Source organism: Prorops nasuta, unplaced genomic scaffold (genome assembly GCF_024137725.1).
Source record: "Prorops nasuta isolate Cenicafe-Biocafe unplaced genomic scaffold, Cenicafe_Pnas_1.2 PNAS00005, whole genome shotgun sequence".
Classification (NCBI taxonomy): domain Eukaryota; kingdom Metazoa; phylum Arthropoda; class Insecta; order Hymenoptera; family Bethylidae; genus Prorops; species Prorops nasuta.
The window spans coordinates 10534116-10642380 of record NW_027116802.1 but is presented as its reverse complement, the minus strand read 5'-3'; the positions used below and the strand labels follow the sequence as shown (position 1 = coordinate 10642380).

Sequence of the window (108265 nt, the reverse complement as noted above, 5' to 3'; positions counted from 1 at the left end):
TATTACGTGAAATTTACTTTGCGAGAGATTTCCTCTTTGTTTTCTTAAAATCTCTATTTTTTAGTAGTTGCTACCTTCCAACGCTGTACCTTTACCAAACTCATCCAAAAACATACAGTCAGTTACCAGATCTATTAACATATATGCGGACTAGGCATTTAAAAAAAAACACATATAAATCTAAATAATATATTATTCTTATTATTGTTAATTATTTTTTGAAAAATGTTAGATTACAGTAATTTTATATTAGTATACCTATAACAATAATACAAAAATTTCTATTATCGTGCGCCTCATTAATAATATAACCTTTTGTAAGTATTATTATTCAGCAAACGAGATGAAACAAAAATTTGTATTGATAAACATTTAATAGTCACAGAAAATAAAGAAAACAAGTATTATTTATAAATTTATCGATCAGCTATTTTCACAGTTACATTTGCATAAGGTACCAATTAAATAATTTACAACAAAATGTTAGATATTTCTTGAGAAAAGGTTATATTTAATTTAATATAATGAAAAAATTAAGTGAGAAGCGAGAAAAAGAGGCGAGAAAAGTGTATAGTGTAGAATTCTCTCTCCGAGCCGAAGTCCACCAAGGCCTAACGAACGAACAAGGCCGAGCCCCAACCGAAGTTCCCGAACAGTGCAGTGAGCCAGTGAGCAGTATCTGGCAGAGTAACGTACAGTGAGCAGTGAGCGTATAGTAGTAGCATGAGTGGGGATAAGAGACAACTCTGTGTGTGTGTATTAGTAAGAAGCACAGGGAGTGATAGTCGAGGTTGGTGGGGAGACCGTTGTCCCCGTAACTGGCGGCTCTGGTAAGAGGCAATGTCGTGTGGTGTGCTGAATGGTGGGGGATTCCGCGTCCCATGATCTGGTTGCAGGGCTCTCAGGCAGCTTCGGCTTCGGCTTAACTCGGTCAGCTCCGATAGCCGACCAGAAGAATTCGTCAGTATGTGCCGCGCTGCCTCGCCGGCAAGTTGTATAAAGTTAAGGATATTTTAATCCTTAAGTGCGATTTTTTACGAATGCAGATATTAAGGTGCATTATTATTCGTTATAATTATCAACGTTTAACTTGGTACGTTTTAACATTAAAACACAAAAGTTCAATTTTTAAATATTAACTAATCATCTGTTTGTGATTAAATAAAAACTATAATTCGGGTGAATATAAAACTGAATATAATAGAAGAACCAATGGTAGTACACGGCACGGAATAATCGTTATAGATTAATGAACGCTGTTAATAGAAAAGGTGACGAAACGAAGCTAGAAAGTTTTCTAAAAAAAGAAATATTAGGATTTGGAGCTAATTTACATCAGTGGGCGTGCGTGCGAGGTAAAGAGAGAGAGAGAGAGAGAGAGAAAAGGAGGGAGAGTCAGTGAAAAGAGGGGAAAAGGAGAAGCGTGCAATAATAGTTCAGTTTTTCTGTTGAATAAAAAAAGGCGCCAAATAATTCCACATGGGAGCAAGTCCTCTATCAAAACATGGCCACGTGATCGTCTCGGAGGAACTTGTAAACATAGAGGTTGACCACGTGGTGTTCCCCCTCCTTTTCTGTTTCTCTATCCCTTTCGCTGCTGCGCTTCATCGCTAACTCGCCATCATCTCGCGGTCTTCGTCTTCCTCTCGCTATTCGTCTTTCTCTGTTTTTGCCTGTCCCTCTCCTTTTCTATCATTTTCTGCAATTCTCATTGTGTCGCTTAAATATGTTAAGCGCAAAGATCATTGTACTACGACAGAGTATCGCTGGACGTTCTGCTCGACACTCTGCAATTGCAACAAAGTTTTAATTGTGTTGGTTCATCAGAGAGTGATCTATCGCTCCGTATCTTCTTCGTCTGGTGATTATCGTGTGGTAGAGTGAAAGAGAGGGAGTGAGGGGGCAGGAGGCAGGCAGGCAGGCAGAAAGAGAGAGTATAAAGCGGAGAGAGGGAGATAGAGAGAGAGAGAGAGAGAGAGAGAGAAAGGTAAATCTGCTCTCTCTTGGCTCAAGATCTCGATCTCCCTCGAGAGGAATGCGTTGGAAGGAGCGAACGGGCGATCCTAAAGCGGTTCTCTTTTCTGTTGGTGCGCGCAGGAAGCCAGTGTATCGAGGCGTATAGCAGGTGACTCCGGGATTCGTGGCAGCGACCTTCGCATCTCGATTCGTCAGTGCCGTGGCAGGCTTGCCAACAGTTTCCTGTGACAGTGCCGACAATCGTTTAAAACGCTACCAATAGCACGATAATCATCGGAAGACTGCACGCGTGCGCGCCTTGGCCTTTTTTCAATTATTCTTCTTTTTCCCGCCGTGCGCCGGCTTCTCTTTCTTGGAATTACTGGAGGAAAGGTGGTACCACCGTCTCTCACCCGTTGACGGAACGGAAGTATTTCTGGCGTAAGAGGCTGGAATTCATGGAGGAAGCTAGTATGATGGACTCCGTGGCCATATCGGCAACGGGATCAACGACCGCGGTGCAACAGCAGCAACAACAACAACAGCAACAGGGTGTACCATTTGACCTTGTCGAGAGTGGATACGACATGGAACCGCAACAGAGAGCTCGCTCGAACACGTGGCCATTACCGAGACCGGAAGGGTATATAGAGGGCAATGTGGTCGGCGGCGTAACCGCCGGCAAGGAAGGTGTCGAGCCCGGTACACCCTCCCAGCAAGCCTCCTCCTTAGCTCAAGGTGCTACGGTACTACCAGTCAAAAAAAATACCTCCAGAAGAAACGCTTGGGGCAATCTCAGTTACGCCGATCTCATTACTCAAGCTATTACCAGCTCCTCCGAGCAGCGTCTCACCTTGTCTCAAATATACGAATGGATGGTGCAAAATGTCCCATACTTCAAAGACAAGGGTGATAGTAACAGCAGCGCCGGATGGAAGGTCAGTCTCACCATTTATAACTTCATTATTTTTTCTCTTTCACTTAACACACGTACTCTTTCCCTCGCTCCTTCTCTTTCTTTTTATCTGATAAGATTCGCGTCACTCGCAATTAAACTTTCATAATAAGCAACTTTAAATGGCAAGCAACCTTTGGAATTATCGACAATTCAATAAAATATATATAAATATACATATATTTATGTATATATACCTATTCAAGCTTTTTCCGGTCCTACGCCAAACACCCCCCGCGATATATTCAAACTGCCCAATTTTCTTTTTAACCATATATACAATGCCTTCGAGAACTCCTTTGCGACACCAAATTCTTTGCCGGGATAAATTAAGCTCTTTTCAAATGTTAATTAAAACGAGAATCTTAATGCTGCATTAAACTAGTTACAAATTATTCCTATTAAAAAAATCTGCAAATGCAGCTGTGAACTTCAGATGTAAAGCGCAAAACGGTATGCAGTCACGTGGTCTCGGAACAGAGAGAGATATCTGTATCTCTGGCGCGTGTTTTCTACTCGCTTGTATGTGTATGACTCTCGTTACTCAATATAACGTTTGCTCTATGTTTGTGTGTGGAAATCTGCATTGTTTCTTATAGAATTATAAATGCATATAAACTTCACTCGTTAAATTTAGTGCAGCTCATGGCTAATATTTGTTCGTGAACTATCAGTTGCTATATATATATATCTCTCTAATAATGTTTTAGAAAAAATAGAAAATAGCCTATATAGCTAGTTTCAACGATTGGTTATATAAGATTGCAGAAAGTTCTGGAAAAAAACTTGCTGAAAAAGTCGAGTGGTATGTAACATATAATGTCATTGAACACTGATTAATTAAAGATATACGTATGTATATACTCTATCGGTGAAGTGAGGAAAGGTCGTAAGAAAAAGTGATGGGAAATAGCATAATTCGGCGATGAGGAGGTCTATAATACTCGGCGAGTAAAGATAAGCGCTGGAGAAGTGATAAAGGCCACTCATCCATCTGGTTTTAAGTCAAGCGCTAGTGTGTTGCCGACGTTATTATTAAGCTTGTGAGTTGAGTACTCTTCCATGACGATTGGGCGGGCCAGCGTTAATGAGGCAAAATCGTGTGTCTATCGAGAATTATTATCGGTGCATATGTTTGTACTCAACGTTGTCGAGTATTGAAAAATAATTGCCTTTTTCCAGCAATTATTAGGCGAAAAATAATAATCAAAGGGACAAGAGGAATTAGCGAGGGAAGGGAGTGTCAACGATTAGATTTCAAACTAAACGCACCGAAGGAAATTATAGTTGCAATGGGATTTGTAGTTGTAAGTGAAAAAATAAAACGATACGTAGTAGATATATTTCGAGTAGGTGCGGTCGAATGAGTTTAAAGTGGGCTTTCCACGTTATTTTTGCGCGAGGCAACAGTGGCGTCGTTGCCACTTCTCTGCCTACTCAGAGTTTGCCTTCTCACTGTCCTATCTCTCTTTTCCGTTTTCATTCTTACACTGTCTTACCTACTCGATCTTTCCCTCTCCCTCTCTCTCTCGCTCACCTTCCCCCCCTACCGATTACATCTCGCTTCTGCTTTCGCAATCCTCTTCTCCTCCTTCTCCAAGCTCGCCCCTTGCCCCCCCCCCCCCTCTCTCTCTCTCTCTCCACCTCTCTTCCTTCTCTCACAATCCATCTCCCTCGCTTCTTCTTACTTTTCTGTGTCTGTATACGAGTCTGTGACTACTACGTTGCCAATATCATCATCTTGAGGTCATCTCTCCGCCTACTTTGGGTCCGGTGCGCTCAGGACCGGTAAAAGCTTTTTTCAACATTCCTTCGTTCGTCAAGTCCTTTTTTGAAATAGCAGCGAAACAAGTCCGAAGGAATCAGTATCGCGCAACCAGGAATTACTCGTCCGGGCTTCACCACTTTTTCTATACTCACTTACCTTCTTTCTGAAATTCTCACCAGCGCGCACCCTGTTTCTTGCCCAGTTTTCGTATAATTTTACCAACACCCAATATGGACTATGATTTTCTCGCTTCTTCTTCGCTTTTCTCGAACCAAAAATAGAATTTTCTCGCGTCCGAAAAACTCTCTACTAACTTTTGCCATTTTTTTCCAATCGCGTTTGCTTTGATTTTTGATTTGCTTAATAACAGTTTGATTCGGCGTCGCGTCAATGGAAGAGCCGCGGAGTAGAATCCACCTTTCTCTCTTAGAATTTCTCGCCCCGAGCGATTTTCTTTGGAGACTCTCGAAACATTTCGTATGACGAGTTTTCTTGCAAAGCGCATTCCTCTCATACTCGCCTCTTCCACTAATCGAACAACAATAAATATATTTCGCGTTTGTCACGTTCCAGCAGTGCTCGATTCTTAAAGAATAACACAGAAAGCAACGTTTATCACATATTTAATTGTAAGTCAATCGAGCAAAAGATTGCAAAATACCAAATACACCCAAGCTAAAGTTTGTTAACCTTCCGCGCTTGAAAATTAATCGTGACTGTTTCGGAAAATTGCTGCTACCACACACACACACACACACACACACACATATATATTTATATATATACGCGAACGATACTTTTCTAATAAGGATGCATTACTTTATATATTAAAGGGATGTTTAGATAGTAAAAGGGTGATTACAATTGTTTGCAATAGGTTACATAGCTATTACAGTAACGTACAATAGGTATTGTACGCTGCACTGATAAGTGAACGTTTAGTGACGTAATGGCAGACACAGAGTGTAACTACGTACTCTTCACGTAATATACCCTTGACTCTTCTTATAAGTATCGCGCACTACGTTACGTTGCTTGCGCTTCGTCCAACGCGTATACTTAGATCAAAGATATGTATAGGTTTGCTGGTGTAGTGCGGCGTGCACGGTGCTCGCCCCATGCTAACACTTCTCCTGTCATTATCTCGACGCTATGAAAAAGAGAATGTCATGCATGCGCGGCTGCTGTTTCGAGTCTCGTTCGCGCGTCGACTTGCTGCGCGATCGCTGCTCCAATTTCCTTCAGCAATATCACGAAATCAGCCTGCGAGAGATGCGAACGGCGTACCAGTGAATTCCGCAAAAAGCATCCTGCGATTGCGAGAGCACGGAAGAGCCTTAAAAATACTGCCGAGGAGCAGCTCTCGACTCGAACAAGAGCCACGCCGATCGAGCAACTCAATTTTAACAGTCCCAACGCGTGAGACGCGTGTGCCACCAATTTTATATTAGTATATGCAAGACTGTCATCGGCTCTCCATCCTTTAGAAAACCTTTGAAGGAAATATAATATCATAATGCGATTTTAGCCTCTGTTACTAGTTTCTTTCAATGTTCGAGTTGAAGGAACATTAATTAGCAAAACTGAAGAAGTTTTCGATAAATTTCTAATATCTTTGAATCGATGCAATCTTACTTGCATGGGTTTCGATGAATACTTTATAATTTCTTTGAAAAGAAAATTTGTAACAAGAAGAAGAGTCGAGCGGGGGGTGGGAGGAGGAGGATGTGGAAGTTAATTTAGAAAGTAGATGAAGAAATTTCCATGGAAAATATGTGTATTTTGAATGGCGATTTTGTAAGAGTTTTATTTCCCCGTTGCGTTAACACCGATTGAATCCGATCTCCGATTCGAGGCACTGACCTCGTGTGCTATTTAAACGCCCTTCTCTTCCAAACCGAGCTTCCTCCTCTCTTTCCCTTCTCATCTTTAACGCAGCTTCTGCCCTGCTTGCGTCAAACTCTCGTGTCCCTAACTTTTTAGGCCGCAGCTCTTCGTCCCTCGATCCTTAATTCATTGGCTCTTTGATCGATTCTGCATTTTATTTTTTTCTCCTTCCTCCTGCTTTCTCTTCTCTCCTCGTCAAAAATACTCTACATATTTTACTTTTGTCTAACGTTTATTTTCATCTGGACGATACCATGGTCGAATGGTGATACGAAGCACGCAGCATGTATGTATATGAAGCAAAGCTTGTTTTGCTTGTCTGTATCATTGGCTGCCCGCATACCAGTCTACCGCTGCTTGCTTGCTGCTACTCGCTTTTCTGACTGCCCTGTCTCCCCCTCTGCTTGTTGCCTGTGTTTACCTATATCTATCTATCTCTACCTATCTTTATATACCTATATATACCTTCCTATTCCTACTTTGTATATACTCACCTATATCTATCCCATGTGCACGCTAAACGCACACTTGATCAACGAAAAATTACGCAATTTTACCACTCGAGACAATATCATTTAAAGCTTGTCTCTCGCGTTACGTATACGTGTACTTATTTTACCTGGATATAATCACACGCAAGTCGTAGATTATTTTCTACTTGTTACTCGGGCTCAAGTGTGAAAGCGTAGACACAGGTTGAATCGAGATGATTGATCTTCATAATTAACTTATACGCTAAACTAGTTTTAAATCTGGTAGTCCTCGATTAAAATTTTAATAGGAAAGTTTTCATTTAAGAATTCTGTTATCCACTCAAGAAACTGTATGATAATTTAACGTGCGCTACACTGGTTAAGATTAGAGTTGATAAATTTATGGGAATTAGAGAGACCTGTCGTGCTTCAGTCTTCAAATCGAATTTTTATTACAGGAAAAAGTAATAAATATTGCGTAGAGTTGGAATAAAATTGTACCTCCATGTAGTTTCCATCCCGTAGTGGTAATTTTTGTGAAATATGAATATGTCAGGTAGTAGCTTACGAATATAAGGATACACGGAACAAACTGAATAAAGAATAAGGAGCTTTATTGTCAATAAAGTGAGAATGGCAGGAAGAGGAAACTGTACTAATCGAAAGGTATTCAGAGCTTTCGATTGGTAAATATAAGTTAAAAAAGATATTGTACATCAGTAGAGTGATAGCATGTAAACGTGATGAAATAACTTGTATTCTATCAGCTTTTTATTCTCTATCAGCTATTAAATGAGCAAATATTAGTTCAAGTGTCGATTTACTTGCATAATATTAAATTTATGCGTACTTATCCGTACATTTCTGTATACGCATGTAGTAAAAATGCTTCGATATTACAGTAACACGGTTTACCTTAAACAAACAGTTACACTGTACCATCAGACGTAACTGAGCATATTGTAGTTTTATTAAATTTTAATTAAATACTGGACAATTTGTTTCAAAGTTTATTTTTCCTTCTAAAATAATTTGTTAAAGCTACTCAATCATAATCTCTCATATTAATAATTATATAACGGAAGATTATTACTGTTACGCGCTCATTTTTGGCATAAAATAATGAAGAAGGGAGTTTCTGTTCTATAAGAAAATAGCTGTTTTCTTTCAATAATGATCGAAATAATTCGTGAGGGAAGAATAAATTACGATATTTAAAAGTTGAAGTTTTTGGCCCAATTAATGCACATGTTCTCAGCTCATCGCGTGTCAATGTTTATAGCTGTGTGTTTGCCAAGGCTGTAACGTGTGTCTGTTCTGGCGCGTAGTTGAATGTTACCAGTAGATACGGAGTGGACCAATCGTCGCGCGCGACGAAAGGGGCACGACCGGGTCTACTCACATCACGGTACTCGCAGTTCTATCGCCACACTAGCTCACTTGCTGCTTGCTCGCTTTGCTCGCTTGCCTTGCCTCCGGTAAACTTGTTTACAATACAATTTACACTTTTATAACTTGGATCATCCTAGAATCTTCCACCACACAATTTGCAATTCTGCTCCATTTCTCACGCGTATTTAAAAAAATAATTTCGAAGCACCGGTAGTGAATTCTTGCAATAGACATTATTGAACTATCCACACACTTTTTCGTATAGCTATTCCTCTCCCTCTCCCTCTCTCTCTCTCTCTCTCTCTCTCTTACATAATATTTAATCGAATTTTCACCGTTAATATAAAGATTACCACGTACATGGATATTACGCCTGCATTCATTATTATTACGTTTAATATGACAGAAGATTTGGATATTCGGAGCTATGTAGAAATGGAATAAAAAAAAAGCGGAATATTAATATGAAAAGTTGAATTTTTCATTGGGAACTCTGGTACATCCGGTGCTAACGACGAAGCGAGTGCGCTGCGAGCGTCCATTCATTTGCGTCGCACTACGTTCACCAAGTTCGTAAGCTTCAGCCTATAGTGACGTCAGCAAATTCCAGACATTTTTTGCTCACTTAGTCCCGCTCTCTCAGTTGGATCGCGTGTTTTGTCGTGGGCCCTATATGAATTATTCTCCAATGCGGCCTGGTCTCTTGTATCGCATTCGCATGAGTCTCCTGATTATATAATCTCAATGAGTTGCGACGATTTCTACGAGATGTCATATTGCTATTTCTTTCTACGGAGAATCAATTTTTGTTCTTTCGTTTTATTTCTCCGTTGGTACGAGTACGATGCAGATACGTTATTTTAATCGCCTTTGTGATACGATATTTAAGACGCGCTGATAAAAAAATGTGTTTGATCATAACTGCCTCGGACACACACACATGTATATAGAGCGCTCTTACGAGTAAGGCCTTATCAGTTTAATCGTATTATGGATAGAAGTTGTAGCGTCTGGGGACTTTCCACGTTCGGGGCTTTTATCCTAATTAGGGATTGTGGCCTAAGGAGAGGAACGCAGGGAGGGAGAGAGATAGAAGGTGGTGGGGAAGGCCAATGAGGAGGGGGAGGTGCTGGCGGCAGCGAGGCTTGTCTCGCTCGCTTGTCTGCTTTCTACGTCGATGAAAAAGAAATGGAGACTCCTCGCCACCGCCAAACGCATATGTATGTGCATCGATAAAAATCCTCGTAGGAGCCGATGAGGCTATCACCAAAAATTTCAGTACGCGGCGCCGTGCACACACAGCAGCGTGGTTTTATGCAAAACTTCCTAGATACAGTTGCTCGTCCTTGAGGCATACATTCGAGGCACGTGTCTCTCTTTCGAGCGCTCGACAGCAATGCGTGCGAGTGCTTATGACCAGCGCGGATACCCGCAGTACACGAGTCCTTGTACTCAAACGCGCCTATTCATTTACTCGCTCGTTATAATGCCTCTTCCTAATTCCTATTTCAAACCAAATTACCCCCCCCCCCCCCCTCTATCTCTCTCTCTCTCTCTCTTTCGTTCCCTATTATCACTCTGTCCAAACGAAAGGAATGCTCGATCAGCGATTAATAAAGTTTTTCCACGATCGACGCTTCTCGACGAGCAAACTCTCCTCGAGAGGATCGTTCCTCCTTCTCATCAGCGTTTCGCTCTCCCATATGCAATATTTATTGTTTTGCCCAGAACGCGCGAGCCCTGACCTTACGTTCCTCTTGGCAAGGTTTATACGTCATAAAACAACAACGATGCTCCAGTGATAGTTTCGACGCTCTTTTTTGCACACGCTGTATTGGTATACAACGTGTTATACTTGGTAGTTGCGTATGTATATACAGGGAATCGGGTTGGTTCGATCGTCCTCGGCTCTTCCCGGTCGCCATCGACTTTGCTCGACTCGCCTTCGGAACGGGTCTTTCTACGTCGCTTTTCATGACGCACGTGAATATACGCATATACGCACACGAGCACGTGTGAATAAAGGTGCACGGGGCCACGCACGCACACGCGCAAGCGCACGCGCCACCGACAGGTACACGCACTATATAAACGTGGTGGTTTCGCGCGCGTTATCTAACCGAGCCAACGTGTGCCGGGAACAAGCCAAGAAGATGGAAGGGAGATGCTAGATGGCTTATAGATGATAGGAGCGTAGATCGTAGTTCATGAATCGTGACAAGCGAGTCTTAAGGCTCCTTCACACCACGCGCCAACGTCGTCGCTTCGATAACGAGTTTGTCACTCTCCTGTATACGTGTCACTCCGCGGCTCGATTCAGGAACGTCAACTTTATCGCGACAAGCTTTACACACTTCTCTTTTTCTCGCACCTATATTCATACGCTTGCACTATTTTGCATTTTTTGGTGGAATTAAGAGTAAAGCCGACGCGGAGGTGTTGTGGAAGGCATCGCTACGTGGCGCTGACATTCCACGCAGTGTGAACCGACCTTTACGCGGCAACCGTATCTCGCCTCACTCTAAACTTAGTCCCACTTATGAGAACGCGCGCCTTCAGGTTTGTACGAAGCTGACTTGCGTAATCTCTGCGTACTTTTTAACATTGCTCGATGCAGACACACGTACAGATGCAGATGTATGTATAGAGGCCGAGACCTAACTAAGCAAAATCTTTTGCCAGTGTTATATAAATTACAAACGCAACGAGAGAGGACTGTGCGCTGAATAGTCTTATAGTCTCGATTATTTCATCATTTTTTAGCTTTTCCTTCGGATTTTTTTTGTATTATTCACTCTGGTTATTATTGACTTTCGTCGATATGTCGCCATAATCGCGACCTCTCACTGCCTCCCGCTCGATACCAAGTGTTTTCTGCTCTTTTACCGAATGATCAATTCTACGCTGGATATGGAAAATTCACTAGAACTAGATCGATAATCGGAGAGACCAATCTATTGCGCTTCAAGTCGAGGCTATAAGGATAACCTATGATCCGCGTAAGCATTCTCTCCTCTCTCCTTCTTTGCCAACTCTTAATCTTGTATGCGTAATTGCAAATTATCGCCTCATCGATTTGCGCATTCAGCTGCCTCTCTCCATCCATATCCCTTGAATTATTACTGCGACTTGCCAAAAATATTTTCTCATTAACGTTTATACGTGCAGTCATTGCGATCCAAACCTGCAAAAAGCTAGGAGGAAGTTATTAGAGCACACGCAGTTTTTTCCTCTTTTTTTTTTGCAAAATAAAATCTATAAGAGGCAGTGTTAATAGTTCGTTATCGCTCTGTTAAATCGAGTCGATTGTCGTGTACATTTTGTCAAGGCACTAATGCGTTTCTTGATACGACAACTATTGCTTGAATTATTACACAAATGCTTCCAAGATCAACTCCGAGCTAAACGCGTTTCAATTCTAGCGATGATGTCCATGACGAGGTAGTTTATCGTAAAACAATTTATGCATGCGTGGACTTTCATAGAGGCTGAGGACGTAAACAAACGAGCCACTTACCAGCGTGTATAGTAGTAGTTGCACAGGTTTCGCTCGTGTGGCACAAAGATTTTACGAGGGATGTACGCGCGAAGGAAGGAAAAAATTAATCGAGTCTCGCATACGCGCTTTATTCGGTTTCTTGATTGAAGAAATTTGCCAATGTGTATATATGTATATAATGTAATAGATGTGTGTGTGTGGAGGTGGCTTAAGGTATCATCGCGTTGTGCCTCGACGGCGCCAATTGCGTAATCATAACGCGATGATACAAGTCCTTGTTTCCTTCTCATTAAAGTCCACTGTATACTTGATATAAATCTCTGTTCTGATTCGATCATTGCTAGTTAATCCATTGTTCGCTCGAAAACGTGCTGGACGGATCTGTGTTGAAACGCTTTTTGTAAAAGAGGAACATGTTTCAATCGTATCGCAGCACATTTTATTGAAGTTTAAAAATTGCAATATGTTGTATCGTATGGAGAAAGACGAGAGAGAATAGGCGAGGAAAAATATGGATTAGCGGGACAAAAAATGATAGCGATTTTCATAGAGCCATACTTGATGAAGTGCTCCGGCTTTAGTTTTTTTTTTTTTTTTTTTTTTCGTTGCTCCAAACCTTACGCATTATGCTATTTCGGACGGTGTGGATACACTGCACAAAAGTAAGGGGACTAATACGAGTTGAAGCAAGAGAGAGAGAGAGAGAGGTCGAACGCACTCTAAAAATAAATGACGAGCCCATCGAGCGCTATTTTATTCGATAGTAGAGGATAAGGTCAGGCCGATTGTGCCGAGGAATCTCATGTCACGCATCCCATTTTTTAATGTTACCACTTTAAAGAAGATCTTACTGATTGATCGATAATTGGGACAAGTGACTTTTCAAACAAACTTATTTCGCGTTTTGTAAAAGATATACTTGTTTAATGACAAACGATTCCATCTTCATTGAGAAAGAGATGGAACAGATTTTTGGTTAAATTTCCAAAATTTGCTTAATATTAAGTCGAGTTTGACGCGGTTAACAGATGTCAATGAATTAATCCGTGGCTTTGACCTTCCGACTATGTAAATGATGGAAAGTTATAAGAACATTAGTGGTGTGCATGCCACTGATGCGCTTATCGTTAAATAAGCGAATCTCGTCGATTCTTTTCCGCTATGACACTCGATTGTTTGAAATTTTCGATGGGTTTAATTGTAAACACTAGCTGCTCCAAATTCATATTTTCATAATACGATATCGAAGGTATACCATGTATGCGCGTACATTTTTTCTATTGCTTGGTCTAAAAACAACACGAAATCGATAGTTTGACCGAACAATGTTGGCAGCTCGATAGCTTTGAGTTCGTTATATTGAGTCAGCTGCAATTTTTGAAGGAAAGCACAGTAGAAAAAGTTTGAGATATTTCTATTAGATATTCCTCTCTGTCTCAATATCATCTCATATGTCACCGCGATGACTCTGTTTTCTCGCGACACGTGTAATATACTACACATGTATATATCTTGTATAAGACTGGAGTCTCTAGTTTTATGCAATTTAAAGTTTCTTATTAAAATTTTATACAATTGATTTTTCAGTAGAAACTAATGCTAGAAAAAATGTAATGCATATAAACTATTTATGTGTTCTTTTATTCCTGCATTTATTAAGTTTTTTCCTTTCAGCTTATACTTCTTGTATTTTCCCCGTATTTATCATCGTTTTTCGTATAAATTAAAGCATTCAAAAATATAGATGTAAAATATACAGCAAAAACAAGAAAATCTGTGATGCGAACTGGAGTATTTCAGGCTTTGTCAACATTTATTTTTTCTCGGTTTTAGTAAATCACATCACGTTTAATATCCGGTTTTCATTGTTTGATTTGTAAAAAATAATCGGACCTCGTACCACATATTTTTTTCGAAAAACCGTTTTAATAAATAGTATTTTATTTGATCGATCAAAAATTTGCTTTTTCAATGCTGTGTCGTATTAGTAAAAGTATAAGCTTTCTCAGAGATTCTCCAAGCAATTAAGTGACTTCTCCGATAATTTCCCAACAGCATAATACGATAATGAAAGGACAGCTACTGTGTTCCATTTTAATTAATAATTTTATGTTATTTTTATCTAGAATTGTTTTCAGACCACATAGAAATATAAAAATGTATAAATGCACTCTGCTGTAATAGATAATCCGATTTTTTCATTTAACTTGTGTATTATAAGAGAAGATGATTTCGTTATCTCTCTTATCCAGAGAACGCCAGTCTTTTGGACTAATGCTTAATCATTCTTGTTGTAAAACTTGGAATTATTTTAGTACAGGAGCTCGAGCCTCCAATATATAAGCCATCCCTTATCTTGGATCAAATTTCGAAATTTTCGAAGCGTTTTGTGTGACGAGATGCGAGCTATCTCTAAATGTTATCGATATTTTATCGTCATGCTTTGTTTAACGTGGTTTGTTACCGACAAACGAAGATATAATGAAAGTAGTAAGTAGATTGTAATGGTTATTAAAGCGAGAGAGAGAGAGAGAGAGAGAGAGAGAGATAATTATATTTATTTATACCTTACCTACAATAAACTAAATCACTAAGCTTGCAGCTTGCAATTTTCCAATATAATTGGTCAATTAAATAACAGTCTTTTAAAAGAAATTATGCCCACACATTATGATTTCAAAAATGTGAGATCAATAAGATTTTATACGAGTTTCTAAAACGATAAGATTATATTGTTTTAGGAATTGCGTAAGAAGCTTTTATCTTACGTTGGTTCAATTTATTCTACAGATAGTAGGAGTTTCAAGCTGCGTTGTGCTCATATTGGAATTCTTATTCGTCAAGAAGGAAAGCACGAGTCAGATTGCTCTATTCTTCCTTGCGCTGTTATCACTGAAAGAATAAAGTATTAGATGCTCTATACCGTTAGATATTCATACAACCTTCGATGCTCGCGCACGGCTTGAATGTTAATTGCACGAAGGGCTGGGATTTCAAGGATACAATGCTTACGCCTAGTTCCACATTTGAATAGTTAATAGTTCTCACGACCTCGTGTCTTTCACCAGAGGTCGTCTTAGCCCTCTAAAACCTTAACTCATCTTTTTCCTCATCTTCAACGACAAATCTTTCTTGCTCAAGGTTTCTTTCAAATATCATCTCCTTTTCTTCGTGCTTATTATTATTTAGCTCATACTGTATTAAAAATATATACCTATACCTGACTGATGATTAAATAGTTTTGATAAAAATTAAAAATACTATTAATTTTATACTTATAATAATATATTTAAGCTTCGCGACTAAACGTGAAACACAGTATCTTCTATAAAAATTCACTATACATTTCCACCACGTATTTTGCTTCAGCTCTTCAAACATGGTCAGACGAATCGCATATAAATGTAGTCCTTTAAATATTTTGCCCTACAGAAAGCAGTCGGAGACTATCGACTCCAAACTGCATCACCAAATCGTCAGATTAAACTCAAAGAGTGGTTACCATTGTTAAGTTATTTTTCTAAATATAGCTGTGACCCACGAGCGCTATATAAATTTGTTAAATTTATAATGAAACAAGGTAAACGTACTTTAGTAGGATTTTGTTATAGAATCATTTAATAATATAAACGCAATTTTTCCGCTTATACTATTATCGATTGAAATATGGAAATAAGTTCAGTTTTTTTTTTTTTTAATTAGTTGCACTCACTTATGATAAATTACATGTATACATACAACTTTAATGTGACGGCTTATTATACTGCAGTAATACAGTATACACTATTGTATCTCTCTTTAAAGCTTCGAAGCTATACATTAATCATAGATTAGAAGAATACGTTCTTGCATAGATTTAATAGTTAATTGCTAGACAATAAATCGAATATCTCTTCTTTATTCTCTCTGTGAGAATAGAAGTATGGTTTGTTCGTCTCTTTTATATTTTCTATTAAAACGTATAAATGTATAGAGTATCATGCAATAAGTAGTTATGCCAAGTTTCATTAAAATATAACGTATTTAATTCTCTAAAAGCATCAGAAACCAGTTATGTTTATCTTAGATTGGAATAACCAAATTAAAGTCAATCTTTGGTTAAATTCGATTCTTAATAATTTATTATTCAATTCATATTTTACAACCTTGTCTTAGCTTTATATTTACGAGTCGTTGTACAAACACGTGTATCAAAATATTTTCATTAATTATCCAAGTTAGAGCATTAGTTTTTCATAAAAAAATATAATAGAATAATGAGAGGAGGTAAGAAGTGGATGGATGAGTATTAGCAAATGCTGCATATCGAAGAATGGAGTAAGAAAAGGATAGAGCCTGCTCGCAGATAATCAGCTTTTTATCGCTAGAGGCTTCGTAGGGGTTATCATACTCACCGCGGTTGCCACGTCCCGTTCTAGAAGCAAGTCGTATTCTCGACACAAGCGCGTTTTATTTTCTTTAACAGTTGTTTAATGTCGTAATGATTAGTAGAATCGTATCACGCCCACATCCCCTTTCGTTTCGTCCAAAATAGACAGACCCTAATATCTATTTACATTGTTCATTATATTCCAAGTTTTTACCGTATTTATTTGACAAGGAAAATTAACTAGCTACGTATTTAGAAATGCAAAAGCTTATATTTTTATAAAATTAAAATTAATTTTTTTAACTAATTAAAAATTGCTGATACTATATAGTTATACTCGTAGCTAATCCTCTCTTTTATCTCGAAAATATTTTATATCTGTTCTACCCTATATAGGATAGATTCATTTGCATTTTAAATTGACAGTAATTAAATTAGAATATCTGTGTCTAGCTATATTTATAAATAATAAATACCTTGAATATAAGCAGTAACGCTTAATATGTGTAAAGTTGGATTCGCCTGATCACCTCTATGTAGCAATTAGCTTTAATATATCAATATTATTTATAATGATAGACAACTAGCAATAATTGAAATACTCCTCACAATTTCTTATTTAGGATTTTTCTATATATACTCAATAATTCATAATTTTAGAAAAGCGTAGTTTTTATAGAATCATTAATAAAATACTTTAAATTGTACAATTGATACACACACAGTGTGTAAAGTTATCGTAGGTCATATGTTATGACAAACGCAAACATGGTAAGATAGATTATACGGGTTCAAATGAAATCTGTAAAGTCAACGAAAATTAAAAAATGGTTTCAGAAAACGAGGTTATAATCTTAATTAGGGTCTAACACAATTTGTTAATAGGGAGTCGTTGAAAATGAGAAAAAGAGGATGAAAGAGTAATTTGTTCTTATGAAAGAATTTATTAAACATCAGTATTGAAGGTAACACGAGTAGCACAGGTTGTCTTTGGAGTAGAGGATAATGGCACGCTGCAATGTGTAAACGGTACAGTGAGACTGTAATAATCATGACGGCTTAGCCATTGAGATAATGCGATCGCGCCACTATATTCTCACGTAACATAACAATACGTTTCGCTCTCAGAGAATTCCTAGAAGTTCACAGTATATTGGTCAGGCCCATATTTCGATTACAATTATTAAAAGCAAAATTAATTACTTCACTTACACTTTATTTCTTCTTTTTAATAAGCAAAAAGATTAAATTTCACTACTTTTATTTGCGTCCAAAATAGTGTTCAAACTATTTGTTAAAAAATTAATGTATTCCTCGATTGTTGATGAAATTTTGCTATACTAAAAAATCTATCTATTGGTGCTACATAAAAACTATAATGAGACCACAAATAAATCCTTTTTACAACTTGATTCATGTAAACGTACAGTCTACAATTGGTTTCTTCACGATGAACTGTGGTCAAGGATCGACCGGTTCTAACTTTTTATCGTCATTTAAATCCAGGTAAAAGATGTGTATCCTTACCTCTTGATAATGTTTGTGTACACATATACGTATAAGCATAGCAGCTAGTCGTGATAGCTGAAGAAAGGGAATTGAGCACGATTCGAGGTGCTCGGCCTGAATGGGCAACTTGTTGCATTTCAGCTGAAAACAGCTTCGCAAAATACTGCGCGAGAATTCTGTACAACTACTCTCTGTGAGCATATTGCGTGCGCATATTCATAATTTGCGTGTGAACTCAACCCCCCCCCCCCCCTCCTTCTTCACCACCCCTTCTACTCTCTCATTATTATACTCATTCCTTCTGCTACGCACTTATAAATACATTTAATATTTTTCCTTTTTTAAATATGGGGATTTCCTCGTTTCATTAACTCACGAGTATTGATATGAGTATGAGAAGAAAATAAATGTTAAGAGAAGTAGAGGAGCAGACAAGCATACTAATTAAAAAATTAATACAGGAATCTGGAAAACTAATAAGACTAAACGAAAAGCTATTCATACTCGTGGCTCAAAAATGACAACAATTTTAGAAAAATAGATTTAGAATTTAGGCAATTTAATAAGAGTGTTGTTTCAGGTGATTCATTTTCACAAGTAAAGTATTCAACCTGCTCTTTTTAAAATAATTGTTATTTCATTTGAACGAATTGTATTGAAACAATTGAGTAACATGTTTATGATTTATGTAAGGTCGGATATATAAATTTTGAAGGAAAGTGTCAATATTCAGTTTGTGTGGCCATTTTCCAGTGCCTACTTGGCACAGCTCAGGAATGGAGCATTATACGGCCAAGTCTGCCTGATTCAAGAATCTTGGCTACTTCTCCAAATCATCATTTTTTTCACTTTCTCTAGCAAATCAAATGCTCGCTCGTGTCATTTATAATAAATAAATAAGTACAACATTCTAAATACTTTAATTAAATAATATAGTGAATCGATCTAACTTTCCTTATTATAACTTATTTAATAGGGACTCGAAAAGCTGATTGGTTTTATTCATTGCAATTTTTAATGGAAATATGAATACGATTGATTAAGAAAGATTTCTTTTTTATAATTTATTTTATACTCTCCATCATTTTTAATGTTCTTTGATGGTCTTATGAAATGATTAAATTCACTGAAAGCCCTTTATCTAATAAAATATATATTTATAGCAATTGAAGCTCCATAAATTGATTGGACTCGGTAGTTCTACAAAAAATCATCTCATTTAATAAAATAAAAGTACACCAAAATTTTTATTTTTTTGTTACAGGTGAGTTTAGACCATTGTCAATGATATATTATTCGAGATGAATTCGGAGAAGTGTAAGTAAAACAATTAATATAATAAAGAAGCATTCTGTCTGTTTGAAATTCGCTATTTGTTTAATCGGATCGGTACAGCACTAGGGCTCGTTAGATATGGTAAATGAAACAAGATCACAATTGTGGTTTGAGTAACGAAAGAAGAAAAAACCCGTAAGCGCTATTTCAACTTGTCTAAGTAAGATGAAAACATATAAATTGACGTTTATATACCTAATTAGTTTCGATGACAACTAAGTAGTATAAGTTTAGTTCACGCATGAAAAGGCACGTCCATATATTTACAAAAATATATAATTTATCAAACAAATAACGATATTCAATAAATTCCTTTGCAATATTTGAAATTTCGAAATATTTTCGCGATAGTAGTAAATGACTTTTAATGTGTGTTAGAAAGGAATGTAAAACGTATACTTATTTCCGCACTCTTGAGCTATGTACTTTTCCGGGTATTGGAGAAATTGGTAAAATTATTGGTTTCTTTCACTTTCATTTGGTTGCTCCCTTTCTTCGTTTCACTCAGATCCACTTTGAGTAAAATATTCGTTAATCAACCCCTAGTACGCCACTAGCATAATGAACAACCAAAATAGCTTCAAAGTCATTAATCTCGATTGAATCATACACAGCAAATGCCTCAACATAATACACGTACATAAAAGTATAAAAATTGCGAAGGAAAAATGACAAATTTTTCGTAATATGAATTATACCTTTATTATCAACGTTTTAACATTTGCGCTGTTTCATAACTAAGCAAGCGGTGACTTGCAGCAAATGCGTTTTGCATTTAATGAAGAACTCTACGTTGGCTCATTATGTACCTGTTAAGCCGTATATCGACTCGCGAGCGAGCACGCACATCGGACTCCGTGCTTCGTTTATATCGAAAATTGTCGTTCGGTATTTTAGCTGGGCTCAAGGGATGCTGCGGAATAGTCACGCTTGGATGAAAACCACCATGTAACCAATTCAGCTCGAATCGTTCAAATCGATACGAAGACTTTTGAGTTGATAATGAGTCTAATGTGAGCGATCGAACTCTCGAAATAAATAATAAATTAATAACGTACATATATCTTGATGTAAAAGCAAATATAGTTATACATTTGACAAGTTTGTTTTCATCACTTATAATTGTACCGTGTGTTACTCGCGTAAAAAGATAACGCGAGTACCGAGACACCTTTGAGAAATTTAGGTTAGATTCTATAAAAAAAAAAATATATAGAAAATATTCAGAATTGGCAAAATGATTTTTGTATACTTGAAATATATTTATCCTCCCTCCCCCATATATTTAACTTATCATAAATAAACAATAGGAGGATTTTGAACGGTAAAGATTCTATACTCCAACGACTTTTAAATCTTATTCCGGGATATGTATAATAGTGGTAGGCACCGCGCGTTATAGATAGATTACCCACTGTCGGCTGCGATCGTGTATTTTTGGATAGTCGAGCTAAATTCCACCGTCGCAAGCGCTTACATCTTCAGCCGCAAAATGTTGAAACCATTAAGTTTTTATAAGATTTTGTGTGTCGAAGATCGAGTCAGTTTGGATATTGCGAGGATCAGAATTTTATCGACTGTGTGGAAAGTTGTCAAGTTCCAAATGGTAGGAAAGCAGCTGCTCTGACTGGTCTTATTATGCATACTCCACATATTGTACATGTTCATTGTCCATGCACATATACATTGGAAGGAAGAATAAACGTGAAACGTGAATGATATACATTGACGAATGAGGATGCTGATGCGCAACAGACTGTATTAACGTGTGTGGTGGGTCTCTCGTTTTGTCTGATCTAATATCTAATAGCCCAGCCGAGGGCCAGGAAATGCCGTTGTGTGCGCAGTTAATACGAGTGCCACAAAATATATACAGCTACTATTTAAATGCTGTCGTCATCAGTGACTTACGTACAGCTAGCGAGCCAAGTCAGTTCAGTGGTTCGCTATACCTCACTCTCGAGTCTCGACGAGAGCGAGAGTGCTCGCCTGATTCTTCCGATGCGACGCGCGAGACGCCAGCATTCATACACAATACGCACACACACACACACACACACATACAGCTCTGAGCATTATAAGTTCAACAGTGGTTCTTCGTTCTGTTTATGCTACTTGGCGCTTCAGAGTGCTTGCGCTACCGTGATCACTGCACTACACGAGTCAATCCATCGTGATCCTATCAACATGCTCAGCTACGCGTTTTTCAATTGAACGCGATATTCCTTTTGATTACGTAATTTTTTCGAGAGTCTTGTGAATTAATAACTTTTTATCTTTTGGCAAACTTATTATTCGTTTCAGTAGCGGTAACAGTATGGTCGTGTAAAGCTACTAATAGAGGCTTTGTAAAAGTTACAAGTTTTAGTAAATTTTATTCATTTTCAAGATGTACAAATTTTTGAAGAGGTGTATCAATAGGTGGAGAGGAGAATAACCGGGCTTATATATACTATATAAGTATATAGGAGTACTCTCTACCGTTTGTAATCTGAACCAGTTTAAACCTGACTATCTTTACGGGCCTAATTTATGTCCGGTCTCTATATTGGCTCATCGTTCGTGATAGGGAAAACAAATATTGCCCTTCGACCATCGAGGAATATTATTAGTTAACGTATTAGCTTAGCAAATTGTACAGAACAGAATATCTTCAACTAAAGAATTATTTACAATTCATTCCATCCCTATTCCCCAATCTACAATTTCCGGGCTAACAAGAATCAAACAAACATCCCTTGTGTGCTAATAATTTACCTCGATTAAAAACTCAGATATTTTTATCGATATCCAATTGATCAACTTTTTTCTGGCGATTGCTGTTAGATACTTTCTATATAGAAGCGATATTTCTCAACTTTGTACGTTTTAATGTTTATTTGAACTTCTTATGCGTATGTGTATTAAAGTTTCTAGGTTACAGCAAGATAATAAATTAGTTATACCGAAACTATAATAAAACTATAATTCCTATCTGTTTAACAATAAAAGTTAAAATTGATGCTGATGTCAGAAGTAAATCATATATGTATATCTAATATTTTATCCTGATATGGCTTTGAGCAATACGAAGTCCCTTAGAATTTTGTATCTTGCTAAATCACGCTTATAAACATCTTCGTAAGTTCTCTTTCGTGAAATTCCCGATATCTGGTTGCGTATTATGCCGAATTGCTAAAAATAGCTTCAGTGTTTTTTGTTTTGCTTAAAAGCAACTTATGGCAACATTTAACATTTAAATTTAATTGAACTATGATAATATTAATAAGTAACCGATAATGTATAAAAACATGTAATACGACTTAAAACTGGTGATCTTATTCTTTTTAGAATAAATATTAAATCATGTATTACACTTTATTTATGTTGATTTTTCAATTATTGACTGTTTAAGTTCTTAAAAACAGTGTCAGATTAAACCGAACACTGGTAAATGATACGTAATATTATCGTAAATTTTGAATTACCAGACAAAACCAAATGAATGGAACAAATGTAAATACCTTTACTAATATTTTTGTACAAAAGTTCGTCAAATGGTTGTCGTAAAAAAATTGTTCGTACAAGTACACTTTGCACTTTTTTTTTTTTTTTTTTTTTTTTTATAAAACATTCGGCAGATGGTTTAAGGTGACGTATACGAGCAAACTCGAATGTATACTAATGATACGATAACAAGTGATTTGGTCGAAAACGCAAAAGGTGCTACGACGTTAGCATAAAAAAAGATGATATTGTAGGTAAAAATGTAATGTGAAACGATGTAACTATTGCTTGCTTCATCGATGACTATAGACGTTTAAAAGCAAGTTTATGACGTGTGTATATGTTTAGCGGTGATAGAAAGGACGGGGAATGATAATATGGAGTAAATTGTAGAAGTAAAATATAAGAGAGGGAGAGGGGGGGGGGGAGTAAATGAAAGAAAATGGGTTAAAGAAAAATACATATACAGGAAGGAAGAAAAAAATTAATAGAATAGAGGGAAGGAGGACGATTATGGAAAGGGGGGATAGCAAGAGTCGGCGCGTGTGTATGCAGATAAAAATGTGGCGACTCGTTGTCCGAGGTCGGTGCTCAAGGTTACGCGTGACGTCACTGGACCTCTTCTTTCTTAGCCCCGCCTCATCCTACACCTCGAGCCGCTTTACCTTCTAATTTGAAGACTTCGCGATTTAGTCGGTTTTTCTCGATCCACGCTGCGTTCACACTTCCACCATGCCTTCTCTTCGACACTCCCTCCATTTTTCCCCACAAATTTCCTCCTCTACTCCTTTTTTCCCTCTAGCAATCCTAACCTCTCACGTATCATTTACATCTCCTTACTTCACCTTCAGCATCCGCCTTATCCGTTTCAAATTTCACTTACCGGTTTTTAAATTTCCTAAAGGTATATCTATTTTAATCGCTGCCCCTTACATTTATAATAATAATTCAATTATTGAAATACTCGATTTGGTAAATCGATCGGGCTTTTAGATTCATGGTGATTTTAGTTATACAAAAAAGAATTATCAAACATATATGGTGCGTATAATAAATTTTGTTTTGCACAATACTCTTCCCTTATTTAAAGTTTTTTTTCAATTAAGAAATTATAAGTAATAGGCTCTGTCAATCATTTAAAATGAATGTGAGTACGAATAAGATTGATTCCTGATTGACGTCCAGCATATACAGCGTTTAGTCGGCGATTTGATATTTAGATATAAGCTAAATAGTATGGATTTAAAGACAAAATTATTATAATAGACTCCTTAATTTAAAGTTCGCGATTAGATTGTCCTAAGCTAATAGAAGAAATTCGATGTATTGTTCAATCATTTAAATTGTCTTTAATCAAAGAATGTTTAATCTATAAAAAATTTTTATAAAGGCTATAAACCGGAAAATTCCCAATAAAAGTTTTTTTCTAGAAAAATATCCTTTTTTATTCTAAATTTTTCGGTTGGCACCTTTCATTCGAATTTTAGGGGAATTGCGCGTCATTGAAAGACAATCATAAATATATTATACGGTTGGCGAAAACTGTGTCGATTTCGAAGTTTTTAGCACTGTCAATTAATAATTTACTTAAAGAATACTATAATAGTATGACTGTTCCAATGTTACCAAAGTCAATGCTTCATTTAAAAACAAACTAATTTAAACTTATGAAATTAATTATATATTATTAGAGACAGCTATAAATGATCATTTTTCTTATTATATTGTTGTAGGGAAAAATAAAAACATATAAGACCCTGATAGAGTGCTTGCTATAAGTTCAGTCCATAAACGTGCACAAGATATGCACATGCAGCGAAAGACACAATTCCTGTATGGCAAATCCGTTGATTTTGCGTTCTCTTGATATCATTCAAGGTCTCGGTATGCTTACGACGTAGATCAGCTACTTACAAATCTTACTTTTTAATTCGACGTGCGCTATCTTCATTTTTATCCTAAATCTATATTTTAAGTTTCGTACTAGTAATTGTGTATCTTGATTGTACATTTATTTCTCCGTCAGAAGAGAAACACTGCTGCTTCTATAACCATATAGAAACTGTTGTTTAAATAATTGATTATAATTGGTCAGCAAAATGTTTGACAATTATATAACTTTTATAAAAAATGACCGTTTTTCTAAATAATATTTACTTTCTCTGATAGAATGTTCTTAAAATTTAAATAGTAGAACCTGTCGCCATGACGCCATTGATCGTTATAGATTTTTTTATAGAGCCGCCCTTATGCGTAGTCACACGTTACTCATGTGCGTTCACGTAATGCGTGCATACGCATATAAATGATCTCAAACGCGTACTACGTTTACGTATGCGCTTGCGTATAAGTGTGTGTACATAGAAACTAACGTACTGTACAGTATGTAGTATTCTTATTGTACATGATATCTGCTGTATATAAAGAAGCTGTATACATTATGGTGCGTATAAATATTGCGTTTACGCATTAATATGGAGCTCAGAGCGCCTAACCATATCTGCGTACCTACTACGTATAATAAAATTACGTAAAAACTTGTTATTTTAATCGATAGAAAACTGTCCTTTTTTAACTTTTGCAAATATATCAACAATTTGGAATGGACTAATAATCAGAAGAACATAAAAGATTTAACAATGACATAATGAAAACAAGAATATCTGTATATATTTGAAAAGTTACAAATAAATTGGTAAAATCTTAAAACACTTTCTTTTTTTGATATAAAATTGTATATTTTAGGAACCAGTAGTATTACAATCATTGTAGATACTGGTTGTAAATTTTTGTCAAACTTTTTAATACTTTATATTAACTATTACTATTTTTACAGAAGCATTGAGCTTCCATAAGAGCAGTAAACTGTCTCTTAATTAAGTTTTCATTAGTAAAAATTATGTTGTGTATTTATTATTTTTAGTTGGTCATTTATCTAAGTTTTCAATCTGCTTGTCATCAAAAAATTATATTATAATATTGTTTTGTTTACCTTTCTTGTAAGGTGTGACTTACTGAAAAAAAACTAGTTTCTGTAAAAATAATAATAAAAGCGACAAGAGTACTTGCAATTTATCATTTTAAAGTTTTATTCTTCTCTTTGACGATAAAATAAGCAATTAATATGAGAGCTAAGTATAATTCTATAACTTTTATGCAACATGAATATCCTTGCTTAGAGACAACGCTGTACATATATATATATATATGTGAAACACATGCATCGACTATCAGTTTTACGAATGTCTGAATCATTTTACCGATAATCCGCCAATAGCAAATGATATCGAGGAAAATGCGATGTATTTAATTCCATTATATTATCGGTAGCTTCTGATGGACATACGTGCGATTACGTCTCGTCAAAGACATTGATGTACGATTCCGCCAGTGGTCACGTGCAAGAGGGCCAAGTAAGCATAATAAATGCTCCTCGACATTCCTATCTTTGTCGCGCATTTCTTTTGTAAAGCTTTACGACTGAAAAGAAAAACTATCACTCTTACATGCTCAATTTGTCATACTAAAGTCATTTGAAAATGTATTCATTTTATTAATGACCTTTCGTTTTAATGCCATGTGCAATCTTTTCCTCATCTTGTTTATTGCTGTTGCCTATATTATCTCTATGCCAAATACATTTATATTTATTAGTTATTTACGATATACTAAAGCAAGAATATCAGTATTTTTACACCCGAATGCTAAATGCAAAAAATACGTACCTTCAATATTTTAAATTATAAAAATTTCTGAGAATTATTCCAACTTAAATACGTTCTCATTAAAGTATACAGCTACAATATAAATAAATAACGTTTAAATGCTGCGAGAGGCTAAATTGAGCATTCTGACACATTAATTGCGGTGCCACTACGTCGCGTCGTCGCACGTCAGAAAAACGCACACGGGGTTCACTAGACCCTAACTTAATTAGGAAAGATCCGGACTGTTAAACGCGTATTTGGTTAGAATGAAAATAATTTACTGCTCTGAATATACTAAAGGCAACAAAGAATTATTTCTCTAACATGCTACAGTAATGTGATGTAGTACAAGTATGACAAGTTCGCGCCAAAGTAATCACGAGTTGCATTATATATATATATATATATATGTATGTGTGTGCCACGAAACAAATGGTCATTGAAAAAAATCTGTATGCGAATGGTAGTAGCGCGTATTTACATATATATCAATATATAACATATATAGTTGTAAGGCCATGGCAAAGAATGATGAGATAGAGAGGGGGGGGGGGGGTATAGGTGGGAGAGATGGGTAGAGCACGCCGCGCGTTATTATTATGTACTCATTGGCAGTTGCGTTCCAATCGAATTTTCACAGTAGTATATCCATATGTACATGCATGAGGGAGGTCTTATTGGAGCGTCGGCGTCGGAATAGACGTTGGCAGCTTCGCTTCATTGTTACGTAATCCTCGGTTACGATATTGTTAATAGTCATCTGGCAGCATCTGGCATTACTATTTCGCAAAATGGGAAAAATCTAATGGGACAAGGTTCACCCTCAACCCTATCTCCTCTCTCGCTCTCTCTCTCGCACTACCACCGAATTCATCATTGGTTTTCCAGCTATTCGTATCTCCGGCACACGAAGCTGTTGACAATGGCCTGTATGACAGCTGCATGGAAAATCAACCACGGTCACTCTGTGCGGAAAGCATGGGACGCGAGAAAGGGTTAAAAACTAATTGAAAAAGTTTGAGCAGATGCATCTCGATCGATCGATCGGCTGGCATCGATTAGAAACGTGCACCTCTCGATCCTGGCATATAACACCTTATAGCCGCTCCCACGCCGTATACCAAACTCTCTGCCCTTTCCCTTCCCTTTCCCCTTTCCCTTTTCACTACGATCCGAGAAAAGCGAATTGTAGTCCATCGCTTATCCCTCGCCATTCGTTTCCAAAGAGATCCCGGTGAATAGGCCGGGTTCTCTTGCATAAAGCCCTCCTGGCGCGTTCATGGAGAATCCTGGGCCAGTTTTCAGAGTAATCCGACCGACCGAACACTCGCTCTCACGATATTATCCGCATCTTATTCGCAACAGCGCCGCCAATCCGAATCGAAAAATGTCTTCAATCTTATCATTATGAGAATATTCCATTTTACATCGTTAATAGAAAATCCACAAGTATTATTATTGTAATTGCGATAAGAATTTTTTATCAATAATAATAGGACGAATTGAGAGGTTTATTTATTTATTCATTTTTTCAGACATATGTATATATATATATATATCGGAAAATACTATCGTAGAGAATACGTATGTAAATAAATTTTTCATTGCATGAAACAATGGTTAAACGGTAAATACATCGCTTGGTCGCATTATTTTTCCAAGAAGTCATGGCACCAATGGAGAATTTCAAGGTTCTTTAGTATATCATTTAGAAGCTGTCCGAGCGGTGCTTAATACCTTTGATCTACCGATCTCTTGATCGGTAAACCCGATTTCGCTATTTGACGCTGTTTCAACGCTCGCCGCCCAATAATTTTTGCGCTACAAGGAAAATAGGAACGCTGAATTTTTAATAAGGCAATTAGTCGTTCAGGTTTTTCCATATGTGTTTCTTTATCTGACTGTCCATGCGACTGATGTGCACGAATCAAAAAATGTAACGATGGCTGCAAAACCGATTCGCGCAGTTCATTTTTTACACTCAGGCTACATATGTGCTGTTTAATTTCCTACAACTCGAAAGAACTAGAAACTAAGATTAAGAGATAGAAATAAGTTTAGCTCAATTATTTCGTAATAAATTATTTTTCCGTCCACGAAAACTCATAATTCAGTTGTTAGGTCGGCTACAAGAAGGATCGTATACACATGCATATATATATATATATATATATATACACACCCCTGGCCTTTCATCGATAAAAGTCATTCAGGATTTTCCGTCTAGTCTCAATGTGCAATATCTATGCATATCGCGCGTAAAGCGTGCGAAACGGAACATCGGTCTGGACACTCGCGCGAGTACAACTAAATAATAATAACTATACATATACGTTGGGGAAACATAACTACTGCTGATAACGATCGCGTAGCTTCTCTTTTCAATTCTCAACGATGCAATCAAGCATTATTTGCTTGATAAATCATTGCTTTCGATCGACCATCGATTATTAATATCATTATTGTTATTATTATTATTATTGTTTATCAATAAGTGAAAATTCGGTTATTTTCATCTTTTGCACAATAGAGCAATCAGATGGCGAATTAATAAGGTTTTTACCCATACTTTGACGAGTGATATCAGTGATAAAAGATAAAATTGCTGTATACTTACTCTTTTATTGAGCGATATCAACAATACGTTCATTGGGAAAATAGCAAATATTTGTATCGCTGTTTGACTTGTTGTTTATTCACTATGAATATACTTGTCTCAAAGTCAAATCTATCAGAAAGGACCTGTAACGCACAAAAATGTCGACAGTTATCCAATAATCTCAAAGAGTTGAGCAGCAAAATACTTTTTTCCACGCTTCAATTTTCTCCCACGAAATTGAAAGGACTGCACCGTTCCTACTCCAATAGCGCTCTCTTTTCTTCTTTCTCCTATCTTCATTGTGCATTTACATAGCAGCTTTGTTGCACGGAGCAAGTACAAGCGTCTTTATTTAACCGCTTTACTAATTTCAGCATATCCATCCTCTTTGTTTGTCTTATTCAATAGTTGAATAGGCTGCGCTTTTGTACGAAGGTTCAATGCTCGGTATTTCCCTTTTTTTCTCTCATCAACATTTTACATTTTCTCAAATTTTATTCAGTCTTCGTCCGCCAGCTCGTCCTTGTTATTGGGCTGGAGTTTAATTTTGCGGAAATAAATTTCGTCCAGTAGAATGGATCGTTAAATGCATTAAGTCGTGGTCGAACCCTGTAGGATAAATTTGATTAGTATTAAGAATGCTTCGTTATCCTCTCGATTACTGACCAAGCCTATCCATTCAATTTCCAAGAGATTAATAAAATATCCAGAGAGATTTAGTTAATTTACAAATTTCTCCCTTGTTTCTGAAATTTCTGTGTATAGGAGGAACATGCGTTGAGCTAGAGCTGTAGCAGAAACAGCTAGGGTAATGACGTATCTGAGCGGGTTGATAAAGAGCGCTGCATTATGCATTATCCCCAGATATACAGAGCTCGAACGTGAGGTGAAACGCTGATTGAGAGGCGCTGCCTAGCAACTGGTGTCCTCGCAACCTTTTTTATCCTGCAAGATCCCCCCTAATCTCATCCCTCACTCTACCATGCTACCTCTCCTTACCTTGCGACATCCTCTATTCCTCCCTACCCAACTTTTACCACCGGCCTATCTACGCCCAACTTCCATCCCTTATGTGACAACACGATTCTCTGTCTTATTTCATTTTATTAGTATACAGTCATGGCAGTGTTTTCCTACCAATAATAATCTACTGACTGCGAAAAATAAAAAATTCTATCAACGGTCAATTAAGCATCAATTAAGTACTGATTTAGTGCTTTTTTATTATCCTGAATTATATGCCAAACCTTTTCTATCATAGAAAAAGCTCCCCTGGTCTCCCCCTTTTCACTTTAATAGATTGTCCCTCGTGCTAGTTTAATACACCAGCCGTTGTCACTATTGTCGACTAACTAATTTTATTTGATTCATCTAGAGCACAGGGTGAAACGATTAGGACGAAGTGCAGTAAATTCAGAGGAGCAATTAACTGACGAGAAATATAGTGAGAGAGATATTTGAAAGCGTCTTAGATAATCGAGTAAAATTGGTATCGAATTGGTTAACTTATTATTGAGCTTACACTTAGAAAAATATCGTTCGTAATATTGATCAGCGGTGGTTATTAATAACATTTTATTATAACCGCACACATTGCTATAAATATTATGAAAGGATAATCGTTATCTAATGTGATTTGTTTTATCAATACAATAAAGTAACTTTTATTGTGTAAGTGAAAGAGATGCATTAAATTATATTGGAGAATTTACAAAGACGAATAATCATTTTATGTGTTTCATTGAAATATATATTTATACTTTCACTGAAAAGAGCTTTATCAAAAACAAAAATTGTTATGACTGTAATTCTCTGAATGTTATTATTAACACACTCATCCATACTATATGAAACATTTATAATATCTTTATGAATATCTTAAATACACTAATAGAATAACAAAATTCATTAAAAATATAAACGTGTTTATCCTCTAGGATCTGTGCTTCGAGTTTTCTGCAAGTATCAATAAAAGAATGAATCTGTAAGCGAATACCGAATTCGAGAAAAAAGAATAAAAGTATCGTTCGAATCGGTTTATTTTATATATAACTCGGTACTAACTGTAGTAATATATTGATAGACGTATGTTTCTTGACTATATATGATACATGTTGCTGGTTGGATTTTAATGATCAAGTTTATTATATGAATGAACTTTTTTCGTTGAGTTTAATGGCTTAGAGAAGGGAGAGTAGGTGTTCAACGATGATTCACTTATTTGTTCCAATGAAGCTTCTAGCGAACTGGCAAAATATTAAATTAATTGTAAGCAGTCGATGGAAATGCCCAATATACAATCCTACAGGTGTCTCGACATTTATCTGAATCTAGTATTATGTATTGCAGTCTGTAGTCTGCTTAAATGTACGTAATCACTGTAACAGGGAGACCCGTTTACACCCTGTAATTTAACGCGATCTGCAGATGTGATTTGCGCGATCGATCAGTCTCCTGTTCTACTTATTTATTCCATTTTTTGTAATATCAACTTTTGCACGTGGAAAAAAGAGAAAATGCCTGTACATGGCCAGCCTTAATTTTGGAATTTTCTCAACTATATCGTTAATTACTTTTTACCTTCGTGGTATGCCGATACCTCGAACATCGATGTCCACGACTAATGGTTGCAAGATTTGAATAATGACGGTGTTATGAACACTTTACCCACTTGAGAAAGCATTCTTCTTTCCCTTTAAACCAGCAGCCTTCATAATTTTCTTAAAAACTGGTGCAGCCAGCCTGATGGGATTTTAAGCAAGAAGTCTATTGTGCACGTTAATTTCACGCCGGTCGAAAACTAATTAATCAGAGCCTGCTTCATTGAATTATTTCTCACTGACTTGTTCACCTTTCTTACACAGGGAATTTCTTAAATATCGTCGAGATAATTTTTCAGAAATTCAATTTTTGCCTATCTCAATCCTTCAAAGATTTTTATGCAAAATGGTGTAAATTAATTATCGTAAGTATCGCGAACAAGTTTTTTCTATGTAAAACTGCTGCGCTAGAATTATTGTTCCTTGACGCGAGAGTTTACGTTTTTCTCGGGTCTCCCCCTCATTTGAAATTCACTAGTTCTTTAATTTCGAAGAACAATCCTTTCAGCATGTTTCTTCATCTACACTTGCTTTTAAGTGAGATATTACGCTTACGAAATTTTACTATGAAATATTTGAGAGCCGGTGGTATCCAGCATTGTAACACGTGGTAAGTTGATCAATCATTCTTAGCAGTTTGGCTAATGCAAGCCTTTACGCGACGTTCCTGTTAAGTGTAACCGTGCGTACGTGAGCTAGTGCATATGTATAGGTAGACATATTCGTATTTGTCCTCGCAGTAGTAGGATGCTTTGCGAAGGTAATAAAGGTTTATCGTTTGCTCGGCTATCTTTCGTTGGTTCGCGATTGGCTAGTCGACGTTATAGAACCGAAAGTTTGTCGATTTAATTTTTATAGTTGTCAGTGTAATATCCGTTATATTCGCAATAGCACTGACTCGCCAACGAGTTCCGCTCAGTTCTCAGTAGTCGTTTGAAAAGCGTTATCTGGACGTCTCTTTACCAATCTCCCTACGTACCCTCCACTCTCTCTTCCATTCTTTTTCTTTCTTCCTTCAAACTTCCTTCTTTAAACTTTATGTCGCAGCTCTTTGTTGCTTTTATTAATTTGTCAAATCATACTTAATAATCTTCCTTTAGCTACTAGTGCTATTTTATTTTATAGCTCGTTTCTCTCTTTATAAAAATTGTTGGTCTTAAATCAGTTGTGTGTATAAATGAATGAAGAAGGCAGTGAGGGTGGAGGATACCATACAGTGTAGCAATATGCATGAGAGTAATGATCTTGGTCTTAAAAAATTGCATTTATAAACTAATAATATCTATATAACATATATTGTACATCTAAATTATTATATATATACGAAATATATTTTAACACGGGGATATATAGACGAGATAAATATATAAATGAATAAAGAAAGAATGAGAGTTTGGAAGCTGACGGGAGGAACAATAAACTGGAGACAAAATGAGAGAGAGGGAAATCTAATTGAGATCAATTGCGACTCAGCCAGGGTCAACTTACTTCGGTCGATCCATACTGCATACATACTACGCCAAAGAGAAACTTTCTGTTTGTATTACACATGTATTCAATTAATATTACAACTAATGTCTTACGGTGGAGTCTCTCTTTTGAAATATATAGTAATAAATATTATACATATGTATAAATGATATTTAAATTATCTTTAAGAGTAAAGAGTCAGCAAGGTCCTACCAAGTATAACAACTACTTTTCTCATACCCATTAGAGTACGAGTTAATAATTGACCTAAATCTCTTTGTCCCAACCTTTTAACATTATCACTTTTTGCTACTTATGATCCATAAAGGAATAAATTATTACTTCTTGTAAAATCTACTCCAAATTGCAGCATTTTATCAGAAAATGATTTAATTATTTTACTATAGACATTTCTTCGGATTGATTTGGTTTTTCATTTATATATGTGAATCAATAATCTTGAGTTTACACTGTTGTTACGATTTGTCATGTAATTAATTATAGCTGCATTAGAGTAAAAGCTTAAGAATATAGGTGAACTCTATACGAGTAAAACCGTATATATACAATGTAGAAAAGTCGTATGAACCCTCTAACAGTCTTGTCAACAGATTTTGCTAAAGTTTCCACTTTTTTTCTACTTGATTATCTCTTGTACGTACTACTGGCAAAAACTGCACCTCAGCATCTAATCCTGGCACAGGCAATTAAAATATCCTTGCATGATTTTTTGCAAATTATCGTATATACGACAGAAGCACAGAAAAATGAGGGATAGAATTGAATAGAAACTATATAGGAATAAGAGACACCGTTTGTACATTCTACGGAAGCAGGTTTGCTCCAAGTGAGATTTGAGCTGAAAACCTTTGAAATTCTACCTGAACCGTGTACTTACTCACTTTGCTCTTTTGGAATCTTTATTACAGAGCTGCACGCGGAAACTTTTAACTGTCATCTTCTTTCTTGACAAAATTTCTTCGACTGCCCATCGTTTATAATGAAAAATTACCTCATGCTTCAACTTTTGCTTTTTATTATTGAATTCAAGCTCATTACGTTTTATATTAATTCTGTGATATTTTCAATATTGAGAAGAGAGAAACGACGAAAGAAGTGTAAATTGATAGTCTGATTTTTGCTCGTGTGAGTCATGACCCGACTGCTCCCAAGGAATAAGAAGAGAGAAAGAATTGTTCGATAGTTGAGCATTAGACAGCATTTTTCTTAATCATGGTAATGCGGATGTCGACAGGATTTGTAATTCAGATGGCCTTGGTATGTATAGCAAATGGATATAACGCATTGTGGCTGACACACCTCAGCCTGATGATGTTCGATCTTCGTGTAGGAATCGTCTTTTTCCGGCTTTTCCCCCTTTTCCAAGCGAAGCTCTCTTTCTTGATTTTCTGTTTTCTCGTGGCGCACGGTACGAAAATATTACATTTTCTCGTATCTCCCATATCCTATCCCGTATCTTCTGCGTGCCTAGCTACGGCTTAAATGTACGCGTAGATGATCACACGGCTTTCCACGCGTAGGTGCTTCAACGTGTGCTCGTACATGCATGAATTTCACGATGAGCGTTCCTGGAAGGAACGCACCCTACTAGATCACCGTATATACTTATAACGCACATACAAAACGCCACTTATATCTATACTCCGGCCTGTTTAAATAAAGCTCAAGAATAAAGGAAACTGAAGGCTGCTTGTTATTAAAATTTCTCTAGTGAGTAATTTCATCGACGCTTCGCAAGCTTCAAAGTAAACGGTATTTCTTTATAATGGTATATACCTATTAATTGTCCTGCTATTTTCCTTTAAAGCTGCTTTTCTTAAGAAACAATTTCCATACTATTTATTCAATCCTTTATATGTATATATTACATCTTCAGAAGTTTGTACGATACAAAATTCAGCTAAAGTGCTGAAACGCTTGAATTCAGCAATGTTCCTCGTATGTAGGATCTTCCAGGACAGATTCTTGATTTTTGTAACACTCTGTAGGATAAGGAATTTATTGGTAGTTGTGTAAAACTTTTTTACTATACATATGTATACGCGCGTGGAGAAAATGTAGCTTGATCTCTTTACTCGAAGAGTTGCAAAGACTGCGCGGCGAAAGGGTGAATCGGTGTTTGAGCGTGTGCATGCACCTATACTAAATCGGGGAGGAGAGAGAAAAGTAGGAGAAGAGAGAAGCTACGACTGCAAGCGGCCGTCGCCGCCGCCGCCACCACCACCACCACCACTGCCACCGCCACCGCCACCACCACTGCCGCCGCCACTACTGCTTCTGCCGCCGTCGCCGCCGCCGCGACGCCCGGCGCCGCCAGACTTTGGGTTTCAGATTAATGGATCATTTTTCTTCCCTCGACTCGACTCTGCTTGCCTCTCTTCGCCTCGCCTTGCCTCGTCTCGCCCCTTCCCTCCTCCAGTCAACCCCTCCTCCTCCTCATCCTCCTGCCAACCTTACCATACCGCGAACAACGTTCACCTCCCCATACAACTATTCGACCTACGACCACCTTCCTGCACCTTCCAAACTTCCATCTCTTCCGCTTATGAACTCGTGAAGACTTCGCGCACATCAAATGCATCCCAAACTCCGATTTCCAATGCGCATATATATATATATATATATATATATAGTCGCGCAAAACAGATTCGCGTTTGAGATTACCCAACAGGCCGCGAAGTCATGGGGACACCATCAATTCCATTTCAAAATCCGAACACACCGCGCCTCGCAATCGTCGCGATCTTAATGACGACGGTTTCAATAAAAATTCCTAAGGTTTAATATATTAGAATATAGAGCAATGCGAGATTATTTTTTGCTTTAAATTACTTGAAAGGGTTTTTAACATTTTTGTTTATTGACAGACTCAGTTTTTAGTGCATGTGTATATTGGATTATTTACATTTATTTATAGTATAATTTTCAATTTTCTTCAATTATCAGGATTTCTTGGTACGGCCTTGCGTATATACATTATTGCAAGTGCACGATACTCCCCTCTAGTTTTTCTTATTCAACCCTACTCTCGTTTTCGTCTTTCTGTATATCCCAATCCATCACTGTTTGCAACACTAACCGGGGGAAAAGTAACCCAGAAAGTCTAGTTAATTTAAAAAAAATTAATATGCAAATGCCAGGCGCATCGATAATCTTTCATTCTCAATATATAACAATAATTATTCTGATAAAACCGTTTGGCTCTTGTCTTTTCTTTAGTCATTCGAACATGGATTATAAGACACCCTTCGATATAAAGATTAACTTACGTGTTTATCTGTATCCAGGCATCGAAATGAGACTCGACTAGACGCAGATTTTCTTGAATACATAGATAAGTGTATCTTTAATGGTACCTAACAAGATCATTATCATCGTATTGATTCCCATGTATCAGTACAATATGTATTTTTATCGTGCCAACTTTTTTTTAGAATATTTTTTTAGATTAGATGAATCGGAATAATAAACTTGAAACTCTATTGGAAAAGTTTTTCTTTAAAGATATACAAACAAGTACCCGATTATCACCGTATTTTAATATTTCTCCTAATTTGTCCGTAAACGAGTTGACTTTGATATTTTGTACAAGTATCCCGGTAACATGGAATAGAACAGAGTATATCCATCTTTGAGGCAGCAATCGTTTCATACATAACCCTACAATATCTATCTCCCTTTTCAACCCCCTCTAGGCCATCTCTTACACAGGCTCTCTTTCCGAACCTACCAGCAGAGCCATGCAATTATTATGCAAATACACGGGAGTAAAACTTCGAAGCTTTACCCTCCACTATCGTACTCATCATCTCCCTCTCTCTCTCTCCCTTTATCATTTTCTCTTTTTTTCATTTCCTTCCTCTTTTTCTCTATCTCCCTAACTCCTTCTTATGCTTTCGGATTCTTTAAAACTTTCTCTCTCTCTCTCTCTCTCTCTCTCTCTCGCTCTTATGACAGAACTTTGTTATATTAAACGGAACCTCAAGGCTGGAAAAAGCGATCGAACTCTACGTGTATCTATATAAAATTGGATAAAACGGTAGTACTTAAAAATTTCACTAGAAAGCTCGTATCTGAATGGAGTTGACCGGCTAATGCGTGCCAACTTTTCGTTTATCCATTCTTTGCCACTTTATCCGGCTGATCCGTGACAAAATTGATTCTTAATCTTATCTAAATATTTGTGCTTCTTTTCTCGTTGTTAAAAATCTAAGTCGTACCATTCGTACTAGGCGATTTAGAATCTTGTTTGTCTCTTATTTATCTAATATTACTATTTCGTTAATCACGAAAATTCACAGCTTTTTAACATCATAATCTTCTTATCTAAAATAATCTAAATGAAAAACTTTTTACCTTGCATATCTTTATACCAACTCTGTGTAAGTACGATAAATATCTTGATAAGCTCGATAAATACTTCATAATAGCTATATACATGTGTATACGGGTAATTTCGTATTTAAGCTTCCTAAGTCATTCCATTTCACTGATAGAGTGAGATCAATCCAGGAATAACAACAAGACCTAACAAATAAATGTAATAATTTTATCCTTCGCATTTTAAATGATGCACTTTCTTATGAATAATCCTCTTCCTCCCTTACATCACAACTTTAGTTATTTATTTTAGTTCCTTAATTCCTTTCATTATTAACACAACTTATATGTAATCGTCGACAGCAAATTTAATTACATTAAAATTATCCCGTGCTTTTTAACAATTAATTTATGCAGATTTGATCCGATCTTTTTCAAAATTGATAGGAAGGTATTCGAGGGAGAAACGAAAATCCTTAGCTTCTTTTATCACTCACAATAAATTTTTAAGTGTCAGGGATGATATACAGTTGTTTGATTTCTTCGTATTTCTGATTTCTTTATCTTTGTTCATATCGCATTTTTAACAATCAACGGATAATACAAATGGAATCCTTCGAAATATATTTCATTGCTCTATCAATTACTAGAGTATCGGTGGTAATAAAATATTGGTCTTTCTATACGTTTCCTTGTACAATAACAAATGAAATTAAAACGTCTATTACACATTTGCGATATAACTTTCAACAATTTAGTCTACTTTAATCAATAGCTATGTCGATTTTATATACAGATTCTAATAAATACATAATATAAGAATTATCAAGAGATACCAAGTCTTAGAGGTAAGAAAAGAAAGACATTGCCATAAGTTTCTTTTAATTCAATTGAAAACGAATTATTCGTCAGTAAGTTAGAGCTATATAAAGCAGTAGCGTAAAATTATTGCTGTAGATAAGAATTATCCACCAGTTAGATCCGAGTTACACTTAATACAGTTTCCTTTCATCATCATGAAAGGCATGCCATTCTGCAGTTAGCTTACGCCACTGAATGATATCTGAGAGCTGCTTTACCGTGTATATCTACCTTGGCTTTTCATGCGAATCGTAATGAGTGCATTTGTTAAATCCTATTCAGACTGATAATACTTAAGCGTTAAATACCCAACGTGTAAAGTCTACTTTTAGATTTTTCTACGGTTATAAACTAATAATCAGAACTCATATTTGTAAGATTGCAGTGTATGGTAAAGCTAGGCTCTGATTTCATGAGAAATTTCATTAAAATTCACACATTATAAATATGTATTTCTAAACTTGCAAAAATTTCAAAATTTGTCCTATTTCTTCATTAGATTACTACAAGGTATTGTGCATTAAACTGTAACTCTAATAAGATGGGGTTATAAAGGGGAATTTTTGCGCTTGTGTGTGGTGTATATATGAGTTTTATGATAAGGCCCGCAATTGTGAATGAAGGATAAAGTGCGATGCTGCGCGTGGCTAGATTAAGATGAGAGAAGAAATCCTTATCAATGGTGTCAGGGTCTTGTGATTCGTCTTACCGCTGACAATAAGTGAGCTATCCATGTATCGGATCGAGCTACTCGATCGTTGTGCTTACTTGAGTTAAACTTGGCGCTTGCCAACTCTTCTGCGCTCGTATTACTGCTAAAGTCACTATTCCATTGCCCGTCAATTGTTATCAGTGTTGCTTGACACGGTAATAGGAATCCATTTGATAAGCTCATTGATAAGAAAAGCGCCTTCTTCATCATTACCAAAATACGTAGTGACATAATCGTGCATACAGTATATATGCATACCCTCTTCATCCGTATATCTCCAGAAACTTCTACATATTTATATAGAGATATTATTAAAATCTTCAAGATAAAAGATATAACCTTATTATTATATTATTAACTATAAAACACAACAAGTTTAATTTTATTGAAGATTGCCAGGTTCTTTTAAAGTTGATGCAAAAAGATAAAATCCTAAGATCAATATCTGGTTGAACGATGCATTTATGTGAAGAGCAGTAAATCTATTTGTTCTCTTTCGAATTACAGCTGCTGAGGCTAGCAGAGCGATTTACATCTTTAGGAAAATGTTGGTCCTACGAATTGACAGTTAAGTACGGTCGCTCGTGAGGGAAATTCGATTTTTGTCCAGTCGTCGCGACGCCGTGTGGGCGTCGAGAGCATCCATCATGCCTCCGTCGGAATTACCAATGCTTCTAACTTAAGAGATTTCCGAGCTAGGTATAGTAAGAGCGAGCATGAGAGGGAGAGAGACAGACAGAAAGAGTATAAGAGGGAAAGAGAGAGAGAGAGAGAGAGAGAGCCTAAATTTGCCCCTTACAGTGTCCTTGCAAACGAGAAGTTTTAACTTCCTGCAATGCTTCTTCTTCCTCTTAGTAAACGTTTTGGCGTTCAACGTTTTCTTCCCCCCCCCCCCCCTCTCTCTCTCTCCAATCTTAATTACAGCTCGATCACCTTACTTCTGCAATTTTATAATTAATCTTCCATTCCGATTTAGACTCTGCTAACGTTCCTAAATTCTTTTTTATCTCGATGCCTTTTATCACTCGAGCAAAGCTTCAACGACAGATGGAAATATTAAAAAGGATATGTGAGTGGATAGGGATAAGAGAAAAAACTGGTAACTTGATCCGAAACTAGTTTCGTCGAGGTTAGAGACAGTGACGAATAATGGACACTCGATTGGCGATGGAAAGGTGGTGTGAGGGTGAAGTGGAGGGGGTGGGGGTGGGAGGGTTGGTCAAACAGCCAAAATCGGGAAGGTTTACGCGATAAATTCAAGCGATATTTTTCACGGTGTAACCATCGTGTTTCCATGTCCTCATAACCGGCGCAAATTGCACAAAAATACTGCTACGTATAAATTGTGGGAAAATCGGCGTGCGTCGACAGCCCGAGACTCCCAGATCTAATTTGAGCGAAAGCCTTTCCCACTTCTGCTCGTATCCTCTTCCGTATACCGTATACTCCCAACCCTCATGTACATATACATATAACTCTCTCTCTCTCTCTCTCTCTCTCTCTCGCTCGCCACACATTTCAAAGATATCGATTCATACATTTTTTCTCGATTTTTATTTTAACTGAGTTATTCCAGGATAACGATAGCAGTTGCGATACCAGTTTCACCGAATTTTTCAAAATCTCTGACCTATCTCGTGCATCATTTCAAGTAAAGCATAGTTTGGAAACAGTAGAAGGGATAGCAGTGGAAGCATGATCAATTGTCTCCACCAATGCCATGCGAAACTCCCAAACTTTCCTTAAGATATCAGCCACTCTTTTCTATTCGCTGATTTTTCAAGCACGATAAAGAGACCGCCGCGAGGTCTCGACTGGTCACGTCGATAAAGAAATCTATTACCTCATGGAAAACTAGCAAACGGAACTGTGCTCTTCAAATTTTTATACCTGATTCAAGATTACCATACATACATTATTATTGTGTATCATCGCGAGCACCATTCTAATATCACCTTATTTTCACTTTTAAGCAATTGTTCAATCACTCGATCCCTCCTGTACCTCGTTCTGATTAAATTCTCCAGCACATATATATGTATACTTATAAAATGAAAAAACTTTTCAATTTGATATATGCCATAGAAATTTGTAGACTAGGCTAGAGAGGTCGGACTCGCGAGTGTCGGCATGTAAGAGGGTGGTTCTACAGGGTGGTTGAATCGAAGATCGCTGGTAAAACGCTGTCTTCTTCGATATCCTGGGACCAAGGAAATTGAGAGAAAACTGATTGGTGCTGTTAACGCAAATACGCGAATAAACGTACGGGATCGGAAATCAGGGCTGGTGAATTGGCTCTGTAGTATTTCCTATATATATATATATACGTAATGTCTATTTCTCCTTCGAGAAATTCCTCTTACCTCCTCGTAGCCTTGGATAGACCTTCTCTTGTTTCCTTCTCGCTTCTTACAGTATATGCAAGTCGAGATCCTCTCATGGATTTTTCTACCACATTCCCTCCCTCTACCCCCGTCTTCTCTACACCACCACATCAACACTCCCTCCATATCGCGATCTCCCAATTCGCTCGCCCGACAATTTTCCCTTCTGTCCTTCCTTCTAGCCTCCGTACACACACGTGTCCCTTGTTCCTACATTCGTGCATCTCTCATTTCTAAGGACGTTCGATCTTACATTTGGCCGTCGCGCCAGTCCGGATTTCTGATTTGAGTACTGCCAATCGACTGGAATTCGCTTTATGTACCTCTTGCGAGCTTCCGCTCGAATTAATAGAACAAAAATCTGCTAGTCAGTCTCTGACTCTTCCTGTCCTTCTACTCCTTGCGTCCGATGTCTTCATGCCTATGTGCTTCTCTCTTCCTACACCTTCGTGATTACGTTTTTCATACCTCGCGATTAATATACGGGAATACCACGAAATATATATGGATACACATTTGTTTTCTTTCTATTCCTCAATAATAGTTCTACTCCCCCCCCCCCCCCCCGGACTACCTTCGTCCACCCCCATCTCCCTCTCATCTTCTTTACAAAGACGAAAGAACGTCCACTCTTTGTTCAGTATAGACTCTTCTTTGTCATTCTACGTAAATATATGCTCTTTCTCGAATTGATCGTCAATGAAATTCAATTACTATGTAGGTACAGAGATCTTTATAGAAATTGAAGGGTTGGTCGCGTTAGCGATGCATGCTTCCCTGCTTTTCCTCTGTCTGAAACATTCAACGTTTTACGATTAAATTGCGAATACAATCTCTTTGAGTTTATTTTCAGTTTCCACTATACCTATTAGTTTTGATCCAATATAGGTATACGATAGTTAGAAAGCTTTTATTACTGGATCGGAAAAAAGAGAATAAATTTGACATTTTTATAACCGAGGAATATTTCTTTATTTATGCAACAAAGTCTACGCTAAAAGTTAATAATAGTCTCTGCTATACCACTGAGATATTTAAATGAGCACGCGCTATTGAAACTAGCTCACCGCAAGTTTTACGTCCACATCCTTTTTACTAAGGAGACTAGCAGGATGAGGTTTATCGAGACAAGACAAATGCCATGTCCGCTCTTATAAAAATAGACCTTCGTTTCCCTATTCCATACTAATTTTATTATTATATTAGCGTACAGCGCTCGTTTCTTCAAGATAACATTTTCTTTTAAATCTCTAAAAAAGTCATATGCCTGTGCATTATTTATTCTATTGTTTGAATAATGTATCGCATATAAGCTACATTATTGAAATTAATTAATCCGTCACGTTGAATCGATCGAAAACTGAAGTTCGTTGGATCGCTCATCTTTCGAACACGAGAAGCATCAAAAATTTAAGCATTCGTGCTTAAACCAAGTAACGATCGTCATTCAATATTCAAACCGCGACTTTCTTCTCGGTCGCATTTTTTTCAATCTTATATAGGGTGTAGCAGTATATACGCACTTTATCCGCAAAATTTTGCTAAGTTTATTTCGTTGAGAAATGAAAAATATCGATGTTTATCATGCAGTGATAAAAAAAAATTACGAAAGGGCCAATGCTAGTTTCTATTTATAGGTAATGAAAACGCGAGTTATGAGATTAAGAAAAGGGATGAAAAGGGAGGAAGAGAAAAAGAGGCTTGCTCAATAAATCGCGCGTTATATAGTCCATTTGAAAGGAGATAAGCAGTGGCAGCGTTCTCATTGCTCGCTGGCCATCTTTACTTTTCTAGGAGGGTTATTGCCGCGATTTTTATTGAGAATTTGACGAAGATACCGGTATCTTTATCGACGCGAGTCTTCTTGCACCGTCATTGTCCAAGAAAACTCACGCCTCCATTCCACATCTGATTCCGAATCTTCCATCATATAAACTCGATTCGTTTGCATGGAAACTTGTAGGATTGAATGAGCTAGAATTTCAAAAATTAATTCTCATTTTTTTCATGGCCTCCTAGAAAAAAATTGCAAAGATAGAAGGTACCTTGGCTGTGCTACATACATATATGTTTATAAAAGACAAGACAAATCTTATATAACTTCTCCTCAAACAGTTGACATTAATTTGGTCGATAAGACTCCTGTCTAGATAATTTCTATCTAAAAATTACGAACGATTGAGCCTAAAATCATGTGTAGCAAAGACAATCGGAACGATCTTTTAAAGGCAGAAATAGAAGCAAGGAGAAAGAATGATAATTACTATCAGATTAGATTAGATTGATTATATTAATTTGATAAACTGGTTAATATCTTATCATTTGTCATTGCAGAATAACCTGGCTGAAAGATATATACAGTTAAACATGTGAAATAATGTTGAAATGGTGATTAAAAAATGTAAATGCGGTTGTGGATTGGGATATGGTGCGCGCTCAGGGTTGATTTCTTTGATCGAGTCTGCCTGGCGTTCGGTCGGTCGGTGTGTGTCGCTCGGTCCGCGTCTATATCTCTGTGTGAATATCTAGCCTGTCGCAAAGTGCAAAGTGTCCACGGCCTTGACTACTCTAAAACTCAGACTGGTGGCGCCAAAAATGTCTTCACCGATAAAAGCAAAGGAGTTGATAGGGCTGTAAAGTTCTGACATATAGTATGCGACTATGGACGACTAGAATGGCTCGATCGCCATCAAGGAGAGGGTCCTGCGTCCTTAGTCAGTCCGTTTTCTCTATCACGTCGCGTCGTATCTTAATCGCGAAATGCGAAAGGAGCAGCGCAATGCCGGCCCATCGTAAAGCATCGTATCGCTGCTTGCGAGATTTCGATAAAAAATTCCTACTTCGCACTCTCAATATTTTAAGGAAAATCTAATAATTTTTCAATCTCCCTCATATTTGGATTTAAATCTCTTTATTGTAATTGCTCGTACCCGACTAATGGGTCTCTTGCAACGCGGAGATAAAAAATCATGTATTAACCTATTTTCATTCTATTTGTTTCAGAACTCAATCCGGCACAATTTGTCGTTGCACAGTAGATTTATGCGCGTTCAGAACGAGGGGACGGGAAAGAGTTCGTGGTGGATGATAAACCGTGACGCAAAACCTGGGAAGTCTGCTCGGAGAAGGCAAGCTATTAAGAAATTTCTTGATAAGAATGGTAAGTTTGAGATATGGATTTTTATGTGACGAATTTTTTTGATTCTCTTTCAGAGCTACGTCTATGGAAACGAGTAAGTTTGAAAAGCGCCGGGGTCGGGTAAAGAAAAACGTTGAAGCATTGAGAAACGGAGGATTACAAGCTGACGCAACACCTAGTCCTAGTAGTAGCGTAAGCGAGGGACTTGATCTTTTCCCCGACAGTCCCCTTCACCCTGCAAGTGGATTTCAGCTTTCTCCAGATTTCCGGTAAATTCTTCTTCAGCTTACACACCTATCACCAGCGTTTTCCTATTATACTAACAAAAATTTGCATTAATTGCACCTGTCTTGTTCAAATTGTTTTCCTAATTTAAAGTGACGTTTATCCTTAAACATGCAACAGATCAATTAGTGTACTAATAATATAGAGAATCGTAATAGTAAAGTATGGCGTAGAATCAATAGGTTGCTTTAATTATCCTCATATTAAATTTCCATGTTATTACAGTAGTAAAATTTGATTAGAAGCTAATTTCAAAGAAAACATCAATTCTGCAAATTTTAACTTTTCATCCACGTTAAAGATTAACGTTGCAGATATTGTCGTCGATTCAGTGCCTCGTGTTACGTTAAATAGTGTCGCAAGTTGTCCGATACGATGCTTAGTTTACGAGATATTCAATAAATAATGATTCCATCGTTGGTTAAACAGAGATAAACAGTTGGAGCATGCGATACCACTTTTGCTTGCATCACAATTCTCTCTCTTCCACTTACTGCTGAAAGAGCATTTTTTATTAAATAGCTTGAAAACACAGTTCAAAATAAAAAAAATGCTACATAGGCAATGGCGTAAATTGGGTCAATTTTTTTATAACCCTTAGTGCGTAAATATTTTTTTCACATAGTTCTTTTTAAACAAATGAAGTATTTCAATAGGAAAATAATAATTTAAAAATTTGGTCCCGCAAACGCGAAAAAAAATCCCGATTTACAAACGACGAGGTAATTCAGTCTATTAAAAAAAGTTTACAATTCTAGAGGCAATATCAAATCAAATAATAATGTTAATAAAGCTTTCAATAACCTGCAAGCTCTACATTTATGACTTTTCACTATAGTTTTTTCTCTCCCCAGTCCTCGAGCCTCGAGCAATGCTTCGTCGTGCGGTCGATTGAGTCCTATACCTGCTGTGCTGGGAGAGCCTGACTGGACGCCTACCTATACGCCTACTTATAGCCCCGAACAATTAGGTATGCCTTTTTAATATACTTCAATAATTGAGCTAACTGAATATATCAATAATTAACATATTCCTATAATATCAACAGATTCCATTTTAGCTGGAAATCTCGCGGAGACCATGAAATTGGAATCGTATCAAATATACCAGACATCTCCGCCGAATCAGCAGCAGCAAACAGTACCACCACCGTCTTATTTCGAATCACAGTATCAAAGAAGCAACAGTCTTCGCACAGGATCAACGTCTTATGGTTTACCACCTACTCCTCAAACGGCTAATCAGCAAAGATGTGCTCTCCACCGTTTACAACCTTGTGCCTGTCAAATGGTGAATAATATTTGATTTTAAAAAATCTCCAAGATATTTGTCGTTTTGATTACAAATGTTAAATTACGAAAAAAATTGAAAATAGCACAAAATATGGTACATTCGATCATTTGCTCATTGCTAATTTTTGTTTGAAAAAAAAATGTAGAATTTAAGTCCAGTATCCGGTATGTCACCATCGTACCAGCAGAGCGAACCGAGTCCTACGACGCTGAGTAGCAGTCAACAGCAAACATTGCAATATATGCTTCAAACGCAGCATCGGCAACAGCAACAACAGCAGCAGCAGCAACAGCAAACACAGCAACAACAACCATCGCAACGGATAACGCAACCAACCAATGACGCTCAAAGTCCGCCTAATACTCCAACGAATTGCGGTGCCACTCCTAGTACAATGATGGGTCAGCTTATGGGAGCACTGAACAACAGTGCACTCCTTGATGATCTTAACATTAACATTGAAACACTACATGGTTTCGATTGCAATGTTGAAGAGGTACTTATTTCTCAAGTAGCACAAATTATCTTATTATTATAATGGTGCTTTGTAACGAAGGACCACTAATTGTTAATATAAATATTACTATTTTAGGTAATCAAGCACGAGCTTTCCATGGATGGCACGCTAGATTTTAATTTTCAACAAGGAGTGATGGGTACTGCAGCGATTCAGGTTAGCGATGCTAGCATTAGCCAAAGTGGGGTTGTTGCTCAAAACAATGGTGTTGGGACAACGGCGAATAACCCGTCTGCAGGCGTTTATGTCAGTACCAACGCTGCGACTCCTGCGGCGCCACCCTCTTGGGTTCACTAGCAGTGGGCCTTATTACCCTCGGCATCCCCGGCTATCTTGTCAAGCGTTGTGCAATTCTCCAATGGCGATGACAGTTTTTACTACTCGTCACACGCCCAGCACAATGGTAAGCATTTTTATTAAATGTTTAAAAGAATAAAATCATACTTACCTTATTATGTACATACATCTTTTTTTATCGACAATTCCTCTATTGTAAAGTAATTTTAGACTGAAAGTAGTTTCAGCTTGTCGATTTTATAATTTAGAAAATTATACTGGTAAAATATATTATTTTTCTAAGCGAATTATACTTGTCACATTTATATTTTAAGTCTTGATATGTTCAATAAAAATGGCATCGCGCATCATTGCCCTTATGATACTGTACGAAATTGTAAAGTAATTGGTAGTGCAATCAGGAAGAGAGTATTACTTGCTTGAAATTACATAAAAGAAGCATGACAAGTATGTAACGCCCTATAAGTATTCTCTCGTTATAACGAAAACTTAAGAAATGAAAGAAACAATTCATTAAACAAAAATTATGCTTGATAAAGTTTTATTGAAATCAACCGAAACTATTATCGTCTATGTTCAATCGAATTACATTATCGACTCCTTGCCATACGCTTTAATTTTTGTTGAAGCATTCTAAAATCGATAAGATATCGATATCAATGGATACATAGTATAATCACATACTCGTTAATACATGTGTAAGGTAAAATAATTCAATAAGCATATACTGGAAAAAATGGTTTAATATAAACGTGTTCAATTGCTAGAATTAAAGTTTACTCGAATTTAACGAATGCAACCAATTTAGGGCGAGTAAATATTTACCTGTTTTAAGCTATATTCATTAAACTCGAGTAAACTTTAATATAAGCAAATGGATTGGTTTCTGTGAAACAAATTTTTATCAGTGCATTATACATATACGCTTAATTATTCACGTTTGAATGGATTATCCACGGTGCGTCTCTTATGATATAGCGCATAAAAAAATTTAGTATTTGTAATGTTGATCTGTTGTTTAAACTACAAAGCCGAAATTAATTTTTTGCTAACTCATTAGCTTATAACGTATGTATGTCTCTTCTTTCAACTACAAAAATGATATTTTTACATGTTATGTTTTTAGTTAAACAGTCAATTATATACTGCAAGATCTTGTCCCTTATTGTACCTCTCAGAAAATTACGTAATATTTAAAGGATTTTAATTCAATCCATACTTGTCATGGTTTCTTACCCTGATCAAAAGTTTCTTGGGTAAGGAGGGAGGGGTCCAGACAGATCAAAATTAAATTTGTATAATTTTGGATTCATATATGTTATCATATAGTAAGGCGGTATGGACTCTCAAAAGGTATTATGGGTGAAATATCATCCCATGCAAAATTGTTATTCTAGTATAATACTAATAATTATATAACATTGTAATTTAATAAATCGAATTACTAGTAATACTGAGATTTTTTTTTATTTATCAGTTATGACGTCTAAGGGATACCACCCTATCAAAAATGAATTCTTTTTACCGTGCGGTACGTTAGCTACTCAGCATTGAAAATTGGTGATATTAACCCATGGTTCCTTTTAAGAGTTAAACCAATCTTTTCTTCTACTCCTAGTCAAGATGACCTTAAATAGTGACATTTAGAAGTATACCTAACCTATGTTCATAACGTTAATTTCCCCTGACTCACAGTTCTTATCTAAATATACGTTCGGCTTTTATAATATAATTGAAAAAATAGTAACTATAAAACTTCCCCGCGCAAGAAACATCAAAACATTTCTCGACGGCCAATGTGCAAATTTTATTTCTTTTCAGTTTGTACCGTGTATTCTGCATTGCTTCGAAAAAAATACATACTTCGATTTCAATCACGCTCTTATTTAATATATTTCATACAGAAATACTAAACTACTAAAGTTCTACAAAAGTTTTTAATTAATAGAGAAAAATAATAAATGTAAAGTAAAAAAATCGCTAAATTTCTTTCATCGATTCAATTATACATTCATTTACTCGAAAAATTTTCTCAATTAAAATACGAAACATTCTTTCTTGAAATTTAACTGTCTTACTGTTCGTTTTACTTGAAATGTTAAGAGTGATAAGCAAAATAAGAGTCATCACACTACGTCGTGTAGAAAATATCTATTAAACATACGTTGATATAAATCGTTGTAACTGCATATTACATTTGTTTAGATTGTAACAAGATAGATTATGTCAATTATAATACTCTGTCACAATATTTCTCTCCTCTAAATTCAGAATTTCCCCTCCTTAGTACCACATGCATTAGTGTAGCATACGCTACGTGTGACCGTTGAGTAGTTTCTCCGAAAGTCTCCTAATTCCTCTGCCACTATAATACTGGACGCGGTGTATAGGTTTGCAGTGTCATTAGCAGCTATTCCGTGAGTATACCGTTCTACTGGATTTTCGCCGACTATAATTCGTCTTTACATGCACGTATGGAGAGGTCATGAAAGCTCGAAAAATGCTTATATCGATTATCAGCGACCATTCTCACCAACCTCAGTAACAAGAATTTAGAAACATCTTAGAACTAACGCAGGTAACCTTCAATAATTCGTCCATAAATAAATGGAGAATAAGACTGCTTGTGTTGGAATCCAAGGTTTTCAAATATCGTGCTCGGGACGATTAAAAATTTTTCGAATCGGTAAAAATGTCTGCAATGATAATCTTTCTCTATTGATCATACGATAAATATGACGAGAGCATCCTACATTTTTATCGATATTTCACTGAAGGGTTGGAATAAAAACTAGAGGAGGTGTTTTTTGACTGAAAATTTTTGTGAATCAAAAATTGAAGGTCCACTCTCTACATAAAGACAGTATAATATTTGACTATGAACAAAGATCTTGTTACACACGTTTAATCGCTTTTCATTACGGATCTGGTTTTTGGAAGAGGGAAGCGAAGCACGCGTCGATTTGCAATGTGTAGGTTCTAGTTGCATCGACTTTATTTACTCGAGAAAATATCGATTCGAAAAGATATTAGCTTTTAACAAAAATGTTTTTCAACGACAAACGCGGCAAAAACATCAGACTCTCGGTTACGTTCCAATATATTAATGCCTCCGGCATTTCGGCAATTTATTACACGTATGAAACACTCTAGCCACCTCTCAAGTTTCAACGTCTGTCATTTTGTTTTACGAACCTCGTGGCCCCGCGCAAAGTTTCAGTTGCGGCTTGCATCGCAACATTATAATTTAAATATATATAAAACACATTAATATAGTGTATTTATCAGCTTATAAATATAATGTTTCTTCAATATTAAATCTGACTTATCTTTAATAGTAAAACAAATTTACTAGATTTTTCTCTTCACTCAGCTATACTTACACGTTTTCCTAATGTCTTGTTAAATTTATTTAAACCCATTGCTTCAGATTGCTTTGTAATACCTTACAGAGAAAATTCTTTTAAAAGTTTAAGAGGCAATTCAAGTAAAAGATGACAAGGAGCCTCCTAATGAAAATGAGGACGCTATTAAACATTACGTCAGAAAGATACAAGCACGAAAGGTGTAAGTCGGTTCTCAAACGACGCAAAAGAGAGCCACTTAGGCGAAACTGCAAAAGTCTGAAATTCGGGAGACGTCACTGGCGCCAGCCAACTACCTTAACCCCAAAAGCGTCGCAAGAATTATAAACTTACTGGAAAAGAGTTTCGAGGACATCTCCCCCCTCCGCTTCCGATTTTCTCGCTGAGCTTACTCTTTTCCAAAAGTACAACGTTTTTTGACCGACGTGTTACGCAAATGGAAATTTAGGAAACTATTTTCAATAAATCTAAAGTGGTAACCTTGAACCATTACGCAATGTCATATAATAAATTAAATTAATATTGTTAACACACAAGAAACTCGCTTTTCCCATGATACGACGATGTCGTCGGTCACGGATAGTTAACTCTCCACGATCTAGAAATGAAATGTATGTAAAATACGTTATATCCAAGGCTCGTTAACGTTTACCACTCCTCTTTTTCAGCTTCAACCTAAAGAGGTGTTTTTATATACATAGTTGATTGAAAAAGAGAATAAGGTATTTGCATGAATATGGTATAACTATGGCAGACTACCGATTCGTAAAATTGCAACGTCAGAAATATAATTTTCACTTATAGTTACTAATTTAATTACTAATATAATGTCAATCCCTATACCTTAATAGCAATGATTCCTCGCTTTTTCATACTGCATATTTCATTTTAAGAAAAGAATCATTTTTTTTTTTTAGAATTTGATACATACTGATACTGTTGTATTATTTTCAAATAGCTAGAATAGGACGAGGGATTTTTAAGGGTAATAATGATTCTATCTGGAGGTTAATAGGACCTGTGGGCTTGTCTGATGAAGCGTGTCTTCTATGAATAATTCAAGATTATTCAAAAGTCTTCCAGCTGTTAGCTTTAAGCGTTAATACGCATTATTGAACTTACCTAAGACCACGTTTTGTATTTCAGATTATCGACCTTTCTCGGCTCATTAACTATACATCACTTCATTTACGATCAGTTAGCTCAAACTAATATACATATAATAGACTTGTTGAAATTTGCAATATTTTGATAAAATATCAATTTTGTCACTCTTGGCATTGATTTGTTCCATTAAATTTAAACTCTGATATTGTACTTTTTACACAATTTCTATTTAGATATTTTATTTGTTTCTTATGAATTAAGAAAGCAAATCCTTATTCGTGTAAATTCTTTGTTTACCAATATTTTTAATTTCTTGTGCTTATATATATCATTGAAAACTTGATTTCCAATTACACGCGTTTTCTCCTGAAAGAACTTGACGTTTTATATGGCAACTGTAACGGAACGAGAGAAGGTGATACAGCGACATATATATATATAGTTAGAATTATATTAAGAGAACCTAATCAGAAATTCAAATCAGTCAGCAGTGATCTGTTAGCCTGTTTCAAAAATATGCAATGGTCAGTTCATTTGCAATATGATACTAAGCAAGTTTCCGGAGTAGTTATAGCACGCAGTCACACTTAACATGCACTATCAAACGTAACATGAATTTATAACTATCCTCTACTTTAACCACAAATTGAAAAAAATCTTAAGAAGCGAACTGTGTTTTATTAGGATATAGTGTACAAGTTCATTTTCACCAATTTTATTACCAGTAGTTTCTGCAAGGATAATCTACGTTTTCATTAAATCTATCACTGACTAATCTATTTAAAAACTGGATTTATCCCACTTTCAAATTAAACGTCAATAATTTAGGTTTATTGCTGCATATCAAAATCACTCGATCTAGTAATCAGAATCAAATTATTAGGTCTCGTAACGCTAGATGCAATTACTAAAGTATGCAACGAGAGTGGATATTCTAAAAGCCAATACATATTCATACGTTTTTTACTTTTCTCACAGCTGATAATATTTCAGTTTAAATCATTTTACACAATTATATAACGCCTGGTATCCACTAATTATTAATTGATCGTGGTCCATTAGTTCATTCCCAACTACATTGGAGACGATATTTCACAACACAGATTTACTTTATTATAGAATTAAATTAAAAACATTTAGTTCCCACTATTTATCTTTTCATTTTTTTCTCATTTCATAATAAGCGATATTATGTGTATCGTGACTAGCAAACATGGTATCGAAATTCTTCGTATATTTGAAGATTAGCCCACTTGGCGAGGTTTACCCTAAGAGTACCACCATATGTTTTTGCACACTATAGGAGCACTGCTTCACTCTCATCCCTTATTATCATACTCTCCCTTAGACGAGCTCAAAGTTAAACTGGTGATACCACAAAAAACTCATAGAAAAGTTGAAAGTTTATTTTTCTATCCAGTGTCTGAAATTGAACTGCATGATTACGGCCAACTCAAAAGTAAATGCGATTCCTACATAGCGAGATATAAATGCCAATCGAAGCTTCGCGTTGAACTTAATCCTCTTGTACGGCTTATACAGTTTACATAAAAGAAAACTGATTTGTCAATTAAAACGTTTAATTGATATACCATAAAATTAGATTGATAATTATTTTCAATAAACAGTGATACTCGACAGTTACATGAAAAATTAAACAAGAAATGATTCAACTTTAAATTATTCCTTTGCAATGGCTGACAAGTAAGGGCTGATTAGGCTCCCGAGGTGGTAAATAAGGGGAGAAAGTGGATAGGAGGCTACTTAATAAAGAAGAGCTGCTGACAGGGTGACAGTAAAGTAACTTCGTTGGTCGGAATTTAAAATTAGATTCATAAAAATTATTCTAATAGATTCTATGGCTGACAAAGTCGCCGCTCAGGGCAAATTCGATTTAATACAAGGCCCGTTCACCATTCCTGCACTCCTCTCTTGTTCTTGTTCGCTCTCTACCTTCTCACCCTTCTGTGAGCGTTTTAAGAGCGCCAGTACGAAAAAGTCAAAGTCGAGAAAAGGTGGTGAAAGGAGACGTTGGTTGGCGGGAAAGAGCGAGACTGAGTTATGCAAATACGACAATAACCGAACGTCAATCAAAAGGAAAGTTAACTTTAAAGTGGCAAAGATGGAAAAAGAAGGAGGAAGAAGAGCAAGGGCTTGCTTGATTGGCAGGGCGAAAAAGGAATAAGATTTATTCTCCAGGAAATTAAGCCTGCCGAATTCTTAACGTATCGCATCGTATCACGTCACGTCATACCACGACACGTCGTTATCACCAGCTAATAATTACTCTTAAAATTCTCTTACGCGAGCCTTCCAACTTTTTCTACTTACATCACAGCCTTTCGTTGATCCTCACAATTATTCGTGTACATGCTAGAGTAAGTATAAACTTCATGTAAACTAATAAAAATAATTCTCGTTAGAAACTTTATCTTGAAAGTTAAATGAAGCGTTACATTATCCTCCCCATGTAACATTTCGTATTCTTTTAAGACACTATTTCTTTTCACCGTGAAAAAAAAAAAGAAAGTGAAAAAATTAGGAGGGAGAGACCATAGTGTTGAGAGTCAGAAAGAAGGTAAAGGTTGGTTGATATGCATAGTACTATACAAAATTTAAGTATAACTTAATAACCTTATAAAAATAATTTCGATCAGAAATTTTATCTTCAACGTCAAATTAAGCGTTATAATAGTCTCCGTGAAACATTTTACGTTGTGTCAAGACACCATTTCTTTTTATCGTGGAAAAAAAGAAAGTAAAAAAAATGCGAGGGAGAGACCGCATCGCGTTGAGAGAGGGAGGGGGGGGGGGGGGAGAGGGTAAAGGTTGGTTGGTGTGCGTGGTACTGTACAAAGCTTGCTCGGCTACAGTAATAGGCACTTGTTGCTCCTCCAGCAAACCCCGTCAGTGTTTACACGCTAAATACTCTTTCACGTACATACCACTGACAAGACCATCATGCTCTATACTAGGCTTATGCTAACACGAGCAGCGACCCAATAATAATACATACGAATCGTAAACTATATACGCGCGATGCTATTTCCTGCGTATCGCTACTTTAATAAATCGTTTGCTCTCTTAAAACTAAATTTATCTCGTCACAATTATCGAATTTTCAATCAGTCCAATCATTCGTATTCTCGTGAAATGTAATCATTTAGCTTCTTCCGCAGTTTTTTCACTTTGATAATGCATCGATCTGTATACTTGACCATTTAAGAGTACTTAACATGTTTAAGCGATTATACTCTTCATACCCGAAATTTACATCCGCTGTATATCGAGTTGTTTACTTCTGTAACTCCCAGAGCTGAAGGATAATTTCGTAGTGGCGTAGATGTGAATCGAGGAAAGCAAAAGTTAACATATGCTTGTCGGTTGGTACTAGGTCACCACAATAATGTAGTCCGTGGATGAATGGGAAAGCAATAAGCTACGCGTTGAATGTGCCCAATTGAACGAGGTCATTTGTGTGTTTGATGCCCTGCCGCGATAAGGTCTCTTCTCTTGCTCCATCCCTTTATGTAGCTATCCCTCGTAATTGTACCGAGGAAAATTTCTATATACGCGGACTCCTCGTATGTACACGCATGCAACCCTGATACTCGAAATTATAATCATAAAAAATCACAGTTCTTCCATCTCTTTCCATAACCCAACCTACGTTTCCCGTTAAAATTGTAATAACACCTTAGTTAGATTATTCAGAACGAAGCAGAGTATCCATTGAAATTTCTGCAAATATCGTAGGACGATAAGATAGTGTAATGGTGATAGTTAAAAGAAAAAATGGTAAATTTTATCGGTGATTAGTCTTAGAGGTTTAGCAGTTTCTTAATGGAAACGGTCGATAAAAGGGGCAGTCGAGTAATGAGGGAATGGTTCGATCGTCATTAGTCGATGGATCATAACAGGAGAGAGTATTGAAAGGGAAGAAGGAGGGTATTTTATGCCTGCCAATATCCAGTTGGAATATTGGAGCTCCCATGGGAGCATAATTCTCCAGAGTGATAAGAGTAAGACGTATAGAGTGTACTTCCTAAGACCTTCATAAGGAGAATCAGTATAATGCTCTGCCAGTATAGATACACGTACATACCCTCCAACGTTGCGCGAGCGAACGATTATCGAAGGTAGCAGCAGCAGCATGTAGGTACGTCGCGAAAGGATCGGAGATTAGCGACGCCTCAGGATCACTGGAGCAGGATGATCCGATGCGAGGCAGCGAGGCTTTGCTCGATCGCACGTTCACTGGCTTTGAAATAATTAATGATTCCAGTCTTCCCCCCCCCCCCAGCCTAGCCTCTTCTCATCATCGACGTCGTCTTCCTAGCCCGTTCTTGTCAATTTTCTATAGTATATTATACGTTTAAAGAACTGTACAATCTTATGTAATCTATTTTTTTTTATGACTTTGGTAAAATTAATCCAAATTGACCCGATGGATTGTATAGATGACTTATATCTTTATCCACATTCCCAGGCTATTTTCCCAATTCATTTAATTAGTATTACTTTTTTGAACGAGAATCGATATATCGTCCTCATTTTTATATTTTACTTTATCGGTACTAATATCTGCTAACTTCGATATAGATTTTTTCACTAACAAAGCTGCGAAAATTGATTAAATGTTTTGAATAATTAAAACTATGTTTAAAGCGTTTGATAAATAGCTGCTACTGAATTATTGTTATTAACATAGTATAATTTACGTGACGCTATAGGTAAATAGGACGTTAGTTGTAACATGTTGATTATAGTCTGTTCCTGTAAATTAGACTGACCTCAAAATCGAGCTAATTATGAGATAGCTCTTAAATTATATCGCTTTTAATTAGGAATCTCAGAGACATGGCAATCTTTTAAAAAGTAGGAAAGCGAAAGGAGAGAAGAAAAATGAAAAAGTATGGACTGGTCAAGAGACTCGGTAGAGAGTTTCCTCTTTCTTGGACAAGGGCTAAGAGCACGCGAGACAGAGGAACAAGGTAATTGGCGCCGATTAAACAAATTGCATTATAAGTTAGCCTCTGCTGACTGCACTAAACTTACCAACTCGTTTTATATAAAGACGAACCGACTTTCGCTTCTTGCCCCTCTTAATCTGAAACCGGCTATAAACCTTAGAAATGTCCCCCTCCTCCGCACGAGCATCTTGCTCAAGCGAAAAGCTCGGCTGATTAACTAGTTGGTGTGCTGAGCCTCCGTCTAATGGGAAAGGGTGATAATTATTTAATTGGATTTATTAGAACGACTCTCGTAGATTTGCCAAGAGTAACAAATGTAGTTTCTCTCGACGAAAACGGCAGCATTCTTTCAAATCTCTTATCCCATTTCTTACATTGCCAGCATATATCATTATACTTTCTTTTTATAATATTCTTTTTATCCCTATTATGTAAGCCAACAAATTCAATCACTTTTTTACATTATTTGTTATCTTCGTCATTTCCATCTACTAAAATATTTTTATTCATAAAAAAAAAGGATCAGTGCTATATGTGTAAGCACTTCGCATAACGACAAAAAATATTGTGTCAATTTAAGCGATGACTGGTTAAATTACACGGTAGTATTTAAAAGAAGTCATGAAAAGTGGAAAAGACAGTAAAGAGACGAATCTGGAAAAACCGTTCAATATTTTAACGCAAGACGATCGTAGCCGAGCTTACGTGCGACCACTTGAAATATCTTGTCGCCGAGCGAAAACTTTCAGACTCGACATCTGAAACATGCTGACGTAACCATAAAGATGGCGGACGGTTAGAGGCAAGCGGGCAAACTGGTGGCAAACGAAAACTCATGGCTTCTTTTCGAAGATAGCTATACTTGCTCGCTCGTTTTTCCCCTTTACAGCATACATATAGCTCTGATGCTTTGTCGTTTTGCCCTTATTCCACACCCTGCCCTCGCCCTGCATCACACCCTATACTGCATCTCGCCTCCGATCACTCCATGGCTTATACCTTCGCCTCCTGCATTTCCAAAAGCAATTTCAAACAAATTGTGCTCGATGTATGATATAGATGCTCCGTTTCATACAGAAAAGCGAAAATTAACTAGATTTTTGAACGGGCAATTTTTTAATCATAAAATTCACCGATTTATCAACTTGGATGCTCGAACCGTTCCACCCAACACTGCTTGATTACAGCAGCATAAAATCGATAGACGATTCGATACGAAATGAGATGGTGGTACACGCGAAGCCTGGAATTTCTTCTAAAGAATTTCCACAAGTGCGTAGAAAAATTTCTATTATTTATATATTTCTTTGTATATCTATCTGCTCCAGTTTGACGACTTGGCTAAGTTTGGTTTAGTCTGATCTGATCTGGTTTGGCTGGACTGTGTGCTATAGGGGCTCAAATAGGGCTGTATTCTCTCCCGGTGTGCGGCACTTTGGCGCCAGAATGGCGCGCCACGGCGCCACGTGGCCAATCTTTCCCCACTTCCTACCTCGCACTCCTATAGTATCCTCGAGCCATCCTTATACTACTCACCCGCGACTCCAGCAGTTCGACTACTACATTTACTTAGCTACACTACATACGATTGCACCGAGCTGCTGCTTCATCGTCCATGTGCAAACCACCACTTAATTCTTTTCCAGCCTTTTCACTTCGATCGTACGCTGCAATGTGCACTTCTTTCTTTTCTGCCACTTCACTCCTATGCTCTCACGATTTTTTCATTCCCCGCCCTTCTTCCTCCTCCCTATTTGCTTACCCCTATTCACACTTATTCCCTTCAATTTTCAGCTCTGTCTCCAACTTGCGCACATCCAGCAGAAGAGATAAAATCCTCGTAAAGCATGCTGCATAATACGCGTCGAAAGAAAATTGACTGAGACGACTGCGAGAAAAAATTGCATTTAATCAGAGAATTATTAATTATATCGGGGAGAGGGGGGGGGGATGAGGTAAATAATTCGAACAAATATGATGCTAAAAAATTCGAATTTTAACTCCCAACAGTGAGTATTTTTTTGTCCTTTTTACCGAAATGTAATTAAATGCTTTTCGTTTGGTGCGTATATAGCGTATATATAGCGATACATAACTCGACGTGACTCAATTATTCTCGAATTTTTGCCCACTTTGGTAAAATGCATCAGTAAGATATCGTGCATGAACATTTTTATCCTGCCATTTTTCCCCTGTTGGCGACAGTTAGGAAGCGACCATTTTCCAGTGAAAATTAGAAATAGAAAAAATCACTTTCCACTCAGAGTAAATAAATGCCGCTTTCTACTGAAAGGCATTTGCACGATAGCTCTTGCCACGTATATTTTAAAAGCTTGTCCCCAATTTGTATATTCGTGCAAAAACTTTTACGAGTATTTTTCTTTCACTAACCTCGTATTACCCGAGTCGAAAAACAATTTTTTTTGAAGGCTCGTATTCAAAAATTGTTTACAACCAGAATTGCAACAAAATTTATTTGCTGAGCACCTGTGGTGAACGAGGGAGAGAGACATATTAGGGACAAACAGATGTGGATTGCAATTAAACCAATACAGACTTTGACTATTAATTGGCAAATTAGAAGATAAACTTTGAAGAAAGAGTCGTATCGACGGTAAAGAGTAAAGGGGATAGAAAGAAAGGAATAAAAAAATATGAAAAGAGATCAGAGATCTGCAAAATGAGTGAAATGGTTGATGTTGGTGCGGAGCCAAGTGAAGTGGCAATTGGTCGTCGTTGGACAAAGTGGATCGGCTGATTCATAAAGCTAGAGAAGTTAGCAGTATGCCGACAAATTCTGTTACGGCAGTACGCGATTGGTAAAAGCCGGTAAATATTGCCGGTTGAGTGTGTATGCGACTACATTCTTTTTTCGTTCCTGTCTCCTCCTGTTCTCATTCTCACAAATAAAGTAACGACGTGCAAACACACACAGATCCAATTCTCAAAATTTTCTACCAATACACCAACGGCTATGCGGTTCCCAGTCACATTTCTATGTTTCTCTCCTATTCCATGATGAAAGCTTTATTGCAATAACAGCATCCGTCACGCTTGTAAATCATAGCAACCAAGTTGAGAAAATGATTATGATAACAACGACGACGATGCTACAGCCAAACTCTCCGTGTCAAAAAGACTGAATGTACCTACATATCACCTCTCTCTCTCTCTCTTTTTCTCTATCAGCGATCGCAACTCTATTGATGATTTAAAAATCATTCTATATACTATTTTTAATTTTCAGAGCTTATAATTAAAATTATTATAAGAATTAGTATACGTATTTAGTTTTAGAGGCTGCCCCTATCAGTCAGCCTTCAGCACTGCTCTCCAGTGACTCTTTCCTATTGATCAGAAATCGCTAGGAAACTCTTAGAATTTGTCATAAAGAACCACGATTAAAAATAATAAAAAAGTATTTTCCTTGAAATCAATTCTAAAAAAATTTTAAATAATATTACTTTTTTTGCGTATCATTATGGCTTGCTGCAGAAACATGATTGGTTTTTCCAAAAGAATTAGGTACTTCATAGTTTTTAGTAATAAAATTAAGTTAATTAGAGCATCGAAAGCAATTTTGAAGTGAGTAAAATTAAAGTAGTTCTTATTTATATTTGTTTCAGATGTTTGGGGTGCCGAGGATGAAAGGTCACGGCGATTTGTGATAAGATTTAGGCATAGTGATATGAGACAAGAACGCTTTATATATTTGAAGGATGCCACCAGTCTGCGCTAGTGCAATCGCGTGTAATCAAAGTGTAACGTAAGATGCTGAAAAATTGATTGACTGCACTGTCATTTGTTAGAATTCTACAAGTGATGACTATCCATCGCTAAAATCAGCAGCTTTATTGGACAATACCACATTTTTCTTCTTCTTTTATAAAGCATTTTCCCCTCCCCCCTCTCTTTCTATCTATCTCCTCTCTCTCTCTCACTCTCTTTTCCTCACTAATTGGCACACTTTACAAAATTTGACCAAAGCCTTGTGCCCTCGTTTATTATAATTTTGATTGTATTTCATTCCTGTTCGTAATTATGCCTTTACCAAACTCTTGATGCATAAGCTCGAATCTACGTAAAGCAAGAGAAATTGTTTATGCAGGTACACTTCTTATCTGTCAATTAAACGATTGTATTTGTTATAGAATTTTGAGTATTGAATTAAAGTGTTAGCTATATAGATTGCAAATAATTCTTAATTTTACCAACAGCATCTCAAAGATTAATTCGTTATAAATGGTAGCAAATTAAAATATTTTACAAAAGCTTGTTCTTATTTCAAACCGCATAAATTATAGACATAAGCTGCAGCGATAGAACGATGCCATTAAATTAAGATCATATCATTTAAGAGTCTATATATTATATAAATATTTCCTTTATTTTCTACCTCATAACGATCACTAAGATTGAACTGCTACTTTATGAAATAACGTTTCATGTGCACGTATCTTCTATTCTCTATTATTCGTTAGATTCATACCGATGTGATTGAAGTAACTTTATAACTAAGCTTAATGTAACATCTGATAATAGACAGCGTTCCTTAAATGTACCTGTATCCCTTAACTGGGTGCTACCGATCTATAAAAAATGAATGCAAATTAATTTCTAAGAAGTCGGAAACAGAATTTACGAAAAAATAAGAAAGAGAGCGAGGAATGCGATGACGAAGATTGGGGTTTGTCAATTTTTCAGCACAGGTTCAACGATCTCTGTCATCTGTAAATGTAACCTCCTCACAGTGCAAGTTATAAATAATCGAATAATTGAGATATATATATATATAGTAAATATATATACACGTGATGCACGTTATCTTTATGTAAAATAAATTACATATAAATATATATATACGTACGTAAATGTTAAATAAAAAGTAAATATAATGGAAAATATTATGAGCGTTATAAATAAAAATATATAATATTCAAAAGAACAGTCCCAAATAGCATAAATCTTCTCCGTAGATACTAAGAATCTAGTAGATATTAAATATACCCAGATATTCTCCGTATATTACTAGTATCTACTGAAGATTTTTTGTGCAATTATGGGTAAGTTTGATAGTGTAATACAAAAAGTGCGGGTATGTGCTTGCATTTGAGAGTGTCTGCGAGTACATAAATGTATGTACTCCAATAAATGAACCGTTTTTTTTTTAAGCGGTATAAGTCATTTGCTGTAGTTGAAAATTGTGAATTTTTAATGACTATACGAAATTATTTCAACGGAAAAATGTTGGTATCCTAAGTAGTAAACACTGGCATTAATATGTTTGAATAATAAAACCCGAAACCTTAAAAATGTCGATCAAAGCAGAAAGTGACTTATTCTACTTTCAAAATAAATGGCTCAAATAAACATTTGGTCCCCTGGAAAGTTTGTGCCGATTTTAATTTAATGTTATCCTCCTTTTTACCAGGGACAAAGTACTAACACAGTCAATTTTTTTATAAATATTTTTCTTTTAATACGTTGAAATATATCACCTGTAAGAATATGTTCGAAACATATTGTTTCATAAAGAGCTTATTAAAAAAAAAATTTGATTTAACCAGGCTCTTCTACTGTCCATTAATATTGGCATGAACTTTTTGGATGACCTAGTACATTATAAAGAATGTTTCAGAAAAAATAAAAAATTTATTTCACTCACTGTAAAAATAAAGAAGTTACAAATGTAAGTCTTAAAATAAGCTGTTTTCTTACTCTATATTTAAAAAATCCTTATTTATTACAGATAATTCTTTTGACATTGTAATAAAGGCTGATATTAGAAACTGGTACTCTATAGGTGCTTTATTAGATTGCTATCATATGATCGTTTTCGCTAGCAAAAGCGACTCAATTTTCTGTGTTAATTATCCAGATTTAAAAACTTTCTCCACTTTATTACTTTAAGTTACATTATATTCACATAACTGAAATATCTTAAAAATGCTCGATAATAAAAAATGGTAGATAGATAAAATCAAGAGATTTCGGAATATTGCAATACATAGTTGTAAGACTACGGAAAAGCGCGTCGGAATTTAAAAGTTTACATTTAAAACTTATTGTATAATTGAAGATAAAACACAGAAGTGTGATTATATAATGAATTTGGAAGAATAATATTTTACATTAAATTTATGGACCTCAACAGTTTGATGCATTTGAAATTTTAAAATAAATTTAGAAATCATTTTTTTTCAAAGATAAAAATCGAATCTAAGAAATGATTCCTAAGCTGAATCACATAAGCGATAAAAAAAAGACAAACGGCAACAGAGTGTAGAGTTCATGTTTTCCAAAGTTATCTGATAACCGTTAGTATCTGTTCACGACCCTAAAAGTGGTACGTTCGATCCACTGTCAGTAATCTATCTCTTCATTTTTGGTAGTGTAATCGTTGAAATTTCTATATTTTATATAATATATCTTACAGGAATTACAGTACTTGCAGTAGGTATACTTAATTCTGCAACACCGCCTGTATCTGTTTATATTTTATTTAGTAGGTGTATTCAGTCGATGGTGATATTAGTCGCCAAGCAAAATACATTTATAATTTGTCAATATAAATTGATCAACTAGTCTTACATACATATATATTTAACTTATCGGGGCTGAGACCGTAGAGTATCAGCTAAACGCGCTCAATTTCAAATTTTACCGGGCTTTTATTAATAGGTGAAAAAACCAATTATACATGAATTAATTTAAAAGAAAATCTACCTATAACTTTTGCAAATATGATTTTAATTTGTTCATCCATAACAATTACTAATTAGAATTTAAATAGTAAGTACGGGGGAGGAGGAGATAGATCAATAATGTTTCTATTACTATACAAGAGGTAAATCTGAAAAAATTGCTGAGTGGTTCCATGTTTCAAAAAAGATGGTGATTGGGATGATGTGCACGCGTATATAAATAGAAACATATCAAGAAGCCCCTTTATCATGTAAATCATTAAAGTGAAGCAAAGTTACATACTACGATCAATCTAAAGGAATCAAAATGAAAGCTCTCGTGTCATTGCAAATAGAGCATAAAATGGAGCAGAGTTAAAAATTCGGGGATAATTTAAGTCATGAAAGTAAAAAGAAGTCTGCTAGCATCACATTTTAAAAATAAAAGGAGTTTTGCAAAATGATTACCTTCGTGTTAACGCTTGACTTTATTTTGCGATAACATGAGTTCTAACATTGACTTCGTTAGATTGATCGCCCCTTGCAACTGCTTTACTTTGATGATTTGGACAAGAGACGCTTACTAACACGTTTCTCAATTTGTACACGCGAACGCATTATCCTATATACCATAGTTTTTAAAATATGGAACCGTTTAATGGACTTTTCGGATGCTTCTTATATATTAAAATCACAAAATACTTTACTTTCTCCAGTCCCTTCAAAAATATCCAACTTAAATATCATTTATAGAAACCGAAAAAGAACAGTCAATCCACATAGTTTAAAATTTTAAACCATCACAGTTTTGGGTTTACACACTGTTATATGTATAGTCATGAGAACTAATTAGTTAAACATACTCTATGGAAAAAGACTATAGCAATTTGCCAATGAATGATCCAAATACTATTAGTTAAATTATTAAACTATATTCATTATATACTATTTAATACAAAAGGTAATACCATAAAATTTGTATAATTAGGTTATTATTCATGAAATATTTTTATACAAAACTTTTTAACTTTTCTTTATTTCAATACTTTATTTTAAATAAGATCGTAAAGCCTAATATACAATAAAATTAATTTATCTTTATAATCGTAAAAAAAGTTATTATCAGATATTTAAAATACATTAAGAATGTTGATATAAGTCCATGTTAGATGTGCAGTAATTTATTTTTAACGCATAAACAAACCTTACACAACTTTTTACTAGTCATCAATATTTTCTAGTAATGTTTGAATGATTACTCTTCTTTTAGGTTCGTATACAAAACTATTTTTCTTAAATATGTCACTCTCATAAAATGGATGCAGATTATGTATATCAATTCTTTTGGCCTAAAAACAAAAAAAAATATATTATACTTTTAATAATTAAAGACAACAGTAAAAGAAAGTATTAATTCACATTTTTGAAAAAATTATGTAATAAATGATTTTAGAACTGCATATAATACAGATCTAATCTTTACTTTAAAGAAATCCTTTATATTCACTATGTCCCACAAATTTTTGTATGCTAAACATATTATACCGTATATGTGCTGCACATGTTTCGCGAAACTATTGATATCAATTTACTCAAAATATTAAAAATGTAAGTTGACACCCTCTCTTTCACTGAAGTTTTCAATTGACATTGAAGCAAATTTATATAATTACGAATTAAAATAATTTTAAATCCCATTTTAAAATTATTTATATATATTATAAATTATCTTAAATTCACAATAACATTAATTTATTTTTATCTAAAACTAGAATTTTACAAATCAGATCTTGCTATTTAAAACTGAAACGAAATTTTTAATTTTTTAAAAAATTTGCATCTTTTGAATAAGATTTAAAAAATTTTATTATAAATAAATGCTTCTTTTGCTGCCAATAAAAAGGTTAATTTTCAATCAAATATATTTACCCGATCTAAAAGATCCTTTTCAGATATCTCGATTGTTGCAATATTATTACCATGTAAAGCTTTTTGAAATGCTAAAGTATCTAAAGTTAATTGACGAAGAATATAATACAACAATTCACTGTGATCCTTTTTATATGCTAGGTATTTTTGGAATGTCTGCAACATTTAAAATAGATACAATTAAATGATAAACATGTGTATTTTTTTGCTCTTATTAATCCCTCTAAAAAACGACACTCCAAATAAATAAAAATATATAGATCGTGGTAAGCTTAAAAGCTTTGTATTTGAATTGTACTATTTTTTTTAAATTTTATACGAAAAATGAAAATTTGTGTTGATTTTAAAAACATAAGCTTTTACTTTACTTAGATTCGACAAAAAACATAAAAACAACAAATTAACTTTTGTTCCATTTTTTTTTTTTTTTTTTTATAAGAAACTTCATTTTAAAACGAAAGGAAAAACGTTACAATAGTTGAAATACTTTTAAAAAATTATAAGCATTTGAAAACTCGGAAACGTTAAAAATTCTGATTTTCTTCAAGGAATTAATAAAAAGCTCTAAAAATTTACATAATAGGCTCTTTCAATAAGTTCTAAAAAGTAAAATAATGTCAAGAAACTTAAAAATAGTCGAGTCCGGGGACTCGGTAAGTTAACGTGGAAAGTCTGTATATAAAATTGTCGTTGTTGAGTTTACATTAAAATGTAGCACCTGTATAGAATTAAAGAACATACCTGTCTCATACTTTTCATTACTGAATATTTTTGAGTATCAACAAAGCTATCAAGAGTCATTTGAATAGCAAAATTTATGTCATCTTCCTGAACATGATCACGTAAATGCATTTTTGCACTAGCTTCTGACATACGAATCATACTCTCAATATGACGCACAGTTATCGGCAGACTGCCAGTTGCCTGTACAGAATTATTTAAACGTATTAATATAATTAAATTTAGATTATAGTGAAATACTTTTGCACATTTCAACTTACTAAACTTTCTTGCCTCAATTGACTATACAATTTAGCAACTTTGTCTTGGTCGATATTATTTATGGTGGGATGAACATTCTGTTTAGCATAAACTATATACTTCTTTAGAAGCTCCTGTGGAATAGCTAATTTGTCTGTAGAAAGATTTGCTTCGGAAGACATTAAATTTTCAGAATTAAGAGGATGGTGCTTAATATGAGAATTTACAACAAACTTAGCTAAATGACGATCTTGCATAGGATCGATTTCATCTTTAACAATGCACAAAATATCAAAGCGTGATAGAATTGGCTCAGATAAATCCACCTGAATGTATATGTAAATAGACATTAATTTATGATACTTTCAATTTTCATAATGCAAACAATTCTTTTATACGGTGAATAATCTACGGCTTACGTTTTCGGAGAAAGTCATACTAGCGTCGTATCTACCTCCAATAGGATTTGATGCTGCTATGACGGAGCATCGTGCATGAAGAGACGTTACAATGCCAGCCTTTGAAATGGAAATGCTTTGTTGTTCCATGGCTTCGTGTATAGATGTTCTATCTTGATCATTCATCTATAAAATAATCAAATATTATTAAGATTTGAAAATGATGTGAGAAATATTTAGAATGATGCAAAACTACAAATATAATACATTCCTTATCAAATTCGTCAATAAGGCATACACCTTGATCCGCTAATACTAAAGCGCCCGCTTCTAATGTCCATTCACGCGTGGTTGGTGATCTTCGAACATATGCAGTTAAGCCAACAGCAGATGCACCTTGTCCTGTAGTAAATACAGCTCTTGGGGCTATTTTTTCAATATATTTTAAAAATTGTGATTTAGCAGTTCCTGGATCTCCGCATATTAAAACATTAATGTCTCCACGTACTTTATGTTTGTTGCCTAAATTCAGATATTAGATTTTATAGAAATATTTAAAATAAAAAAAACGAATGATTTAAAATTATACTGAATAAAGTACCTGGATTTTTTGCTTCACCGCCAAATATGGCTAATGCTAAAGCCCTTTTAATATATTCATGTCCATATATTGAGGGTGCTATACTAGCAACAATACGATCAACAATACGATGATCTTTGCTTAAAGCTATAATACTTGATACATCTTCTTCTGTTAATGAATCAACTATTTCTTTAGAGTCCTTCACATACAAGTAATTTGCTAAAAGGACTGTTGAAAATACTGGAAATCCCTAATATAAAATATGTTGTAATATAAATGTTTCATAGTTTAGCAAAGAAAAATTTATATCCATCACAAAAATTTTGGTATTTATGAAAGTAATAAAATAAATTCCATCTTACTAGTTAACTGCTGATATGTTTAATTAGCTAATTATTTTTTCTAGTCTTCTTAAATACATCTATCTTATCACTTTCACTTAATTGCAAATTACTAAGGTTGTATGTAAATATTTCTATGCAAAGTGTACATATATCAATTCCAACAATAAAAAGAAGCAAGTTTAATTTAATTGATTAGTTTTGAATCTATATTTTATTAGTGATAAAAATACTCACTTGTTCTGTATTTAAAGAACCATCATAATTATTTGTATAAATGGCAGTGACATCTATTTCGTCCCCAGGTTTACATCGATCGCAGAGATCCGATAGTAAAATGCAATCTTTACTACGAGGGACTCTACCTGCTGGAATTCTACCTGGAGATTCTTGTATTGTTATTTTTTGATAATTCCTGTATATAGTTTGTTCCATGTTGATCTAAAAAATTTAAGATTTGCACCAGCATTATTAAAAAGAATATCACAAGGACTTTCTTAAAAAAGTTACTATACCACAAATGGCCCTGTACTCTGACATTCAGGACAAGAACCTGGTGTAACTTCTGTATTTTGAGATTGAACAAAAGGACCAAGGACATATCCACATTTTGTACAATCATACTTTACAACAGATAACTGAGGTAATACACCAGTGGTGGCAGTAACTACTCCAAGTGTGCGTACCAATTGATTTAAATGTAGTTTCCTATAATTTAATGAAAACATTTAATCTTAAAGTAAAATTGAAAAACAAACAATATTACCTAAAAACTCGCAGCTCTTCTATTAAGGGCAATTCAGATATCCTTACATGAATTTCTGTTGTAACTCGCTCATAACTAGGAAAAATAGTTAAAACTAACTCTTTAGCAACCTCATCAAATATTTCTAATATTTGAAATGGTGCCTCTGGTAAAAAATAAGCCAAAACATGTTCTTTACTTGCAAGAATAGGAAATTCTACAACAAAACTTGCCTGCAAGATATTTAAATTTAATTAAATCTTTTAAATATAAAGTGTAATATTCTCTTATTCAAAGAAATAAATTGATCTGGTACAAATTTACCTGATTACTTTCACACATATGTCGAATACGCTCCTTGTACATATATTGTCCTTTCAAATTAGTATGAGTACGTAAAAAACTTTTAAAACGATTAGAAATTTCAGTTTTTGGGCCTAACATTTGTACCCATTCTTTAATTGAATAACCTTTGGTATCTTCCAAGTTTTCAATAGATTCTATCATCTAAAAATATTACCATCTGTCTAATTAAAATCTATTGTCTAGTTTATTGTAACAAAATCATTTGAATAGTATAGTTTTTGAAAATACCTCTATTTCGTCAATGTCACCAGTTGCTGATTTTTCTGCCATACGCCGTTTTCGCCTGTGAGTTTCTTCTTCATCACTTTCATCTAGAATTTTAAATGGAAATATTAAATACCTGTACTTAATAAATATTTGAGTTTACCAATTAACATCTAATATTTTTATTGACCATTTAATCATAATAGATATTTTACCATAAAAAAGTTTTGCATCATCTCGAATTAATCCTGAAGCCCTATCTCTCCTATGCATTTCTGCTTCAGCAGCAATACGTTCTCCTTGAGACATCTCTGAATACTCATCATCGTCCAATAAATTGGGATCATATCTATCCAAGGCTGACATTGGTCGATAATCTCTAATTGTTAAAAATATATAATCTGTTAATATTTATGATAAAAAGTAATGATTAAAATTAGATTTATTTAAAAGTAAAAAGAAGAAACAAATGTAAATGCAAGATTTTGCATACTGAAAACAGGAACTACTGCAGGTATATTTTTAATAAATGCAACCATGATTCATACGCTTCCATATTTTCACCAAATAATTCTTCTCCATCCTCCTCTTCAACATTATTTTCTGAGGCTGCATTGAGTATGTCATTTTCATCTTCAAAAGGATCATCAATATCAGGAGCAGGGGATGTCATTGCATCAGCTCTCCTATCATAATTCTCAGGAGAACTATTAGCACTCTAAAAATATTCAGATCATAAACAAGAAAATATTATTATGTTACAAGCAGCAATAATTTAATATTAAGCTTTAAATAAATATATTCTTAGAGTTTATACTAAAATACAAGATGAATATAAATTAATAAATATACCATTCTGTAACTTAAATAATGCCAACCAAATTGAAAGCAAATTACGATTTATAAACAAGAAATTGGCGGGAATAAAGGCCGACAGTGCGTACTGCGTAGTCCAGCCAGGCGCCGAGCAGTGTGAAGCCAAGTGCCGAGTCTGCGTTCAGACTTCAGGCTTCAGGCGCTTCAGCTGGCTTCTGCAGCGTAACTTTAATAATTTTACAAATACATTAAGCTCGTTCATATGTATGTATAATCCGTATTGTGTCCAGTTGTGTCAGACGTGTCACTGACTGTCACCACACCCACCACACGGTACACAATTACCAAATTGTCCATGGGGAACACACAATTAAGAACCAATCAAATTCTAGACAGACCAGACAGTTCATTTATTTTTGTAATTTGTCGTAGTTATTCAATTTAGAATAAAATAATTAGTAGAAATATTTCATGCTTTTCAGAATTATTCAATAATAATCGTTTTATATAATAGCAAAGAAAGAAACAATATTAACATTAAAGTAATACTTTTTTGTTCAACTTTAAATCAAATTTGTAGGTATATGTATATGTATGTAACATACATACTATCCATTACTTATTCCTTTTAAATATTTTAATTTTAACTAATGGTAATAATGAGATTTATCATAAAATTCGCTCGACATAGTTGTCATATTTTATTGGATAATATTGGATTGTTGTATGTATGTATGTATACACTTGCTTAATGCCTGCATCGATTTTACTCCCGAAAGATTGACGTTCAAGGTGTTTTAACCATGCAATGGTTGCAAATATTGCAATTTGCATTCAATAAAAAAGCAGCTATGGAGCTGATACTTCTACCAAATGCAAGTAATGCAACTAATAGCGTATCTCCATCTCTAATTTCAGAAACGAAATTGTGAAATCGGTGCAACTCAGTTTTTAGGGCCTGTTTAGACGATAACAGAAATGGGTAAATCTTTTTAAAAATTTTAAATTATTAGACTCAGGTTGTGTAAATGTTGAGCATAAATACACAGAGTTTGTACCCATACATATACATTACAAAATATTATAACTGTGTACGAAAACTTTTATACATTTCTGTGATTGTCTAAATAGGCCTTAACTACCTTGGACGCATTTTGAGTAAGAAAGCATATATGTATATACTTTACGTCACGTTTCTTATAGAATTAAAAATTTTGATTGATGACACAGAAATGGCATATTTCTGGTCACACATAAAAATGATGTCTGATCTTGAGAATTTTAGGCTAATTGCAATTGATGGAAAGCTCATCTTTAGCAGAGATAAAGAATTGAGGGAATTCGAGACCCCCACTTTCATTCCTTTGTGCTTACCAACAAAGGGAAGGAGTGTCACGGTGGGGGTCCCGAATTCCCACAATCTTTCTTTCTAACGCCGACGTCGCCGTCCGCCGTACAGCCGTAGGTAGTTATGCCATATGTGCCAACTGTTAAGACTGCCAAGTGAAAAATTTTACTCTGAATACAGGGCTGTATGTTAAGCCTACGGCACACTCTATGCTGGATTTCGTGCTAGAATGCTTGCTAGATTTGTGAGGACCAATGAGATTATTATATTTAATTCACAACTGAATCTTCATTGGTCTTTACAATTCTAGCAAGCATTCTAGCACAAAATCCAGCATAGTGTGCCGTAGGCTTTATGTATGTATCGCCTGTCACTCTCTGCGGCTGCTTCACCGCGCAGACCTTGCAGTTAATAAACGAACGTGGCCTAGAACTCCGACCGATTTCTCAGATCGTGTAAGTGTATTTTCTTTAAGATGTTTTAATAACAAACTAAAATATAAGCAAGCAAATTACATCTTTAACAATTTTATATAATAATGATAAGACTAAAAGTTAATATTACAAATTAACATTAATGAATTATCAAGTGTATTAAATGATTTGATTTTAACTGTGGCATAAGTAAGGTTGGAAGTATGTAAACTATTTTTTGAAACATCAATATAGTTTTTTTATATACATTTTATTACTGATAGAAGTGTTTAATATACAAGTTTAAAAAAATTATGCAAAGTATTCATTTTAACTTGCACAGGTTTAGAGCATTACCATTGACTGCGATTTGAATGTTTAGAAGAGCAGCTCACACGAATGGATAATGCTTGGAAGCAATGAACGGCATGGAGAGACATGGACATGGACATGGGCATTCATATACTCACTCTCATCGGCATCGCCATTCCCATGGCAACCAACAAAGCACATCTCAAAATTCTGAACCTCATAAAATTCCGCCACCAAAACACAGTCATGGTCATGTAGCTCATCCACAGAAAGAATCATCTTCCACATCAGCACCTCAAAAACTGAGAAATTATAAGCTATTGGTAGATCCATTTTTAGTAAAGGGAGCTCAAAAATTATATAGATATGATGGTGCTGTACCTGGAGATCCAACATATCCTCAGGTTCAACCACGTGATCCTAGATCACAGTTGACAAGAATTTGGACAAGATTGGAGCAGCTAGATTTACCTGTACCTAGATTTAAAATTGATTCCAATTATTGTGGAGAGCCTCCTCCATTAGAAGTAACATTTTGCCATTTAAATGACAATATTGATAAAACCTTTTTAACAGATATGGTTCAGAAATTTGGTACTATAGAAGAACTTACTATTTATTATCATCCTATCACTAATAAACATTTAGGCATTGCCCGAGTAGTATTTGAATCAACAAAAGCATCTAAAGCTTGTGTAGAAAAGTTAAATAATACGTCAGTAATGGGTAAAGTGCTAAGAGTATTTCTAGATGCATTTGGTGAAGAGTGTAAAAAAATTTATGAAGATTTAACTACTGAAAAAAGAATTGAAAAGAAGATTGAAAAGGAAAAATTACCAGAGCCTGAACCAGAAAAGATAACTCCAGTTGAAACAAAAATTCCTGAGGAAAGAGAAGACTACAGAGGAAACAAAAAAAACGTACCTAGCATAGATAAATCAAGAGATCTATATGTAGAAAATTCAAGATACAATAAATATGGAGATTATCGAACGCCAAGTGGTAGTACAACAAGTGACTTAGGCTATGGTACAACACCAAGTGATTTAAATTATTCTAGTACTTACTCTCAAAATTCTACTCCAGCAACCAATTATGATTATTATTACAGTAGCTATCATCATCAACCACCAAACAGTTATTTACCTAATATACCACAGAATGTACCCCAAAATATTTCGATTCAACAGAGCTCGAGTGCTTGGTGGGGTAGTAATTCTGCAAGTGCAGGATATACTCCAGCTACAATATGGCCAACACCACACAGCACGAATGTTGACACTTCAAATTCTACTATTGTACCAGTAACTAAAGCATCTAATGCTAAAATTCATAATACAGCTATAAAAGAGAAAGAAGAAGAAAATCAAGTTTTACCTAAAAACTCGAGAGACTCACCAGTGGAAACTCGTAAAATGTTAGATTTAGACACTAGGATAGCTATGCTATTAAAAGATAAAGCAGGTGGAATGGCACCTCCATTTCTACAATTTGGCAGTGATTCAGAAGATGAGAAAAAGTCGCATATGACAGAAAATGAAATTCTTTCAGATCCACCTAGTCCTTTTCTTTCTGAAGAAATATATAAATCATGTTTTGAAAGAATGGTACTACGAAATAAGGAACGTTGGAAAGTTCGTGAAAACAGTATCAACCAGTTTTCTGTGGATGAAGACTTAGGAAGTGTTATTAGTTCAAGTGAGGATGAGGCTTTGCTAGGAAGTTATAGCCCTGCGCCTGATGACCATGAACCACAACCTCCAAAAGAATCCCCACCTCCACCACCACCAGATGATGATAGAATGTCTTTGAGCCCTTTGAGTTCAGGAGATGAAAAAATTGAAGAGGTTAATCTTGATGTCAAATTTATAATGATAATTGTAATATCCTGTTTTATTTAAAAAATGTTTCATCAGGTTATAGCTCAAACTGAACCACCAGGACAATTGTATCCAGGGTCGGGCTATTCAGGGCATATAACGCATTATCCACCAAATGAGGTTTATAGTTGGCCACGGCCCTCACATTATCCTTATCCATATGGAGCAACTTACTTACAAAGTCATTATCAACCCACAACTGCACCACTTTCTGGAGCTGTTGTTAATCATCAAGCTACTAATTACTATCCATCTTTTCAATCTCGTCTAGCAATGGCAAATAATACTATTGCAAAAGACAATCCTCAGGTGGGAAACAATTCTTTTACTGTGCTTTATAAAGATTTTATTTAATTAAAAGAATACTTTGCTTATTATGTTTAGGGCCCTACCATTAATGGAGTTATAAACAGAGTAGTGAATGAGTTAAAACAAATTCTTAAAAAAGATTTTAATAAAAAAATGATAGAGAATACGGCATTTAAATTGTTTGAAGTGTGGTGGGATGAAAAGAAGTCTGAAAAAAATCAAAATCAAGGTGGTGATGTGCCAGCAAATAATACTAATAATGTTGTAAAAGAAGAAAATACCACCAAATCTCAAGGGTTATCACTCTTATTAGAACAAGCTACTCCATTGGGCTTCAACTACGATGGATTTGGCTTAGGCATAAGGGCAAGCATGCCAAAGATGCCTTCTTTTAGGGTAATTAAAAAAGTCACTAAAATTTATATTATTTAAACATGAAGGTAGAGCGATTGCATTCTTATTCCTTTTCAGCGTAAAATTAAAGCTCCAAGTCCCATGCCACAAGATGAGGATAGTCGTCAATCTGATCACATAGATACTGAAATAATAGATAGTGGCAGTGATTTGGATGTAACAACAGCTCCAAAGATAAAACGACAAACTACTCTTCCAAGTGTTTCTTCCTCATCTTCATCAACAGAAAGCACCAGTGAAGAAATTAGTGAATCCTCTGGAAGTTCAAGCGAAAGCTCTGATGAAGAAGGTTCTCGTAACTTCGAGGATGAGGTAACAGATACGTTTTATGATAAAAATATATTTAACCCTCTTAATTACTGTGACTAATAACAAGACAAAATATTTCAACTTACACAGCTCCAAATATTCAACTCTGCTTTCTGAATTAAAGTAGTTTGTGTAATACACTACCAGTCAAAATTTTTTTGTGTACTTAATAGTAGAAAATCTGTTGGTTATATTCTCTAGTGGAATCTTTTAGTTATGTCTGCACACTTTATACTTTATACCAATATCCTTCATACTACTTTACATAGAAGGATATAATGCATGGATGAAAGTTTATTTTCTGAAATACTATAATTTCTAAATCAAAAGATCAATCATTTTCTTGTTTCTTTTAAAAATTCATTTTATTTTGGTATAATTTTATAGTTTTTATTTAAATGATATAATCCATTCTCTTATTCAAATGATCAAACCTGTCTTTTAATTTCCTAATTATAAGTAATGCAAATTAACTCTATAATTTTCAATATTCATTTTCTACGAAATTGAATGGTGAAACAATTTAAAATTTAGAGGTGGTGGATAATACCACTGTTTAAAGATTCTTAAAAATTTAAGTCAGTTGTTAAAAATAATTCATTCGCGCGGGAACTGTATTTCTAACTATTTAGACAGTTCGTCGTATTTAATAATAATGATTCATCGTTATGTTTTTAATTGCTAACATAAAATTTAAAATAATGGATTTCAAAAACTTCACAAATTTTGGTGGCAGTATTAATTATTTATAAGTAATGCTTAAAAAAATTTCTTAGAATATATTTGCTGTTCTGTAGGCTGTTGCATATAAAACGATAGCTTGAAAGGCAAGGATAACAAAAGAAACTGAGCTCTCCTGAAACTTCGAATTATAATATTGAATATTGACAATTTCTTCTAAGAATTGAAGATTAGATTAAAAAAGTCACGTCATATAAAAGAGGTTACTTTGGAACTATTCTTTATAATGAAAATAAGTCAGTAAGATTTACTGTGTATTTATAATTCTCTGACATTCATATGTTTACATTTTTAATTCAAAATTTACGCTCGTTACATATACAACATTAGAATTGTTATTACCAAATAAATTTTACATTAGTACTTTCTCTGTTTACGAATCATTAAAAATAGTTCGTATATTTCGCTTACACTCTGTTTAAAAATAGGTTTATATGATTTAAGAGTATTTACGTTATTTAATATTTTTATAGCATGATACTGATAGCCGGATGTCCGATCATCATCCATTGGCTTGCAATAGCGAAAATCCTGACATATTAATGGAACTTGCAATACAGAGATCATTAGACTGTCCAACTCCAAATGGTAGAGAAACGCCGATATTAGATATTAAGATACACGAAAGTTCTACAGAATTTCCACAACCAGAAAACGATATCGACCAACTATTGCTTCCAATAAAGTCTGAACTTGAGGAATCCGTGGTGTTTGCTAATGAAACAGAACCCGCAGAAAACGATAAGGAGAACGACACGAAACAAATTTCAGTGAAAGAAGAATTGCAACATGACATCTTGAAGATGGAGAGTTCAGCTGCAGAGGCGTTAATAACGTTGGCTGGCCAAGATAATATTATCAGACACAAGAGTCCTGGGCCTATGCAGCCTAACATTATTAGGTCTTTGCAGACAATGTCAGCTAAATATATAAATGACGAGCCAATACTCAAAGAATCAGAAAAAATCGAAATGTTTAGCGAAATACCTACTACTGATTCGGAGGAGGAAAGTTTGGAAATTAGAAGATTAAGGTGGGTAAACATATTCAGAGTTCTTATTATTTGATTAATTCAATTCTATTGCTTATTAACTAATAAATTGTATAGGTGTCAAGCAGAAGCGGATCTTCGTTTGAATGGACAGCAAAGTCCACGTGTATCCAGTTCCCAAGTATCCCAAGTTTTTATGGAACATTCATACTCATTGCCGCCAACTCAGCCTGAACCAGAACCAATCCGGCCTCCAGGTCCGGTAAAAACTAAGCCACCGAAAGTCATTCAAAAGGTCGATAAATCTAAAGATAAGGCTGAAAGAGTAGAAAAGAAAAAATCTACAAAATATGCTAAATTGCATTCTCTTCAAAATTACGAGATAGAAAAAGAAAACATAAGAAATGATATTAGAAAGGATATCAATTACAGTACGACGACGAAAAATATTCAGGAACCACCGGTGTTAACTTATAAGGAAAGGGATATGATGTCAGAGATGGGAGTTTTATACGAATTCTTAACACGAGGAATAGATGCCGAGGACGTGGAGTATCTAAGGCGAAGTTACGAGGCATTGTTGGCGGATGATAGCCAGGGCTACTGGCTTAATGACACTCACTGGGTTGATCACCCAGCTACTGATATCCCTAGCCCAGCAAAAAGAAGAAAAAGAGACGAGTTACGCTTGCACGCGACGGGCAGTGCCAGAACTGAAGGATATTATAAAGTTGATATCCGTGAAAAGGCAAAACATAAAGTAAAATTTTTTATTGTTTCAACTATATTTCTTTATACGTAAATTTTTTTAATATATAAATATAACAACTTTCTCGTAATTGTTTAAATTAGCACCATTACGCCCAGAGCATACAACGTAGCAATGATATTGAAGAAAGCGGCGGTCCTTATGCTGGAGGCGACAGTATGACCAACGGTCCAAAGAAAGCTCTAACAGGCAAGATGCAAGCTCTATCGAGGGAAGCTCGTAGCAATCAAAGACGTTTGCTGACTGCTTTTGGAATAGACACTGATAGTGATCTTCTGAAGTTTAATCAGTTGAAGGTTAACATTTATTGTTTATTTCAATATGAAATAATTTTTATAAATGCATTTTACTTATGATGTTTAAATATTGTTATTATATTTCTTCTTTCAGTTCAGGAAAAAGCAGCTAAAATTTGCCAAATCTGGTATTCACGATTGGGGATTGTTTGCTATGGAACCAATCGCTGCCGACGAAATGGTCATTGAGTATGTCGGTCAAATGATAAGACCCGTCGTTGCTGACCTGAGAGAATCTCAATACGAAGCTACTGGAATTGGAAGCTCTTATCTCTTTCGTATTGACTTGGATACAATTATTGATGCCACGAAATGCGGAAATTTGGCTCGGTTCATTAATCACAGTTGTAACGTAAGTTTGTTTTTAGTAACTGAAGTTTCTTTAACTTTTTTCATTTTCAGCTTATAGAATCTTGTAAAAATGATCAAATAAATCATTCTTTTAGCCAAATTGCTACGCAAAGGTAATAACTATCGAGAGTCAAAAGAAAATCGTCATCTACAGCAAACAACCAATAGGAGTAAATGAGGAAATAACATACGATTATAAATTCCCCTTAGAGGATGATAAAATTCCTTGCCTCTGCGGAGCGCCCCAGTGCCGTGGTACACTCAATTAAATTCTTCATCTCTTTCTATTTCTCGTCTTCTACAACTTTATCATCTCCCGCTCATATTTTTGTAAATACTTTCCCATGTAAACATTTTTTAAAAATGCAATGAAAAATATTAAATTATGTTTACGCTTGTTCTTTTTATATAACTATTTCCCTAATTATTATTATTGTTTTTATTATATGTGAGAATTTTAGAACAGGCGAAGTAATGTAGAAACGTATAAAACTTTATTACACAAGATTATAAAAATTATAGATTTTATGAATAATGGACTTTGCGTACCTGACATGTACATACATCACAAATCTTGCTTAAATATTACACATCAATACGTTCTGATAATCAATTATTAAAAGTGAAGAATGTTGGAATAATAAAATTTTGATATAAAAATACTTATTCTTTTTACAATATAAGAAATCTATATTCTACAATTTAAGATTGATGCGAATCCATTAAAAGTTTGCCATCTTTGTCCTTTAATCTGATTCTTCCATTTGAATATCGTGTTTCTTGGGTACCGTCTGGATAAACCAGCTTTACCGTACCATCCGGATATTCGCGTCTCTAAAAATTGATAAAAATGTCTTTATGTTATTATATCTGATTACTTAATTGGATTAGTTTTAATTAATAAAAATGAAAGAGAATATAGTACTTTATGAGTAGCGGTATACACTTCTCGCTGACCATTTGGTAGGGCAAGAACCTTTTCACCATTAGGTAAATTTTCAGTGATCGTACCATCGATCATAAACAACTTTTCGTGTCCGTTAGTCTTAATAATTTTTACAGACCCATCAGGAAATGAGATTTCAACAATGCCAGACTGCAATCGTTTTTCCACTTGACCACTGAAACATTACAAAAAAAGCCAGTGTTGTAAAAAATTTCTCTATTATTATTAATTAGGAACTTACTCTGGAAATTCTAAGATTTCAGAGCCATCAGGCAATGTTGTGTGCCAAGTGCTTGTTGATGCATAAAAGTATTTAACTCTCCCATTGTTATCAGTTTCTTTAACATCCCCATTGTAATAAATCATTTTTGTAATTTCTTCCTCGGGAAACATTTTTTTTACATTACCATTAGCATACCAAAATTCTTGGCGTCCATCCGGATGCTGAACGTGTCTTATAATCTCTTTGCTAGATTTCTTTTTACTCAGATTTTTCGTTCTTTCTTCTTTTTCCATTTCGAAATTGTTCTTACAACTGTGATTAGAAGTGACGGAAAAAGCGTGATTAACAAATTGATCACAATTTTCTGTGCTGCTATTAGTTCTTTGAGAATCTTTTAAAGCATTCAGATTTTTTGATATTAATCCTAAATGATTATTTTCCAAATTCATTTCATCCTGATCTTTCTCCTGTAAACCACTCTTATTCAAATTTTCAGTTTTTGGAAACAATTCCTTAGGATGAACCAAACCTGCTGTAGCATCTTCTATCAAATTCTTATATAAATTTCTTTTCTTCTTAATACTTTCTATCCCTAATCTTAGTTTTTCTGGATCATAGCTAGTTTTAAAATCATTTTTACTTTGTTCATCTTCAGACAGTCTTTCATTAACATTTAAAGAATCTAATTTCCCTATGGTTTCCATCATTGGCTTGACCAATTTATCTTCATCATCTTCTGATAAAGAATCCTTTTTAGATGCCTTATTATATTCCTCCAATTTTTTATTAATATGATGAATAGCTTTTGTGTTAGTTTGTCCACTACGTCTAGAATATTTTGTACTAGCTTTCTTTGAATTTTGTAATTGCTCTATTTCCTGCTTCAATTTAGTATTTTCTGTTCTTAATATTCTTATTTGACTTTTCTGCCTAGAGTGAGCAGAATTCCATTGTCTTTCCTTTTCATGAAATTCCTTCCTTAAACTATCAAGCTCTTCTCTCAAACTTTTCACATCCATTTTTTCCTGCTTAAGTTGCTGACTTCTTTCTTGAGCACCACGTATTCTGTTGTCTAATGCAATTTTTTCCCGAATAAGTTTTTTCTTTTCTTCCTGCAACTTCTCCTTAGTTTTTATTTTCTCTTCCTCGAATGCCTTCTCTTTTTCCCTCAATTCACCATATATTTTATTAAAATCCTCTTGCATTTTCTTTCGTTGTTGTGCTAGAGTAATATTTTCTTTCCTAAATATATCAATTTCATTTTCTAACTCTTGTAATCGACTTTTCAAAAGCTCTGACTTAAAAACTGTTGATCTTTCCATATCTTCATCACTTCTTGAAAACTCTTCCTGAGTATTACTGTCTTCATCGGGACTGGTGAAAGTACCTGTTTTTATGTCAATCAAATTATCTTTGTCACCACAGTTTGATTCATAATCATCATCTATCTCGTTTAATATAACATTTGCCACTTCATATTCACTATCATCATTAGAAAATTCTGTTTCATCAAAAGATTCGTCAATCATTTCATTATTTCTATTGATAACAGAATTTTGTATAATTCTATCTTTATTTACTGCAATAGTGTTGCTGCATTTCGTTTTACAGGATATTACATCTTCGTCTGATGATTCCAGGGAACATGAATAATCGCTCCAAGCTTTATCATCTTTATAATTATTATTTGCCAAAGACTCATTAGATACACTCGATGTATCTGTTAATCCAATAGTTTTGTACTCATTGTATTCTGCAAATCTAACATGTAAACTACTGTCATTTTCAATATTTTCACAACTGTCAAACTGGTGATTTACTTTATTTGTATTAAAAAATAACTCTTTTGGAATATATTCAATTTCAGTCGAAGGATTACTTTCTTTAGCCAGTGTAGGTTCCCAATGAGATGTAATATTTTGATTAGAAGAGGCTCCTAATAATTGAGATTGTTGATAACTTACTTTATTGTTACTGTCTTGTTCGAGTCTTATCTTCTCTCTACAATTAAATTGTTCTTCATGATTAGCGCTTTCCAGATTTTGCAAATTATTTGTATTATTAATTATACCCTCTGGTTTTTGCATTTGTACTTTATATGGAGTAGATTGTTTGAGAAATGCAACAACTGCACTAGACGTTGAGCAAAAACTAGAGTTTTCTGCTTTTTCTTCAAGAAGTTCAAATATTCTAACTTCTTCCATTTCTCTTTTATTTTTTACTTCAACGTCAGAACTGTTTAAATCAGTTGACCAATTAGTAGCTATATTGCTAGTTTTTGTATTTGGCAGTGGAACACCTTCTAAAGATAATTGTTGTTGAGCAACTTTACAATTCGACAGAGATTTTGTACTATTAATCGGAGCCTTAACAGTTTTCTCTTTGGCAGTTATAGTTTTCCTGTGTTGCACAGGTTTTTGGTGAATTTCTTTAGTTCTTAAAATAGGCATTGTCATACTGTTTGGTCTAAATCTTATCAAACCGTGACCTTTTTTTAAGTATGGACGTTTTGGTTTAATTTGTAAATTAGATGAATTTTTTGGATTTGGCTGCTCTTCTGTGTCTTTAATCTTTTCTTCTAGTAATGTTTGAAAATCTTTTTTTGGAGAAGGCACTGGAATATCATCAATAGAAATAGTATCCCTGTTTGGCTTAACAACATCCATTATAACATTTAATGCCTGAATGTTTTTACTCTCTTCAAAATGTTTAAAATGTTCAAAATGCTCAAAATTCAAACTTCTGTTACAACTTTTCATTTCATTGGGTGACATAAATATTGGCATATTAGGCATGTATGAATTATTTTGGGTAGGGGTATACATTGTATTATTTTGGATAGGAGTATACATTGTATCGTTGACGTACTACCCATGAACAGCAAAAACTTAAAGCTATTAAAGCAAAATTTTCAAGATTTCTATCACTTTTTCTTTTCAAGGAAAAGTCAGTTTTCTGAAAGGATAAAAGTGTATACCTAAACGATCTAAACTCTAAACTTAAAGCAGATTGTAGAACAGGGCCGTCATAAGGATTTAGCGCGCCTAGAGCAAATACAAAATTTATGAATCCCCTTTAGCCCTTAATATAAGTGGACCCGAAATTTAAATTTCTGTTCGTAAGCGACAAGCGTCTTTAGTTAAAATTAAAATATCAGTAGGCAGAAAGTTACAAAAATATTACATTGAAGAACATTTTAATAAACAACAATTCAATGTTTTACGAAGCTAAGGTTATAACTGCGCGCATATAAATTTGTTTTTAAAATAATATGTTATACGTGTGCAATAACTCTACAATATCATATTGATAAAATATATTTGATGTATTCACAGTTCAAATTTATTAAAAACGTCATACTTAATTTATTACTTCAAATTAATCAATGCTGATTTGAAGAAAACACACTAATATTATTCCTAGCATTATCCCTAAATTTCATATAAAAGTTAAGATCGTGTTAAAAACATACAAGAATATAGAAAAATAATTTATTGTTACAAAACTTTTACTGAGTCATAGAATTTGGAGAAGCATTTGATAATTGATGTACATTAGTTGAAGGGGCATTATTTCCACTATTTACATTTTCTTGTTTTATATTAATGCTTGTTGTAGTGTTTAAATTAATATTAAGAACATTAGTAGAAGTTGGATTTTGCATGTCTAATTGGCTCTGAGCAATGTCTTGTAATGCAGCCTGAATTCTTTGAAGCAAGGCTTCTCCTTGCCTTACAACTTCTTCTAGTTGCTCCCCAGCTTCTTGATTTTCTTGTTCCAGACGTCCAAGACTTGCTACCTGAAGCTCTTGAGATGATTCTTCACTGGGTAAACTCTCAATTAAAGTGTCAATATCCTTGGCACATCTGGCAATTAATGTTGCAAATAGAGCAGCATAATCTAAAATAGACAAAGTCTTAGTTAACTCAATAACACTTTGCATAGAAAATATACCTTCCTGTGATTGATGCGGTTGGGGTGTTCCAACACGATCGAAGCCAGTAAATTTACTAGGGGTAGAATACTGTTGTAAGATGCCAACGCTATTACAGAAGTGTTCAGCTTGCTATAAAAGTTACATTATATTTTCTTAGAAAAACAAGTTTTCGGAGTAAAATTATTAAAAAAGCAAATAATAAATTTTCAGGTTAAAGTCTTATACTTGATTTATTGTATCTTGCAATTGTGTCAGTCGATCCGCCATAATAGGGCCGTATTTATAGACGCCACTCACTCACACTCATCTCAGACTTGAGGCGTGAGGGCTGACCAGGGGCCAGGGCTGGCTGACTGCTCACTGCTGAGGGTCCTCATTCCTCAAGCTCAAGCAGAGATGTTAACTTGTGGGAATTCGGTATCCCCACCACGCCGCCACTAGCTAGCACGCACACAGTGCCAGCGGTACATCGGTGAGCCAACCCCACTACTGTCGCCGCTCGCTGGTCACGCACACAGCTACATCGATACGTGCGTGTCTCGGCTTTCGCCGTTGAAGTTCGGTTAGCTCCGGTGAGGTATGAGTACGAGAGGGATGAATATACTTTTCTCGGACCTCTCTTTCGCTCTCTATTTCTCCCAAGTTTAGCCAACGACCCGCGCCAAACTCCTTTTCCACGGTATCGGCCGGCTCGATGCAATGGGAAAATAAATTTACTTTTTGACAATTATAATTCATGAAAATTGTTAAATGTTATTACAATTTAACAATTATTCTGAAAATGGCAAGAAATTATTATGAAAAAAAATAAAAGTAACAAATAAATAATATTGTCCGTGACAGTAATTGAAAGAAAAATTTTTTGTTATATTGCACAAAATGATCACACACTGAAGTGTGACATTAAAAATTCATCAAATAAAAAAAATTATACAAAAATACATTAAAGATTGATAAATATGAAAAAATAGTTAAAAATTAGATAAAAACTCGACCATTCTCTTACAATATCACTGCACCGATAGCAATTCGGATTTGTAAATATGACCAAATTTATTAATATGTACTATGAAATGCAAAAATCTGACCTAATTTCTATGATAAGAGCCTAATAACAGAAAATGTGGGGCTTCCCGGAAATTTCTTTGGTTATTTTCCAGTATGGAACACCTAAGCGATCTGAAATATTCTAAAATATATGCAAAAATAATAATAGGAAATAAAAATAGGACTTAATATATCACAATGTGAAATAATGTGAAGAAATAGCTCAAACCCACTATTTTCAAACTTTTTTTATGCAAAATTTGAGTGTAGAAGGTACTTCCGCCTTGAAACTTTTGCAAATTCATATATAATTGTTGATAACTAAATAATTATTTCTCCAGAATGTACTTAAAATAAAAGTTTATTGAAATTGAGTTCTACGCTTTGATATTGATCAATCTGACTTTATCTCTGCATTGAAAAGCAAATAACTCAATTTCTCATGCTTCTCGGATGTTTCTTCGGCTATAATCTGGTATAATATGTCCGAATGAACACAAATATGCTATTTATTATCAATAAATTATGTGGGAATCAAAATTGGGGATTCTAAGCTATGCTACAAAATAATGACTAGAAATGGCTAAAATTGTCCAATTTCAAATTGATCTTCTACAAAATTGGAGTATCGTAGGCGCTTTCGGTTTGAATTTTTTGCAATTTCAGTTATGTCCGAAGAATCATCCGAGAAATACGAGAAATTCAGTTATTAGCCTCTGAATATTTGCATAAAGTCAGATTTTTCAATATCATAGGGTAAAACTCAATTTCAATAAACTCACCATTTTAGAGCTTTCAGAATTTCGGGCAACTTCAGCTTTAGAAGAAGAGCGACTACCGCTAACCAACACATTTTTATATGTCATCCGTGTAAAATGATGTAGCGTTTACCAAAAACTCTAAGCAAATCAAAATCCTTTTCCTCATTTAGTTTTTAATTTTTATAAAATGCTTATATGTAGCCATTAATTAATAAGATTTGGTAATAAATACATAAAATGCGTTCTTATTATATCAAATAATAAGTTGAGGTACAATAAATTCAATGTTTTTATATTAATCTGCTAACAAATACATTTTTTGTATTTATTATTGAGTCCAATAAGTTAATGGTTATTAAAAAAAAATTCCTTGTAATGAAAAAAAATGAAAAAATTTTAAGGTTCGCCAAGACTCGAACCCGAGCCTGCCGCGTGACAACCGGCTGCCTTACCATCTGCGCTACAGTGCTCACTTGGTGTACCAAAAGCAAAACAGCCTTTTAAAGACTGGCTACAATTTTTTCATTAACTCGTCATAAACGATTAAGAAATAGCTGCCATAATAAATACACTTATTTACACAGCATTATTACACTAAATTTATTATGTTTTTAATTTGAAGCATACATTTTGCATGAAGATATGATAGTTTAACGGTAACCATGCAGTACACTAAATACAAAGCTATTCATATGCTACATTGTCGTAAATTAATTAAGTAATATTACAATATATGTTACGTGTAGTCGAATAATTTACGACAATGTAGCATATGAATAGCTTTGTATTTAGTGTACTGCATGGTTACCGTTAAACTATCATATCTTCATGCAAAATGTATGCTTCAAATTAAAAACATAATAAATTTAGTGTAATAATGCTGTGTAAATAAGTGTATTTATTATGGCAGCTATTTCTTAATCGTTTATGACGAGTTAATGAAAGAATTGTAGCCAGTCTTTAAAAGGCTGTTTTGCTTTTGGTACACCAAGTGAGCACTGTAGCGCAGATGGTAAGGCAGCCGATTGTCACGCGGCAGACTCGGGTTCGAGTCTTGGCGAAGCTTAAAATTTTTTCTTTACAAGGAATTTTTTTTTAATAACCATTAACTTATTGGACTCAATAATAAATACAAAAAATGTATTTGTTAGCAGATTAATATAAAAACATTGAATTTATTGTACCTCAACTTATTATTTAATATAATAAGAACGCATTTTATGTATTTATTACCAAATCTTATTAATTAATGGGTACATAAAAGCATTTTATAAAAATTAAAAATTAAATGAGGAAAAGGATTTTGATTTGCTTAGAGTTTTTGGTAAACGCTATATCACTTTAAACGGAAGACATATAAAAATGTGTTGGTTAGCGGTAGTCGATCTTCTTCTAAAGTTGAAGTTGCCCGAAATTCTGAAAGCTCTTAAATGGTGAGTTTATTGAAATTGAGTTTTACCCTATGATATTGAAAAATCTGACTTTATGCAAATATTCAGAGGCAAATAACTGAATTTCTCGTATTTCTCGGATGATTCTTCGGACATAACTGAAATTGCAAAAAATTCAAACCGAAAGCGCCTACGATACTCCAATTTTGTAGAAGATCAATTTGAAATTGGACAATTTTAGCCATTTCTAGTCATTATTTTGTAGCATAGCTTAGAATCCCCAATTTTGATTCCCACATAATTTATTGATATTAAATAGCATCTATTTGTGTTCATTCGGACATATTATACCAGATTATAGCCGAAGAAACATCCGAGAAGCATGAGAAATTGAGTTATTTGCTTTTCAATGCAGAGATAAAGTCAGATTGATCAATATCAAAGCGTAGAACTCAATTTCAATAAACTTTTATTTTAAGTACATTCTGGAGAAATAATTATTTAGTTATCAACAATTATATATGAATTTGCAAAAGTTTCAAGGCGGAAGTACCTTCTACACTCAAATTTTGCATAAAAAAAGTTTGAAAATAGTGGGTTTGAGCTATTTCTTCACATTATTTCACATTGTGATATATTAAGTCCTATTTTTATTTCCTATTATTATTTTTGCATATATTTTAGAATATTTCAGATCGCTTAGGTGTTCCATACTGGAAAATAACCAAAGAAATTTCCGGGAAGCCCCACATTTTCTGTTATTAGGCTCTTATCATAGAAATTAGGTCAGATTTTTGCATTTCATAGTACATATTAATAAATTTGGTCATATTTACAAATCCGAATTGCTATCGGTGCAGTGATATTGTAAGAGAATGGTCGAGTTTTTATCTAATTTTTAACTATTTTTTCATATTTATCAATCTTTAATGTATTTTTGTATAATTTTTTTTATTTGATGAATTTTTAATGTCACACTTCAGTGTGTGATCATTTTGTGCAATATAACAAAAAATTTTTCTTTCAATTACTGTCACGGACAATATTATTTATTTGTTACTTTTATTTTTTTTCATAATAATTTCTTGCCATTTTCAGAATAATTGTTAAATTGTAATAACATTTAACAATTTTCATGAATTATAATTGTCAAAAAGTAAATTTATTTTCCCATTGCATCGAGCCGGCCGATACCGTGGAAAAGGAGTTTGGCGCGGGTCGTTGGCTAAACTTGGGAGAAATAGAGAGCGAAAGAGAGGTCCGAGAAAAGTATATTCATCCCTCTCGTACTCATACCTCACCGGAGCTAACCGAACTTCAACGGCGAAAGCCGAGACACGCACGTATCGATGTAGCTGTGTGCGTGACCAGCGAGCGGCGACAGTAGTGGGGTTGGCTCACCGATGTACCGCTGGCACTGTGTGCGTGCTAGCTAGTGGCGGCGTGGTGGGGATACCGAATTCCCACAAGTTAACATCTCTGAGCTCAAGCTCCTCAAGTCAAGTTTTCTTGAAATTCTCAAAACAACTCAAGCCGAGTTTGTATTAGTTTGTTTACTCGAAGTGAGGGAGCCACCGTCTAAAGTGTCTAAACTCTAAAATTTCCCATTACATACATATGTATGTATTTCGAACGAACAATTGTTACTATATATAGTAGGTCTGTTCTTTTTCGCTGTATTACGTACTGCACTAGTGCAATAAGAGAGCGAGAAAACATAATATGTACATACATGTTTGTCTTATTTCAACGATAGTGCAGTGAAAAAGAACAAACCCAGTGTTTGCATTGGAAAGTGCAAAAAGTGTACATACCAACAAAAACGAATTTGTATTTTGCACAATATGCATATGATTGACGGGATTGACCTGTAGATACACGCAGATACACGACTCACGAGATACACGTAACGTGATTGTCTCGGCTTTTAATATTAATTTTGTTTTGCAAAATGAATTCGAAACTTGGAAAAGAGAAAGTGTTAAAAGTACTTGTACTTGTAAATAATTTTACAAGCGAATCAAGCTTTGAAAATAAATTAAATCCTGATATGCTAATGAATGTTGTGAATGTGCCTCTTCTAGACTATTTAATAGAGACTTTAATTAAATCAAGAGTTAATGAAGTTTTTATTTATGCTACAAGTGATATAGATGCTATAAAAAATTATGTAAAGCTAAAGAAAAGTGATGATATTACCATCACATTGGTAATATCTGATGGATGCTGCTCTCTTGGAGATGCTTTACGAGATATAGATACTAAAGGTTTGATACGAGACCATTTCATTCTTATTTCATTTGGAGCTTTTATTGTAACAGATCTAAAGGCTGCTTTGGCAGCACATCAAATTAGGACAAAAAAGGACAAAGGGGCTACAATGACAATGCTTTTAAGAAATGTTGGTGCAATGAATAAATCTTTATTACAAGAAAAGTCCAGTGTGATTGTATTTAATAAATCAAATAAAAAAGTTTTGTACTATCAGAAATTAAAAAAAGGTGATACAAATATTAAACTTGAGCTTCAATATTTTTTGGATCATGGTGAAGTAGAAATAAACACTGGCTTATTAGATACTCAAGTTTATTTGTGTTCTCCTTCACTGCTTCCACTATTTTCTGATAATTTTGATTTTCAAGTAGGTATATATATATTTTATGCAACTAAAAGAATAATATGGAATTAACATTATTTAAATATCTTTTAGACAATGGAAGATTTTATACGTGGAGTATTAATAAATGAAGAAATTTTGGATTCAAGAATTTATTGGAAACAACTAAATGAAGATGATTATGCTCTTCCAGTTACTAATTGGATATCATATGATGCTTTGAGTCATGATATTTTACATCGATTAACGTATCCTCTAACACCAGATCATTTTCAAAAATTAAAAATTTCTATTTACATGCTACAAAAAAATTATAAACATAGGATTTGTAGTATTACAAATGGAGTTCTACAAAAGGATTCTATTGTAGGATCAGGTAGTGTTCTTGGGAAAAACATATCTGTTAAGAGAAGTATCATCGGAGATAATTGTAAAATAGGCAATAATACTGTGATAGAAGATTCATACATTTTTTCAAACGTTACGATTAAGGATAATTGTTACATTAAAAAATGTATCATTGGTACAAAATGTATTGTACATAAGAATGTACATTGCAATCTATGCTTTGTGTGTCCTGAAGTCAGCATTCATGAAAAGACGAAACACAAAGAATGTTGTTTTTATATGGAAGAGTCAAAATTAGTTACAAAGAAGTTTGAAAATGATCAGCTGCCATTTTATAACCATATTGAATTAACTGATAATATAGCTTGCTCTACAGAAGATTCAAGTAGTGAAGAAGAATCAAAGCCAAATTCGCCAATTCCTGATGACACTAATATGTTCTTATCAGAAGTAATTGACAGTTTATTAAGAGGATACCAATACAAACTAAATTGTGAAAATTTAATTCTGGAAATAAATTCATCACGATATGCGTATAATGTTAATATTCGTGAAGTAACTTTTAATGTTATAAAAGCAATTTTGAGTCTACCACTGCATTATATGTCAGATATAAAGCAAGATATAAATACTGTTAATTATCAGAAAACTTTAAGAGCAATGATAAGTTTCTTTTCAGTCATTATTTCAAACTATGTAAAAACTGAAGATGCAGAAGAAGACTGCTTGAAAGCAATTGAAGATGTTGCTAGTACTACTGAAGTACTAATGCCTTTTGTACAAAAACTCTTACATTATTTTTATGAGAATAACATTTTATCAGAGCAGAAAATATTGGATTGGCACATCCTTAAAGATGAAGATGAAGGATTTTACAGTGAAAAAGTACGAGAGGTTGTCAAGCCTTTTATCCAGTGGTTACAAGAAGCCGAGGAAGATTCCTCTGAGAGTGATGAATAATAAAGCTTACATGTAAATATATGTATGAGTGGTTATATTTAAAATAAAATAATCTACCTCATACTAAGTTGTGTTTTTATGAATGCTTCTATTTATACTTTAGAGCAAATCATGTTTTATAAAATTATAAAAAAGTAGAATTTTATTTCTAATCCATTGAGTAACAAATTTATACAATATATACATTAATGTAATAGCTTAGTCTCATTTAATTTCGGTGTTTTCATTTATATTTGAAAGTTCTACTGATGCCTGATTAGAAGGGTCAGTAGATAAAGTGTTATTAACGAAAACGCTCTCATCGTTACTGCTTTTTATGGTATTATCAATAACAATATGATTTTTTAATGCTAAGTACTCTTCCACAGAACCTGTCGGCTTAGGCTCTAATATTTTAGTTTTATTTTCATCTTGAACTTTAGCAATAGTGTTTGAAGTATTATTTAGTTTGAAAAGTCTCTGTCTTTCTCTCAGACGCTTGCGAATTTCCGATTGTATTTTTGATTCTTTTAAAACGTGCTGCACATCGTCTGTCTGATAATATCTTGTTGCCCATGTTTCACTTAAATTCACAATTTCGTCATCTCTTTCATTTTGATTTTGAGTAGTATTTTCATTACTTACCTCATTATCAATAAAGTCACTAATTTCAAAGCTATCCATATCATTTGAATAATCATCTAAATCAATTATTTCTTCACCATCATTATCTTTATGATTTGTGATAATATCTGTTGTGTCAGAAATATTACTCTTTCTAAACACTGGTATTTCCTCTTTACTGCTACTACTTAATTCTTTACTTTTTGCAAGTTTTTCATCTTCATTAATCAATGTGGTATTTTTAGCTTTTTCAGTATTGCCTATTCTTTGGTTTATACTAGCAGCAGTAAGTTTAGAATCCTCATTAATTTCATTTGTTTTAATGACTTCTTCATGTCTTTCACTAATATTACTTTTATCAGTAGAATTTTTAGACATATCTTTGCTTACTTTCCTTATTGCATTACGATCCTTTTTTTTTACAGAAGTCTTACTATTTTCTTTAAATTTTACTTTGTTTGTTGTGGCAGGGATAGACTTATTTGAAATTTCTTCTGTTTCTGTTACACCAGAAACTTTAGATATACCCACAAGTAATTTTTTTTCTGTTTGGTCTGTTTCTTTGATTCGTTTACATTGCTCATCTTCACTATCACTAGACAACAGTTCAATTGTAGGTGTTGGTTGAACAACCAAGACAACATCATCATCCCCAATTTTATTTTGCTGAAATGTAATAATTTCTTCTAACTGTTTCCGACATTTTTCTTTGGCTCTTAATTCACTTTGAGCAGTCTTCAAAGCATCTGCTGACTTATTTGTAGCATTACTTGATTTATCTGCATCAGGTATTATATCTTCCTCTTTACGAATTAATGCTCTAATAGCTCTTGCTCTCATTTCTAATTCCAATAAATCTAACAAGCTGTCACCTTCTTTTTCTGTCTCTTTATTTGATTCATCTATAGTTTCCTTCTTTATTTTAACATCTGTATTCTTTTCTTTATTACTATTTTTTACTTTAGCCTTTTGTTCTTTCTTAGACATTTGAGACTTTTTAGAAACCTTATTTTTCTCTTTTTTGATGCTAATTTTCCTTTGAGTTGAAGAAGACACATCCTCTCTTTTTGATGCATCATCCGTGAGCCATTCTTCAGTGTCAGATATAATTTCCAAAGAAGGACCTGAATTAAAAGTCAGCTTCTTATTTGAAAAGTATAGATATTATGGAGAATAAGAGAAAAAATGCTAACCTGAATCATCAGAATCTTCTGTGTTTGAGGAGGTTAACAATGGAGTACCATTCAAAATACTCAAAATGCGGACTTTAGACATTCCACTTAATTCACTAGCACACCATTCTTCCAAGTCTTTCAAATTAGATTTCTATATAAAAAATAATTTAATAATAAAAAATTAATTATTACTTAAATAAATATAGGGCTTTCAGAATATAGCTATTCCTTACTTTTAATATTTGTGGAAGCATCATCTGTATTTTCTCAGGCCTGACAGATTTAAAGATCTGCCTTGCTAATTCTCTACGATTTGATAAATATTCCTTTATTGGTTTTAAGTCTGATAGCTCTGTCTCTTCATCAGATGATGATGAAGATGATGAAGGGCTACTAATACTAGCCTAACAAAATAAGTTAAAATTGTAAATGGGCTATATGAATTTTTTACTTCAGTCTATTTAATAAAGTAACTTACCATTGTTTACCAATATATATATATATAAGCAAATTATTATAAACACATAGATAAAAAATATATGTAATAGAATAAAAATATTTAATAAATAATTATCATCGTTGGTGATAAGCCTTGAAGGTTTATTTAAAAACTTAGCTTATAACTCATAAGTAACCTCAAATATCTTTTATACGATTGAATTATTTATTTTACATATATAAAAAGATAAAAAGTATATCCTTCGAACACTGTAATGTCTGCAATCGTTTGCAATCACTAGTAAATGCCTATATGTATAAGTTAGGGTGAGTTTCACCAACTCACTCCAGGGTTAAAGTGATATAGTTCGCGTTACATGAACTATACTGCTTTAACGAAAGGTGGTTAAAGTAGTACAGTTCATGTAACGCAAACTATACTACATTAACCCCGAATTTAGTTGGTGAAACTCAGTACATATATAAATAAAACTATCAATTTAGTATCGAATTGATTATTGACTTTGACTCGAATCCTTGATTAGATCGAGAAAAATATATCGAAATAAACCTCTGCGCATACTTCGCGATGCACTAATATCCGTGCGATGTTCACTTATCAAATCTTGCTTTCATCTTTGACCTGCATTGTGACCTACTAATATAATTCGGTAAAAATTTGAACACACCCCTGCAATAAAATTGTTTCTTTAACAGAGATCATTATTATTGCTTTATTGTGAATGCTTTTGAATGAAAAAATAAAATTAAATATAATAATACAGTTTCATTCTCTTGGAGCAATATTTAATTAATATAGGGTCTATTCATTATTTAAATGTTAATCAAACTCTAAGCTAAATCACTCCAAATTCCGGTCGAAGCAAAAAGTGAAGGTCACCGGTAGGTCAGAACTGGTCAGAACTTAGAAGTTAGAGCTTTTCAGTCTACATCGAGCTGTCGAGTGGTTAGTTACGGTTTATTGTAAGTCCTAATGTTACTTAATATTACAATTCTTTACATTAAATAAAAATCTTCTTCTAGATTTCTTCATCTATACTCACTATTAAATTATTCTTGAAACATTGTAACCACCTCAGCTCCGGCTTTTTTTATTGTCCGTTACAGACATAGAAATGTTCATTTTTTTCATTTGCCATAAATCTTTATTGTGCAGGAATAATTTAAGGTTCTTATAAGACAATACTATCAGTATCTTGAAATAAATATCATTTAAATCTAATTTTGAATTGAAAAGACCTTTTTTATTGTCTCAAGATAATTTCAATTGACCTTGACAAGGTCAAATATGACATACGTTGCAGTCTCATTTGTTTTTTTGAATGTTATTTAACAAATGAATTTATTGTGCTTCTGATTATGAAATAATGTATCTCATCGATAATTTTATTTTTAGCTACCTAACCTCAAAATATAGTATCTCTGCGAAACATTGCAAAATGCCAATTCAAAGTATCAAAGCACGTCAAATCTATGACTCTCGCGGTAATCCTACAGTGGAGGTATATATTGAGTTATAAAAAATTATTACTTAAAGACATAATCTTTTGTGAATCTTATACATTTTGAAAATTCATTTTTAGGTAGACCTTGTCACTGAAAATGGACTTTTCCGTGCAGCCGTACCATCTGGGGCTTCAACTGGTGTTCACGAAGCTTTGGAGTTGAGGGATAATGACAAATCCAAATATCATGGAAAATCTGTCTTCAAAGCTGTGTCTAATATCAATGATATCATTGCTCCTGAACTATTAAAAGCCAATTTGGAAGTTACGCAGCAATCTGAGATTGATAATTTCCTTATTAAATTGGATGGCACACCAAATAAGTCGAAGCTCGGAGCTAATGCAATTCTTGGAGTTTCCTTGGCTGTTTGCAAGGCTGGAGCAGCTAAGAAAGGGATACCATTGTACAAGCACATTGCTGAATTGTCTGGAAACAGTAATATCATCTTGCCAGTTCCAGCTTTTAATGTCATTAATGGTGGTTCACATGCCGGTAACAAATTGGCAATGCAGGAATTTATGATTCTCCCAACTGGAGCAACCAACTTTACAGAAGCCATGAAAATGGGCAGCGAGGTTTATCATCACCTTAAAGCTGGAATAAAGAAGAAGTTTGGCTTAGATGCTACTGCAGTAGGAGACGAGGGCGGTTTTGCTCCTAACATTCTTGAAAACAAAGAAGCTTTGAATCTTATTATGGGAGCAATCAAAACTGCTGGCTACGAGGGTAAGATCAAAATTGGAATGGACGTTGCAGCTTCCGAATTTCATAAGAATGGAAAATACGACTTGGACTTCAAAAATGAGAAATCCGATCCGAGCACGTATCTGGAACCAGAGGCTTTGAAAAATCTTTATCTGGACTTTGTTAAGGAGTTTCCAATAGTATCCATTGAGGATCCATTTGACCAGGATGGATGGGACTCTTGGACTTCAATAACAGCCTCCACTCCAATCCAAATTGTAGGAGACGATCTTACTGTAACGAACCCTGAGAGGATTAAAACTGCCATTGAAAAGAAGGCTTGCAACTGTTTGTTGCTTAAAGTTAATCAAATCGGCAGCGTAACAGAGTCAATTGCTGCTCACAACTTGGCAAAGAGCAATGGGTGGGGCACCATGGTCTCTCATCGTTCCGGAGAGACCGAAGACACTTTTATTGCTGATTTAGTAGTAGGATTATCCACTGGACAGATCAAGACTGGCGCACCTTGCCGATCAGAACGTTTGGCTAAATACAATCAGATCCTACGTATCGAAGAGGAGCTTGGCGCTGCTGCAAAATTCGCAGGAGAAAAATTCCGTAACCCTCATGCTTAAATTTTTTCAAATACGTTTTATGTTCTTAAAACATATTCTGTTACAATTAAAAAACATAATTATGTACTGAGTAGTTATTTTGTCATGATTATAAATCTTATATATGTGACATTTATTTTGCATAATTATCCTGTAATTATGTATAAAATAATGCAAGTAGACAAAATAGCTTGATTTTCGACCAAGTCCGCGAATACATAATTCCTATAATTTTCCAAAGATTGCTCCGATGAATATGGTTAGAATATTAATGAAAATAAGCTAGTTTTTGCAACAATAAAGAATGCATGTACTGTTGTTAAATATTATTTGGCTTTTTATTTATTTTTCTTTATTATATATATTCTGTACAATGAAAGGGAAGTTTCGATTTAGAGAACCAAGACATATGCGACATATGTTTACATATATGCTATACCTATGGAATATATTGCTGAGGTTGTTTAATAAAATTTCCATAGCTTGTAACATTAATAAAGACAAAATACGTTATGTTTAAATTAAAATGATATGTACAGGCTACAATAATAAATAAATACGTATTCCATTGTTGTCTTTATTTAATAAATATTCAGTAATATTCTAGTACAAAGTACAAGAATGCTAAAAATTTGTCTGCTTCAACTAACATTAAGCATACTACTACCGACAATAAAACTTATCAAATAAGTATTTTATCTTTATAGACTAGTTTAAAATGTAATTTTTACCTGGACAATATAAACACACAGTATAAAAATAACTACTTACATATAATTAAATAAAATCGCAGCTATATGAATAATAATAATAGAATATGATATAATATTTACAAATGAAGATGGAATCATAAGTTTCTAACTTTGTGATGAAAACATCTCATGTGGCCTCTTTTCCCTAGTCACCCAAAAGAAATTATCCTTCTACAATAGAAATTTTATTATGAATTTTTGTCATTCCATTCATAAAATAAGGCTATAGCAACACTTTAATTACTTACTTGAAAATAATCCTCGATTTCTTGAAGAGTTCGGTCTTTGGTTTCTGGCACTGCCAAATAAATAAAAAGGGCTTCTATTATACCAGCCGTGCCGAAAATCAGAAATATTCCAGAGATTCCAACAGCCGTATTGACCGTAGGGAAAGATTTGGTCACGACAAATAAGAACAAATTGAAAATAAAAAAAGTAAAGCCAGCAGAAATACCACGCGCCCTTTGTGGTAATAATTCGCCAATCATAATGCCAGGTAGTGCAAATAAACCGGCCGTATTTGCGGCTACATAAATCAAGAGGAAAATTCCAAGAATATATTTCTGTAACATAAATTGATTTATTTTAGAAAGGGTGTTTATTTAAGTTGTATCATAATTCATGAAAATATTAATATAATAGGAGAATAAAAAAAAATTACATCGCTGGGAGATTCTTCTTTTTTAGCCATCAGATAAGCTGCTAAAATTAAAGAAGCCACTGCAGTTAAACTAGCAGAAAGAAGTCCAAGTAATCTTCTACCAATTTTAAGAAGCAGAGCACAACCCACGATGCAAAATATTGCTCTAATTACACCTGTTATCAATGCTGCCAAATAACTGTCGATACTGTTACCACCAGCTGGACAAAGATTAATGCAATATATAATAACATTCACTCAAATTTCTATCTTCGTATTGCAGAATTTTCAGTTATTAAATAAAAACGAAAGTTATTAACGGTTTATCAGTTTGCGTTGAATTTTTTAAACAGACATTACTAATAAACTAATTTCGGTCTGCAATATTAGATGATAAATTGAAAAAAGTAGGTAAATACGGCACAATAATGCAAAACTAAAATAATAGGTAAAAAATTGATTTTATCATAATGATATCTTACCTATGTCATTAATAAGATCTACAGCATAAAATACAACAATATACGTTCCACATGATACTTGAAGAATATTGAAGATATTAATAATAATAAAAGGTTTTATAACGCCTCGATTGAAGATTAAATTTAAGCTCGAGGAAATTTTATCCCTCCACGTATTTGCCTCTGAATGCCTTGCGTTATCGGCTCTTGCTCTGGCTTGTAAGATGACAATTTCTATCTCCACCTATGAAAGATTTACGATTAAAGTTTGATTTGCACTATAGGCAAATAAAAGCTGAAGAGAATTCAATCTTTACCTGTTCGACATCACCACCCCTTAACCAAAGCAAAGCTTTTCGAGCTTTCTCCACATTTTTCCTCCTAACCAACCATGCAGGACTTTCATGGACCAAGGATAAGGCGATTAACGCCAGACCTGGAAAGATGATACTGCAAAAAGCCACGGTACTCCACTTAAAAGATGCCCCGAAAGCATACACCAATAGAATTCCAAAGCAGTATGCGGCAAACGAACCCCCGACTAGAAAACCACGAATCGTTGGATCTGCAATTTCTCCCACGAGAACCTGAAACATTTTTTTTATCAGTATAATTGCCACTTCTCCAATATAATTTTTATTTTCATTTATAATATTTTCGTTTTTATGTTTAAAATCAATATTATAGAGAAGCTCACCTGTGCTGGAACAGCTATCAAACCAACAGCCAATCCAGAGACTACTCTTCCAACAAGGATGCTGGAAATATTTTCTGCAAACCCCATTACGATCCAGCCTACACATAATGGAATTGCTCCAAGTTGTAGAGACCCGCGTCTTCCAATTGTTTCGATAAGTGGTCCCGATAATAATGACCCAACGGGTGTGGCTAAGCTGTGTACCGAAGCTTTAAAATACATTTTTTGATAAATTATTATTATCGCAAGCGTCAATTGCTGCGCGATTCGATTAATCTGATGTACCATATATTTGCTACACAGAAGCTACAAATAAGGGGTTCGCCGCTAGGAAAACGCTTCGTCTATTACATAAAAGAAGCTTTATTATAGGAGCGGCCTAGGGGAGAAAGAAAGAGTGGAGAGTTAATAAAACTGCGCAATGCAGTGGTATTCGTTTGCCTCGAAGAATACATTTTAATGCAATTAGGAAAATGCTGTGGTTTTTATGCATGTGTCTGTTGGGCTGGAAAGGTTTAAGGCGCTATTCTTCCCGTTGAAGGCTACCTTCAGCCAAAGTATAATAGGATTGTGTGAATCTATTTTGAAAATTTCCATCAACTTTTCTTGCACAAGCTTAAATCTGAATTTGTATATATATATATATACATGTATGTCAACATTTGTACACATTTGAATCTAACAGTGCGACGTATCGTAGAAACCTGATAAAGTTTTCCATATAATTCCAAGACTTGGGAAATTTCTAGTATAATTCAATCTGACAAAATGGTCTAACCTCTCTCTCTCTCTCTCTCTCTCTCTTTGATTATTATACTATATATATTCATGGATAATTCTACACATATAAGATTTGTGAAACTGATATTTCAATGCACTTGCGGTGTAACTCGGCGAGCATGATAGTACCCTGCCATTAACGATAGCCCTATATAAGCTCAGATTGGTGGACGAACCACTGGAGAAATTTGAGAGATTCCCTCATCACTCGAATTGAAATTCTTACGAAGCTATTCAACGTAATCCTAATCCTTTCAGAATACTGTTATCCTTGATGAGGCCAGGCCATTCGCAATTCTAACTTTAAGGTGGCTACCATTCCAAGCCTGGAGAATCTTCGGACTATATATAAAGCGTAATAATGTCAAAGACTTAAATTCCTCTGTACAATAAAATTATAATTAATGTACACACTGTATTTTTGTGAAACGAAGGAAAATTTAATTTATTCGTTTATTAAAGAATAATTCTTTCGGTTCTAAAATTTAAGCTTTTGTCACCGTAGCGGTGCAAGAATAAGCTTTGTGCAAGAAAAAGCGATTATTACGAGAAGACTGCTTTTACACTGGAAAATGCATAGAATACTAATGAAGACGAGATATACATATAACGAGTCACGTTTGTGCTCTTTGGATATCAAGCGATGTATTCACGAGATTACAAATTAAGGTCGTCTGTCCCTTGTCGGAGTATCAAATTCTTTCAAGATTCTTAATTAAACGGAAAATACATTTTTCTATATAATATAGTCGTAAGTGAAACTGCTAAAGTTTTTTCAAAAATATCCTTTTAAATTGTCATCCTGATGAAGAATGAAATATTTGTGTTTAGGAAAGAAAAATCGTTATTATATATATTTTGAGACATTTGACAAGTATCGTCAGGTATCGACGTGTGAAATCTGTCCAAGTGTCATGGGTGAAGAACAAATATGAAATAATTTGTGGTTAGATATAGTATATAGGCTGACAGGTTTACACAAATGCATAATAGCCATCCATCAAGTGATCTGCCTGGCAAAATGTCCGATAAACGTGAGCCAGTCAGCCAGCGAACCGAAATAATCCTTGGATGCTGATCGTGCGTGGCAAAGTGTAAGTGTAACTGCTGTAAGCTGCAGAATATCTCGCAAGGCCTCGCAATATCGCGTTTCGCAGATGACAAATGATCGAATAAGTTCTCCCGTCACTAATAAATAATGACCAAATTATCACGTCGCAAAAATCGTCCCAGTAGGTCATGGACCATTTTGCGACCTTACACGAATCTTTTAGCTTAGTACCACATGCCTAACCGGATCCACGTGTACGACCACACATACATTTTGATTACTCCTTAATGTCAAATAATCGTACGTCCACCTCCAAATCTTTTTCTCCTCCGTCTACGCTGTATATATATGTACTTGCGTCAATTTTAATAACGCTAGCTAAAAAATTGATCGACATATCTGTGGGATTTCCTCTCAAACACTTTTCTTTTTCTCGTTATTTATAGACAGTTTGGTTTTTAATTCGTTTCTCGTATGTGTGTGTTTTTCTGTGTTTATTTGTTAAATATAGGTCAGGACATTTATCAAGTTATGAGAAAAAAAAGGAAATAATACTCGGCTGCAGCTGCTACTGCAGTCCCGACACGTAACTATCTCAGCTGTAACTTTTCTACTTGCGGCCGAATTTTCTTTTTTTAACTGCAAAGGAAACGAGCCAGGAAGAAAGCAGAGCGCCGTGGCTGCTTTAGGTTCGTGCAGTGTTATCTGGTATTATAGGAATAATTTTAAATAGAAAAAGGTTATAATGTAATGCAGAGCTTTTGAGAATCAATTGTCAAGCGTGTAATTTTGTTATTCCAATTATCTGCCAAGCAGAAATCGGTCATTTAGTTCGATCAGTCGATTATTTTGCAATTTAACGCAACGTGGTAATTATGTTAAATAAATATAATTATCTTACTGCAGTCGCATATACTATTGAAAATTAGGGGGTTAAAACTTGCTTAATACGGTATTAGAAATCGATTAAAATTTATGAGGCCTGTGAATGAGCACCAGCTATTTTACGAGACGATAAAGTCATTTATCCCATTCGTCTAATATTTCATACTTGTACAAGGATAACTGTCGTTAAAACTAGATCGGAGAGAGATCGCGAATTTGCATTGGCTACCGATTTGCAAGAGATGATAGTAGAGTGCTAGTGGTATCAGGTCTGGAATAAGTTTTTTAAAGGCCATTAAACACGCTCCATGAATTTTAAGGGAGAAAAATGAATGGAACATTTTTAACCAAAACGATCGATATCTGTATTATTGCTAGACTTAATATAATTAATAATGATGTTATATATATATGAGAATCATCCTTTTCTCGTTTGATATAACTGAAATGCTCTTGGCCTTCACACTCCATGACGAACAAAATTTGTCACATTCTAATTTGAACTATACATAATTGCAAACACGTCTCTAACAAGCATGCATGTGTGTACTCGTTTTTTTTATCTTCAAATCTATCGTGCGTGTAGATCCTTGAACTATCTGCGTATGAAACTCGTGAAATATTTCACGCGACTTGCATTTAGAAAACTATATTTTATATCGAAAGATAAATGTAACACGAGTGGCATAATTTTCGTGTATTTACAGGATAGTTGTATCTTTTGAGGGGTAAATTATATGACGTGTGGCATGGATCAAATACGGAAATAATTGATGACTTACCAATCCAAGATCCAAGCTCCTGATCAGTTCGTAAAGTTCCATTGATTTCGGACAATTGAGGGAGGAGTATCGCGCTATATCCAATAGGCATCCCAACACCCGCTGACAATAAGAATACAGCGCCAGTCACCATGAACTGAAATAATAATTAAAACACATTCGTGAAAAGAAGCACCAAGCTAACAGCTATGACATCTGCCTTTGTAATTAAACCATAATTTCTGAATAATGCTAAAATTTGGCTGACAAAGAGATTTAGCGCCGAATTAAATCCACTGTAATGGCACGAGAAAACATTTAACCATGCACAATGCGATCCCTCGCTGGTTTAACTTAAATGAGAATAAATGCAGTTTCAATAATTTTATGTTTTTTTAAGTGACCACTGAAAGTTTTACGAATTTTCTCAGTTTGCTATAGAGATTAATGAGAGAAATTCCGTGTAAATTTTCTGCTGTAGCATTCAGCAGCATTTAATTAAGATTCTTTTCCATGTGTACGAATGAACAAAATTTTTGCACTGTTTACCAGTAATGTGTAAAAGATACAAAGAGGTACTGGAAAGGTTAATTAAGAGATTCAGAATATTATCTTTTCGCAATAAGTAGTTCGTGCTACCGAAGGTTTACTTTCCAAGCGTATTAAATTCATTTCATTATTCATGAGTTCGTTTTGCATAAAATTATTTACGGTACACTGATAATTTGATATTTTAAAATCCGATTTCTCAGTGGCATTAATTACTAAATCTTAAACTTCTCCCAAACAAATTAACCTGCTTTCCGTTTGAAATCAAATTTGTGTTTCGTTACATCGATACCTATATATATATATATATATATATATAGCCTGTTCCTACTGGAATATTGAATCGACACATGATCCTGCTCAAATTTATTTTATCACAATTGCGAGTGATTAAACAACTCGATTCGATCGAGTGTTTCGTTAAACTCGTTCGGTTCGTTTAATTTTCAAACTCTGCGAACATCGCGGAGGAGAAATGTTATTGCAGCGTGTTATTGATCCCTGAGCGCTCCAAGAGTTCTGCCACTAAAGCACGAAAAAGATAGTAAAGTTTCAAGTACGGTTTTTGCGTTTCGAGGATGGTCTAGTATCTCATCAGGATCCACCTTTACCACGTTTTGTCCAAACAGCGTTTAATCGTTTTCTTTGAAACACCTCGCGATGCATAAAAGCACAGTTTCGCGCACTGATAAGAAGAAAAGGCAAGCATTTTGTTTATTCCCACTGATGACTGGCGAATGTGACGAGTAAACCTTGACGCGAATCGTATATGCAATAGAAAAATTTAGGCGCGAATTTAATAGAATTCGATTATAGTTTAGTCAATTACATTTTTAAATTTAAATTGCACTTTTTCCAGATAACATATCCACGGTTGTTCATTCGGGCTTGCATTAGCAGAGGCCAGCAAAGTAAGCAGAAATGAGACTTTCCAGGCCGCACTCGAGACCGCCTTGGTGAGATGAGGGTTAAGTGCAGGTAGTAATTGGTAAGCTTGGAAAGAAAGTGGTAATTGTGAGACGTATACCGAGAAGCTGGTGAAAAAATAGACAGCGTAGGTGAGACATAAAAGCATACCGACACAACTCGTCGTTCACCTAATTATGATTGGTAGTTGACGAGCAAGATTAAGAAATATTTTAATTCACTGAAAGAGTATTGATATATTTCTCTCTCAATTTCACGAGAGAAGAATTCTTACCTGAGCAAAGACACCTTTAGAATTCAACCTATACTGTGTGTTAGGAGTTTCGTGGCCAATACTGCAGCTTTCCTTCTCATCGCTGTTGTTATTTTCTATGTCATCCGATATATCTTTGGCCTTTGCTGTTTTATCCAAGTTTTCTGGATGATAACTTAGCATTGACTGGCTTTCTCCGCTGAAAGCTCAAATTAATTAGATAAGAAGTTTAATAGCTGCAATTAAGCGCAACGTTAAATTTGACAAGTTGACGGAGTAGTAAAAACAAATGCAACTGCGCAAAAGAGAAAATTAAATGAAACGTTTGAAATGAGTCTATAATTGCATTTATAGAGTAATTTGTTTAAGCATTAAAAATTTCACGAAACTTTTGAAGATAGTTTGGCATTCTTACCTAGAGTCGAGTGCCATGTTGATAGAAAATTATTGCCAGTATTTCCGACAAGAACAATCACTTCTTAAGTCTTCGTATATAGTTTCTTCCACTTTCTCATCCGGAAAATTTTTCAACGCTCTTCAATGAGATTCTCCATCAATGTATACATCTTATTTGTCTTTCGAAAGACAGGTATAGAGAAAGAGATGACTTTGAAGATTCCCAGTTAACAATGTCTGAAGCGTCACGATTAATCATGATATGATACCTATTATCTGTGTTTGATATCATAAATTTTCATTTTATAATTAGATTGTGTAAAGAGATAAAATGGTTACAATTTGCAGTATAATGTCAATATGATCGTGAGCTTATTTATTGAAATATATTGCAGACTTACAAAGATAGTCTATGTTTGATATTTGACGCTATATTCTAAGGAAAATATAAGATCATGTGAAGATAATAATGTATATATAAAGATTACTGACGAGAAACACAGTGAGTGCTTTATGAGTATATTCACATGTGATTGTGCTAATAAATTTCCTAATTTCACATAATATAATATTTTTCATTGACGATATACTGAATCAAATTAATTCGTGAGCATTTCAACCACAGAGTATTATAGGAAATTAGCAAAGAAAGTTCAAAACAAATTTAGCTGAAATGCCCATGAATCATTGTGAGGTTTTATCTGGAAAATTGGAGATAACAAATTTGTAATTGGAAAATTGAGGAGAGCTATTATAATTGCTTACCTGTTTTACGTATCGATAGTGGCGAAGTGGGTCGTTGACTAATGGATGGAAAAATAAAAAATGTATCACGGATAGAGACTCGGTTAGTAAACGAAGCGTTTAATCAGTAAGCGATATGCAACGGTAGCGCTACGGTATCGGAGAAACGATAGCGGAGCTCGCGCGAATCGTTATGACGGGTCACGAAGAGGCAGAAACTGAATGAGACATTCATCAGGGACGCGCGTTTATAAACGGCTCACTTTGATTGGATACGTTTCTCGTTGGACGAATTCTACCGAACGTTTTACAGATGGCTACACACACACACACATATATATATATATATATATATATATATGTATAGTATAGTAGTTAGAATGGCCTTACTATTCCTTTCAAGCTTCCACACAATTTATGACAACCTTTCTTCCAAAAACTGCCTCCTTGCATATTCGCACACCTCTCAATAAAATCTTCACGTCAACCCATTCGATCAACATACTTCCTCAATTGTGCGCAAATATCCTTTTACCTCTTCTTACCCCTAACATTTATTTTCCACATCTCCACTCTACCGTTCCAACTTGCTCTATCAACTCGATTATTGGATCAACTTGTTCTCCACCACATTTAACTGTTTTTGCAAATTCACGAATTAACTTTGCAATTTCCCCGACGACGTTCCATTAATTTGCCTCGTATTCTGTATTCTGACACAAAATTTTCCTCCATGGAACGAATATATAAGGCTCCTGAACAATGCGTTGCAGAAAATATTGCAAATTTTCTACCGCTTCGTAATTTACGTTTTTCGCATACTATATATATTTCAATGCTGATCTTGCTTCACTATATAAGCTATATAGCTTGCCTTTGAATTTTGGAGCTATAAATTCTTACATGTTCGTAATACCGTTGCCAATATCAAACAGTTTTGAACAAATTAAATCCACTGTTAACGCAATCTGTTGTTATGTCCTTAGCTGTGTAGTAAACTCAAGAACAGTTTTTGTTGTGGGCTTCAGCGACCGCTCCCTACCAGCTGGTAGTAGTTTTGGGAAATTCGATGAAGGATTCGTGTAGAAGGATGCAACACTTAGTCAAAGTAGACTTCGATGATTTTTAATGGTTTTTATTTATTAACCGTAACAAGTATAAGAGAGCCTTGCAAGGCTGTTGTTGTTGAAGGTACAATTAGTACTTACTTAAAGACTAATCGAATTAGTCGACGCCGGGTCCTGGATCGTGATCCAGGGAGATGGCTAAGCCAATCAAAACGTTTTTAAAATGAATTTATTCTATCTTTGACCAATAAGAACTAAAGCATCTTAGAGTGAGTGGGAGGTATAGAATTCTCTCACTGACTTGCATTCGCACGATGCAAGATGCAAACTTAGGCAAATATGAGGTCCCGGCGACGGTGGCTGCAGATTCTGGCATATGGGATTACATTCAACTATCTTATTTCTTTGAATAAAATATTTTTAATTTTTCGAAATTAATTGGTTAGGGACGTAACACTGTACACATTGTGCAAGTTGAATCTGAAATAACAGAATTGGATCGTCCACTTTCATTATTACGAATCAAATTGCTGTAACAAAATGGTAAGCTTTATTGAAATAATAATTAATATTTGAAATTGAAGAATATTTATTGTACATTATATGTTGATACAATTGTATATAAATATCCGAATGTCGTTATTAAACGATTTTATACGAAAAGCAGCTGGGCAAGTGGATCATTAAGAGGTTGCGGTTGACGTTTATTGCACAGAGGGTAATTTTGGTTAATCGTGGTGTATTGCTGTCCGTGTGAATGTTACTTAATAGCCCGAACGCTAATTACAACGTGCTGCACTTGTATAAGCCTGAATTTCCTACCTTCTAATATAATTGCATGACGAGCAGACTGAACATCGGCTAATGACGCAGTGAAATTCATTTAAGAAGAGAGATTAGCTCAAATACGAGAATAAATATTGAACAAATCTCGCTTCAATTAGTTAAATGAGATTAAACTAAGATCTTTGCGTACGTATACCATATGCACGCTTTCCTAATATACAGGAATTTCCTAGTCTCTGAGCAAATAAACATTCTAAAACTGCAGTTAATAATCGACAAATTCTATCGCATACAGTAACTTTACAACCTCAACACTTATAACAAAATTTGCATTAGAATTCCTGAGTATTTATAGAAATAAATGCATAACGATGGCCAGAGATTTAACTACAAAGTTATTAAACTCTGATTGGAGATAAAGTTTAGTGAACTATTTTAGTTTGATTAGCGTATTAAGATTTAATTGATATTTTGTTTGGAAAACTCGTTACGATAACGTTTTCTGCAATTACCATTTGTTATGATTGAACAATAAGCTGTGTGTTGCATTTTCGAAGGCTGTTCAATGTGAGATAAAAATCTCAGCTTATCCTAATGGCCGTTAGATACTGAAATTTGTCAATGTAGGTTTTTTGTTATCGGGGAAGAGATTAGCAGAGGAAAAATAAAATGACTTTTGAAAAAGTGCCTTGTTTCTCGGCCTTAAAAGAAAGAAGAGGCTGTGTACGGTCCATTAGCCACCCGCTGCCTCGTTTAACCTTGACCTGGTATTCTTGACAAGTAAACTGGACGACAAGGCTCCCGACTCAACTTGACCGATTACATTGACACCACCGACGTGCATCAGCACTGATAAGGGGAAATGCTGAGATAATTTTTGTCATTCCATATCCTAACTCATCCATCAATCTTGACATTCAAGTATTTCGCTTTTAATTTATTTCATATTTCCGCAAAACTCGCGTGCTAAACACTCATCTGCTTAATTCCTTAATATTAAAACTATTTGAGATAACTTAACTTTTTTACTACACCCTTCACTTTATTAGGTTTTTTGCTCGGTAAAAACAGGGAAGTAAGAGAGTAATAAGGTATTTAGTATCTACGAAGAAAGCGGATGAATTTTCATCGGTCACAAGATCCATACTCGGCCTGCAAAGCTTTTCACGATGGTAAACGAACTAGACAGCCAATATCTCTTGGCTGGCCATCAACGTACATGCACCACTTTATGTATTATCTTCAGCAACAGTGTACATACTGTCGCAAAGATGACAAAGTTGAGGTAGGACGTGATAACTCAAGTACCTGTCGTCCTTTGTGTAAAGAAGAAGCTTGCTTCAAAAGATTTGAGTAAATATTACTGCTCTAAATACAATATAAACATTCTAATATTATACATTTTTTAAGGTGAAAAGTTTTGATTTTACAGTGGCGTTGGATGAGACGGAAAAGATTTTGTTTTATTATAGCACCTGATAAGATTTACTTAGGTCGAACTAAGAGAATTAATTTAGTTTCGAGGCTGAGGGCTGTACAAATATTGCGCTTGCCAACAGAGATCCAAGCCAGTGGATTTAAGCACTTTGATGATAATTTGTATCTTTGATAAGAAATAAGGTTTCGAAGTAATCTGCGGTTGGGACAACGACGGAAATTAACGAGCAAGTCGACTCTCGGAGAACTGCTACAATTTTCGAGTTCTCTGCAAACTAACCATCTTCGAATTCCACCCGTATATAATTTTATATGTATGTCCTGGGTCAAACCACATTTGTATTCCAGCGCGCATCCTTTCACGCGAATTCAAGAGTTTTGTCACCGTTCTTCAAGCTTCGAAACAATAAGAAAAAAGGATATATATATATTTATAGTATAAATAATAATTCATATATTCAAAAGCGTATAATTGGAAGGACCATCGACTCGATCAATGGCCACGAAACATTTTTTAGAAAACAGTACCCAATAAATGAATATTTGACAATCAAAGCGTATAACTACAAAATCGATGTATATACATATTCAAAACAATCGCAATTGTCAGAGAACAAAGGAAAAAATCCATTCGTAACGAATATAGCGTATGAAATCTTCAAGTGTAAAATAAAATTGATCGTGTATAAAAAGGTAGGAAAAAAATTAATTGAAGCACCGTTGAGAATAATAGTAAAAGGGCGAGATGTGTGTTTTTATTTGTCTTCCTTTATACCTTTCCACTGGAAGCGGGGAATATTTTAACTGTTCTGCGATCCGCTTGAAAAAGTTTCGTGGTTTAGAGTTTGCGAAGCATGCAGTAAGGGCTGTTTGATGAGGATTTGCATGCTCTTGCCGAGGGCTGAAAAATTAGATAAATGGAAATGAAGTTGGTCGAGGTAAATCGCGTCACGTTTTAGGATAGCAAACGTCAGAGGAGGCTTTCGGCAAGGTCGCACTAGGATCCTTTTGTCTCAGGAGACAGGACTACTGCGGGCGTCCTGCCAATAAATGCTATATACGTAATCAAAAGCTTCGAGCAACTTTGGAATACCCGATCCTCCGTTTCCTATATACCTATAAAAATAACGATCGATTTTACGCAGCTTCACTTTTCTTCTCTTGGAATAAGCAAGGGGGTTTCGAATAAGCAGCTTTCCATCCCATGAATATTACATTCCAGCAATTCTGGCTCCTTTAACAATCGACGCGATCTTCAAACAAATTACATCTTTAAGCGATGGCCAAGAAATCTTGGCAAACTTGCCTCGCACTGCAGGAACTGCAATTTTCTCAACTTGGCACGTTTGG

General features: G+C 34.8%; 9 protein-coding genes across 19 annotated transcripts; 4 read left to right on the top strand and 5 right to left on the bottom strand.

Moving 5' to 3' along the window:
* The first annotated feature begins 811 nt into the window (after positions 1 to 811).
* On the top strand, positions 812 to 60246 carry foxo (forkhead box, sub-group O). 4 transcript variants are annotated; one of them, XM_066726968.1, is made up of 9 exons: positions 812 to 1355; positions 2098 to 2894; positions 44307 to 44431; positions 44517 to 44711; positions 45582 to 45697; positions 45788 to 46017; positions 46166 to 46516; positions 46613 to 46940; positions 59906 to 60246. In XM_066726968.1, exons 2-8 carry the CDS (start codon positions 2415 to 2417, stop codon positions 46832 to 46834), a joined length of 1719 nt encoding a protein of 572 aa, XP_066583065.1. In that variant the 5' UTR covers positions 812 to 1355; positions 2098 to 2414; the 3' UTR covers positions 46835 to 46940; positions 59906 to 60246. The 4 variants fall into 4 exon arrangements, with proteins under 4 accessions (XP_066583065.1, XP_066583064.1, XP_066583063.1 ...); XM_066726967.1 differs by having other exon boundaries at positions 820 to 1093; positions 45776 to 46017; XM_066726966.1 differs by having other exon boundaries at positions 820 to 1271; positions 45776 to 46017.
* A 3881-nt stretch (positions 60247 to 64127) lies between these two features.
* On the bottom strand, positions 64128 to 69582 carry Mcm2 (DNA replication licensing factor Mcm2). Of its 3 annotated transcripts, none has more exons than XM_066726857.1 (15): positions 69362 to 69582; positions 69058 to 69227; positions 68725 to 68888; positions 68534 to 68616; positions 68264 to 68446; positions 67961 to 68172; positions 67710 to 67902; positions 67432 to 67635; positions 66872 to 67103; positions 66527 to 66792; positions 66292 to 66456; positions 65893 to 66198; positions 65633 to 65815; positions 64892 to 65047; positions 64128 to 64311 (listed from the first exon to the last, which is right to left on the bottom strand). In XM_066726857.1, exons 1-15 carry the CDS (start codon positions 69362 to 69364, stop codon positions 64183 to 64185), a joined length of 2649 nt encoding a protein of 882 aa, XP_066582954.1. In that variant the 5' UTR covers positions 69365 to 69582; the 3' UTR covers positions 64128 to 64182. The 3 variants fall into 3 exon arrangements, with proteins under 3 accessions (XP_066582954.1, XP_066582953.1, XP_066582955.1); XM_066726856.1 differs by having other exon boundaries at positions 66292 to 66458; positions 66544 to 66792; positions 69362 to 69577; XM_066726858.1 differs by lacking the exon at positions 69362 to 69582 and having other exon boundaries at positions 66292 to 66458; positions 66544 to 66792; positions 69003 to 69185.
* Positions 69583 to 70974: 1392 nt separating this feature from the next.
* On the top strand, positions 70975 to 77846 carry Set1 (SET domain containing 1). Of its 3 annotated transcripts, none has more exons than XM_066727159.1 (10): positions 70975 to 71128; positions 71469 to 73245; positions 73315 to 73587; positions 73663 to 73983; positions 74059 to 74313; positions 75525 to 76084; positions 76160 to 76802; positions 76895 to 77107; positions 77202 to 77459; positions 77554 to 77846. In XM_066727159.1, exons 2-10 carry the CDS (start codon positions 71506 to 71508, stop codon positions 77725 to 77727), a joined length of 4437 nt encoding a protein of 1478 aa, XP_066583256.1. In that variant the 5' UTR covers positions 70975 to 71128; positions 71469 to 71505; the 3' UTR covers positions 77728 to 77846. The 3 variants fall into 3 exon arrangements, with proteins under 3 accessions (XP_066583256.1, XP_066583254.1, XP_066583255.1); XM_066727157.1 differs by having other exon boundaries at positions 71000 to 71128; positions 71430 to 73245; XM_066727158.1 differs by lacking the exon at positions 70975 to 71128 and adding an exon at positions 71143 to 71308 and having other exon boundaries at positions 71430 to 73245.
* An 84-nt stretch (positions 77847 to 77930) lies between these two features.
* On the bottom strand, positions 77931 to 81813 carry Sas-4 (spindle assembly abnormal 4). The gene is made up of 3 exons (XM_066727160.1): positions 78646 to 81813; positions 78384 to 78579; positions 77931 to 78292 (listed from the first exon to the last, which is right to left on the bottom strand). Exons 1-3 carry the CDS (start codon positions 81477 to 81479, stop codon positions 78161 to 78163), a joined length of 3162 nt encoding a protein of 1053 aa, XP_066583257.1. The 5' UTR covers positions 81480 to 81813; the 3' UTR covers positions 77931 to 78160.
* Positions 81814 to 82104: 291 nt separating this feature from the next.
* MED21 (mediator complex subunit 21) lies at positions 82105 to 82938 on the bottom strand. Its single transcript, XM_066727172.1, has 3 exons — positions 82790 to 82938; positions 82582 to 82693; positions 82105 to 82527 (listed from the first exon to the last, which is right to left on the bottom strand). The coding sequence occupies exons 1-3, from the start codon at positions 82829 to 82831 to the stop codon at positions 82136 to 82138; spliced, it is 546 nt and encodes a 181-aa protein (XP_066583269.1). The 5' UTR covers positions 82832 to 82938; the 3' UTR covers positions 82105 to 82135.
* A 4579-nt stretch (positions 82939 to 87517) lies between these two features.
* On the top strand, positions 87518 to 89817 carry eIF2Bepsilon (eukaryotic translation initiation factor 2B subunit epsilon). Its single transcript, XM_066726736.1, has 2 exons — positions 87518 to 88404; positions 88474 to 89817. The coding sequence occupies exons 1-2, from the start codon at positions 87715 to 87717 to the stop codon at positions 89686 to 89688; spliced, it is 1905 nt and encodes a 634-aa protein (XP_066582833.1). The 5' UTR covers positions 87518 to 87714; the 3' UTR covers positions 89689 to 89817.
* LOC136773238 (enolase-phosphatase E1) lies at positions 89752 to 92315 on the bottom strand. The gene is made up of 4 exons (XM_066726738.1): positions 91945 to 92315; positions 91700 to 91870; positions 91485 to 91617; positions 89752 to 91415 (listed from the first exon to the last, which is right to left on the bottom strand). Exons 1-4 carry the CDS (start codon positions 91945 to 91947, stop codon positions 89893 to 89895), a joined length of 1830 nt encoding a protein of 609 aa, XP_066582835.1. The 5' UTR covers positions 91948 to 92315; the 3' UTR covers positions 89752 to 89892.
* Positions 92316 to 92599: 284 nt separating this feature from the next.
* Positions 92600 to 95295, top strand: Eno (enolase). The gene is made up of 3 exons (XM_066726883.1): positions 92600 to 92888; positions 93322 to 93427; positions 93509 to 95295. Exons 2-3 carry the CDS (start codon positions 93365 to 93367, stop codon positions 94748 to 94750), a joined length of 1305 nt encoding a protein of 434 aa, XP_066582980.1. The 5' UTR covers positions 92600 to 92888; positions 93322 to 93364; the 3' UTR covers positions 94751 to 95295.
* Positions 95296 to 95445: 150 nt separating this feature from the next.
* On the bottom strand, positions 95446 to 104193 carry LOC136773309 (facilitated trehalose transporter Tret1-2 homolog). Of its 4 annotated transcripts, none has more exons than XM_066726881.1 (10): positions 103647 to 104193; positions 102901 to 103157; positions 102507 to 102684; positions 100778 to 100913; positions 97280 to 97488; positions 96900 to 97169; positions 96604 to 96826; positions 96143 to 96342; positions 95730 to 96044; positions 95446 to 95652 (listed from the first exon to the last, which is right to left on the bottom strand). In XM_066726881.1, exons 2-10 carry the CDS (start codon positions 102915 to 102917, stop codon positions 95587 to 95589), a joined length of 1614 nt encoding a protein of 537 aa, XP_066582978.1. In that variant the 5' UTR covers positions 102918 to 103157; positions 103647 to 104193; the 3' UTR covers positions 95446 to 95586. The 4 variants fall into 4 exon arrangements, with proteins under 4 accessions (XP_066582978.1, XP_066582979.1, XP_066582976.1 ...); XM_066726882.1 differs by having other exon boundaries at positions 102507 to 102691; positions 102901 to 103118; XM_066726879.1 differs by having other exon boundaries at positions 102901 to 103118.
* Positions 104194 to 108265: the final 4072 nt, after the last annotated feature.

Coding starts and splice junctions, on each gene's coding strand:
- MED21 (XM_066727172.1), bottom strand. CDS start 82,831: ATGGCGGATCGACTGACACAATTGCAAGATACAATAAATCAA. Junction 82,694..82,789: donor TGCAAGATACAATAAATCAA/GTATAAGACTTT, acceptor TAACTTTTATAG/CAAGCTGAACACTTCTGTAA. Junction 82,528..82,581: donor ACCGCATCAATCACAGGAAG/GTATATTTTCTA, acceptor TGTCTATTTTAG/ATTATGCTGCTCTATTTGCA.
- LOC136773309 (XM_066726881.1), bottom strand. Junction 96,045..96,142: donor AAGAAGAATCTCCCAGCGAT/GTAATTTTTTTT, acceptor TTTATGTTACAG/AAATATATTCTTGGAATTTT. Junction 95,653..95,729: donor AAATCGAGGATTATTTTCAA/GTAAGTAATTAA, acceptor TTTCTATTGTAG/AAGGATAATTTCTTTTGGGT.
- Sas-4 (XM_066727160.1), bottom strand. CDS start 81,479: ATGTATACTCCTATCCAAAATAATACAATGTATACCCCTACCCAAAAT. Junction 78,580..78,645: donor GAAATCTTAGAATTTCCAGA/GTAAGTTCCTAA, acceptor GTAATGTTTCAG/TGGTCAAGTGGAAAAACGAT. Junction 78,293..78,383: donor TGTATACCGCTACTCATAAA/GTACTATATTCT, acceptor ATCAATTTTTAG/AGACGCGAATATCCGGATGG.
- Set1 (XM_066727159.1), top strand. CDS start 71,506: ATGAACGGCATGGAGAGACATGGACATGGACATGGGCATTCATATACT. Junction 76,803..76,894: donor GTGAAAAGGCAAAACATAAA/GTAAAATTTTTT, acceptor TGTTTAAATTAG/CACCATTACGCCCAGAGCAT. Junction 77,460..77,553: donor TCATTAATCACAGTTGTAAC/GTAAGTTTGTTT, acceptor TCATTCTTTTAG/CCAAATTGCTACGCAAAGGT.
- LOC136773238 (XM_066726738.1), bottom strand. Junction 91,618..91,699: donor TGCTTCCACAAATATTAAAA/GTAAGGAATAGC, acceptor TTTTTTATATAG/AAATCTAATTTGAAAGACTT. Junction 91,416..91,484: donor AGAAGATTCTGATGATTCAG/GTTAGCATTTTT, acceptor CTTTTAATTCAG/GTCCTTCTTTGGAAATTATA.
- Eno (XM_066726883.1), top strand. CDS start 93,365: ATGCCAATTCAAAGTATCAAAGCACGTCAAATCTATGACTCTCGCGGT. Junction 93,428..93,508: donor GCGGTAATCCTACAGTGGAG/GTATATATTGAG, acceptor ATTCATTTTTAG/GTAGACCTTGTCACTGAAAA.
- foxo (XM_066726967.1), top strand. CDS start 2,415: ATGGAGGAAGCTAGTATGATGGACTCCGTGGCCATATCGGCAACGGGA. Junction 44,432..44,516: donor GGGAAGTCTGCTCGGAGAAG/GCAAGCTATTAA, acceptor ATTCTCTTTCAG/AGCTACGTCTATGGAAACGA. Junction 46,018..46,165: donor AACCTTGTGCCTGTCAAATG/GTGAATAATATT, acceptor AAAAAAATGTAG/AATTTAAGTCCAGTATCCGG.
- eIF2Bepsilon (XM_066726736.1), top strand. CDS start 87,715: ATGAATTCGAAACTTGGAAAAGAGAAAGTGTTAAAAGTACTTGTACTT. Junction 88,405..88,473: donor CTGATAATTTTGATTTTCAA/GTAGGTATATAT, acceptor AATATCTTTTAG/ACAATGGAAGATTTTATACG.
- Mcm2 (XM_066726857.1), bottom strand. Junction 66,793..66,871: donor CGGTGAAGCAAAAAATCCAG/GTACTTTATTCA, acceptor ATCTGAATTTAG/GCAACAAACATAAAGTACGT. Junction 65,816..65,892: donor AATTGAGGCAAGAAAGTTTA/GTAAGTTGAAAT, acceptor AATTCTGTACAG/GCAACTGGCAGTCTGCCGAT.